Source organism: Diabrotica undecimpunctata, chromosome 3, assembly GCF_040954645.1.
Source record: "Diabrotica undecimpunctata isolate CICGRU chromosome 3, icDiaUnde3, whole genome shotgun sequence".
NCBI classification, from domain to species: Eukaryota; Metazoa; Arthropoda; class Insecta; order Coleoptera; family Chrysomelidae; genus Diabrotica; species Diabrotica undecimpunctata.
This window is the reverse complement of record NC_092805.1, coordinates 160,103,336-160,220,490: the sequence shown is the minus strand read 5'-3', so window position 1 is coordinate 160,220,490 and position 117,155 is coordinate 160,103,336. Positions and strand designations below refer to the sequence as shown.

Sequence of the window (117,155 nt, the reverse complement as noted above, 5' to 3'; positions counted from 1 at the left end):
ACACATTAATATTAAAGTTTTTTACAAATTTTTTTTATATACATGTATGATTATCACATGTTCTTTTGCTGTGCTAAGTTTGTTAATTTGTAAACTGTACCTAGTTTCAATTAATTGTTTATACAACTTGATCTCAAAATGTCCATTGTCTTAAGCTTTTTCACACATTTAATATCATTGACTGTTACATGTCTTTTTAAGATAACACACATGTAATAACTTTTCTATGGATGTTTGGTTTTTCATATTGTTTTTAGATGAACTGATGATGCTTTCTGATTAGAAAGCGAAACGTCTTCAATAAATAGATAAAGTAGCCACTATCTTTGTCTTTTATTTCTCCACTTAGACCGAAAAACCCACCACTCTTCGAGTGTTACTTAATTTACATATATATATATATATATATATATATATATATATATATATATATATATATATATATATATATATATATATATATATATATATATATTAGTAATGCATTTATTGCATAAATTTAGTGTCTGGGGGCTCGGGAGACTGAGACCTCGGAAGCCCTGAAGAATTCAGAGAGGATGTCGAAAGCTCGCCGCAGTGATAATACCGCTTTTATTTGTTTTATTATGTATAATATACTCGTGTGGATTCACATTTCAGCTCTGGATGTATTACGTACTTAAATTACTGTACGTGAATCCTCTCCTGCAGTTGGTTTTTTCATTTCTAGAAATTAAGTACTTTGTTCTAGAAATTAGTTACTGTAATAAATACCCATTTACTACTTAGGTTTCACCTTTGGATGCATTCTGACCGTCCCCAACTAACTTTACCCTTTCTCTTGAAGAAACTACATATAATTCTATCAAAACATAGAGATAAATACTGACAGGGTCGTCCAAATCCAAGAGACGAATTGTTTTTACTCACTTTTATAGCTTTATCCATATACAGGGTGAGTCATGAGGAACTTTACATACTTCTACCATATGTAGAGTCCCTCAGGGAGCATATCATGTGGCCACTAAAAAATCTCAACTCCTCTTGTTTATTAATTAACAGGGTGATTTGTGTAATTGACCATTTATTTCATTTTACTGTAGTGTTTATACGGCTCATTTGATTTTTTTAATTTTTGCATGATACAGTACACTACTATCAAGCATTCGACTGGTATTAGCTAAACTAAAAAATTCCAGGACTGGCTTTGGAAAAATTAATTTAGGTATTCGTATTAAATATTACACCCTGTATAAATTTTTTTTAAAATGCAATAAGTGATTTTCAAACTACATAAATAGCCAATGAAAACGACATATGCGACAATGTTGTCGCACTTTTATTAAATTTTTAGTTAACGATCAAATCTTACCAAAAATAGAACAACCATAATGAAGTATCAAATTATAAGGTATTAATTTAAACAAATGTTATAAATTTCAAACATTTTAATTAAAATGAGTTCCTACAACATAATCTAATACGTAGAAAATTAACATCTTTACTGTCACTTTGTATTATCTCTATGATAGAATCAATTGTTTTTCAATTTTAAATTTTTACTCATAGATCGTATTGGGGCATTATTTTCGATAAATAATAAATTAAATTGATTAAAAAGTCACACCTCTTGTATGTGTTAGTTTTTGTTGATTGTAAATGATTAAAATTTTATGTCAAATAATAATACATTGCATCAACTGTACTAAATAAAAATACATCTAAAAAAGTTTAAAATGAAGGTTGGCGTTGACCGTTTGACGTTTCTTGATATTTTATACCCATTGTCATTATTGTCATTATCAATTGTTATTTATGTGTACAAGAATACATATTTCTTCTGTCATATCTACGTTAAGTACATTGTGTTAGTTTTGGTAGAGCTTTTGTTACTTTCGTTCAAAATGCCACATCAGTTTTCGACCACAGAATATGCAGACATAATATTTGTTTATGGATTCTGTAATGGGAATGGTAGGGCTGCTAGTAGAGAATATCGCAGGAGATTTCATAATCGTCGAACTCCCAGTCATCCAACATTTGGGTCAGTTTTTAATTATTTGCGAGAAAATGCCAATTTTCCTAGTGGAACAACAGAGCGACATGTAGATGAAGCACAGGAAGATGACATTATGAACGCCGTTACTATGAACCCTACAATAAGCACTAGACAAGTAAGTCGAGAACTCAATGTTACTCAATCAAAAGTAAGTAGAGTCTTACAAAAAAATAATCTATACCCATATCACATTCAAATGGTTCAGCGACTACATGCTGGAGATGAGATCGATAGGTTGGAATTTTTTAGATGGATTAACAATAATCGACCAACGCTATACAGGACACTATTTACAGATGAAGCCCAATTTACCAGAGACGGGATAAATAATTCACGAAATTCACATGTGTGGGCAGAAGAAAATCCCCATGCTATTCGAGAACGTCGTTCTCAGTTAAGGTTTTCGGTTAACGTGTGGATTGGTGTCATAAATAACCAATTAGTAGGTCCTCACTTTTTTGATGGTCCTTTAACAGGGCAGGTCTATTTGAACTTTCTACAAAATATTTTGCCGAATTTGCTTGCCAACGCGAACGTTGCTATCCGAGGGATGTATTTTCAGCATGATGGGGCACCCCCACACTTTTTACTGGCAGTGAGACAACATCTCAATAATGTTTATGGCAACAGGTGGATAGGACGTGCAGATCCTATTTCGTGGCCTTCAAGATCCCCTGATTTAAATCCCGTTGATTACCATATTTGGGGACGATTGAAGCAACTAGTTTACGCAGTGAATATTAATAACCGACAACAATTAATTGATAGAATTATACATTGTTGTAATACTATTAGAAACGATCCCCAGAGTATCCGTCAATACGTCAATTAACAATTCGGCAACAAAAATGTGTACAGGCTGCAGGGTTCCATTTCGAAAATCTATTTTGAATTATTTTTATTTTGTTACCATTATTGTATCTTTTCCAGTTCTAATTTATGGGTTTATCATAACTATGTACATATTTTTAGTTTTTTTTTTTTAAATTGTTCTTCGTTATTGTTAGTAGTTACTGTTTTTTATTGTGCAGTGACTCAGTTTATCATTTCAATTAAAATGTTTGAAATTTATAACATTTGTTTAAATTAATTACCTTATAATTTGATACTTCATTATGGTTGTTCTATTTTTGGTAAGATTTGATCGTTCACTAAAAATTTAATAAAAGTGCGACAACATTGTCGCATATGTCGTTTTCATTGGCTATTTATGTAGTTTGAAAATCACTTATTGCATTTTAAAAAAAATATATACAGGGTGTAATATTTAATACGAATCCCTAAATTAATTTTTTCAAAGCCAGTCCTGGAATTTTTTAGTTTAGCAAATACCAGTCGAATGCTTGATAGTAGTGTACTGTATCATGCAAAAATTAAAAAAATCAAATGAGCCGTATAAACACTACAGTAAAATGAAATAAATGGTCAATTACACAAATCACCCTGTTAATTAATAAAGAAGAGGAGTTGACATTTTTTAGTGGCCACATGATATGCTCCCTGAGGGACTCTACATATGGTAGAAGTATGTAAAGTTCCTCATGACTCACCCTGTATATCGTTTTCAGTGCCTATAAAAAAAAACGGAATGTGGCACTCCGGGAGTGCCGATGAGGTTAAGCATAGCTTTCTTATCGTCTACGTAGGAAGCGACTCAAATAAATTCGATTTATTTTTATTTTGTTAAGAAAAACTGCGTTTACTACTCCGTGTAATGTATGGTCGCGCGATCGTTACATTTTATCATTTCAGTCGGTTTTATTTTTTCATACCTGTGCACAATACACCGCTCGGTATGTAGCGCGCGATAAGAAAGCTAAGCTTTCAAAACGTTAAAGCTCTACAATGTTGCTGCACAATAGTTTGAGTTAGTTTGTACTAAATAAACTGATTTCTCAAAATCCAACAGTTATATTAAAATAGTCTAAATTAATAAAAAAAAAACTTTAATTTCATTTTTTATTTGCATCCTGTTAAATTTCATTGTTTTAAATGTAGATGCGCTATAGTATCACGATGGTGTGTAGAAAAAGCCAAATTAAAGACTTCTTGAACATCTATATGGTATATTTTCAAATCTGAACGCCATTTTTCGTTGTCACAACTACTATAATGTCTTGTATGAATCAATGGTCGTATATTGCAAAAATAAAACAAATCTGCTTCGTTCAGTTGTGAAAATATGCAAAATGCAGACATATTTTACCTGTAATTCACTTAAATATTTAATTAAGAAGCCTTTCTGTCTACCACCGTTAGAAATGTCAGTCTTATATATAATCTTTCTAACCCGCCCTTTCTAAATAAAATAAAATTATGAGACTACCACATCAGATTAAATTTATAAAAAGTTTATTCTTAGTACGGATTTACAAGTACGTGTCTGATACATTCATACCTATCATAAAAAATAATAGAATTTTTTACTATATTTAATAATAATATATTTTTAAATAATCCAATAAATAACAAAGAAGTGTAGTTTACGAGTACTAAACAACAAGCACTCGAAAATTGAAGGTTTAATGCTAATAGTATAAAAAAAAATAACAATGATCCAGCACCGATAAGTTTCAGTTCAAAGTTAAATATTTTCCTGTGCCATCCAGTTAAAAAATATTCAAGATTTGTACAACGCAACAAACTTATCAAAGGCCTTGGAAAGTTTTTGAAATTTTGCGACAAAAAAGTACATAATTATCTACTATAGTTAATGGAAATGGACCTCAAATGTAATTGAAAATACGTTACATAAATTTTGTATTTTGATAACAATTTCTTCGTATTTACAATTAAAATTGTGACTCATTCCTATTAAATATAGTAGATAATATAGAAATGCCACAATAAAATAGTTTCTTTAACACATGATGAACTATGTGTGTGATTGGGGACTTACTTTTATGTGATTATTTTTGTAAGTATAAGTGTAATCGAAAAAAGTAACAAAGTAATTTTACTCTGGACATACTGCTATTGAAGGGAACAAAAAACGGACCAACTTGTCAGTGCATGGGACAAAAGAAACATTCATAGGCCCCGAATCTTTCGTTATAAGCATAGCCAAAAGAACGATATCAGACTGTGTAGAACTGATGAAACGTAACCTCTGATACGAACAAATAGGTCTTAAACATTCGAAGGCTTTTATACGTGAACATTTGAAGAAGATCTTTATAAAGCTTTAAATAGCTCCCCCCTCCTCAACGTATTCAGTTAAAGATTATAAAGTGTAGACACTTAGTAAAAATACATCACTTGAGAAAGGCACCCCGCAGAATCAGCTGTAGTGAAAATAATTTATAATAAATTTTGTGGAAGTTTTGGAAACAAAAGTTTTCAGTGTTTTATTTTAGATAAAATGAACTTCCATCAAGTAACGGTCGAATCCATCACTTATTTAAAGAAGAGATCCAAAGATCTACTCGATATGAATAGGAATGATTTGCGAATTATCGTAAGTCCTCAACAGTACATTTTCGTCTCAAGGAGGCAACGAAAGGAAATTAGAAAAACGACTAAAACAATGTAGCCCTTTAAAGAAAAAAATTCAAAATTTGTATGACGAAAAACAGAGTATCGTGGTAAAATGATTGTGAAAGTTGTAAGTATCTAGGATTGGTATGTATGAAATAGAAAATGTTAAGAAACAAATAATTACTGTAAAACATTTGTTGAAGTCAGTAATAGTTTCTCTGTCGATTTAAGGATCAATCAAATAACGAAACTGACAAAAAACTTTATTTGAAGATTGATATCCCCAAAGGCATGTAGTTGTAAAATGAAGATAATGACCACATAAAACAAAAGCAAGGATTGGTAGATAGAAAAAAAATGAGGTCAACAAGAATTATTGTGTTCATTATATGCTCAGTCAATGAAATATTGAGAAATATTCAATCTGTCAAATTATTGGCGCCTTTTAAGTGTAAACACAAAGTGACTCTTTGCTACCTATTTATCCAATGGATGAATCATGGAATTATCATTACATTCCCGAAACCAAACAAAAATGTTCTAAATTTTCAAAATAAAAAAGTCCTAGTACATTTTCCATTTTCTCAGATTTGACTCCCATCTATTCTCAAATTGAATAGATGGGCCTTGGTGGCCAGCGATTTCCATCCAACCAAGAAACCATTCAGGTTATAGATAAGTAATTTGCAGCACTTCAAGGCGAACACCATAGAAAAGGGATAATGAATGGCACTGGAACTTCGTTAGATCAAATGTATTGCAATTAGAAGAAACTATGTTAAAAAATAAAACTTCACTGAAAACATAAATAATTATGGTTTTCATTACCAGTTCAAAAAATTTTCAGACCAGCCCTTCGTATAGCGAGTAGAACTCACATGATAAAACTTGAGGATGAAAGAGATATTTTATTTGCACTGAAAAAACCACTGGTTTAACTAAGAAACATCCCGATATATTGATCTTATGAAAAAGACCATATTTTGAAGTTTCGGAAACCTACCATATCGAAAAAATTAAATAATTTTCGGAAAATACAAAAAAATAGATACTATTAAATCCATTGTTAAAGTGATAAATCTGGGTGAATGTCAAAATATAATATGATCGCGACCTTAAACAATATAATAATATTCAGATATTCAACAATATGGAGAACAATATTTTAAATATTGCATATTTTATTAATAAAATTTATTTTTGTTTAAAAAAATTATTATCCAAATGGATTAAAATTATCTTCAAAACGTTTTTTTTTTAGATATATTTTTTTTAAAGTATGGTACACAGTCAACCACTAGGATTTTCCCCTTTAATTCGAATTTTATTAATAATTTCAGATAAATGAACTAAGGAATCTTTGGTCAGAAATATAATAATGTAGCATACAATATAATTAAGGTATAAGATATTTTATTTTGTATGTATATGTTCTTTTAACACATTAGAATCAACGAATACGTTTATTTTTAAGCTTCTTCTTTTGAATTTTATATTTATATGGTTTTGGTGCGTGAGTTTATTGCAACCACAGCTTGATTGACTAAAAAATTATGGACAAGATCAATCAATGGCAGACAACGTGTTAATATATTTTTTATCTCGACGAGAAATTATCCATATTGTGAGCTACCTCATATATTAATCAATGACTTCCCAGGTTCATTTACATACTCCACACATTAATATACGACATTAATATGATATCATATTGAGTTTTTTCTAGGTAGTGATTAAGTATTGATCTAAAACATTCCAGATCAGCTATTAGTTTACTTATACTATCGATAGTAGTTAAGTAAGCGGATTATCACAACATTTGGTCACCTTGACATCGAGTTATGGATGTTGAAAATTTAATGCCAAAAAAGTAATTGACAATGACCAGAGAGAGGATGCCTTAGCAGTTCACAAAGATATCGATATAGACCAAAAAATTAGGAATCTTCAAAAAGTAAAATAAGTCATCGTCAATGACCAGAAAGTTCAGTCGTAACGCTCCGCAAGATCATCATTTATAACCTCATATTTTTATTTTTCGCAAAAATTTCACAGGGTGACACTACCCCACCTTCTGCTAATTGACGATCACTTTTTTTAATTCTTGAGTGACCTGTTGGTCATTGATGAGCACTTTTCGATCACCCCTGGTTATCAAATTTCTAAAATGTAAAAAAGAAAAAAATGAAGCAATAAACGATGATTGTCGACAAGTTCTTGGAGTTCTTAGAAACCCTCTGTTCATTGGTGATCACTTCTTGGAATTCTTAAACAAATCAAAGTCGCCGGTGCCACACACTGGCCGTCAATATAGTGAACACGATGGAATGGTTACAAATGTTGCACTACACCGCTTCTTTTACTGCTATCAATAATAAGAAGACAAAATGAAGCTTTAAAGATACCTCTCAAAAAGTTTCCAAATGACTATTACTTTGAAAACGTTGATTGATTCGATCGACGCTTCATGAAATTTTATCTCATAAATAAAACATCGAAAACTACTGCTTTAATCTTGGTGATATATTCCAACATGTGTATAGTTATTTATGGGTAGGTGGAGAAAGTTTTTATTAATTCACGAAATGGTGCTAAAGCTGTTTTTGTAGAAGGACGAAAATTATCATTGTCACAAGAATATTAAATGTCGGTCGTTCCACTGTATGGAAAAAAGAAGGGATTTAGGGAAATTGGCAGTAATGACGAAGGTCTGGGAATAAAGATTGCCTTAAAAAAATCGATACTTAACATAAGTTCAATCCAAAAATCAATTTCGCGAAGATTTTCACTGGTTAAAGAAAACTGGATTAAAGGCTCACAGATCAGCTAGTGACCCGAAGATACTTAGAAATCACCATCTAGATCACAATATTCTTGTTCATATTTGAATTGGAATGATGTCTTGAGCAAAACGTTATGTGTATCCTTCACATGCTAGGAAGCGCGTTTGAATGATGCCGAAAGATTCATGGAGTGTACTTTTAGCTCCCGTCTTAGTCAAGGCTAATGCGATGGCCCTTAATATCAATGGAAAATCTTACTGGGCTGGTTTTGGTCGAAGGCAAATATTTTATTGCCTTGTAATGATTGTGAGAATGGAAGTATGGTTCAAGCCACAGAGAGCAACACCAGATAATAAAAAATTGGTTTATTGTTTTCTTAATCAACCGTTTGCTCTTTATGTTATCGTCTGGCTGTTAGTTGTTCCAAAATAGTTGTTAATGGTTTAAAAAACAGTCCATATAGAATGAACCAACCTGGCATCCCATAAAGATCGTTTTAAGGGGCGTCCAAAAGCTGTAATTCACCATAGGTCATCTTAAGAGTATGTCAGAAACAAACTTTTATTTCACCTCGCATGATGAGTAATATTCTGGACTTATTCCTAGCTTCCTCAAGAATTTTTCTGCAGTAGTCTCTATCCATCGCCTTCCTCCGCCAAACACGTATTCCCATATTTCTCATGTCTTCATCGATGTTATCAAGGAACCTTGTTCTGGGTCTTCCTCTTCTTTTCTGACCAATGGGTGTATCAAGGAGCGTTTTTCTAGCTGGGTCATTTTGTTCCATCCGCATTACATTCACACTCCATTGCCATTCACTGCTCCATAGATTCGCCTTAGTACTTTTCTTTCGAAACATCCTAACATGTTTTCATTATTTTTTGTTAGAGTCCAGGTCTCTGAACCATATGTTAGGACTGGGCGTATTATTGTTTTGTAGAGTTTTATTTTTGTATTCCTCGATATAATTGTGGATTTAAGGGAATTGAGCCCAAAATAGCATCTGTTGGCCGTGCAAATTCTGCGGTTTATCTCTGCGGTAGCATTATTTTCAGTGCTAAGAACAATTTTCCTTCGATTTGTCAAAAAAATCAGAATCGGATCGGGCCGTAACTAAAAAAAAAGATTTAAGATCAAATAACATTTCAGCCCCAAGTAGAACAACTCATCATAAAGAAAACAAAAAACATTATAAAGAAAAATATCAAAAAACGACTATTTGAAAATTGTGATTTTTCCACAATTATAAAAGAGATGCCATAAGGAAATACGTTTAGAACAGCAGTTTTCAGCGTTTTTTATTATTTTGAATATCTCAATGAGTTATTGCAATAAAATGAAAAAATAAATATATAAAAAATTACAATGAACTGTTATTATAGGAATATCTGATTCTATTTTAACTGAGACGGCGCCGTGACATCACAAAATACGACGTTCTATATTATAGTCACACGCTCTTTTTATAAATGTCAGACGTGATAACCTTGTAGTATTACATAAAAACAATCCTACCTTATCTCTTTTTTTTTTCAATAGTAGACTAGTAGCGTTGTAGTAAGATGAATAAAATTACCCTTAAAATTATTTTATTACACAAATACCAATGTATGTAGTTTACAACGACCACTCGGAAAGTAGATACATATAAAATACTAAGGTTTTTTCTTTAGTATTAACAAATACTCCATCGAATTTTTTCCCTTCGATCTTTTATATCCAGTTTTAATATCAATAACAAGCAAACACACTAATAAGACACCTTTCCAAACATAAACTGTGATGAATAATGATTGATGTTCGGAGAGATGCTTTATAGCTAGACTTTGAATTAATTTGTGTTGCCCCTATCTATAAATAAATTTTAATAATTAAAAATAAATACAACATACATACATTTCTTATAATTTTCTAAATTTTGTACAAGTTTACAAAAAAGGTGTTTTAGGTTAAATAAAACTGGAAAAAGTAAAAGAAGCGAACTGATGGGGATTATGTACTATAATTTGGACTTTACTAAAAGAATAGTTATTTATGCCTCTTTTAACATACAATAAAATGGTTAACTTTTAATTTGCGAGCTACATCTGCGATTATATGCCAATTTTGACAAATATTCTTAAAAAATAATTGTGTAAAAAACTTTGTAATTATATTTATATATGAATAGCGATAGTGTTCATGAATATGTTTCTTATTCCATAATATCACAACCAACTAACTGGTCGCATCCCATCCTAAATGTTATAAAAATTACGCCTTCCTAGTTTCATATTTGGTGAATCGTAAAATCTTTATTTGTTAAATTGCGATAAAATCTAATACTGCCTATCTGCGATTGTGAAAAATATATGGCTGATAGATTGCAGTGTACATTATAAGATAAGGAATCAAGTACTACGGTATTCTGATAAATTTTCGGTCACACATGAATTTGCTCATCTTACATTACGCACCTACGTTAATAGACGCCATGTAAAATCGCAAGTCATTACAGGCAGCTGTTTGACACAATGAGGATGCGCGTGAAATATCACTTCGCACTCAAAATCACCAACAGCGGAAAAGTTCATGGCGACGGTGTTAAAAAAAAGCAATTTTGCTGATTGACTATCTTAAAAAATGTAAAACCATAATTGAAGAATCCTAATATGGTTTTGAAACTATTTTTTTGCGGAAATTGTTTCAAATACTCACTAGAAATGCTTCATTCTTTCTATTTTGTGTCAGCAAATAGAAGAAATGAAATAAACATTAACAAAGATCCTGAAACACAAAAAACGATTCCTAGAGAATCGTAATACCATAGAAAATAAATACTACAAGAATAAAATTAAAAACAACTAACACATTGAGATCTATTTTATCCAAAACCAAACTTAACAATGAACAAGAAAGATCAAAGAACTGTATTTATAAAATACAGGTCTTCAATTTGCAGCACGAGTTACTTTATATTAAAACAATTTTTGAAAACGGACTACAAGTCGAAATATCAAAAACAAAACACATGTAGCTAATTCTAATCACAATAACTGTAATTTATTTCCAAAAAAATATAAAATATTCAATGGAGAATGCTATTCCCAACTTCTAATGAAACTGGATGCAGACATTGTGAAAACAGGACGGAATTAAAGAAAAAATCATTTTCCATCACGAAAATGCATCTACAGAATGTTGGTGAAATGTCCAAAGTAACTGAAATTCTTGTCAATATGAAGATTGAGTGAACTGATCTAATCTGTGAAAAACTGGAAAATTTACCTTTTTACCATATTTGACTCACGTAGATATTCATCTATTCTCAAAAGTGAAGACCTTTCTAACTAGTTAGCACTTTTCATCAAATCAAGAAGCCACTGCAGCGTTACTTAAGTATTTTACAGTACTTTGAACAACACTACAGAGAGAGGAAAACGACATAGGAACACTGCGAGAGGTATTGATATTAGAGTGATTTTCACTTTCAGGTCAAGAACTTTTCCGACCCCCCCGTATAACAAACGAAGTGGTTTTAAATACACTTATAAGTCAAGATACAAATAAAAAGAAACAACTTAAACAACAAGAAATATGTAGATGAGTACAGATTTGAGTCTACGTTGAATTAATCTTTAATTATAAAAATATTTTTAATGATAATTAAAAATCAATTGAAAACACAATTTGTTGACAATGCAGAGATACGCTATCGTCATAATTTAGTACGATAATTTAAAATTGTTTACTTTTGGTTATCTTAAATCATTATGCGAATCTTATATTTAAAATAAAACATACATATTTATTGCATTACGCATTTGACAAATTAGGTGTATCGCATTAATATAACTAAATAATTTGTGTTGGTTAAAGTTAGGGAGTACAGAAATTTTTATTCGAAGAACCAAAAGTATTTATAGGCCATCGCATTACTATGCATTAACACCTGATCAACTTTAATCGTAAAGAACAGGCTCTGCATCTGAACAGAATGCCGATCTCATCGATACGAAATACAAAACCTCTCCCCCGACGCACCGAAAAGTACAATATCGATTCGATCCAACTGCCAGGAATAAATATTTTCAAACCACGATCTATAAACCCCAGAAACAGTGATTAAAATGGTTGCATTGTTTAAAATACATCAACATGTCAATAAATTGTTTTCTCCTATATTTAACGGGAATTAACCACAATTTTAATTAGAAATACATTAAATATAGTAAATGACAAAAATGCCACAAGAAAAAAGTTTCAGAACCATCTCAATAATCGATTAACTTCTTACAAGTGATAATTATCCCAAAAACGAATAAAACAGATTCATATTTTGTCAATAAATAAAATCTTCATTATTATCAATGTTTTAGTATGGGTATCGAATACGTCGGTCACATCATGAGGAACAACGAAATATATAGATTGATGCAACTAATTTTACAACGAAAAGTAGAAGGAAAACGAGGACCAGGAAGGCGCGAAGAATTTCCTGGCTGGGAAATCTACGTAAGTGATTCAACACAACCACAAATCTCTTCAGAGAAGCAGTTTGCAAAATACAGATTGTCATAATGGTCGCCAACATCCGAAACGGATAGGCACTTCAAGAAGAAGAAGAAGCATGGGTTTGTTTTCATCTTTCTGCTTCTTAACTGAGTTCTTTTAATGACAAGAAAGATAGCGCCCCCTTTATCTCTTTTCGTGTACTAATTATCATCCAATAATAACTTTTTTCTTCGAAGTCCTGTTTTCGGAAAAAGTACTTTGCTTTGACAAGGATATACTAGGAAAGGGTGCAGACATCTTCTAATGTAAGATGGTGTTTAACTTTAAAACAGAGTAATAAAGTACCTACAGTCTGATTATTTCTTGTGTACTGTCAAACACAGGTCTTCCACCCATATACACTAGTGTCAATCAATACATAGACATCAAATTCTGTTCTTTTTCACTATGATATATTTCAGCAGAAAAATCAATAGTCAGAAACCAGTACAAGAATGCAGACTAGTTTGAAAATTACAATCACGACGATCTTGTCCCCCCCACAGGATTCGAAATAGGACCTCTCAATTAACGTAACTCGCCTTTGAATATGGTTGAGCCGAAAAGTTGCTGTCCAATTAGTAAAAAAATTTTCAGTGTGAACAAATGAACATTTGCAAAAAAAAAGCTGTAAAAATATCCTTTTGGAAATATGTTTATGGAAAATGGCAAAACTCTTTAAGTTTTCTGAAAGTTTGTTGTGTAAAATTTGAAGATATATCTAATATAATCATGTAAAAAAAGGGATACGTGTTTTTTCTTTGTATATAATAATTTTGATATCTAGCTTCGTCTGAAAATTTTCAAAACTATGTGAAAAATTCCTTGTTATATAAATTGCTGACTTTTCTGAAAGAGCTGTATAAGTGGTATTTTTTTTTTCATTAAACTGAACAAATTTGAACATGTTTTAGCTAAAAAAGTTGTGAAAATTCAGAAAAAAATTTGAAACTAAAAGTAGATGTTCCTATTTTTTAAACTTCTTTAGGTTTAAGTTGTTATAGTCTTTAAATTTAAGTTGAAATGGAACATGTCGCTAGATAGACGTATTTCACCCTACACTGTGGCTACAAATATATAATTGCACGTTCTTGTAATTTGTAAAATAGTTCATTTATACGGAAATAATTTCGGAGTGGTCTTTGCACAAGCAATAAATTTGCACAATTTAAATAAAAAGATAAAAATAATAAAGTACACTTAACCTTATTTCACTTGAGTTTTTAAATGTTGCAAAAATTCGTGATAAGAAAGTGCATCTTCGACTCGGTCCTCTATTAATCTCTCGAAAAATACAATTCTATTCGTACTATTGTCTCTAATCACTTGTAACGTGGCCGGGTACGGCTTTTCCTCATTTAAATATGTAATAAATTGATGAAGTCTTTGATTTCTAAGATTATCTAACACGGGTATTTCATACATATCATCCGGAATGGCGCTATATTGGGAAACTCCGAGAGCTTCGGTTAAAAATTCTTGTGGCACGTTTGGACAAACTAGGATAATCATATGCTCGCCCGTATCCAGCAAAAACGCACCTTTATTCTCCAGACATCTGGCGGTGAGTTGTAACCTAGGTGGCATCGAAACTGGTTCCTCTTCAGAATTCATTATCACTTCTTGATGTTCAAGATTGTGAATAGGGAACAGATCGGGATATATATCCTGTATGAGCATGTACAACGGTTTCGTTTTCATCTCTATCATTTTCATAACTCTGTCATCTAACCTAGTAGAACTACCTGTTCTAAATGCTAAATGTTTAAGAAGAGCTGATATATACAAAGGCAATATTCGCATACAATTCGGCACTAAAAGACCCGTTACGGGACTACCCATGTTCAGGCTCATTTTAAAGCTCGATAGAATATCTATTGCTACGTTGATAAATGCCTCGCGGGCATCTGAAAGACTAGATTGCATCGATCTATCAACAGCCATTTTTGACAATAAGCCTATGATGCATTGCTGGTCGGCAGAGTGGATGACGTCTTGTAAAGTCGTTGCCACCGGCAAGCACATCGTATGAACTCTAATTCTTCTTTCGCCTTTGCTCGACGTGTATAATAATGCTGCCTGGAAACATACAGTTTGAACATCGGATAAACTCTCTTCGATAGCAACTTGCATTCCAAATCCTGCATCGGGATTAATGTTAGGCAAAGATAGTAAATCTGTCGATCTAACGAAGAAATTACCGTGAAAGGTATGAATAGAAAGTCCTCTTGTACATCTCAATCTCATCACGGCCTCAAAACCAATTTTCCTGGTAATATACCTCCTAAAAGATCTAGCAAAACGATCACAAACTACTGGCTTCGTAGGTTTGAGCAAAGGGAAGTGATGCATACAGCCCCCGCTGAATCTGCTAATTCCTGAAATAGTAGCTATATCTACATACTGAGAATTTACTACGAACAAATCGACGGCGATCTGCTGACCGCTGCACTCCAACGCCAGACGTTTATAGAAATCGTTAGCAGGATTTAGATGTGCAACTTCGGCTGACGCCCTATTAGATGGATCTTCTCTCGATATAAGCGCTCCAGGGCCGACGTTTGGCAGTGATGCTTGAAATACAGTAACTCTACCACCTGTTGGACCCATCATCTTGAATGCAACTTGCAACGCAGCACCAAGAGCAGAATTGGTGTCAAATGTGTTGGCAAATCTGTTAGGTAAGAGCCTCAAAAGGTCTGCTATTAAGTCCATTCTATCCTTTAAATTGACTAATAAATTATCAGGTGTAGGAAGGAATATATCGTCTATGTCGAGAATGGTCATCTCGTGAGGTTGGGTGATACCTAAAAACAAAATTTGATTCATTTTAAGAATAGCATGTATACTATTTTCAACAAGCATAAGTAAATATTTCAGTTGAGTAGTGGTTGTTATTTCTATTTTTTTTAAAACAATACAGAGATATTCCTTTTAAAATGTGGAGTCGTGGTTCGACAATATGCATAAAGCTGAAGAATCAATTGTATCTTTTAATCAACTAAGATTTACAAGGCAGTCATGTAAAATGTAAGCGACAGTACCTCTCTCAAGCTGCCAAATCCAGACTGAAAATGGTTATGATTTTATGAAGGGCTTTGTCCAAAAAAAGATGCGTCTTGCGATAACCATCAGAATATGCAAAGTACAATTTTTGATACATGGTACAAAATTGGCTAAAACTAATGTGATTGTCACAAATGGCTGGTCAGGAATGGATGCAAAAAACAACAAACAGAAATGAATGGACACACCTAAAGAAAGCTTACATCCGACGATGGATGTTGATGATGAATGTGATTGTTATGGACAAGGCTTTGTATCATTTTAGATTACTCAGAAAAAACTGCAATACTAAAATCATGTTAATGCGTGACATTTGTATCGTTATCCTCGTTAATATAAACATTGTTTATAAACAGATTGTATTAAATTCTTTATTAAACATTTGTAAACAATAGTTTGAGTTCATTAATTAGGTTTTTTTCCGTGTCTATACTTATAAAATAAATAGACAAAATAAAATGGATGAACAATTATGTTTTTGTAGATGTACATAGAGCTTATGTTTAATTATACAGGGTGATCCACTTTTGTGACAAAGTCCTGTTATATCCGTATATAATCAGATAAATTGGCAATATAAAGCTTTTTTTGTGTCAATCTTTGTCACCATGTTATTCCATATCAAAAAATATCCGACCAATCACCGAATTATCACCGGCAATTTAATATCAATCATATTCTTAGTTTTGGACATCCCAGGTCAGATACTTGCCAGAAATGTGACCGCCTGAACAACACAATTGCCAATGCAGAAAAGAGAGGCTACTTTTTATGTGTACGATGAGCTCACTGCCAAAAAAGGTTGTAAAGGACTGGTCAGTTAGTTATATAATTATTTAACAAAGTTTGTCACGGAAACTGTTACAACCCGCTGTTTATTTTCGGACAACTGTTTTGTCCAAAACAAAAATCACACCATAGTGCGGTTCTTTCATACAGTGACGAATGCTTTCAATGGTAATATTCAGCAAATTATACATCAGTTTCCAGAACTTGGTCACAGCTTTTTACCGTGTGACCGTCGCCGCTTTGGTCTGATTGAAAAAGAAATAGTATACTTACCTTCTGCATAAAGAAAATTAGTCAAGAAAACATCAAAACAGGCGTAATAGACGTTACCCAGGATATGATCATCGATTTTTCGGATTATTTTATACTTGTTTTTATAAAAGTCATAAGTAACCAACAAAAAGAAAGATTTACCATCTCCAAGTATCGTCTTTTCAAATATGAAAGAAAAACATAATGTAGTGTCATATTACAGCAGGTCTCAGCTATATTCATCATTTGTCATCAAAAAACTTACCGCAGTTTTCGTTTGGCCAGATTGGCCATGAAGATTTACCATCTCCAAGATCGTCTTTTCAAATATGAAAGAAAAACATAATATAGTGTCATGTTACAGCAGGTCTCAGCTATATTCATCATTTGTCATCAAAAAACTTAACGCAGTTTTCGTTTGGCCAGGCACTAAACTATACAACGCATTTCCACTTAAAATAAACTCCAAAAAATAGCAAATGTGATGTATTTGGCAGATAAATACGTACTACCATGGACGTACCAATATATAACTGGAATTGTTCTGAAGCTATTTTCTTGTGGCACCTTGAAGTAATGACTATTTTAATGGGAATTGAAGTTAAAAATAAGTTTATTGACGTTTAAATTTCCACTATATAACGATAACGATTTCCGAAGTGGAAATTGAAAAGTTAATAAACTTATTTTTAACTTCAATTGTGGCTTATTCCCGTTAGAATAGTAATTATATAACTGGTACTACAAGTAAATATGAGTCACAAATCACGATGAGCAACAATAACAACAAGAGCTGGACATAATACAATCGTCAGAGATTTGACATCTAAAAATCATAAGAACAAGCTGAATTTTGCTGAGAATGTCAATTTTGGGACCAGAAAAAATTGGCAAAAAAGTTTACCACTCCTACCCCACGGCTCCCACTAAAACTCCCTCGCAAAAGAGAAAAATCGATTTACCAAGAATCTGCACGCCGCGCCGTAGAAAAAAATGTTTCAAATAAAAAATGTAGCTTAGATAATTTTAAACTTTTTTTGTAGAATGATCCGTTCTCTGAGCAACAACGGTAGAAGTACCGGCGATGTTGGAAGTCAGTTACGCGCGCGAAATCAATTTTAAATACAATTTGTATTAACTCGACTGTAAAAATTCCATATCTTTTGATCAGAGTGTCGTATCGACACAAATCAAATTGCTTTTTAAAGGTAAAAAGTCCAGCTTTCAGATACAATTTCTGTATTTTGCCACAAATTAAGTCCGTTTTTTTAAAGGTGTTAAATAAATATATATAGCTACCTCCTATTTTTGTATCTCCTATAATAACGTGTGGTCCTAAAGTTTTGGGAAAAATTTCACCTGGTCTGATTGAGAAGCAAAATGCATTTAACAAAGAAGGCCATGGAATTGAAATGTCATCAGTTATTGACATTTAATAAACAAAGCAGAATATTTTGGTTTGTGCTCTGCAAAATGTCTTATAAAATTGATATTCGTCGAGGTGTTTATAATATGGTTGGGCGAATGTCGAATCGAGATCAAAACATAAGCAAATTGACAATTTATCGCACAATCAGAGAATGTGAAGAAGGGATACCATGTGTTAACTTGCGTAAAAGTGGCCGACCGCGGATTTTGAACCATATAAGAGAGGCAAGACTGATTGAAGCAGCTAAGAACAAAATTGGGGTCTCACAGCGAAAACTGGCCAGAAGATTTCATGTTGGAAAGACTACAGTATACAGGACCCTATCGAGTAACAATATTATCTACCGGAAAAGAAGGAAAGCTCCAAAATACACAGATAATCAATTAGAGAGAATTCCGAGATGTTGCCGCGCGTTAAGGTGAGTGCATTTCGTCACCAAGTTGATCGTGATGGACGATGAAAAATATTTTACTTTGTCCAACTCTGAGATGAAGGGTAACGATGGGTTTTACACTAACGATTACGAAAATGTACCTGATGAAATAAAATTCAAAAGTAAGAAAAAATTTGAGGACAAAATTTTGGTATGGTGTGCAATTTCTGAGGCTGGCTTTATCTCACAGCCCTACATTGGTGTTGTTAGAGGCGAAGCCTTAAACGCAAATATTTATATTCAAGGATGTCTCTCTAAATTGCTTCAGTTTGTGAACACACATCATGCAAATGATCAAATAGCCTTTTGGCCAGATCTTGCTTCATGTCATTACGCGAGGATCACAAGGAACTGGTACGAAACTAACAGCATTACCTTTGAACCGAAAGCAGACAATCCCCCCAACCTACCTCAGGCTCGTCCAGTTGAAGAGTTCTGGGCAATATTAAGTCAGAACGTCTATAATAACGGATGGGAAGCACAAAATCAGGAACAGTTAAGACGCCGCATATATATAAGATGCCGTCAGGGGAATTATTAGGCAAATCGAAAATAATGGTCCCTTGTCTGTCATTTGAATTTTGATTTATAATAAGGATATTTAAGTTAAATTGTTGAATAATTTAATAAAAATATAAGATTATTGTGGTCAGAGTTATATGCTTTTGAAATTTTTCCCAAAACTTTAGGACCATACGTTACCAGATATACCATACTTTGTCACAAAAGTTGATCAACCTGTATGTATTCTGAATGATTTCACGAATAAAAAATTTAAAGCAATATATCCAACATGTTACAAATTACAATGATAAAAGAAATTACATGACATTTAATAACTACAACAAAGATTACACCTTTGAGTAAAGAAAATTATGAAGATTAAAGCAAAGAAACAGGCCCTGAGCATGGGTTAAATGTAACAGTAATAATAAAAGGAACTTACCTTCTGGCAACGAATAAAAATGTAACGCAGAATTATAAGCAATAAATCCAATTTGCGTTCTTGCATCTCCAGGCAAATTCTTCAATTCTTCCAATAAAATACTACATACAATATTCAAATAACCACTTTCAATTGCCAATCGAGACACGTCCAGTAAATAAAGGTATACTGCGGGCTGGGGTGGCCTCAACATATATTCTGCAGGAGCAATGTATTCCAAAGTGCTGGATTTAATTTCCGGTCTTCTAGAAGGATCCCCGTACGTTTTCGTCATCGGATCGTACTGAAATTCTTCTGGTAACTCGTTAATTCTGTAGCACAAGTTGCATTTCCAGCGTTTATTATCAACAAAAAGGACAAATGGATTTATATAGGTGCGACACGCTCGACATCTAACTATTACGCTGCACTGAATTACAGGTAAATGAGAAAGATCCCTAAATGGATGAATTAACACCCCTAAAGGCAATCTCGACTTTTGTAAAAGAGAATTATTTTCTGGAATTTTCGTCATAGTGCAACGGAACACGTCTGGGCTGCAATTGGCTTGATCCAACAACTCTTGGCCCAAACAAATTGGAGGAGCTTCGACTTTCGATGGTTGTAATATATTTGGAGTTTGAAGAAGGTCAAACTGCTCCATACCCCATAATTTATTAAAGCCAGTATTTACTACCCCTTGGTAAGGGGATTGCTGATTATTTTGACTTACGTACGAATTCATTGGTTGCTGTACTTGTTTTTGCATAGGTTGTTGATACTGATACTGGCCAGGAGGTGGTTGCTGCTGATATTGAGATATGGCGGGTTGCTGGTAGCTGTTTGACTGCATTGTAGGATACCTGTTCGAATGAACATTTGTTTTCGGTGCCACATTTGGAGCTTGGGGTGGTGGTGCACTATTCATTTGTGGGTAGTTAACAGGTGCAGCTTGTGGAGGAAAATTTGCGTTACTATTTGGACCATTATTGATATTTTGGGTCGGAATAGCATTGTTAAATCTTTGGTTATTATTTTGTTGAATGGGGGATGCTTGGTATGTCCTTTGCTGGTTGGCTTGAAGTACACCAGTTTGAGGAGGTGGCCCAGGAATTTGATTAGGAGGAGCTCTGTATTGTGTTTGTAACGGTGGTCCCTGAACTAAACCTGTCCTGTTTGGACTAATTTGACTACCCATTGGATTCTGTAATCCAGGCGGTGGTACTGGACCAAAAGCTGATCTATTAGGACTAGGCTGAAAGTTTTGTTGAGGTGGAATCGGGCTTATCCTAGGCATATTTGAATTAGTTGGAACGCCCATATTATTTTGCACTGGTACTGGGTTAGGTTGAAGTCTGACATTAGGAGAGCCCTGATTAAATTGTATTGGAGTTTGTGGTAGTTGATTACTTACATTAGAAGTCGGCTGAGTATTATTGGTTTGTGCTGGTTTAACTGATTGAAATGGATCAGATTTCTGAAAACCACTTGGATGTTGAGCACTGAATGGTCCTTGTTGAAGAGGTGTAGACATTTGCGGCGAAGTCATTGTACTCGAAGTATCAGAAGTTGGAGGTAAGATAGCAGACGATTGACTATTTATACTTTCCTTACTAACTTGACTAAAGGGAGGAATTGTGTATGGGCTGGAACTAGCAGGTTGAGGTGCTGGAGCTCCGAATTGTGGACTATTTCTGGGAGCATTTTGGTTAAGATTTAACGCCCCGAATTGTTGAGTTACACTTCCTGTCGCAGATCGGGAAGGAGGAAGTTGAGATTGTGGTATAGGCCTACTCGGAGGCAGCTGAGAAGATGGTACATATCCGAGGCGAGTTCCAGGTGATGAACTCCTTGAAGATTGTGATGAATGGACCCCATTAAATTGTTGATGCAGTTTTTCTTCGTGTATAGCATTGTGTTTTAGGGTTTCAGGGTTCGGTGAAATTCCATTAACGTTTCTGTCGGCCATGATGACATTGAAATTATGCTAAAACAATAAAATTTTAAATTATCTAATGACGAGATTAAAACAATTCAAAATATAACATGTGAAGAGCAATGTATATTGAATACCATGTTCTGTTAGCTTTTATTTAAATATTATTTAAGTTATTGGACTTTATTACCAACATGACATGTTAGGATCAGGTTGTAATTAATATTTTTCAAATAAGAAATTCATAAATTGGTTTTACGTATCTTGGAAAATCTATGGAAAATCTTATTTTACATGTCGCAAACAATAGTTTTTAATAAAATACCTTACATGATCTATAAATTTATAATCAAATAAAAATAAATTTAAACATTTGTTCGAATAGACAGAAAATAGCAAATAATGATTTGGGGAGAAATAAAGATTTATATGGAGGTCAAAGTTTTCATTGAAATTGTTATTAAATGGACGACAGCTATGCCTAATTTCATACTCACGACCTTCCCAGAGAAAAATGTTTAAATATTGTATACCTACTTGACCAAAATTTAGCAATTTTTACATAAATTATTATAGAAATTAAATAACTAAACACTGCTACTTCGGTTGACTTCTTGTTAAGTTAGGTGAATTAATGTAGACTAATTGCTAAGAACTTTCGGCAAACGTTAAACAAACGATAATTGCAAGGAAATAATAGCCAGACAAAAGAAAACTTTTTTCTGACGAGGCAGCGATTATCTACCTATAGGTACTGTAAGTTTTCAAAATGTTCGATGGTAGAGCTATATTAACCTCAATTTCAATATACTCGTACAAACGTTAAATTAACAATTCAAGATAAATTTATGATGTAAAAAACATCCTAGCCCAGGCCATATTTTTGTCGACAAATTATGAATACAGGAAAATATAGTCAGTTCACTTGAGAATCTTTGGATAGAATCATTGTCGGACACCTTTTCTACTTCTCGTACCTCATCCATTGTGGAAGTTGGCCATTAACATTTCAATTTGCATCTTGTTGACAGCTTTTCTAAATAATTGGATAGATTTTAGGCAAAACCACTCGTATAGTTTTGCATCCAAGAGTTTCTTCTGCTACCCGGATCCCTTCTTTCAGCCAGAGATTGAAGTATTCTAGTTTTCTTTTTTCACCGTAAACGCAATTTCCTGTTGTTTACCCATTCTTTCCAGTACCTCCCTGTTCGTTATATTGTTTAAAATGTCCCTAAAGGTAAATATATTCTTCATCTTAATACAGCTGGATCTTGTTTTTCAATCCTGGACCTAATCTCCGTTGTCATGTTCCATTCAATGTTAGATTTTCCGTCGATGGATTATTTTTCCTTTTTTCTAATTACTATCCATTTTGTTTCTGAGTCGTGTAGTTTTAATCCATAGTTTTCAGATACTTCACTCACTGTAGATTCTGCAGGTCTCCAAAGATGCTGGCTATAATGGCAGTATCGTCTGCATATCTAATGTTATTTATCAGCTCCACATGCATCATAATAACTTCTGTGTGTAGGTAACATTACACATCCTTGACAAACTCCTTTTTTAAATTAGATAGGTTTTGACAAGTCTTTATTGATTCTTATTTTTGACGATTGGATTTCGTCTGTAATATCTTCTGTCATTTCGATAAAACTCCATAATAGTTCATAAGCACTAGGACAAGGTGCTAAAGGTTTTGTGAGACCAACAAACCCATTTTTCTTTTTATTGCTAGTTTAATTTTTCAATTCATAACACGGTCTATCTTTTGTGGCATGAAAACGCTCGCCAGTGTTATTTACGCCTCTTCAGTTCTTTATATTTCGTAACCACGACATTTTTTTGCGACCTACTACTCTCTTGCCCTCAATCTTTCCTTGGATAATTAGTTGAGCGATTGCGTATTTTTTTTTTTCCTCTCAGGATATGGCCCAGATGTTATCTTCTAATTTTATTTATACATTTTATTAAAGAGTTTAATCGATCCACGTTTGTCGAAGAAGATTTATATATACATACCAATGAGCAAGTGAAGCCACCTATATTCATAACCATATTAATACATACCTGTATACTTGGGAATTTAAAATATTTCGTAATTATGTTATGGTATTCTTTAATTGAATAGTTTCCATCGTTATAGATCAAGTCTTATTATTCCCATTCATGTATAATTTTGTCAAATTTACCATTGTTTTCGTAACAATAGTAACGTCAAAAGATCGATGATTACAGAAGCCCCTATTTGGCATATCTAAACGGAATATTTTGGTCTAGAATATTTATTTAAAATAATTTAAAGTGATAAAGTTAATTTATGGGTGAATATCTAACAACAGCAATATAAAAGCAAGGTGGGAGTTACAGCGGGTGTTTATTAAAAAATCATATTGATTTGATCGCACTGTATGTTATTAACGTTAAAAAATATATATTTTATATTGGACTTGTTGTCACAGAAATTAAAGACCCACAAGCACACGCACACACATTCTTAAAAAGCTCAAGAATAATAAAATGGTGGCGACGTCCTGATACAGACACTGCATAAACTTGTATTTTTTGCCTGGCAAAATGAGACCATGCACTGTGAATGGTCTGAAAACGTGATATGGCCGTTACATAAAAAAGGCAACAAGCTTCAGTGTGGTAGCTATAGAGGTATAACCGTGTTAACAACTGCTTTTAAAATACTAGTCAATACTTACGAAAGGCTATAAGTTTACAGTGGGCATAATTGAAAAATACCAGGTTGGATTCTCTCTAGAAAAATCAACAATTGACCAGATTCATTCAATAATACAGATCCTCGGGAAAACATTAGATTCAACATTGAAACATCACCTACTCGTCGACTTCAAGGCCACATATGACAGTGTCAAGAGAACAGTACTATAGCAATAAATGCGTGAGTTTGGTATACCAAAAAAACCTATCCGATCAATCAGAATGACAATGTTATATTTAAACCCAGTGTTAGGGTAGAGGGAGAGAATTCTAGAACTTTGGAGTTAAAATACCATTGGCTATTGGCTACAACTGTAGGAACAAGAAACAGACGCCGATTGCGAATTACGTAGTTTGATAGAATTAAGATTAATTTAGGGGTATTAAAAATCAGGAGACGGCAACAGATCACCAGAAACCGTAAAGAATGGCGACGAATCTAAAGCCCGCCACTCACGTTCCAACGGCGCAGTACGATTTTGTAGAATGCAATTGCAGTACAATAATGTTTAAAATCGGATGGGAACACACACGTACCGATTTTGCAGTATGAGTTTTACTTTCAAATCAGAAACATGTCGGATAACGATATACTTTTAGCCGCTCGTGCTGTTTGTATAAACGAAAAAAATACAAGAAACCTAGGTGGTGGTGCAAATTGGTTGCTGAAAAGGCATACATACTGTCACGTACAATTATTAGAAGAATTGCGATTATATCCAAATAATTTTAATTCCCTTTGGAACATGTTCGAAAATTATTAATTTTCTTTTTTACCAATTCTTCATTAGTATCTGCTTTCACTTCTTGAAATTTAACAATCAAAATATTCACAGCTTTTTTTTGTAGCGGTTTTATCAACATATGATGTCGATTTTATTTTCTCTTGTTCTTTATAAATGTCAAAGAAATCTCTTAAAAACTTCTAGCTATAAGCCATTTTCGAAATTTACCAGCAAATAATTTTTTTTAAGTCGTACGATTTTGTAGTCACAATATACACGATCAAATTTACGACCCAACCAACTCTGTCGTACTGCTACAGACTGACTTGTTTGTCTGCCGTCAAATCGCGCCGATTTGGTCGAATGGTGCAAATACACGATCAAATAACGTTCAATTTTGTAGCATTCGACAAAATCGTACTGCGGCGTTGGAACGTGGGTGGCGGGCTTTAGAGCAGGAAAGGATCTAAAAAGGATTATGGAGCCAAAGATGATGATGATGACATAAAATTAAAGTTGGGGATATATACATATATATAATAAAGTGTCCTATATTTAAAATCGACTGCTTACTCATATTTCAGTTCTAATCAAGTCTAAATGAACGTAAATAAACATAATTTCCTAAAATTGAATAGGTCAATCAAGGTCAAACTGTAAACAAATATAATTTTACAAATAAGAACAGCAAACACGAATATACAAAATAAAACAAGGGTTACTGAAAAATTTGTTGTACAAGGTCAACAAAACGTGTCTAAATTCGATTTAATGTAAATATTTTCGTAATTTGAAATTTATTTATATACCTCGTAAAAATTATTGGATTACCTGTCGTTTTTCAATATTATAAATTAGATAAATGGATTCTGTTATAGTCGTAATATATATATATATATATATATATATATATATATATATATATATATATATATATATATATATATATATATATATATGTGTGTATATTTCGACCAAGGAGTGGATAAACCATATGTCGAAACACTAGCAAATATATACAAAGAGGCCACAGCTAGAGTAAGCATATATAAAAATACCCCAGAATTTCCCACTCAGAAAGGAGTCCGACAAGGAGACACCATATCCCCTAAGCTCTTCACTGCAACCTTAGAAAATATCTTCCGGAAATTAGACTGGAACAACCAAGGTCTATGTATAGATGGAGAATACCTAAACCATCTTAGATTCGCTGATGACATCATTCTAATTGCTAGAAGTCCTGAAGAATTACAACTACAAATTAATGACCTTAATACAGCCAGCAATGAGCAAATAATGTGCAATGATCTGATCGCCAACGTGGAAATAAAAATTAATGAAACCTCGCTAGAAGTAGTAGACGAATACATATACCTGGGACAGCTCATACATAAATCGGGATCACTACTTCCGGAAATCAACAGACGAATAAAACAAGCGTGGTCAGCATTCGGACGAAATTCCATAGTCCAAGTCCAAAATGTCACTATACCTCAAGAAGAGAGTATTTGATCAATGCATATTACCCGTCTTGACATATGGATGTGAAACTTGGATATTAAAGAGAGAAATAACGTCGAAACTCCAAGTAACTCAAAGAGCAATGGAAAGATGTATGCTAGGGATAACACAGAGGGATCGTAAAATAATTGAATGGATACGGAGGCAAACCCAGGTGACTGATGTAATCCAAAGAATAAAATCCCTGAAATGGCAATGGGCACGACATATAGCAAGAAGAATAGACAACAGATGGACCACTAGAACAACTATGTGGTACCCCAGGAACGCTAAGAGACCAAAGAGGCGCCCGAATCTCAGATGGGATTATAATATAAGAAAATTAACAGGAACAACGTGGTCTCGAATAGCACAAGATAGAAAAATATGGGCGCAAATTATAAGAACAACGAATAACTAAGACATCGTCGAATAATAATAAGAACATAGAATAACATTGAAATAAGGGAGGCTGCACCGTAATTGGAAACGGTTGATAAAGCTGCACATGATAATATGTATATTTATACAGTTATAAATTGAAGTATATAAAAAAATAGGAAACCAAGTATCATAGATCTGACATATCTAAGCTATTTTATGATGATAAATTGCTAGTTTTTATCGTATTTGCATTATATTGTGTTTATTACAGAAGTATACATATCTTTTTAATGCCATTTTATTAGATTAAAAGAAGATATAATAGTTTTCACGGAACCAGTAATGACAGATCTGATTATTCAGATACAGAGTGTGACCCGTTTAGATTGAAAACACCTCTATACAATTTGAAGTTGTAAATGTCATGTAATAAAAGGTCTATTATTGAAAATGTTTATTCAAATTCCCAGGAAATGCCTACGCCACTGGATTTAGAGTCGCTTCAAATAGCTATGATAAAAATTTCATGAAATATATTAAATATTATCAATAACAAAATTATGACAACTTAAAATTTTAAAACTCATTAAGCTATGAGTCAAAAAAAAAAAAATAATCTGCCAACTACTTCGATACATTTGTCTAGCGCTTACAAATATTTCTAATTACATTTCCTAGTTGTTTACATAGGCGTAGCCACAGCGGGAACCGTGGAACCCACACTAACTTTCGAGGGCGCAAAAATTGGGATCGTTCACTTATAGAAACAACAACTAGACAAAGTTTCGTACTTGTTGGAATTTCCAAAGCTTTGATTGTTGAAAAAAAAAAAAAGTATATGGAGGGGGGATAGGGCGCAATTTTCAGCATTGGAACCCAGACTTACCCAAACTGCCTACGGTTGTTTGGGAGAAATTTCTGCATATGCCTCTCGAATCTGTAAATGATTTTCCGAACTCTTCTAGAGTATTGTAATTTATTTGTTAAGTCATTAATAAAAAAAAAAACAACAAGGGGGAACAGTGAGCCCCTGTGGAACACCAGAAGTAACCTCAATAGCATCACAGCAACAGTTTACAATTTTTAATTTTTTGAATATGTCCACACAAAACATCCCATGGTCCATTTGATCATTAAGGGTGAAAAACCTGAAGTATCTAGTTAATTTAATAATATAACGTAGTTCGCTGTATCAAATTCTTCTTCTTGCCTTATAGAAATCAGTACAGATGGCAATCTACCTGACATCAATCTTCAAAGGCCTCAACAATTTTGCTTTGATATACGACGGTGGATTGATATAAAACTAGCCTTTGATAGAAAAAACAAGTTTTTTGGAATTAAATCAATTTATTTCTCAACATAGTCCCCTTTTAGCTCGATACACTTAGTAAGACGATGTTCCAATTTTTTTATCCCATCCGAATAGTACTTTTGCTCGAGCTCTTCAAAATAGACCGAAGTTTCAGCGACGACTTCATCCTTTGTTGCGAAACGGCGTCCTCCGAGCCATTTTTTTAGGTTTGGAAACGGGAAAAAATCGCTGGCGGCAAGATCTGGAGAATACGGTGGGTGTTAAACCAACTCATAGCCCAATTCGTGTAATTTTGCCATGGCGACGGCCGATCGGTGAGCCGGTGCATTGTCTTGGTGAAAGAGCACTTTTTTGCGTTCCAAACAGGGGCGTTTTCGACGCAATTCGGTATCGAATCGATCCAATAATGCTGCGTAGTACTCACCATTGATTGTTCTTCCTTTTTCCAAGTAGTCGATGTGGATGATGCCCTTCACATCCCAGAAAACAGTCGCCATCACTTTGCCGGCCGAATGTGCACTCTTTGCCTTCTTTGGCTTCCCTTCGCCGCGTTTGCGCCACTGTTTCGACTGTTCTTTGGTTTCCGGTGTGTAATAATGCACCCAGGTTTCATTAACGGTGATAAATCGGCGAAAAAAATCCTTCGGATCGCGCCGTATCGTCGCCAAAAGCGTCTCCGAAGAGGTCATACGTTTTTGCATTTGATCGATTGTTGGCAAACGCGGCATCCATCGCGCGGATAGCTTTTTCATGTCCAAATGATGGTGAATGATGTTGTGTACGCGTTCGTAGGAAATGTTTAGGACCTCTATTAACTCGCGGAGCTTAATTCCACGATCTGCCATAATCATGTCATGGACTTTATTGATTATTTCCGGCGTGGTGACTTCATTTGGCCTCCCGGGACGCTCATCATCAAAAACACTCGTACGACCACGAACAAATTCAGCTTTCCAAAACTTTACTGTTGCTAACGAAGGTGCAACCTCACCATAAACTTCGTCCAGGTCGGCTTTTATTTGCACATTCGTTTTACCCTTTTTGTGGAGGAACTTAATCACCGAACGATACTCGACTTTTTCCATTTCTCCGAAAACACAAAATTTGCTTGCTTTTGACGGCTGTAAAAACCAAACTAATTGTTTTTAAAACTTAAAATTTTGACAGACGTCATGTCATGAATGGCAAATGTCAACACCGAAACCAATTCGGTATCAAGTAGCGCCATCTATCAAAGGCTAGTTTAATATCAATCTATCCTTGTATAAGTAGATTCATAACAGTCGACTTCCCTTGCTGGCACTAATGCTGCTCATTTACAATTATCTACCTAAATTGCCAAGTTAAATGAGAACTCACCAAACTATCAAAAACCTTAGCAATAGAAGATTGCAAATAAACCCCTCTGTAGTTCATTATATCCTTTCCCTCCCGACTTGAAAATAGGCATAATAAAACATATTTTTGACAACTTTTTTCCACATAGCAGGAAAGACACCTAGTGACAAAGGCATAATGGCATATTAAAGATCTCCAACAGAGGCTTTGATAATGAGTAAGCTGCTTGCGTCAATAAAATATTGGGTACATTATCAGGACCTAAAGTATATTTTACTGGAAGAGAGGAAAGTTTATCAAATACTTTGGATAAAGTTGATTATTAAATTACCATTTTTTGAGAATGTTGAAACTGGACTCACAATTTCAGTTGAATACACTGTTGAAAAAAATTTGCTAAACAGATTCTAGATTTCATTTTCATAATACATATTGTATTGAAAATTAACAGATGATCTTTTGCAGTTTATGTATTTCCAAAAGATTTTGGATTAGACTGAAAATCACTATTTACAGATGCAGCATATTGATTCTGACATTGGATAGTTAGTATCTTGCATCTAGATCTAAGTTCTGAAAATAGTTTGTATTGCTTAATGTCATTGGACTACAAATATCTTTTTTTTTTAACAACAAAATTTCTCAGTTCAGAGCTAAAAAAACGGAAGAAAACTGGAAATTAGAAGATTTATACTTCTTGTATGAAACAAACAGAATTATTCCTTCATACAATACCTTATATAATTATATAATTAGCAAACGAATACAATTAAATCATTAGTATGTATAGATAAAGGTATTTCAGTTAACTGAAGCAAAATAATAATTTACATTGCAAAAATCAGTTTATAATCATAATAATTCTTCCAAAATAAGACTATTACTCTTAACTGTCTTTAATTTTAATTTGAATTTTCGATTTTATTAAAATTTTTGTTATAGCTATTTGAAGCCTCTCTAAATCCAGTGGTATTTTTGGCTAACAAAAAGTATCATAGTATGCCCTGGAAATTTGAATAACAAACATTTTAAATTATGTCCCGAATTAGTACTACACATTTGAAAAAAATTGGTTAAAGTTATTTATTAACCTCTACTTTTATAAAGGCGTTTCCAAATGTAAATAGGTTGCACTATGTTGAGCTTAGATCCATACCATGAACAGTTGCATCTAAACTATGCTTAATCCCAAAGCATAATGGCAAACAAAAGTCCTTGCCTTGTTTAAACTTAACAAAGATTAAAGAATCTCATCAAACAGATATAAAAGACATTAAGTACCAGGGACAATATTTGTAGATCTTACTTGAGTCACTGTAAACCACAGGAAACTCTTTCAAAAACTATAGACTGACTGACATCACAAGAGAGATCAAACTCACTTGTCTGATCCGCATCTTCCTGTAAAACAGAATGTTTTTCGACTCTCAATGGAAAGTATAACAGATGGAGAACAAAGAAAAATGGTCTCGCTCAAGACAGTGAAATGTCACCATTGTACAACATCTACTCCGACATTGTATTTACTGCACTGTATAATACCAAGCGTTGAATAGATCTAACAGTACACCCATAGTTTCTTTATTTAAGTTTTTTAGTTTCTTCAAAGGAAGCCTTAACATAATTTTTAGGCACAATTGAAGAGCCAAAGATACAATTAAGAATGTATATATGAGGGGATGTCTTGGGGTGACACCAACTGATTCCAATATGAGAGTGCATATGTTAAGATGAAAATGCCATATATTACAATCCTTACTTTTGTACATCTGTAACATATGAGTATTAAAAAAGAAAGATATAACAAATATGCAAGATTTTGAAACGTCGATATATTGTAGAATGCTATTCATAAGCTGAACTGCAACTTATGAAAACAATACAAATAACAAAAACCTTATATTTGGGACATATAATGGTGCATGTGGAATATGATCAGATGCAATTGATACTGCAAGGGAAGATGGATGGGAGAAGCATAAAACTTTAAGAACTTAAGTAATGGACAAAAAGATGGAAATACTCCAATCCATTAAGCCTATGAGTAATGATTGTTTAATATTCAATAAATTACAATAGAATATGTTACTGTAAACGGGATAATATGTACTTGCCATGTGTACGAATTCTATACACTTTTGCTAATAAAAAAAAGCAGCAAAAAATAATATCCCAATATTGTCAAATGAAAAGTACTACACTTGATACTTCCGATTTTAAATTTAATTTAGAAACATCCTAGATTAGGAAGAAGTCAATTATTTAAACTTTAAGTATGACAGATAAAAAAATATTAAATAATCTTATCTATATGATGATAAAACAATATTTACATAGTTTTCAGATATTAAAAATATTCTTAGTGAAAATATTACAATAAAATGTGAGATTAGAAACAGCTGGAATTCATAAGTACAGGAATGAAGAGCACAGAAATAATATAAAATTTTAGTATCTGATATATTTGATAGTATGTTCTTATTATAAATTTTTATGATATGATAGTGGACTTTAAATCAACCCAATACATTTTGTCATCTAACTAATGTAAACAAAATATGGACTGTAGCATGCAAAATTGTCACTAAGATCTAAGATCCATTTATGCTAAGTAACAAAAGAAATTCCTATTCCCTACAAAAACTAATATACCCATACAACATAGAGATGTGAGTACAAACAGTAAAATGATTTCACTATAATATAACTGTTAACAAAAAACTGTAAATCAAAGTATGTAAATCACAAGGCCTTGATGGTGTGCAAGTTGAAAGGATCAGTATTGTGGCCAACTGCATGGAATTACAACACAGTGCTGGAAATAACCAACTTTATAAATGTAATCTCAGTTGCATTGACAGACTTCACAATGCTAGTAGGTGAGTTAAAAACTACAAAATTATAATGAGAGTAAATAAATGCTACATATAAGTTAATATATCAATACAATTCAGATTATACTGAAGTTGCATTTACCTTGTTTGTAAAGGCTTTAATATTTTAACTAACGTCCACATAGCACTCTTGATTATTCAACAAAAACTTCTCTAAGCAGGTAAAACTATTGGTTTTAAGATTTTCAAAACAGTCTTTAAAAAGATAATGACTGCTAAAGACTACAACAGAAAAAAAATTATATGCAATAGATAAGATATGTCATACCATTTGAATACCTATAAAATTTTGTAACAATAAAACTACATTTATATCTGTTGATAACATTTAATAGCAAACTGCAAACTATTCCACATCAGCAGTGACATGTAGATATTTACAGAGAATAACATTGTTGTAATAACAATAATAAAATGGTTTGAAGTCATTGGAGATAATATTGAAACTTACTTTAATGGATTACAATGTGAAGGAGTATAAATATGAAGAACTGAAAATAAGAATAGATGAACATAAGAAACTGTCCAACAAAATGTTGGGTTTCAATTGGGATTAATAATGCTCCGAAAGGATTTCAAAAGAAGTTATGAGTTAAAAGATCTAATCCAAATAAATCATGTCCAACTAAGATAATTTGTTGGGACAAAAGAACAGTGTAAGAACTGCCTTAAAACCTAGACATAGGCTAACTAATGCAAATTATAAAATTAGACAAGACCAAACAATTTATTACAGAGAAAGCAGTACAATAGAACATGTGATGAACTTGGACAAAAAGTGGAACAAGTGCAAGACAATTCATAGAAACCTGCGAACTAAACTGAGAGAGCTAAATAGTGTGATTGCTTTTAAGCATTGATTTCTTTGGCTCTGAGAAACATGATAACTAAATGATTTTAAATCAGCTGAAGATACCCACTGTAAAATCTCATGAACTGATGTATGATGTTTTGTTTTATATTCAAGTTGATTAATGTCTCAAGTAGCTGTCCTGAATTTCTATAGAATATTATTCTGTGTACCCCTTCTAGGCAACTTAAGAGGTATAATTACATTTTATACAAGTTTTCTTAATGCAAATTATGATAAAAATGAATCTATTAGCAGAATATTGAATTATCTCAACTGAAATTACTGTGTTGACATTTTTAATATATCTTTCAACAAATTTAGAGATAAGGTGTATTTGTCATCAGGAATTAATTAATTGGTTATTGATACTAAAGGTCTTATTATTGTTAAATTGTTATATATTGCTATATGAAAAGTAGCTAAATCAATATAGATTGCTATATGAAAAGAAATATTAAAAGAAGGATTTGGATACAAGCCTAAATTGGGAGCATTAAACCTGATCTAATTCAAGATATTGGGACAATCAAAAAATCACTTTATAACTTTAAGAATAAAAGTAACATCAGAAATATCACATTTAATACTAAGAGGGGGTAATGTTGTAGCTCAACATTAAAGTAATTATAGTTTTGAATATTATATGTTCAAAACGCACAATGACTTAAGAAATTTATGTTGAACGCCCTTCTAAAGTATTGTGATATTTATAGTAAAGAGATCACACAACAATATTATAAATGGATCTAACACAGCTATAATAAACTAATCTAATTGCCGGATTAGAAAAATCCTTTCAGTTTCTAGAAACTAACAATGCATTATGAACTATTTGCAAGAGTTTCATATAACAAACTATGTTTTAAATAGTTCTATATCCAGAATGTGTAGACTGGCAAACTCTGAATTCTTCATCTTAATATGCCTTATCAAGTTTCCTTGATGTTGGCAATTAACACAGCAAGGCTCTCTATCTTGAGCTTTCGGAATAGTTGTTTGACTCTCTATATCCCAGTCCATCCTGATATTCTTCAATTCTGAATGCCAATGAAAAATGTAGATATTGATTTCTTCAATACTAGCCTTCCTAAGTTACTGAGAGTTCTGACAAACCACTAATCTACGAAATGCCTTGTTGAGATTGGATGAAATTTATCATTTATGTTATTTATTTATCTTGATTGTTATTTATTGTGTTTTTTATACATTTGTTCATAATTTTCAAGATAGTGTTGGATAGGTAATTGGGTATATGGGTATATTTTATAAACTCACTTTTGTAAATGTTAAATGATAAGTATGTTAATAAAGAATCAATATTATTATTAAATGACAAATTTCCTACAGTTGTAAATACTATTCTTATTAATAATAACCTAACTTAATATATACTTCTTTCATCTTTCATCAAATTTTGCACATTGAACATATGGTATTAATCTGTTAATATTCCATGGAAATTAATAATTAATTAATAATAAATTTTATTAAATATTAATAAAAAATATTTAATACTTAGTGATCAAATTGAGACAAACAACCAGATCACTACCATTATATACATAGTAGTACATATTAATTTTACACAAGGTGAAATAATTCAATTATATACGTTTATATTATAATTAAATAAGTAAATAACTTTCTGCAAATTAAAAAACCTGATGAAAAAATTTACTGAAGTGGACCTTTCATTTCCTGTATCATTCACATGAAAAATTGAACTATTCACATGAATATATTAAACAATTTTTGCTTTGTGTAATCTACTTAATCTATAGGATATTTTCAGTGTCTTATTAATGTTTCTGTAACAAAAAGAATACAAAATATACATTGTCATTATCAATATATTAGGGAACCAATTTATTTCATTAATTATACAACAATGGAACTAGTTAGTACATTGTTATTTTTTCTCATACAATAACTGAGGCTATTCTTATTTAAACTAAGCTTTTATATATTTCAAAATATCTATATTGATTTATTATAAGATTTGTATAGAACAACTTCAGTTCAGAATGTGTTACTTTATTTTACTATGAATGTTGGGTTATTACTCATAGGAGGATATTGAATTAATAACGTGTGATTAAAAGGATTTAAATTATCAAAATGAACCCTAATCATGAATGTTTGTCAATTAATAATATACTGGAGGATCTAAAAAACATTTGTGAATTGTAATAAATTGATTACACTGGTCCCTTTATTGGTGAGTTGTAACTAGATAATTTTATGAGGGTGAAAGTACTGCTAAGCTACAAATACTTTCTTTCGTAAGCTGGTAATAGGTAAAATCAGAATCCTCTTTATTTTGACCTCGAATGTGATTATGACCTATTTATCAGTAAATATACACTGTATTTAACACTGAATTATTTCAAAAATTAAGTTCATTCAAACTGGTCTACTAATACGTCCTTTCTTACAAAGAAATCTTCGAATGAGTAATTATAACTACTTACTACTTGACTTTGAACCTGAATGAATTGCTTTTCTGTTAATAAAGTTTTTAATAACGCCTTTTCACCTCTTCACATGTTACACACAAAAAATCATCGATAATTAATTTAAATTATAGAAGCACTTACTATTAAATAAATAATTTCCTATTAAAAATATCAGTTAAAAATTAGTGCACTGTACATTTTTTCAGAATAATCTTTTTGGACAGAAATAATCATTTTCACAAACGTCATTGTCAATCTTACGTGGCTGACACAATGTTGCCAACTCTTTATAACATAACGGACCTCCATGGTACAATGAATACCATGACGGACCTCTGCTTTTATTATTATATAAAAATACTCTATGAAATACTTATATGTATTAGATATTTTACAATGAAATAAGTCTAACTGACTGAATCTATAATAATATCATGTTCGTACTGTCGTAGGGTGTACTTATATTATCATAGACCATTTATAATTTAGTATGTGGACATGACACATATAATATTAACGTTATAATCTACTATTCCAGCGTCTTATTTTAGAGCTTAGAAGAAAATGTATAAAAATGTACAACTTATTAGTTATTTTTTCATCATAAATCATTGTTAAATAAATATTCGTACTGTTGACAGATAAGTGACACGTGATCAAATTTTTTTGGCATTGAATGATCATAACCTAAAAATTATACCAAGTTTGGAAGTTTTTGGTCCTTGACATTTAGGTCACTTATTAAAAATTTATTAAATAATTGTAATAAATTCTAAAGATGCCCAAGAAGAAAACAGGTCAGAGAAAAAAAGCTGAAAAACAGAAGTTAAGACAAAAAGAAATAAGAACTGCCAAAGAAAAAATTCCTTTAGCTGACCATCCTTGCAATATTTCCATGGAATGTGAAAAGTGCCATCGGTAGGTTGAATAAATTGCATTTGGATCAAGCAAAAAATTATTATTTATTTATTTTAGAAAGCAGAAAAGTCGTGCATTTTGTTATTTTTGTCAAAATGTTCAGAGATTGCCAGTTTGTGCTCAGTGTGGCAAAATGAAATGTATGATAAAAACTGGGGATTGTGTAATTAAACATCCTGGAATATATACTACTGGAATGAATATGGTGGTAAGTAACCTAAAAAAATATATTTTGCTTCTATAATGTTCTATTGGGACCATAATTTTCTTTGCCATTTGGATTAGTGATGACTTCCCGTTTATATTTCCAGCCGATTTAAGTTTTCTCAATTCCACTCCTTTTACAAATATAATTCACATTTCTATCTTTTGGCCTTCCTTCTCTATCAAATCTGATTATTTAGCAACCTTTCAAATCAAATTATTTTTATCTTTATCATGTCTTAACCAATTTAGGTTGTAATTAACTGTATTTTGGTAATACTTTTTATCATAGTGTTTTCATTTGTAATATGCATTTGTATATTAACTTTATTTTACTATGGAATTGACCTTTCAAGGGTTTTTTCTTAGAACATTCTAATATATCTTTTACTTATTAAGGTATAAACATTTTTCCTCAAGAACATGTTTTCAATTATTTCAAAAAACTGCAATTCCTAGTAACAGCTCATTTAAAAAGATTATTTACAGGGTGCCATATGTGATTTCTGTGAAGCTTGGGTTTGCCATGGTAGAAAATGTCTTCAAACTCATGCTTGCACCTGTCCATTGCAGGAAGCAATTTGTATAGAGTGTGAGCGTGGAGTTTGGGATCATGGAGGAAGGATCTTTAAATGTTCATTTTGTACTAATTTTCTTTGTGAAGATGACCAATTTGAACACCAAGCCTCGTGTCAAGTTTTGGAGTCAGAAAATTACAAATGTAAGTATACATTTTTTTGTTCAGTCTTGTACATTTTGATAATAAGTGAAAATACAATTTTTGCATTGTAATAGGTGAAAATACTTCATTTACAATATACCTGTATGTAATGTAAATTTGATATCAATAATTTAGGAAAAAAGAGGTAAATAAACTGGGAGTCATTTTATTTTATTGGTAATTGTAATAATAATATAGCAGAGCAAGAGTAATAACTAGTAGCAAATATAATGTAAAAGAGCAAGAGTATAACAACTAGGTGCAGGTAAGAATGATGAATTTTGTAGTAAAAACCAATGTTCTTTTCTATGGTCTGAGTTTGACACAAAAGTAAAGTTGAATTATCATCATCATCATTGGTGCTACAGCCCTATAAAAGAGCCTCAACCTTCCCAAGTCTATTACGCCAGTCAGTTCTATCCATTGCCAACTGTTGCCAGTGTGCTGCACCTATTTTTCTACTATCCTCATCTACACCATCCCTCCATCTGAGTTTTGGCCTACCCCTACTACTACTTCCCACAGGTTGTGACATAAGGATTCTTCTAGGAGGGTTGTTCTGCTGTGATCTTGCCAGATGTCCTTCACATCTTAGTCTTCCTATTTTTATATGGGATACTACGTCTTTACCACCAAATATATGTTTATATCTGTGATATATCTCGTAGTTGTACCTCCTCCAAACACCATTTTCACAGATGCCACCGAATATTTTTCTCAGGATCCTTTGTTCAAATATAAGCAGGAGGTTTTCATCTGCCTTGGAAATGGTCCATGTCCATGTTTTTTGGCTTAAGTTTCTGCTTCTCATATGTCTACTCAGTCCAAAATAGCATTGGTTTGCTAGGATTATTCTTCGCTTGATTTCTTCCATCATAATGTTCTCCTTGGTGATCAGGGAGCCTAAGTATGTGAATTTGTCCACCACTTCAAAGGTAGAGTTATGAACCGTGAATTGGTGGCCGATGTTTTTGGCTCTATTGTTGGGTGTTGATGCCATTATCTTAGTTTTCTCCTCATTTACTTGCAGGCCCATATTTTTTGAGGCATTTGACAAGGTGGTATACATTTCTTCTAACTTGCATATTGTGCGGGAAACTAGGTCAACACCATCTGCATATGCCAAAATTTGGGGTGATTTATTAAAAATGTTGAATTATACCTGAAATTATTAATAATAATTATTTCTTTTGAGATCTGGAGATATGTTATTAAACTTAGTGATAATTATAGAAGTTTTGTAAAGGATAATGAAAGGAAGAGGAAGTTGAAATTATGTTAATACAAGACAACTGCAGTATCCAGACTATTTAAAGACTAGAAAGTGAAATAACATTTTAATATCTTTATTGTAAGGTGAAACAGTGAGCAAAAGAATAGTCTTGGATGTATCTCAATTTAGATATTCTGATTTGGAGTTTTAAAATCATGGTAGCCAAGATTTTTGCCAACAAAAGTTCCAGTTTTGTAATTAAATATTTGAAAATAAGTAGGAACAGTATTCTTATAGAAAGAGATTATTTTGTGGCAGAGACATTATCTGAAAAAAATCCAAGATTATCATCGTGAAGGAAGAAAAATCTACTATTTAGACAAAACATTTTAAAGTTACAAACTGCTGACAAGCCTTTATTAAAGGGTTATCGTTAGGTCTTAAAATACCAGTAGGTAAAGGACGGAGACTCATTTTAACACACATAGGCAGTGATTTGGGTTTTTTGGATAGCCAATGACTATCATGAAGAAATGGATGCCTAAAATTGTGAAGGTTGCTTTTCGAAGGTTTTATTAAACCTTGAATCAAATTCTTTTGTTGTTATGGGCCACAGTTAACAATTGGTTAACCAATTACTGCCTGACAGGAAAGTTACATCATGAACTGACTCTCTCAAAAAAATATATTATTTGATGACAATATAGACCACAAAGGTCTGCTAGCTATTGCTATAGAAAACATCACACTAGACTCATGGAAAAATTGCATTACACATACTAGAAAAGAAGAAAGTAGATCTAGACACTAAAGTGGATGTTTCTGTTGAACCTTTAATTATCAATTTAACTAATATAGTGATTGCAATAGTTCTTCATAATCCAACAAGTTTTCTTCAGACTATAGTTAATATTTTGACATTTTGTGAATGTCAAGCTACTTGTCTATAAGGATTCATATAGTTATATGTAAATTATTTTTATTTACATACATGTCAAATTAAAATACTTATGTCTTCTATAACTCCTACATGAGGAGGTAAAATACAAACAAGCTTAAGTCATAAATAAGTAAAATTTCAGGGAGGGCGAAAAACTTGTAACTTTCCTCTGAAAAAGGATAAGAGATTAAAACACTTATTTCAGTTAGGGTAGCTAAAAAATAGTTTAAAAAATTGATTTTGTTTTAGCAATAAGACCTTTTGCATGAACTCAGTGGAAATAAGTCATTTTGCATGTAAAATGTTGTGGACATAAGATGATTTGCATATAAATAAAGTAAAAAAGCAATAAAGTAAAGGAACAAGGTTTTCTGAATGAAGTTCTATTTTTGTAAAATAATAATATAGGCCTTACATAAGTGAGAAACATTGCCATAATAGGTAGTTAATGCAACAAACAGTTTTTTAAATATGGAAGTCACAGCGCTCATTGTCGATACAGTCACTCATTACTTCCTGCTAATCACCAGCAACTGCTGTAGTGAGTTCATAAAAATCAAACTCTTATACCAACCAAGGCGTAGCCCAGAAAACATGTTTTTAAAACTTTGTAAACATCTTTGTCTTTTCTTTTTTGGTAACACATGAGAAAGGGGGAGTTCTTCCAGTCTCACTTGTCTAAGATTATTTTCCTTTTCTTTCTCAAAGATATAAAAGACTCTTTTCCTTCATACTTGTAGTTTTTCAAGTCTCTTACCAACACAATATTTTTGTAAGACTTTCCTTTTCCTTTTTTTCGAAGGTGTTCAATTTCTTTTTGTGTCTGGTAGCATATTGCAAATATCTTCAGTTCACTAATCGATTGAATGTCCTTATCGTATTCACTTAGCTTCTTAGTATCAAGAGGTGGTCAATCTTCTTAAATTAAAATTATGGGTTTTTTCGCAGCTGTGCTCTTCCAAAAACATGGTTGGCGGGTAAAAAACTATGTCTGCATACGACAAAATATAATAAAATCCTTTGGATTGATGTTGTATGTGTTTTTCAGGACAATATTATTTTTATTTTGAGAAACACAACCATCTCTAAACAACCTTAGTACAGAACAGCCCTAAAAATCAGCTTCTTTCAAATAGTTAAAGAGAGCCAATGATATTTCCACACTGCTTTTTCCTGCCTGCTTCTCTGTCCAAGTGCAGAACATGTGGTTTTGAGTTTTTAGATCAGTAATACAAAAGTTGGTTTTAATAACCAGTCCTTGGTTATAACCAAATTTGTCTCGTGCAATAACCTTGAAATGGACTTTTTGATTGTTACTGAATTTGTTGAAGATCAAAGCGAAGGCTAACAGAATGGAAAACATTCATTTCCATGTACTCATAAAACACCTTTGCTCTTCTTGAATGAATCCGTTTTTTACCCACTAGCTGCGCCTTTTCAGCAGACTGTGCTGGTGCACTTTTAATTTACTAATAACAGTGCGAAAAATCTTTAAATATACAGAAGATATACCAGAAACAGTTGGAAAAAAGTATTGTATTGAGTACTTTCACTTAGGTCCAGGTTTTCCCTTTTTGGTTTTGTTGTATGAATCAGACTGGCAATTATATTGTCTTGTCTTTTCATGTCTGGAACTTTATAAAACTCTTCTTTGTAAGCGTTAATGTAAATTGGCCCTATTTTTAGGCATGTGAAACGTTTATTGTTGTGCTTAAACGGTACAAAAACTAGGGCTTTTTAGGAGCTACATATGTAGTAATTTGTTCACTTGTCCTTTTTCTCCTGTAACTCTTCTCTTTCTAGTCCCTTTATTTCTTTCACCAACACTTCCATCTATTCCATCTATTATCCTGTAAATAATAAAATAATTACTAATTGTTTTTAAATACTTTGACAATAAACCCTCACATAACCTCAAATTTGTAAGACTCACTGGGTCAGCTGAGTGGCAGATGCAGAACTCCTATTGGTTGGTTGAAAATAATCTGGTTAGCATGGACCAGTATAGTGGAAATAAGTTATTTTGCATGAATCAGATAAAATAAACCACTTTGGCTACAACAGAACAATGCATTGGCCCATCTAACTGAACTTTCATTTTTGTGTGACTTAAGGCTGTTTGCATGATACCTCCTCACATATGTTACTAATTTTTAAAAGCTAAATAAGCTTCACATACTTATGTTTCAAATACATACAAAAACATAAATTTGGTACAAATACTTTTGGTACATTTAAATTTTTAAAATTCACGTAACAATGTAAACAATAGACTACCGTGTGTGCAATGAACATTAGGACCGCGTGATATATATCTCTCTAACTTGAGGCTTCAATTATCTACAGGTCATCATTGTCATGTTTTATGAGAAACTTTAAAAGGAGCCCGTTATTCTATGACTTTTTGATTGTATGTGAATTATTAAGATAGGAGTTGACACATTATTTATAATCACAACCTGGCAGTGTTGTTGTTACAACTCAATTATCATTTCTTAGAATTTAGGAAAAGGAGGTTGATGATAAGATAGTCATTGACCAAAATTTCTACTTTTACATATTCCGATTTTTGTTGTTCATGTATTAATTTTATAATTTTTCTTGTTTCAGGCCAATCTTGCAACAAACTGGGACAATATTCTTGTCTTAGATGTAAAACTTGTTATTGCGAAGATCATGTTCGTAGGAAAGGATTTAAATATGAGAAGAATAAAGCAATACCATGTCCCAAATGTGGCTTTGAGACATCTCAAACTAAGGATCTTAGTATGTCCAGTAAGTTTCTCTTTTACTATTATCTAATGATCAATTCATATGAAGGCATCAGTAATTGCTTTTATATTTTAAACCCCTTTTATAGTCTGGCTCTCATTAGCACATCAATATAAAATATAGATCTATATATATATATATATATATATATATATATATATATATCTAGTACATGATTTACATATTATAGCAAATCATGTGCTCCTCAAGGTATACAGAACATCAAGAATGAATCCATAGAAATATCTTTTCTGCAATTTAATAAAATCTTTGTATATCTCTGTATTGATTGAAAGTTTCTGGGTTGTGGCCAACATTCTTTGCTGTGAAGTTCCTTTAACCCTTGAGAATCCAGAGAAATCCCTTGAAATGCTACATATGGCCCATCCTGGTGTACCGAAGTGGGACCTTGTCACTTAAAGTGAGATCTATCGGAATCGTGTGGAGGCTTTCTAAATGTGGTCTCTCAAAAGGATGGGTGGACCATATAACAAATGATGAGTTCCTAAGGAGATCTTATATAAAAAGTGAATTGTTAAATCTCGTTAAGCAGCAAAAGGTTGGACCATATTCTATGAAATAGCAAATATAATGTCATCTTGATGGGTAAAGTTGAAGGTCGAAAAGGTCCTGGACAAAAGCAAAATTCATGGTTCAGAGACATAAGAAACTGGTGCGGCATACCTGAGGTCAAAATGATACTAAACAAAGGGGGAAAAGGGTCTCTGTATGTTCGACAATTAGTTTGAATGCCTACACACTGCATAGCATACAATATCCAAAGAAGAACGCCAACATTCGAAACAAGAAGTACATTCCCTTTTATTTATGTATTCTAGATAAATTTCAATCCAAATGTTTTCCCTTATCACAAGATGGTGAAATGACAGAAAAAATTTTTGTCTTCAAGTCTAAAAGATTATTAGATGTTCAGTTACTTCAGAAGTGAAGAAAAATAAGATTTTTTATGTTATTTTGACTTTTTATACTTTTATTTTTCTTCTGATTTAGATTTCATTTTTTATTATTGTTTGATGTTTGTAATTCCTTTATACATATCAGCACATAAGATGTGCTTATTTATAAATCATGATTTTCTTGGTTTATATTTTTCCTTTTTATTTACTTACAAAATATTAGTTTTTGATGCCTTCACTTTCATTATTCCAAACGGAAATTATTATGGTATTAAAAATCTATATTTTCAGCACGTAGTCACAAATTTGGAAGGCAAGGTCAATCTTCTGCTTACGATGATTATGATGATGAAGCTGGAGCAGGTGATTACGATGATCAGGATTATAATGATTACGATTATGATGACGACGACGACGATGATGATGATGACGATGATGAAAGCACTGAGGAGTCTTCCGAAGAAGACAGTGATGATAACAATGTTAGTAAAGATGACAAATAACTTTGATAATAATATATTTGTATATTGTACTTACTTGCATAATCAATAAATATATAAAATATTTTTTGTATTTATTCAAGTTTATTTATTATTGTAGCTTGTTAATATGGATCACTCAATATTTATTTTATTTGGTACATTTTCTTGTACAAATTTATTAGTTATCCAAAATTTTCACGTCACATGTCACAGTGTTGTTTTTTATATTAGTAAAATACCCCTCAAGGGGTGTCTTTAACATTGAAAAATATGATCCGAAAGATCAATGACCAGTTCTGTTATATCCTAAATTAATACTTAAAGCTATATTCATGTTTCTACAGGATCTTTCTTACTTACAGTAATTATTTATACAAGCGCTCGTGTACACTAAGCCGCACTATACTGTGATTTTGAACTATTCACTATACTAACTTGAAGGACTTCACCCCCTTCGATCTTCTTACTAACTATGTGTTATCCAGGAGTTAAGAGAGCCTCGATATTCACATATTGATGCAATATTTGCTCATGATTGTTGATACATTTACTTATTATTTCTTTAACAGTCTCCATCTTCAAGTCTCAGTGAATGCAACTGTTTTTAATTGATGGGGCATCAACGCTTCTCCTTAATAATTTGTTCTGAAAGTGTTGTATTTTTATAATATTGTTCTTGCTGGCACATGACCACAGCTGAGCAGCGTATGACCATACCGGTCTGAATATTTGTCTCATTCAATTTTATCTTCCATTTTTTTTTTCGTCTAATCATCTATCTTGTTCACTGAAGATTGTAGATTTCTTACAGCTTCTTCGTGATTACTTGTCGCATTGCCAGAATAGCTTTGTCGTCCGCAAAAGTTGTGATTGCTCCATTTTTGAGTTCACACATATCGATTTTGACATGAGTAGAGAACTGGGCCTAGCACACTACCCTGCGGTACTCCTGCCTTGATTTCCTTCAACATTAAGTACAAATCCTGCTGTTTTATTCTAGTATGACTCTAATAATTGTGAATACTCCTCGGTATTGTTTTATTCAATTTATGGATAAGGTTTTCATGCCATACTTTATTGAAAGCTTAGCTCATATTCAAGAAGATCGCTGAATAGACTTATTTTTCCTCTACTGCTCTTTCAGTATATAATTCTATATACTTGGTCTATCATTGAATGGCTCTAAAACCAAACTGAAGTGTTGGAATTAATCCCTTTTCTTTGATAATGACCTTCAGTCTTTTCATATAATTTTGAAAGTACGGGCAATAATGAAATAGGCCTGTAGGATAAGACCTCATTCGGCAGCTTTCTGGTTTATCAATCATTATGACTGGTAAGATTTTCCACATTTTGGGAACATACTAAGTCTAAATAATGCATTAAATAAGTATGTAAGCTTAGTGATGCCTTTCTTTGGTAATTGTTTTAATATTTCCCCTGTTAAAATCTTACCCTGGAGCTTTTTTGGGATCGATATTTCCTTTTATTTCATTGGCAATTTCTTTAGTATTAGTAGGTTTTATTTACAAGAACTGTGGTTCAAATCTATTCACATTGACCAAGTCATTTCCATTGTTTGGTTGAAAGATGTTTTCGAGATGCTGTGCAAATCGACTGGCTTTTTGAGCACTGATTTGGGCCCAGCTTCCATCATTGTTTCTGACTTTATGGGTCATGTAATGTTTTTGTTATGGATGTCTCCTCAGCATAACACGATAACCAAACTTCTAAGAGGTTGATTATGAAGACTCTGATTAATAAATCTTCGTCAAAGCCGATACCAATTCGATGTTAACGTAATCGCAGATTGTGGGTTTGAAAAACTTTATTTGAGCACAGTTACAAACACTTTTATTTTACAATTTGTGTTTAACAAAATACCAAGTTTAAAAACCTGTCCCCTTTGCTATGTCTAATGATAATGCGTGGTGAAAGCGAAATCATTTTACGAAGCGCGTGATGATCGTCGTGGGACGTATTTTCAGACTTCTGACTGAAATTGTGAACTAATTGCATATAATGTAAGTGGGGAGTGAACTGGGGAATAGCGAGTAAGTTTAACCATCCAACTTAGAATGTGAGAATGCTCAGAAGCAGCAATTTATAGGGAATTGTAGTAACGGTCTGTAATGAATCTTTTTAACGGTCCTAACCAGTATTTTTAATGGGCCTTTTAGTTTGTACATTCAAACTATAAAACGTTTTTATGATCGACTTTTAAGAAACCTTTTAGAGCGATAAAAAATACCGGTAAGTAATTTATAGCTTACCATTAGGTATTATTTATAAAGAAATATATTAGGACCATATTAAGAAAGAAATATGTTTTGGCGATATGTTACAAGGCTGCAACAGTATTTGCTACTTTTTTTCAGCCTAGTTAACTTCCTAAGGTAATTTCCTTCTCTCAAAAGTATATACTGTGATTTCTATAACGATATTTTTTTCTTCTGTCCTAATAGGGATGATGAATACTGTTCCATGCTGTTTTGGTGAACAATTCAACTTATGCATCTAACTGATATTTAGTTTTCAACAGAACCGAAAGATTAACTGAGTCTTCAAGTTCTTTTCTGAAATTATGTGAATCTGTTCTTGCATTGACCAGTCTAGGGGTCTCTTTCCTATTATTTTGCCACTGAGTATGATGCAAATGGGGGAATAATATAAGTTCAAATCCCAGGCCTCCTCAATGTGATATAATTAAAATTTGTACAATGTAAATAGTTAAACAAATTATAAAAGTGTAAAAGATATAATCTTTTAGCGAAAGCCGCTATCGCTTTATTAAATTAAATGGCCAAATATATGGCCTAGGAGGACAAATTCGTTAAACTTCCCGTGCTCGAATCGGTATCAATAAAGTGTTATGATCATTTCGGCCTAGCCCAGCCTCATCAGACACTTTGGGCTGATACAAATTCAAACTCGGAAAGTCCAACGAATGTCTCCCAAAACTTCACTACAACAGTAGTTAGCTACAAAGGCGCCACCTGCTTTGGCGGCCGTGAACGAAAACGATATGATAATATCGTTTTTTGTATCCTCTGAGCTATGCGAAATGTGTAAAAGATATAATCTTTTAGCGAAAGCCGCTATCGCTTTATTAAATTAAATGGCCAAATATATGGCCTAGGAGGACAAATTATCGGGGACAAAATATCGGGAAGTTTAACGAATTTGTCCTCCTAGGCCATATATTTGGCCATTTAATTTAATAAAGCGATAGCGGCTTTCGCTAAAAGATTATATCTTTTACACATTTCGCACGGGAAGTTTAACGAATTTGTCCTCCTAGGCCATATATTTGGCCATTTAATTTAATAAAGCGATAGCGGCTTTCGCTAAAAGATTATATCTTTTACACATTTCGCATAGCTCAGAGGATACAGAAAACGGTATTATCATATCGTTTTCGTTCACGGCCGCCAAAGCAGGTGGCGCCTTTGTAGCTAACTACTGTTGTAGTGAAGTTTTGGGAGACATTCGTTGGACTTTCCGAGTTTGAATTTGTATCAGCCCAAAGTGTCTGATGAGGCTGGGCTAGGCCGAAATGATCATAACACTTTATTGATACCGATTCGAGCACGGGAAGTTTAACGAATTTGTCCTCCTAGGCCATATATTTGGCCATTTAATTTAAATTATAAAAGTTTTATATACACATGTTCATGTGGGCTGTACTTTACAATACTTGCAGATCCGACCCTGTGGCGGAATTAAGTATGAAATTAAAAGTCAATGGTTTCAGGATTTATTTTTTTGGGCATGCGTATTTCCAAGGTTCATGAGGTTTTACACCGACTTTAATAGTTACACCTACGGCATGACCACTTCTCAATTATGTATTACTTTCATTATCAAATATATCTAGATTGAGTTTTATATTATCGTTATGGCCGATTTTCTTAATTTTATGGATATTCTGACAATAACTGGGTTTTGGTTAAATCCAGTGTCAGCTCCGGGGTAAATGTATGACAATTACACAAATAAATAGACACATCGTACTATTAAGTTTATTTTTATTAAAACTAGTGAATATTTAAACGGACGATTTTTAAATATAATAAAAAAGTACTTATTCTTATCTAAAAATAAGATTACAGGCACTCAGTATAAATAAAAGCTGGATAAAGATAGGTATGTGTATCACTATTAGGTCGACCTCAGAATTATTCAATATTACATCAGGTTAATAGTGTCAACAACATATCTTTTGCCAAGAATTAACGTTCGAGAAGTCTTAAAAACAGATATAATTAAAGTCAAATTAAAACGATATATGAACGACTAAAATGTTATGTCTATCACAAAGTTAGAGAAAAATAAATATGCTACACATGAGTCATGGTATAAGAGTTGAATTACATCAATTTCTGTTATATATCTGTTCTACATATTAATGGGAAATTTTTGCATGTATCTAATGTAACAGGACGTTATACTGCTAATACACAATTTATTCTGGGAGTTCTATATTTTTTCCTACGTTTACGTGATCGAAGAGCTGGTTCCACATATTCAGCCTTTCTTTCCAATAGTCCGGACCCTTGGTTGGGTCCGTATGAGAAATTGCTAACTCTGTTTTTTCTTGGATGTGCTCATTAACTTTTTCTGAAAAAAAAACATATAATTTACTTTAATATGCGTTATGATTTTAAACAGTAAAAGACTAGATTATGATATAATATGCAGGAAACTTTAAAACTATTGCAAAAACAAGTTAAACCTACTATAATGGATAAAGTTGATCTTTATAGAATAAGTGTACAAACAATTTTACATAACCAAGTGTGAAAAACACAACAGAAATATAAAAGAGAATTGCAAATTCAGTTAGAAAACAAATAAGTTACTGTCCTCTGTACCTAAACATTTTTTTTTTATAACAATAATTGCTTTCGTATCAATTTAAATTTTTAATAATTAAAAAATTGTAAATTTTAGAGGACTTTAGCTGTCAATTTATTTTTCTTCAGTTTTTAAAATTTAATGTTAACATATGACAGCTAGCTTTATTATTTTTGATATTCATTTGTTTTGTTTTTAAAAAAGGTTAACCTTCATTGCAGTAACAATTTCTTTGTAAGTTTTTGTAAACGTCTAGGACACATGTAAGTTTTTTTTTGTTATTCTTGTACTCTGTAACTATTAATCTATATAGTAATTTGTGCCATTTATTCTTGTAACTGTTTGTGGTGAGACACAATAAATGTTTAATTTTTTTCTAACCTTTTTTGTTTTTTGCCCTCTCTAACCCCTTTTTTGAGTTTCATTTGAAAGGATATATTTTTTATGTTTAATAATTATTTCAATAGTTACAACCAGCTGTTGTAATGGTTATAATTTGGCACCTCGAAGCGGCGTCCTTTTTAAATTACTAGAGGTATTTCCTGTTTCCTTTTGTTTTGTTTGTCCCAAGAGATTCACGTTAGTACCCCTTTGTTTCATTTTTTTGTAGTTGTCCTAATCCGACCCCTTGCCATTTACCTATCCCCGACCCCAGCCCTCCAAACAAACCCAGGGTGCCGTTCGCACAAGTATAGATTATTTTGCTTGCCCTATCTCCGCCCCAACAATTTCTGTCCCAAATTTTCTACCCCTTATAAGAATACCCCATGTGGTAGGCAAAATAATTTCGTTACAATATACATAGAAAAGTGGAATAAACATTTTAGTTTCTCTCTTCACATTGTTCGGAACTGTTTTCAATCTGAATGGGCCATAATATATAACGATTATCTCTCTTACTACTGTTGAACTAGCAGAAAGAAAAACCAAAATTCAAAAATTCCCCATGCCCATTTGTTAGAGAAGTAATATTTCAATCTCGACTTACCACTAATAGCAGTTTTACTACTTTTCCTAGAATCTTCTATCTCTTTAAGGCCATTTCTAATATAATCTTGGAAAAATTTGCTCGAGTTCGATAAGAACGGCTCGATATCTGCTTCGGGATGATGTTGCATAAAATCATATAGCAAATTCAATCCTTCTTTAGTTTCATCCTTGCTACCGATTTTCTGGAAAATATCTGTTAGCATTTTGTGATTTGCTCTAGAAAGCGATCTTCTTTGAGCGTCTTGCTTCGCTGGTAGATGCTGAACTTCGGATATTTTTAAACTCTAAAAATAAAATAAAACAAAATTATTACAGATAGTTACAGAAAACCAAACCACACCAACAGATATTTAAATTATCACTCAAACCACAACATAAATATCAAAAAGAGAATTATTAAATCATTATATATTGATAGAATCCAAAACGCCTGCTCCAACGAAAATGAATTTCATCTGCTAAAAAAGGTTTTAACAAACAATGATTACTCACTGTAATTCATAAACAAGGAATTTCACAAAATTGAATAAACGAAACAACATAACTCCAAAAGCAATCCAGAAATGCTCACAAGAAAGTAGGTTCTGCTATAATTATCAAAATCAATATAAAACATTAACAATTACATCTTATATACTAAAACGCTAAGCCCTTTTATTGTCCACCATTTTACTCAAAAACCATATTAGATAATTAAAATATTTTTTCGGAATATTATTAGTATTACGTATGAGATTGTCAAGATATACTTTTGGTACAAAAATTCACTTCCGGTTTTGAGATGACCGGAAGTTAAAATTTACTTTAAGTTTTAGACCCCACAATGTATATATGGATCGAAAGGTCTCGTCGAGACGAATCTAAATATGTACTTCCGGTTGCGATCCGACACCGGAAGTGACCCGAAACGCGCATAAAACGTCAAGATAGAGCAAATCTGACATCGGATTCGTGATCAGCATGCAAAATTAACTGCTAAATGATATCCATGTCGACATTTTATGAACTAAAAATTGCATTCCGGTTTTGAGGTCGACTTCCATAATCACTTTTTTTTTACTTGCATTATAATTGATGAATGTTATGTATATTCTTGCTTATATTGATCTCTTAATTTTTCTCGCAAAATAAAAATTTCATTTAAAAAACTCGATGTCGAGTTGGTCCGCTAGTAGGTAACTAAAGTACCACACCTGCAGGCTACAAACATAGTAATTGAAGACTGGAGTGGACCAATCACTATATCATTTTTCTGAATTTTTTCATTAATCACTTGGATCAAGGTTCCTAGTGGCGGTGATTACAATGCGAAACATCCTTTTTATGGCTCGAAGTAGCAGCAATTAATATTAATAACGTCAAAAGGCGCTCTACAGGTGAATCTACATATTGGCCGATAAATAGAAGACAGATTCCAGACCTCCTTGATATCTGTATAACCAAAGGTATAGCAGATAATCACCTAACAAATAAATCATGCTTCGACTAAAGGTCAAATCATTAGAAAGTATTTCTCACTCTGTCTTTTGAAATAATTTATTTATCTAGACTTGCTACGCTTTCTTCATCAAAAACAAATTGGAATTTATTTAAAGAAACTATTACGAATAACTTAAACATAAACTTACGTTTACAAACAAAAAATGATTACATGTATACAGAAAGCATGCTGGGAATATATCACTAGATCCAACAATAAACTTAACAAGGAGTTCTATCCTGAGACCATTAAACAAAATATTGGAGAAAAGAGAAAAATGATTTTCCTATCTGATCAGTATGTGTATTTTTTACATCGAAAGTGAGTACTTTTAATGATCATTTTCTTGCAAAATCCATTCGGAAAGCTGGTTTATAACATGAAACACATACAATACATTCAGCTTTAAAACGTCGTTTAACGCTGAAATAACAATTAACAATTAAAAATCTTACCTTGAGTATTCTTAATATATACGATTCAACCTCTGATTCACTAGTGTTCGGTATCTTCCCCAAGTGTAACATTATTGTACCTCCCTTAATCTTTGCACTAGAATGTAGAATGGTTTTAACAGTTCTGAGTGGTGTATCGACTTCCTTATTCTTCCACCACGATGAGGGGAACTTCTTTAAGAAATTATGTACTTCTAATAATACAGAATCATAGTCTATAGTATCGCCCCATTGCGGCATCAACTTTATCACTCTCCAAAGACATTTCATTACGAGGTCCACGTGTCTTGCGGAACTTTCATTACTAATGCACTCGTTTATGAGTTTTACCAAAGCACTAAAAAAAGTAATTATACATTATAATTCAATGTAAAAATGAAATACGAGATAAAATCAGCAATAGCTTAAAAATACAATAATATTCCACATAACTTTCATTCCGCATTCCGAAGATTATACAAGTCACACATTTCGACGTACTGTATAGTGACCATCGAGTTAGAATCTATGGAGAAGCTATGAGCATATTAACGTGTGTATTAAAAACGGCGTAGGTAGGCGTGGCTAACGATGATACCAATATGGCGGTGGGATCATGGTCGGACTCAATAATATTAAAACTACTATAAAAATATGACTAGTTATTCAGAAGATTTAATCATAATCTAAAAAAGTGCAATACATTTTTAATAAACTATGATTTATTTATCCCGCGGTAAACACGATATATTATACATAAAGATAAATTAATACAGTCAAATACTATTAATTTATTCTCTGAAGTACGGGCCATTACTTTGTTTACATATTTGTATACTAACCTGTAGAACGTTATTCCTGAAGATTTTTTATTAACATTGCTTCTGCTACTGCAACTACGTTTAGAACAAGAAACCATTATTATGCACTATCACAATATATTAATACAGTTTCTATAAAAGTATTATAAAACTAAAAATATTCGAAAAACAACAAACATATACGATCTGTCAAAAGTGTCAAAACAATCTTAACAATATGGCCGAAGTGAGGTCGTTTTTAGTCACGTGATGCCCTCTCCATAGATTCTAACTCGATGATAGTGACATAAAGCCAACTTTACACTATCGAACGATGACATAAGAACAACAAATTACTGGTTATACACAAATTTAACATTATATTTTTTTATTATAAAAACCGTATCCTAAAAACTCACCATATCGTATTTGTGTGGTCAGATCTCTCAATCACTTTGACGCAATGCAGATTAATTACTCTTACGTACGCTTCTCCATTGAGTACTTTATTTAACCGTTCTTCAACTAGTAAAGTAATCATTTGATGCATAAGCTCTTTAATAACGGGAATTGAAACTCGGCTTCCTAGTGCCTTATTTATATAGAACTGCAAAAGAATAAGAATTTAGGTAACATATCCCAACATAAAACTTTGAATTTGTAGTTAGTAGATTAGTAGTTAGTTGATACGGCATACCGAAGACAAACAAAGTTACACGTTCGTACGACCAGTACTTACAGGAAAACCTGGTGACTTAGGATATGGATGGGACTGGTACATATACCATTGATCCAAACATATTGGAATAATAAAAGAATATATAAAAATGAAATGTGTTCCTTTTTGACTAGAAATTCTCTATCACTATCACTACTCTATCATATAATCTATCAAAATCACTACTCTATTTGATACAACAAAAATTTCAACAAACCAAAACATAAGTTTTGGACTTTAAAACACTTTTTGCAATATATGCTCAGATAAAACATTTTTATGTTTCCGAGTATTTCGAAAATGTTCAAAATCCAAATAAATAAATAATATGTTTCAATCGGCTATATTTTTGTCCACCCACTCGGGTGGACATTTAATTTTGTATTTTACTGAAAAACTGTGATGTCCACCACCCACTTGGAAGGTCAAGTATCAATATGCTAATATCTTGGTGTTCCCACGCGAAACCAATGGTATTTGTAAAATTGCTCTATGATAATAAATAAAGAAATATAGCTCTGGCACTCCTGAGATAAAGAAAAAGCATTTTTCTGACCCTGCATCCTATAGATAATTACCAGTATTTAAAGGAAATACTGGTAATTATCTGGACATACAATTTTTTTGGAAAAATGAAAAAAGACCGTGAGAATAATGTCTATGAAAAAATACCAGGCAAGATAACACCACTAATGTAAAATGTAAAAATTTTGAACTACAACACACTCAAAACTATCAAAAATGAACATAACACCTTTACCATCTCATATCTTCAATTGACATCTCAAAATGACAAATTAATTTCTGGATCACATCAATTCATCCTATCTTTCCCAAGTATTTTTTACATATAGATCGTCTAAGTAATATTCAATTTATATCCAAGCCAAAAATTATTTACCAAAAAAATCATATCAATTAATTTTGCATCATCAGTCTTAACAGTTTTAAAAATATATTAACAAAACGTGTAGAAAGTCTATATTTAAAACAATCTATTGGATTTACTTACAGCGTCTATGGTAGTGAGTAAATTTCTATACATCTTTATTGCGAAGGAATCTGGAGTAAGTGGTAGACCTTGCAATTGTTTAAACTGGGAAATTATTGTATTCATGAAGTCATCCTCGTAGTCAATCATCGTATTGCCCCTCATTTGAGTGAGTATTTCATGCAGTTGGGTCATTCCCTAAAAGATGGAAAGATATTAAATACAACTATATTTTGAAACTTTTTTAGAAGTATATCAAGATTAATGAAAAAGTTTACATACCGCTAACGCAGCAGTATGGTTTGTAGAACCCATCTGTTTAATCAGTCTCTCGATCACTGGGTCTTGTTTTTTGGGACTAGGAGAATTACCGAGGTTAACTCTTGAAACTGCCTCCCCAAAAACTACGGGCTGAGTTCCAGCTCCAGCCTGCACCCTAAAAAATTAATAAATAAATAAAATGTTAATCTTTATTTTCAAATGAATGCTAGTTAGTAGTTTAATACGTTAGGCAGGCATTTAGATAACTATCTTCACTATAGTCGACACTATATTTTTAGTCAGCATATTTACGAAGCTCATGAAACATTTTGGCCCTAGAACTAAAGTGACTGCTGAACTTATTTAATAACTGCGCTACGTCTAATAAACTCCCAAAACTATGGCTAAAAGCAAAAGTAGTAGCTCTACTTAAACTAGGAAAAGATCCTGAAATGCCAAAAAACTACCGACCAATCTTCGTGATGTTTACACCATCACTTGTTTACATTGTACAAAAAGGATGATCTTACACCATGTACAGAAGGTACATCTACATGTAGATGTGTTTTTGTAGTAAGTTTTGTACACATTGTAACAACCCAGAGTTTTAGCCCATATATTGTGACAATTAACTCATAAAACATAAAAGACAAATCAGACTAAACAGAGATTTGAGACTTCTCTGGGGCGGATTAGGAATGCAAAATTCTCTGGAATTAGCGCCATGCAAAAATATGTGAAAGTTATAAATAAATCAATACGACTTTAAAACAAAAACATTTATTATTAACGCAATAAGGAACTAGATGTTCTAGGGGGTTTTCACCCATCGAGCAAAAAGACAGAAGAGCGAATGTAAAGGTAGTGGGGGCAAAAATATTGTTAGACGGGAAGTGCCATTTTGAGAGGCCACATTAAACAAGGAAAGAGAGTCTCTTTCCTTGTTGAAGAAATCAAATTTAGTTGGGTTATGTTATTGTTTGTCCCAACTGTCATATGAAAGTTTATTTATATTGAAGTTTTTTAACAATTGTGAAGAGAACTAAGACACACTCTGAAAAGTATTTTATAGCTACTTCTCATGACCTTATAAAAAAACATGAAATATTTTCCTAATTAAAACCATCATTACATTAAAATTTTCAAACTTTGTACTAATTCCATTAGATAAATTAGAACTCCTACACCACTGTATGATTATTGTGAAGTGTCGTAAAATTTAAATTTGGCGCCTTTGCATTTCCGGATATGTCCGCCATATTATAAGAGGCCACTTTTATGAAGTTTGGTGTCCTTTTCATAACGATTAAATTTTCTCTTTTGTCTTTTTGCTCGATGTTTTCACCTCTTCTTCTTCTTTCAGTGCCTATTCGTTCCGAATATTGGCAATCATTCTGGCTATAATTATTTTATTGACTGATGCTTTAAATAGATTCGTTGTTGTTGTGGAGAACCATTTCCTCAGGTTCTTCAACCATGATATTCTCCTTCTCCCAATTCCTCGCTTTCCGAATACTTTACCCTGTAGGATTACCTTCAGTAATCTGTATTTAGTGCTGTTTCTCATTATATGTCCGAGATATTCCAACTTTCTCCTTTTAATGGTATACATCACCTCTCTTTCTTTGCCCACTCTTCGTAATACGGTCTCGTTGGTTATCTTGTCTATCCATGATATCCTTAGAATTCGCCTGTATAGCCACATCTCGAATGCTTCAAGTTTTTTCTCCATTGCTTCAGTTAGTGTCCAGGATTCAACTCCGTAATACAATATTGAGAAGATATAACATCGTAGGAGCCTTACTTTTATCTCCAGATTAAGATTGTGGCTTTTAAAGAGTTTGGCCATGTTATTGAATGCACTCCTAGCCTTCTCTATTCTACATTTTATTTCCTGTGAGTGATCCCATTGTTCATTTACTGTTGTTCCAAGATAGTTATACTGTTTTACTCGGTCCACTGGTGTATTATTGATAAGTAGTTGAGCGTCTCTAACTTTATTTTTGCTGATGATCATAAATTTAGTTTTTGTTATATTTACTTGAAGTCCAAATCTTTCACTTACTTCATTTACTTTGTTTATCAGTTGCTGTAAACTGTTTAAACTGTCTGCAAAAATAACGGTGTCGTCTGCATAACGGATGTTGTTTAGGCGTTCTCCATTTAGAAGTATTCCATGTTCGCATTTTTCCAAGGCTTCACTAAATATTTCCTCTGAATATAGATTAAATAATATAGGTGAAAGTATACAACCTTGTCTAACGCCTCGTAGAATCTGGATCATTTCCGTTGGTTCACCTCCAAAATTCGTTCTTATTGTGGCTGATTGGTTCCAGTATAAATTTTGTATTATACGCCGATCTTTATCATCCATTTGGGCTTTTGTTAGAATATCCATCATTTTTTGGTGTTGAACTGTATCAAATGCTTTTTGGTAGTCCACAAAGCAGGTGTAAATATCGCAAGTCATATCTCTGCATCTTTGAAATAATACTTGTAGACTAAACAGTGCATCTCTTGTATCTACGCCCTTCATGAATCCAAACTGTGTGTCTTGTATTCTCTCTTCGCATAGCTTGTATATTCTACGATGTATAATTTTAAGAAAAAGTTTTAATGTATAGCTCATTAGACTTATTAGCCTATATTCTCCGCACTTTTTTGCTCCCTGTTTCTTTGGTAAGGTAATAAATTCTGAAAGTAGCCAATCTTTTGGGATATTGCCTGTGTCATAGATATTATTGAAGATTTTACATAGTACTCTTAAAGATTCATCATCAAGAAGTTTAAGAAATTCAGATTGTACTCCGTCTGGTCCTGGAGCTCTACCTTCTTTTAGTGATATTATGGCTGCTCTTATTTCTGCCACTAGTATAGGTGGTCCTGTTTCCGTAGGTATTGGGGGCTGGTTCTCTCTCTCATCAAAAAATAAATTTCTTATGTAATTTTTCCAGGTATCATTGATACTCTCTTTGTCCACGATTAGTTTTCACCTCACAAAGGAAAATCAATGTGTTACGAGATATGTAAGAGTTCATGCGTACGAGTGAGAACGATATAAGTTGAAGTCACAAGCCCCGCCCGAATGCCGTCCACATTTCAAATGCTTCCAATTTATTGAGACATTGTTTATTTAAAGTCCATGTCTCTACACCATACAACATAAACAACATACAACAAACATACAACAGAAAATACATAACACTTTAGTACTCGTTTTCTAAGATTTAGGCTGAGGTCTCTACAACATAATATTTGTTTCATATTATTGAATGCACTTCAAGCCTTTTCTATTCTAAGTCTAATTTCTTTGGTATAATCGTTTGCTTCATTAATGTTTGCCCCTAAATAGTTATAATTCTGAACTCGTTCTATCGTCTTATTATTTACGTGTAGATTGATGTATCTAATATGATTCTTTGATATAACCATGAATTTTTCGTTTCTTTATGTTTAGTGGCAGACTAAATTCTTCACACGCTGCAACAATCTTATCTAAAATTCTTTGTAGATCTGTAATATTTTCTGCTATTAGTATTGTATCATCAGCATATCTAATTTCACGTATGGGTAGGCCATTTATTTTTATGACTGCTACTTCATCTTCTAATGCTTTTTTGAATATTTCCTCTGAGTATGCATTAAACAGTGATGGCGACAAGACACATCCATGTCTAACACCTATTTTGATTTTTATTTTATCAGTTTTTAAATTATTTATTCTTATGACAGCTTCTTGTTCATAATACAGATTATTTATTATTCTTATATACCGTGTGTCGATGTTCTTTGTTCTCAGTAGTTTTAATAACGGATTATGTTTCACTGTATCGAATGCCTTGTTATAATCTAGGAAGCAGACATAGATGTCCTGGTTTACATCTAAACATCTCTGTATTAGCACATTTACTGCATATAATGCTTCTCTGGTTCCTTGAGCATTTCTAAATCCGAACTGAGTTTGTCCAATGTCTTCTAACTTTTTATATATTCTACGATGAATAATCTTTAGTAATACTTTTAGTATGTGGCACATTAGACTAATGGTACGGTGATCGCAACATTGTTTTTCTTTTTCGGTATAGTCACGAATGTTGATAGAAGCCATTCTTTAGGTAATATACCTGTTCTGTATATGATTATCGACTGTCATAATTCAACTTTTATCCGCTAGTTGACTCTAGTTTTAAATCCACATTAATTTACAAATTATTTAGCTGTCAAATCTTCCTCTTTTCCATACAGCAAATTTTCTTTTTATAGTGACGAGTAGCGGATAAAACTTGAACTATGACAGTCGGTAATGTAGATTCCTTCGAGTAATGGTGGTGATCATTATGTATAATGGAAAAGCAATGTATATGGTACAAAATAAATGATGATGTAATTATTATTATAAATGAAATACGAAAATCAATATGGTACAAAATAAGTACAATATTGTAATTATCGCTAAAGGTAATCTATACAAAAAAAAACAATATAAAAATAACCTTGAAGAGGTTTAAATTAGATCCTTAAGAGCTCTTTACAATAGCTTAAAAAACTGCGAAACAAGAGTTTATATGAATTAGAAACAAAACTAAATAGTAACTATCTTATGAGAACAGAAAAGTATGAAAGTTAGTTAAATTGTCTCACAGAAGACAAAAAAAAAAACAGAAAAAAAGCAATTTTGAGTTTATTACACCTAAAACTCCTTTACTCTGTCAATATAAAATGCCAACACTAACCTGAGGACCCACGTAACTAATTTTTAAAATAAAAACTCACGGTTATACATCGAAATTCTTACAAACAAAAGAATTAACTGTAGTTAAAGGCCTCACCACTGTGTACTGCAATATTATAACAGGCCTAATGGGTATGCAACTCATTATACATTGATGTATAGACCTTGTAACGTAACATCATCCATTGACCGCTTCGATCCACTCACGAATTTTGGATTTTATACTGATACAAGAATTGGCAAGAGAGGGAATAGCTCTTATCACATACATACCACCTATATATTTAATGCTATGTTAAATCAATATTACTGTATTAATATTTTTGTTACGCTGTGACGAAAATAACTACATCGGTTGATGTGCCTTTAACACAAATAAATGATGTCTTACTTGGCTTTCGCTTCTTCGATGGTCGGGATTCTAATTTCTTCATTTAAGAAGTCAAGGTCGTATGACTTCAAGGAAGGCTTCACTGGCTTTGGAGGTTTAACTCTTTCCAGTTCTTTCATGAACTCTGGGTCTAATTTGAACGGTCCCTGAATTTCCTTAGGCGGTTCCGGTACAATCATTTGTGGCAAACTGAAATATCAATAACAGCAAATAAAATAACAACATATAAGTGAATCATTGTTCGGTTACGTCTCAAGTAAACATTGTTTTAATAACCGATAAAATATCAATATAAAAATGCATTTACTGTACGATTACTTCTCAAGTAGCAATGTTTTCGTGAAATTATGTTTCCAAAGGAGCAGTATTTGGAACTGACTGTATTATTACCTGTATTATTAAAGTTTGACACTTTATGAGCATTTTGCTCACACGTTTATGAAGACAATCATGAAATCACAACGCTATCTAGCTTAATTTCTATCTCGCTTCAGCTGAATTTTTTAATCTGCTTAGCCAGACCTGTGTGTTGAAATTCTTATTCTAGTCAAAATCCTTAAAAACGTTAATCTCATAGTGATGTTTGTTGTGTGGGCGTTTTTCTCATTAAACAACAAACAATATTTTGCTTAAATTGAAATACATACCTTGAAAAGTTTTAAACAGACTAGACGTAGTAATAATAGTAGAATAAACGAGTACAGTCAACAGTACGGACTAAACATTAATACCCACAAAACCAAACAAATGATTGTCAGCAAGGAGAATATAAATGGGGCTCATCTATACATTAATGGGACGCAGATAGAGCGAGTAAAACAGTATTGCTACCTGGGAACTATTATAAACGAACAGTGGAGCAATGTACAGGAAATAAAGTGCCGCATAGGAAAGGCAAGAACGGTCTTTAACAAAATGAGCGCCATCTTCAAAAGTCACAACATATCCCTGGATACAAAAATGAGACATTTGAGATGCTATGTTTTCTCTGTGTTGTTGTACGGGGCGGAGGCATGGACGCTTACAGACACCACTATTAAAAAACTTGAAGCATTTGAGATGTGGCTTTATAAAAGAATGCTGAGAATATCATGGACAGCAAGGATCACGAACAAGGAAGTTCTAGAAAAAATGAAGAAGGAACCAGAGATTGTGTTTACGATCAAACGCATAAAATTGCGATATCTGGGACACGTTATGAGAGATCAGCACCGTTACTCCCTGCTGCAGTCTATATTGCAAGGTAAAGTCAAAGGTAAGCGAGGACCCGGTAGAAGGAGAATATCATGGCTGCGGAATTTAAGAACATGGTTTAAGAAAACCTCAACGGAGCTGTTTCGAGCCGCAGCGAGCAAGGTCATGATTGCCAATATGATTTCCAACATCCGAAACGGATAGGAACCAGAAGAAGAAGAAGACGTAGTAAAAATAATTTATTGGTTTGTAACCTTTATTCTTAGTAGTAACTTTGTAGCCTTCATTCAAGATGAAACTGAAGAATAAACTACCAAAAATTACAGTTAGCAAAACCGGTATGTGTTCCTAATATCCGGATCTAGTTGTATTCAAACTTCAAAAAATGAAGATTTTCTTTCTGTCATTGTTATATTTATAACGTTTTTCATACAATCCTTTAGTAGTCTTCCAATATGAAAAAAATATTTCCGTACTTAACGCTTTTATTTTATAAAACCAGATAATTTATATTGTGAGCAGAATGCTCAGGCACGACAAATGACATTAATATTGTTCTGAAGCTATTTTGTTGTGGCATGTTAAAGTAATTACTATTTAAATGGGAATAAGCCACAATGAAAGGTTCAAGAACGTTTATTGACGTTTCAATTTCCACTTCGAAAATCGTTCTGATAATAACGAAATAAATAAAATGAATAATAAGAAAAGTGAGAACGATTTCCGAAGTGGAAATTGAAACGTCAATAAACGTACTTTAACCTTTCATTGTGGCTTATTCCCAATTAATAGTAATTAAATGACATTACTTCTTAAATATTGACAAATGATTTTACTTCTTAAATATCGACAAATGCTGTATAAAAATATATTACAAAACCTTGATACAATATTTCAATATTCAATGACCGTTTTTGTCCATTAGAATTAATAATTGGCTTTTTACTTACTTCACTTGTGGCAACATCTCTTCCTCTATATCCTCATCTTGATCACTCTCATTATTTATATCGTTTACTACATGCGTAGCGTCTAAAGAATTTCTATTAGGTGGAGTGTTTTCCTTCTGAGGAGATATTAAAGTTGTTACAACTGTGGAATTATGTTCAGCTTTAGGTAAAGCCATAGTCTTCCTACTAGACCGTTTTATTCTTTCCTCTAGCAACGACATATCCTTATCAGATATCTATAAATATATTTAAAGTATGTAAGGATTTAATATTTCATGAGTGAAAAGAATAAGTAAAGTAAACGATCAGATTTCTCTCACTCGAGTACGAAAGAAAAAAATTGCAGAAAATCAATAAATGCCAGTTCTGTTTGTCGATCTCAGGAAAGTATATGACAGTGTACTCCTGGTAAAAGTTTGGCAGGTTCTAGGAAATACAAATATCGATAGTACTAATTAAATCAGATAAGAATATGTACACCAGCAAACAATGATCAAAATTAGTAACCACTAACACCAAAAATAGAAATAAAGAAAGTGTTAAAGCAGGGATGCTATCTCGCAGGTGCAGAAGGGATATTCCAGAGAGTAGTAAACAGAAAACAAATTCCGAAAGAATGGACACAATCATATGATCAATATACAAAAAAGACAGAAAACTGGTTACACACTGGAACAACTAATAAAGAAAGGCTAAAGAAGGCTTACGATTCAGTTCCGAGGTTCGAACTGTGGGAAGCAATGCACAAATATGTAGAAAGAAAACGGACGGACGTCCACTAAAATCAGGATGAGGATCATAGTAAATCTCAATAAAAATAAAGAGTCTCTTACAGGGAAGAAAATGGAAACAAGAAATGGGAATACCAATGGGAAACTAATACTTGCCCCCATTAATCTACACAGACGATCACGTAGTGATTGCACAAGACCCCGAAGATATGAGTTACATAATGAGGAAGTTTCAAGAAAAATGTATTAAGAGGAATATACTAAAGAAAAATACAACGTTAATAGCCCTTTTAAAAATTCCCCAGGCTCTTCTAATTAAGCAACTTTAGGTTTCCGAAATGGATTTAAAAGTTTGTTTGCTATTCTATACGCAAAATATCAAATGGAATCTGCCCTTCACGCCTTGAATTCTTTTCCCATTTCTATCCTTTCCAGGATAACAGCATGTTATCCTTTTTTGTTTTTTTAGTACCAGTTCCCTGATTTTCATAGAGATTAAAATTATCACTTCCACTAATTTCTTCATCTAAGCAGTGTATTACTCGTTATTTTTTTTTTAATTTTTGTCATTAGGGGTGGATCTATACAGCCAAAAACATTGTTACTAATTGTAATCTATTGATTAGGCTGAATAGTACTGCTAGATATTTGTAGTGTTTGGTTAGCAAATAAACAATGTTCGACACAATTGTCAACTCAGGATTAATGTTACCTGTATTAATTAATTTGTTTGATTGAATGATTCAGTCAGGATAGACAGGCAAATACAATGTATTATAGATTCAGCATATGTTTTTTGGACTGTTATCTTTTTATTTTTTTATTTTCTTTAATTTTTTATTAAATATTTATTACCTGTTATTAAATACCTGTATATCACGGCTAACATAGAATATGTAGCGGGACACAACATTTTATGGAAACCACGCAGAGCTAGAGGAAGACTACAACTTAGATGATGAGATGGCATAAAACAATGTTGGAACGTTAAGGATGTAAAAAGCTCTGAATAAAAACAATGAAGAAAAAGGAGGAAGGCATATTTCCAAAGATAAATGTTCTTGTCTCTTTAGATACATAAAATGACAGACAATATACTTGGAAGTATGAGAAGATAAAAGGCTGCAAGCTATATTGTAGCTACGTGAGCTTCATTTTGCATTAATCAAAATTAATTAAGAACAAATTATTAACTTTAAATATATGCAAAAAAGCTTATCAAAATACACTGATATAAAATTTATTGTATATATTTTTAAGAGGTTCTGTACAAATTTGTTAAAATACACACAAGATTTTATAGAAAAGAGAACTTAATCAAGTTTGGTTATTGCTTCGTCTACACAATAAGAAATCTGTAAACAAAAAAAGAAAAATAATAAAAAAATACTTACGTTTCCAACTAATTTATAAACTTTTTCACCAACAATATTATAGGCCTGCAGAACACAGTTAAGAGCGGCATTTCTTACGGAGTTGTCCCTATCAGAAATTTGTTTAGCCACTTCTTTAAGACAAGCCATAGGCGTTGGCATACACACAGTAATGCCTAAAAATTAAATAAACCAGCGTGAAATCAATGCTGTATGCTATTTACGACAAATTTCGGTGTGAAGTCACTAACGAAATTTTCTACTAATGTGAGCAAATTGCATTACACGCTCGATACATACATAGTTTTTTTTTATTCACGGAATGTCCAAACGTTTACAAAAAATTAAGAAAAATAGAATATCCTAACCATAACAAAAATACTAAAAAATAAATATGAAATATTGTTAAACAAATGATTAAATTAAAATAATTTAAATTTTTCTGAAAATCTTATTAAAATGAATTGAATATACCAAGTTAAACTTGGGCTTTCGTACTGCACTAACTTACTAATTGTGTTATACTAAGGTTTACAATAAGATAAGGGAAAGAGTACTTACCGAAATCTTCAATGATACCACCCATAACTTCCAAACATTCTGCCCTTTGTCTTGCGTTTTTGGATTTAACTCCTTCCATCACATACGTCGATAATTTATTAACAGGAAACAGTCTATTTAGTTGATTTAATAAAGCTTTCACGCCATTCCTAACCGAGTCTTTGGGATCCCCTATCTAAAAAAGGATTTAATATTTTTATTTCTAAAGTAAATTGAGAGAAAGTAATAATTTTGTTAATCACCCAAAAGAAAAACCATGGAAATAGTATAGATGTTTAAAATAATAAGATGGGAGAAGTTAAAAAGTAGAAAACGATGCATATGGATATGAAAAAAAAAAAAAGAGAAATTAGATTGGACAGATTCTATGAAAAATACAAATATCGCATTATTGGATACATATTACAAAATCTTTGTTTGAAAATAATGAACCATGGATCCGCTAGACCATTCACAGTGACCGACTTCTAACAGTTAACATCCTTATCAAAAAGATGACAAAATACAACCTACAAAGAAGTAAGAAGAAGAATTATTATTAAATTTAATAATAATACAAAAACCTGATGAGCGGAAAGACATCATTCGAAATATAAAGGCCCAAAGACTAAAATGGTTTGGGTATGTGCAAAAAAGAGGCGAAGAAGAATTAATAAAGAAAATGTTAGACCAAGACCGGAGTGCAGATGGAAGTATCAAGTCAGGGATGGCATTAAAAAGATAAATATACATAACTGGAAAGAAAAAATTAAGGGGAGAAAGAATTTGAAAGGAGTTCAATTATAAACAAACCAAAACACACACCAACTTGTGCTGGAGAATAATTGCAAACAGCGAAAATACAGAATGATACAGAAGAACTCTTGAACTTCGCAATAACAAAAAAGGGACTAATTTTCAATATTAAAGTAGTCTAGTTTAATGTTAGTAAGTCTAGTAATAAAAAATATATTGTTCTGAAGCTATTTTCTTGTGGCATCTTAATGCAATTGCAAAATTGAGAACAGAATTGGGAAGAGAACACTTTGACCTTTGGAGACCGCCGACTGGTTCGATCCGACCCCTCCATTGTGAAGTTAGCTGATTTGTCGCTAAACGTGACATTTTAAGTAGCTTTCGATGTGAAACGTACAATTTGACCAGACGTAAAATAACTTATAACGTCAAATGTAAGTTTTATGTCAACATAAAATGTCGTTTCAAGTCGAAAATCACGTTCCACGCATAGACGTATATATTAACATAGACCGAGCAGTCTGTAGAGCGTAATGACGACACCATCTTTGTCTTCGTTGTTAGTTGTGTCTCTGTCTTACATCAAGTAAGTAAAGCAGCATCTCTTTTTAGTCGGGAGAGATCGAATGAGGAGTTTCAATGCGATAGATAGAGACAGATCTAATAAAAGCAAAAGATGTTGTCGTCGCTGCTCGTTGTTGGTATGCTCAGTGTATGTTAATATATACGTTTTGGTTCCACGGCGTGTCATCAACAGTTCAGCGTCAAGTCAGCTACGTGTCAACGTAAAGGGAACCAACTTCATACTGACACGGTCGACAGAGACGAATGATCAAAGTGTTATGTTCCCAAGTAAGTAGGGGACTTTGAAACACGGAGCACCTTGAGACATTGTTCGTATTTCAAATTCTGGAGGGTAAATTAGAACCTGTTACTGTCAGTGGCACTTCGGTCGACACCAGAACTATTCATCTTTGTTTCGTTATAACCTCAGCTGTAGTTTGGACGCGGCTGAGGAAATTGTGTTTCTGTGTGACAAAACTAAATTGTTACGTTAAAACACATTTCAAACTGATATACCTACATGCAAAAACAGGACAAATAAAAAACAAATTTGTGTTTCATTGTGTCCCGTGCTCCCCTACTTGCTACTGAAAGATGTGCAACTTACCTTATTTATGAGGTACGGAATAAACGCAGACGCTTCATTTTCCAGCATTCGGTATTTTGTATCTATGAGCATATTAAAAACGAATTGTAAATACTCAAGGCCCTTCAGGAGAACTGAAGGATTGGTATCGAAAAACCGCAATGTTAACCACTTTAGTATAAGATCCAAATTTGACATAAGTGCTTGACTGTTGCCGGCTAAATCATCGGTTAGCGACTCCAGAGCTTTGATGTGGTATCTACAATTAAAAACAAAGATATGCTGAAATCATTATCAGAACGTAGTACCAGTACTATAATTTATATTAGCAACAAATAAAAATGTAAAATTCTGGCTTTAAAAACGATTGAACAACTATAATATTTTGAAAATTCGGTACAACGACATTTGTTCTACATAAATAGGAAGAAATAAAGAAAAAATTATTGTTTTTACTCAGACAAATATACCTGAAATCCGAATGGAACATGTTAGACATAAGTGTTTTATTAACATTTGCTGCCGCCATCTGATCCTTTAGCAAATCAACGAATTCTTCTCTCGGCTGTGTGAAATTCCACTTTAAAACCTTTAACTTCTGTTCGTCGATGGTTCTTTGGTGTTTCAAATTATTAACAACCAACAATGGTGAAGTATCAATATCGTCTTCTTTCTTGCGGCTAGTTGCTGCTGGCGCAGCCTTTGCTGTAGTCGCAGACTAAAAACAAGAATGAATAAATATATAAATACAAATAAAAAATTGATTTATAATAAAAGTTTTTAATAATGAAATTCAGTGTTACGGTTCTTCTCAGAGTCTTTTTTTAGTTGTGATCTATTGTTTTAGATATATAGGATTTATTGCATGTAATTTGATATCCATTTGAAAGGATTGTATTGCATTTTGAATTAAAAAACAAAACTTGTATTTGTAAGTACTTACAAAATTATTGTACATTGTTTTAGTTGAAAATAAATCCACTACGCCAAAAAGGAGTATTGGTCAAAGTCTTGATTAGAATGGACACATCTATAAATTCCCTGCATTAACTTTCTATTTCATATTTTTATCATGTTCTACATACCACATACAAGTGGTTCTTCCACTTGTATGTGGTATAATGTCACCAATACATTGTTCTTCTTCGTCGTCCGATACTTCTTCTGCCGAGTGGTGACTTATCTCTTGCTATTTTGACGACACGGGTCTCCTCCATTCGGCTTGTGGTTATGCCATTCTTTTTTTCTATTTTGTGTCCATTCATTTATACACTGTACGTTACATTTCCTTCTAATGTCTTCACTTCTCTTTCGATCTCTCAGCGTATTTCCTGCAATTCTTTTCAGTACTCTCATCTCTGCAGTTTCCAGTAGCATTTGCGTTGTGGCTGTGTCGGGTCTTGTTTCTGAGGCATTCCCAGGTATTTTATTTCCATTACTTGTTCAATACTGATGCCATCCATTTCTATTTTACATCTGGTTGGCTCTTTGCTGACTACTATTGTTTTAGTTTTCTGATATGATATTGTCATATTAAATTCTTTTGCTCTTATCTTAAATCTGTGGACCAGTCTTTGCAGACTATCTTCATCTTGGGCTATCAATATTGCGTCGTCTGCATAACAGAGTATTTTTATTTCTTTGTTTCCCATTCTGTATCCTCTTCCTTTGTTAACGCTTTTGATGATTTCATATTATCGTCTTATTCCGCTGCCTATTTCTAGGTTCTGTAAGTTGTCCATCTATTCTGACTTTCATTTTGTTATTTTGGTAGAAGTTTTCGATAGTTTTTATAATATTTAGGGGAACTTCTCTATTATACAGAAAATGGATTACATCTTTTGAGTCTTACTTTGTCAAACGCTTTCTTTACGTCAATCAGACACAGAAATGCTGGTCTATTATACTCTAGTGATTTCTCAGTCATTTGCTTTATAACAAATATTGCATTTGTACACGATCTTCCACTACGAAAACCCTGTTGTTCATCTGCTAAAGTTATCCTCTGATTTATTAGCACATGTAAAATTTTAGTTGTAAATTTTAGCGTAGTATTTAACAAGTTTATACCTCTGTAGTTTTTTGGCTGTTTTTTTATTTCCTTTTTTGAATAGTAGAATTAGTTCGCTCGTTCTCCATTCTTCCGGTATTTTATTGTGTTTTATAATTGTATTAATTAATACAGAAGAACAAGACAAAAGAATAAAAAAAAAACAATAAACACGCAGGATAAGGAGAAATATTGTAAGAAAGAGAATTGAAATATTGTAAGAAAGTAAGATTGAGAAGATTTATAAAAATATAGAAAACTTCAACAGAGAGAAAGAATTCAGAGCATTCAATAAAAAAGTTAACATCAACAGAAAAGGCAACTACAAACCAATGCAGAAGTCGGAATGGTGACCCTATTAACAACAAGGAAAGATGTGTTGAATAGATGGGTGGAATACTTTTATCAGGCACTTAATATAGAGAAAGAAGAAGAAAATCTGGAAGACGAAAGAGATGAGGTGAGAGGAACAGGCGAGAGAGAAGAGGAACCACCAACGTATCTGAAATTCAAAACCGCCGGTCGCTTCATTGTTTCAAAATTATCTGTTACATTTTTTATTTGAAACATTTTTTTCTACGGTGTACAGATTCTTGGTAAATCGATATTTTCCGCTCCCCCGCCCCTACGAGGAGGGGTTTTAGGGGAAAGCCCAGAGATAGGAGTAGTAAACTTTTTTACATATTTTTGGGGTCCCAAAATTGACATTCTCAGCAAAAGTCAGCTTGTTCGTATAATTTTTAGAGGTTCAGTGCAGTGGCATTTTCGTCTCTGACGACTGGAGTAATGCTTTTTGAATATTATGAACATATTTGATGATGTAATATGTTGATTTTCTTTAAGCAATAATCATTGACATACAATTTTTTTGAGAAGAACTATGACACTATAACTCGGATAAAATAATTTGTCAGTTTCTTTTCCAATATTAAATAAATTATGCACACAGACAATATTATACATACACACATGTCCAAAAGTTTGGAATACGTACAAATAATATATCTACGCCTATGGTGGTTTTAAAACTGTTGTTGATATTCATTGTAGAGGGTTTTTTAAATGAAAATGATAAAAAATTTAAATCGTTTTTGTATGATTTTGATCACATTCAACTGATTAGCGTATTTACACATTATTTCAGTCTTTGTTTAAATTTGAATTGAGCCGTTTAAAAATGCCTAAAAACGTGATATCTCATTTTGACAGATCCAGAGTAATTGCTTTGTTACAACAGGACTTTAGTCAAAGTTATATCGCGAATATTGCTGATGTTACTTAGAGTGCTGTATCGAAAATTGAAAAAAATTCCAAGATACAAATGACGTCAAGAATCGTCCCAGAAGTGGTAGAAATCGATGTACAACAGCAGCACAAGACCGGCAAATAACATTTATAGCTCGTAGAAATCGTCTGGAATCTACAAAAGTGGTATATCCAGAGAAGTTTCTAGGCTTCAAGGACTGAATATTTCACGGCAAACAATAGCACGCAGACTAAATGCGGTAAATTTGTATCGTAGAAGACCGCTACGTGTTCCTCAACTAACCTACCAACACAAAATAGTAAGGTTGCAATGGGCTAGAGAAATGGTGCATCATGATCCTAACTGGAATATCGTGATGTTCTATGATGAGTCAAAAATTGACTTGGTATCTGATTCGCGAAGAACACTGGTTTGGAGGGCCCAGGACGACAAGCCCCACTAGAAACAGCTAAACCGCGTGTCCCATTTGAAGGTGGCAGTATTATGGTTTGGGGTGGTATTATGAGTGGTACACGGACGTCACTGCTGGTTCTGAAGAGAAGAGTCACTGGTGCTGTATACATCAAGGAAGTTTTAAATCCTGTCGTACGTCTATTCCGAGGGGCAGTAGGTGATGAATTTGTGTTTATGCATGACAACACACCTCCTCATCGAACATCAGCAGTACAGAATTTTCTTGAAGAAGAAGGAATATCTACATTACAGTGGCCCTCGAATTCCCCCGACATGAACATTATTGAATATGCTTGGGACATTCTCAAAACACGCATCAAGAAGCGAAACAATCACCCTATTACACTTCGAGAACTTAAAGATGCTGCTCGTGAAGAATGGGATAGAATTCCGCAAGCCCAGCTCGACCAGTTAATCGGCAGTATGCCAAATCGCCTACAGGCTTGCATACAGGCCAATGGAGGAAATACCTATTATTAGTTTTATTAAAAATTATTTTTTCTATACCAATTTATTTTTAAATGTAAGTTTTACACTCCAAGAAAATAAATATATTTTTCGCATATCGTTTATCTGGTTTTGAGATTTATTTAGTATTGTTGAGAATTGAAACAAAATGATGTTTAACTATTCAGAAGATTTTATATATAAAAATCAATAAAAAGATGAAATATTCCAATATTCCAAACTTTTGGACATATGTGTATATTATACAATACATATTTACCTTAGATTTGACGGCATTTTTAGCATTAGCAACAGGTTTTGTTCCTCTCACTACCTTATCCTCTTTTTCTGGAGCCTGCTTTTTTGTAGGTAATGGTTTGACTGGTAAGTTGGGTCTCACTTTTTCTAATGCCGCCACAATGACAGTTTTGGAACCAGGTTTCAATTTTTCGGTTTGTTTAACCATGTTTTCATACCCTAAATGTATCATAATACCTAAAATTGCTTCCTGTGCATTTTTTCGAACGTCGGCGTTTCTATCCTCCAAATTGCTGTAAAGGTGAGGTATACACACGACTAACTCTTCCTTTGGTATCTGTTTAGGGGGAACTGGAAAAAATGAAATAATATGTTTAGGCAATTTCTTTGGGTTTCTATGTTGTGAAGTAAAAAAAAGGTTATAGCGCGGTTACCAATCTGCTTACGAAAAAAAAGTAAAAATAGATTACAAATCGTTAAACGTGGAGATTTAAGGCTCCACGTCGCTAATTAGAATTAACGATTGGTGTAAGAGCATTAGGCTCATTCCTCTAATTAGGTAACAGCGAGCATTAGTTGTATTGTAGCGTTTCATTTTTCTGTCCCTCAAAATTTTTTTAGTGCTGTACCAAGATGTGACGACACCAAGTGTTAAGTTCCCATATAGGGAAGTACCTAATAAAAATATCTTACCTTAAATTAGACTGGATAAACGTATAAATAAGACCAGACGCTATGATTTGGTCAGAGTAGTTTTGGTGTCCAATGTAGACCCTTGTTGATTAACCTTTAAAGTTGTTTTAAGTATAGTTTCAGTAGTGAAAAACCCACGATTGTAGTAAATTTAATTATTTTTTTAGCCCCATTTGTTGAAACAAACTATAGAAGTATTTTTCTTATTTCCTAGGGTTTTTTCAATACACGTTTCAATGCATGGCCGATTACTGAGCCTGCCCTTATTATCTCATCAAATTCTATATTCCTTTTTTTTCTGTCAACGAGAAGAGGGTAAAGTACCCTTGCTTTCTACACTTTTGAACGCCCACCGACTTCTGGCGTTAGCATAAGGGCCGATGAGGTAAATGCCTCCTTTCAATTCACCGCTGGCCGATCCTAATAAGTGTAAATATATTAAATAAACGATTCTTGTTTTTTACGGTGAATTAGGGACACATTGTATAACTAATGTTATTATTGAATTCGTACTTCTTTTAATTATTAATAAGTTACGCCTTTTTGAGAATTTTATTTATTTGAATTATACGTGTATGTTCAGTGAATAGACTATAGCTGTACAAGTGAATTAAACAAAATATTTTATGTATTGATCTTCGATATAAACATTAATTTATCAACTTACTTTTTGGAACATTTTCGGCCAGCCAATTCCAAAGTTCAATTCTTAGTGCGGGAGAACCAGACTTCAACGCATCTGCGATCATTTCACCGTCGAAAAATTCCTTGTAACCACATTGCTCGGTAAAAGTATTTATAGTCTCCAGTGCCGCAGCCCTCAAAGCAGCCTTGCTATCTCCCAAACCTTAATAACAAACAAATAAAATATATATATATATATATATATATATATATATATATATATATATATGTATATATATATATGTATATATATATATATATATACATTTTGTTGAAATGGCTTACCCTGTAACACTCCTGGAAAGAATGCCCTGACATACTGTTTAAACGGTGGTCCCATGGCCTTGGCAATGGCTTCACAAAGCGCTAACGCCGACATAGCAATTTTGACGTTGCTATCTGTTAACCTAACACCTAAAGCTTGGGGCAAATCACCTAAATTTGATTTTATGAATTTAGTATCGCTAATTATAGTTGCCACTTTGGCCACGGCCTCATTTCGCACTTTCCAGTTCTTATCGCTTAGTTCTGTTAGAATAGTATCAGTTATTTGACTGCTGATGTCCACTCTGGGAATGAGATCTTGGATATTTACTTGTTCTGGCTCGTCGTCTTCTACCACATCTAGACTGTCTGTGCTTGCTGACTTCACCACACCTAAAAAGGAATTCGGGGTTTTAAAATTTTTGGTACACCACAAACAAATTACCGAATTTAATTTCAATTATTTAGATATACCTGCAAGTAGACAATGATATTATATTTAGATTAAATGAATTTCAAATAAGTTTGCCGCTCGTAATATATAGAAACGTATGTATGTTATAGAAACACCTTCTCTTGGGTTAGCAACTCCTGTGAGTCTTGCGTTGCCATGATGTAAATATGTTTAAAACTACAATATCATTTAAATTGATCAACAAAGTTAACATCATTTAAAGGGTTTTTACAAACATATTTAGTTGCTTCACTCATGTACACCTGGTAACAGCACTGATGATGGACTTATTAGTCCGAAAAATACTGTAATGTAACCCGAAAGGGCATTTTTAGAATATATATACCTTTTATAAAGGATTTTTTAAATACTATTTCTTTAAAACCTCTACAATTTTCACTATTGGCCAACTGATCTGAAAATGCCCATATCGACACAAAAGGAAATGTATAAATATGAGATATTTTTAAGTCACAGGTTAGTCTTGATTCGGCTCCCATACAGGGTCTTCTGTACCCTGGGAGCCCTTTGCCGGGGCTCTGCTCCTGTTTTACGAACCTAGACTCTTGGCTGGACTCTTTTCACCTTTAAAAATTATTTCATTAGCGATGTAAGAATTAATGATAATCCGTCAAAGATGGAATCTACGCAGAGAGCACTTCGAATTGGTTAATCGAAGTCCCTCTGTAAGGCATCGTGGGAATGGATAAGTGGCCGTAGTGTTCTAGGCCCTTCCTTCCCTCTTGGTAATAGTATGAAGATGACAATATGTACTCTTGTTGTACTTCTAGTGGTATTTATATCGCTCAGGTATCTTTTCTTTTCAGTTAGAATTTTCTTAGACCTAATTTTTGCATTATCTTTCAGTTATATTATAAAGAAAAGAATGGTTATCATTTGTTTATAATAAATTACTGTCTTCAATTTCTGATATTCAGGATTTCACACGATACGAATAAATGATTTCAGTAAATAGCTTATTAATAATATAGATCGAAGTTTATGATCAAAAATAATATCAGCTCCAGTGTCTTGTGTTTTAAATGAGTGTTAAGAGTTGATCAAATTAGCCTATTCAGTTTATTATACAGTGCTAGTCAAAAGTCCGTTCCTCTCCCGTATCTTTTGAATGGTTATACTTATATACTTATAATAATGAAATTTGGAGGGTTAATAAACAGACGAGGGCTTCTTAACTAGTCATAACAAGTGACGTAATAATGACAGATGACGTTACAGTGCCACTGTGACAGCTAATTTTAAATAGGACTTTATGGCAAGTGATACCTCGTTTGAAAGACGTTTAAATTTTTACAAAGGCAGAATGGTACGTACTGTAGCCGACAAAGTAGCAGCTGTGTTAATAATTGGTGAACGTGAAAATAATTTCCATCAGCAGAACGTCTTTTTAATGAAAGGTACCTCGATCGCCCTACATCAAGAGCTTATTTGAGGAAGCTTCTTCGGAACTTTAAACAAAGAGGTAGTGTTCAAGATGTCAAACGATCTGGTCGACCAACAATTAGTGATGACAAAAAAATTGACATAATTTAAGAAATGGTAGTGAACCCTTCCGCTTCTACAGCCCAAGTTGCATTTATCTATGGAATCAGTCAAAAGACAGTACACCGAGTGTTGGCTGAAAACAAATTTCATCCATACAAATTAAAAATTGTACCACCAACTTTCAGCTGATGATCCCGACCGAACACTAGAATTCTGTGAAAATATGTCCAATAAAATTAACCAACAGCCCGATTACATAAAAACAATTTGTTTTAGTGACGAAAGTACTTTTTTCTCTCAATGGAAATGTTAACACACACAATGTGAGGTATTGGAGTGACACGAATCCTCACGTCTTTCGTGAAACACATACTCAATTTCCAAAAAAAAAATAAATGTTTGGCTATTTTGGGAAACCACATAGTTGGACCTGTTTTTCTCAATACTAACTTAACCGGTGAAGTGTATTTGTAGATGTTACAAAATGCAATTGAACCGTTAATACTTGAAATTCTGGAGGATAATCCAGATAAATTCGGCAACTTGGAAATAACGTTTCAACAAGATGGTGCTCCTGCACACCATTATGGTGCAGTAAGACGTTATCTAGATGAGGAATATCGTGGTAGATTGATTGGACGACGAGGTACGATAGAATGACCAGCTCGTCCACCGGACCTCACACCATTAGATTTTTTTCTGTGGGGATACTTGAAATCTAAAGTTTACGCTACAGCACCCGACAATGTTGACATTTTGAAATAACGAATTGGTGAAGAATGTAGGGCAATTTCCCCCGACACATTTGAACGAGTACGGCAAGAGTTTAGAAATAGGATACAATAACTGTTCAAAAGATACGAGGGGGGAACGGACTTTTGACTAGCACTATAATTTTGTCTTTAGTTTGTTGGATGATGCCTGGATATATATATATATATATATATATATATATATATATATATATATATATATATATATATATATATATATATATATATATATATATATATATATATATATATATATATATATATATATATATATATATATATATATATATATATACAGTTTAAATAACGCATTTATTATTATTAGCTTCCTATTCTCACAAAACTGCATTAATGCTTACAAAATTGAAAACCTTAACATCAAAATATGACTTTTAAAAGGAAACGTAACAAGATAGAAGACTAATCGATTCTAAAATTTCAAAATCTTCTTTAAAATCTGTCACTTAAAAAATTTATTCGTTCAGATCACATTCTGAAAAAAAAAATTGTAATAGTAAATACAAAGTATAGCTCTGTTATATCGAACACGTTCACTTTTATAGAATATACATTATCTACAGTTAGCTGTGACTTAAACAAAAAGAAAAAAACAAAGCATGTCTATGTCCAGCAGTGCACTCAAGTCGTTTAGTCATGAGCGTATACACATTTATACACATTGCTGGTCGAAGCATAATTACATAATTTTGTGCCTATATACAGCTTACCTCTTGTTGGGGGAGGAGGCTTCTCGCCTTCATACTTATCACATTCAGCGTTGATTTGATCTCGTAGTGCCGGCTTTTCGTTTTCGAAAAATACGTTTAGAGTCGCACCCATGTATAGGTACATAATTCCTAACAACGAGACGGCCGTTTGCCTTACTGCTGGATTCGTGGAGCTCAAAGCTTTCTTGCAGTTGTCGATTAGAAATTTGACGTTCAAATTGCTGCAAATAAAAAATAGTTATAATTTGTGCTCCATTATTTTGTAAACAACAATAAATTCCGAAAGATATAAAACATTGCGCTACCATTATATCGTCGTTAGGTATGAAATACCTCCAATGTGTAAAGGCTATAGCGGGACAAGATGGTCAAAAGTGCCCCCGCACCGATCAGCACCGCGACTTGTGCTTTCAATAAAGCATATAAAAACATGACTTCATACAAATTTTTAGCTGCCCAGAGGCCATAGAACCTCTTAAATCTAAAAAAAAAGCTTTTTCGACTTTATTTTTTTTTTGGACGCAATTTTGCTTTAAAAAATCTGAAGAAATTCATGAAGATGTATCTTTCGAATACAAAATAGCCTGATTTTTTTTCAAATTTTTATATTGAAAATTAGGCCTAGGAAAAATCATTAACATTTTCAATAATTTCTTAGGTTATGCTAATAATTTTTGGCTGAGTTTTAAATACTAATTTTTTATGTATGTTTTTTCGTTCTTTTGAATGGCCAAGACAGAATTCTTCAACTCATTATCCAGGGTAAAGTATTTGGCAGGAGGAGACCGGGACGCCGTCGTATCACGTGGTTGAAAAACCTCCGACAATGGTTTGGAATGACCTCCGCGGAGCTGTTTAGCAAAGCAGTCAACAAAATCATGATAGCCTTGATCATCGCCAACATCCGGACCGGATAAGGCACTGAAGAAGAAGAACGTTACATTCTCTTCTGTCTTCACTTCTCTTTCGATCTCCCAGCGTATTTCCTGTAATTCTTCTCAGTATTCTCATTTCCGCCGTTTCCTGTGTCATTATTGGTCTTACACTGGCTTTATACATTCTTGACTTCATCTCAGTGTTAATGTGTCTGTTTCGCCATATAGTGTTATTAAGGCATTGTGCCAGTCTATTTGCTTTTTGTACTTGATCTCTCACTTCTTTGTCCAGGTCTCCATAGCTAGACAGTGTAATTCCCAGATATTTTATTTCCATTACTTGTTCAATACTGATGCCATCAATTTCTATTTGACATCTGGTTGGTTCTTTGCTGACTACTATTGTATTAGTTTTCTGAGATGAAATTGTCATTTTAAATTCTTTTGCTCTTATGTTAAATCTGTGGTCCAGTTTTTGCAGACAATCTTCATCTTGGGCTATCAATATTGCAGTTTTGTTGGGTGGATCGAGTAGCTCGACAGAACTGTTGCCGGTCCCAAGCCCGGATAAAGGAGGAGGGGGTCTCAAGCCAGGTTAGCACCCTACTGATAGACTTTAAAACCATACAGCTCATAGAAACAGGATCATGCCTCGGAACAAGTATAAATCCAAACGTCAAAATAAACATATTTTAAAGTAACATTGTTGCTTATTCCCAGCAAAAATAAAAATAGTAAATTTTAATGTAATATTGGCACCCAACGTGGGGCCTTATGTCGCCTCATCTTATAACACAGTGAATATGTTATATACTAGTGTATTTGTAAATTTAATAGGATAGAGGAAGAGATGAGGAATATGATACAAATCTGTGTATCAACGCCGACTTATCTACTACTGCGTTTTGTGTACAAATCATTATACTTACGAAAATCCAAATTCCTTTATAGCCCCTGACAACCAAGTTAAAGCCTCCTGTTGAACTTTCGGACTTTTTTGTCCGAAGGCAAAATCTAGAACCATATCGGATACTTGTCCAAAGCTAGTGGCCTCCGCTATGGCGCTTAACGTCTCAGCGACGGCGGCACCGTTCTTGGCATCCGAAAACTTTTCTGACAGGTCTGGCACGCAACAACTAGCTGTCGTTATTGTGAATTTCGTATTTTCGGCTAAGTATTTGATGACTTCTATTTTAGCTTTAAGTACTTGGACGTTGGTATCCTTAAGACCGGGCTTCTTAGCGAGGAATTTTACGATCGCTTGAGTTGGTACCGAGGGAGAGTTTAAGCCTTTTATTTCTGTTAAAAGTTGTTCTGCAGCTGCTAATCTAAAATATAAATGTTTGTTACATAAGCGACAATTAAAGAGAAGAGTAGAGGGCCATCGAAAAAAATCGTGTAGAATTTACATTTAAATAACGCTAGTTGACAATCCAGCATTTTACACATCATAAATGGAAAAACATGTGAAAGCGTAAAATAATACAGGAAATTTTTATACACAGCTCAATTCCTCCAATTACGATTTTTTACAATGACTTACTCTATGAAAACGTTTGACAGTTTTTTTTTAAATTTCTGATTAAGCTTTGGAGTTGTAAAAAATAAATAAACATTGTACATTAAAAAAATACAATTAAAAAAAATTCTGACATTTTGGATATAAATTACAGTTAATTTGTTAAAATGATTATAGCGATACACAAAAACTGTTAATAAATGTATTGATTTAAGGGCACTATTGGGAATACTGAAAACCAGTATTTATTCTTGAATAACGTTTTGTATATTATGTTAAACAGTAAATAGTTTTATTTTTCGATTCAGTGTTATAGTTAAACAGTATATTATAAAAAAAAAAGATAATACTAACCTTGCTTTCCAGTTGGTGCTGCCAATGTCCGAAACAACATTAGCAGATATGACATCGCTAACAATTCCCTCAGCTTCTTCATCGCCTAGTTCTCTTTCAACATTTTGTGAGGCAGATTTCGATAAACCTTTAGGCCCTTTCGATCTAACCACTGTGGCTGTACCTGAAGATATTTCTGGTTTCTTCTTTGCTGTTACTAATTGTGCAAAAAATAAAAAGTGCTACTGAAAATCTACATTAAAGCAAACCAAAAAAAAAGTAAATACGTACATCTGTTATGTGCATAGAACGCTTTTTTTTAGGATTAAATTAAATTTCTTTAGTACGGTAGATATAAACTAGACTGGAATATTTTTTATTTTAATATAAACTTAGCGACACTTATGCATACATGATGAGTTTTAAATAATACGCTAAATTGTAACTGTATGTTCAAAAGCAAAAAACAAATATTGACTCAACAATAATGGGTGTAAAAATTTAATTAGAATTATTTATGACTCACCCTGTTTAATATCATGTAATCTGTTGACTTAAATATGAAGTTTTTATGTTTAATGTGACATAAATAAATGTTTTAAAATAATTCTATGCACATAATTTTAAAAAGCAAGTAAAAAATTAAAACAACATAAACTGCTTTATACTACATATTTACAGAATCTTATTACGATAGTTTTGTAATAGCTTCTACACGAGATAAGAAATGTGAATATCTTAAAATGGTTAAACGTTAAAAACTGTGTTCAGACTTTATTAACAGGCAACGAATAAAGCTAACACTTAAATATCCAGCCTTAACTTTTTTATTTTTATTTTATTATAACCTTTATTTCAAAGGGTCAAAATATGCTAGATAATTTCTTGACAATCTACAGTGTTGTTGCCAAAGAAGCAGTTGCCTTGTTAGTATATAGAAAATTTAACTACTAAAAGTGGCGTAGATAAAAGAACACCCAGTAATGCAGAATTCATTACACTCTTTTGTATACATGTCAAAATTCAACCAGGTGAACATGTGTATAAAATAATAATATGTTAGACCTCCAGATTAAAATGAAGATGAGCGAAAGACGTAACTAGAATGAATAGGCGATGGGAAAGAGATTATTGGAATGGAGACTAAGGTAAGACAAGAGAAGTGTCCGTCGTTCTATCTACATTGTGTACTGACGATTTAAGAAAGCTAAATAAAAACTGGATGAGAGTTGCACAAGATAGATAGGGTGGGGAATACGAAGAAGAGGTATAAGTTAAGTAATGGATCTTCAAGTCTGGATGATGGGACATCCACGATCTTCACGATGTCGTCTGTACTCAGAAATATGTCTGGGCATACTCCCAATGAGATAATCTTTTTTGTCTTAAGGTATAGTATTCAGGCTGCTTATACCTCGTGCCGCTAGAGTCTGTGAAGGATAAAGTAAACGGCGTAATCTTCTTCCCATAACGTCCCAGACGTGTTCAATGGGTGAAAGATAGGAAGATCTACGGTGCCAAAGCAACAATTGGTCGCGCATTATCTTGTTAGAAAATAATGGTTACATCTCTTGGATGTAACTCACGCCGATAATGTTACCTTTGATGAACACCAGTGACTTGCTTCCATAAGCAATATCCCCCATATCATATTTCCAACAGTGTGATACACGTGCCTTTCCGTAGAAAATTGAGGATCTTGTCGTGTGAAGTAAATCCAAAACTTCTGATCCGCCGATAAACAGTTCGTATTGTAATAGTCCTTCCATTATCTCCAAACCATTGGTCTGCAATTGCCTTGTGGACATTAAGCGGTCCCGTAGAGACAAAAACCTAAGGGGGCTTGGATATAAAAAATATTGAAAGCATCTACCAAAACAACAAGATGGAAGTCACAATAAATGGACCATTTCCGGAAATTAAAGACACAGGCACCGAAATGCGACAGGGGGGCATTAAGGTCTATTTTTTTCCATTTAATCATGGATGAAGTCATCAAAAGCTCAAAAAAAGAGCATACAGAATGGGGAACAAAAAAGAAAAAATACACACTTATGCACACGATTAGCAATAGCGTCAGTATTGATCAAGGAAATAAAATATCTTGGATTACACTATCCAGTTATGGAGATCTGGGGAGAAGTAAAAGGTCGAGTATAAAAATATACTAAACAATAAGATGAAATAAAGGATTTATAAAGCCCGTATACGACCAATAGTGACATATGCCTGTCATTATTAGTCTTCAAGCAAGACCTGATATAGCCACAATATAAAGGCTACTGGAAACAGAGAAGATTCTGTTTAGTACAGGGTACTAAACAGAAAAAAGAATGGAATAATCACATAAGTAGATCGGAGGAGACCAGGCTGAGTGGAATAGCAAGAAATACAATCAAAAAATGGCGGAAAAAGTATCGTCAACCGCGCCGACCGCGCCAATTATGGATTGACAATCTTTCATCAAAATTACGTTTATTGTACGGTGTCGAAACATAGACTCTAGGAGTATACAGAACGAGTCGAATGGAAGCTTTCGAAATGTGGATATTACAGAGACTTCTGAAGATTTCATGGATATAAGGCAAGACGAATAAAAGTGTTGTAAATAATGATAAGAAAACTTTTATAAACCGTTCTGTCTGATCTGACCATTCAGAATTGAGCTTTCTGAACATGTAGAAATGAAATGATTAGAAATGAGTTGTTGATTCAATACTTTATAATCATTTTAAATTTGAAATTAACATTTGCGCTACTAAACGATCCCTATATCTCTATGATAGCATGGCAAACGTTTACCAAATGTATTATTTCAAATATCTTAATTATCTGAAAAAGAGTAGGCTCCCTTCTGTGGTAGGAGTAATTACAAGTTTGTGCAATTATTACAAAGGAATCAGAATAGAGTGATTTCAAACGGTTTAAGTAGCTAAAAGAGCTTTCTTAGTTACTTGCACCATCAATTCTAATTGTCTTATAGGCCGATTTTAAATAATAGATTAAATAATTACGAATCTTAAAAAGGAATAATTCTACAATCTACAAAAGTCAACTTACCAGCAGGTTTTTTGGCCTCTGGTTTGGCCGTTTTGGCAGGAGCCGGTTTAGCAGCAGCTGCGGCCGGTCGTTCCTTCTTTGCTCCAGGAGCCTTAACAACAATGACCGCATTATCACAGAACTCTTTGATCTTCGCCATTTTTAGATTGTCTTTTTCTAATTCAACCAAAAATGGACCGATCGTTTTTTCTCCTACCAGCTTCATTAGTGTTCCCAAGGCTTCTGCAGATGCTTCTCTGACAGCTGGATCTATGAAAAAATTATAATAATTAGATAGATAATGAATAAGAAACATTGGACACCAAACATACTTCATTGGACTAAGAAATACGAAAGAAAAAATATATGAAAAATAATGGTCAATTGAGATACAAAGGAAAAAAGGATATATCAAAATAATGATGTGAGTTTTCAGCACTTACCTGATTCGTTTATCGTTTTGGTTAATACACCTGTTAGCGCTTTCAGTAATTTTTTATTAACGGTGGTGGAAACCGTTTTTGTAAATGCTCTTGCCAAGAACAGTGATGTTTCCATTTTAACTGAGGGGTTTTTATTGTTAAGGGCTTCCACAACATCTTCTAATATCGCTTCAAGATTTGTCTGTAATATATATAAAAACTTGTAAATTATTAAAAAAAAAGTCTTGGGAGTTGACAAAAGTGACAAAAAGTTGACATAAGAAGACATGTTTCTTTCAGAATCAAAATAAAGTAAAAAGTATTAACAGTGATAAGTATTTACAAACTTTGCGGACGATGTAGTGTTAATGGTAAGAACTGAAGTGAAACTGCTGAGGATTTTCTAACTCTGAAGCAAAGGCTAAACAGGATGGACTGATTATTAATTAGCAAAAAATAAAATATATGGAAATTGGGCAGACCACATATGAAGACACATAACTGAAGACTACCACAAACAACGAGAGTAAAGATTATTGCTTCAAAAAGGTAACGAAGTTTGAGTATCTAGGAGCAACCCTAAAAAGTAAAGGGGAGAATAAAGTCAAGAAATTGAGAAGCGGATTTCTAGAGGAAGAAAGACGGTCTGGAGCTCTAAACAAACTACGAAGCAAAAAACATCTCCAGAGAGTCAAAATTGAGATTATATCGAATAGTGATCCAACCCACAGTCCTGTACGGAAGCGAAACAATGCAGAGATAGGAGAGCTGTACGGGAAACCAAAAATTAGCCAGATAGTCAGGTCAAAGATACTTAGATGGTTAGGCCATCTTGCGAGAATGGCTGATGGAAGGTGGGCATAAGCCCCTCGCTGTTGAGAGGGGAGGAAAGAAAGAGGAGAAGAGGACGACCAAGAAAAAAGTGGTTAGAAGCTTGTAAGACCTACAAACAATTGGAATAACAAATTGGAGAACTGCGGCCATGAACAGAAGAAAATGAAGGAAAACAGTGGAAAAATTCCAAGCCATTGGTCTGTAGGGCCTGTTGAGCTATGTATATAAGTATTCACAAAGGCACTATGAAAAAGAAAAGAATTAATTTAGTCTGTAAATCGTTTATACTACACTCAGGTGCAAAAAAATCGATCCATGGGTATTATTTGCTGAAAAAAGAAAACGTTTGAAGGTATTAGTTTTAAATCAGGTATATATGTAAAAGTATATGTTAGATTAAAATATTTTTTACAGATTATCCAAAAAAATCATTTATTTATAGAGACATACGCCAAAACTCAAAAATACAAGAATATTCAAAACTTTCTGAAATTAAGAAAAACATTGATAATAAATCAATATCTAGTGTTTCCCCCTCGGGCCCTTATAACAGCCTGTACACATCTAGGCATTGAAGTAATTAACCTCTGGATATCAAATTGATCCAATTGGTCCGATATTTCTTGAAGAGCCGCTGTAAGTTCAGCCAAGTTGTTTGGACGGGGTACTCGTGCTCGAAGACGTCTTCCCATCATATGCCATAGATGTTCTATGGGATTGAAAGCGGGACTGCAAACTGGCCAGTTCATACGGACAATTCCCACCTCCTCTATATATTGGTTGACGATTCTAACATGGTGAGGACGCGCGTTGTCGTCCATATAAATAAAATTAGGTCCAATGAAAGGAGCAAAAGGTACCACATGCTGATCTAAAATACTTGTTATGTATCTTGCAGCAGTCATAGAACCTCTATCTACAATAACTAAATCAGTATGGGCTTCTGAACTGATACCAGCCCAAACCATAACGGAGCTCCCCCGATAACTTATTCTTTCCGCAATATTACATTGAAAATATCGCTCTCCATGTCTTCTCCAAACCCTTTCTCGGCCGTGTGGTGACCTTAGACAAAATCTGGACTCATCTGAGAACAATACATTGCTCCAATCTGCATCACTCCAGTTTTCATGTTCTCTTGCCAAAGCAAGGCGAGCTCTGCGATGTTCTATGGATAGTATTGGAGATTGGGCTGGCCTTCTGGATAATAAATTACCTTCTACAAGTCGTCGACGAACTGTCCATCTGCTTACATCCACATTTCTCACTTCGCTCAGACGATTTGCCAGTTCAACTGAAGTTAGATGCCGATTTCTCAAACATGATGAGACCAGAAATCGATCATCTCTTTAGCATGTTACCCTTCTACGATCTGATCCTGGTCTTCTTGTGAAGTTACCGGTGTCGCTAAAATGCCGAACTGGTCTTTGAACCGAAGATCGACTAACACCCAACATTTCAGCTGCATAATATTGGCTACGACCATCTTGAACTAAAGTCACCGCCCCTGCAGCATCTGTCGGAATTAGAGACATTTAGGAAGGATAATTAAATAAAAATATAACACGTTTTGAAAATAAAATCACTACACTAGTATGGTTGTTGAATTAAAAACAACATTCAATAAATATCTACTTGCTTCAGACCCTTTTTGCCAAAAACCTGAAATACCAATTTGTTTTAAGAAATATAAAAAGCAATATTAAAAATATTATTTTATTTCTCGTATACGAGGGTACACCTAAATTTACATACGTAATTTAATGTCTCTAAAATTATACAACTTCAAATAAATAAGAAATAAAGAATGGATCGATTTTTTTGCACCTGAGTGTACTTTTAAGATATTTTTGAATGCGATAATTGAAGGTTTAGAAACATTATATGTCCTCTTGAGATTAATTGGGTACGTCTCTGATCGAAAGAATTCCATATAGTCACGGATTCGTTACAATGCCATCTACCACGTTATAACGATAAAAAGTAAAATTCGCTTTGATTCCGAATGACTTTAAAAATAGCTTACCGTTAAATACACAGCGTCGATGGCGTCCCTCAATGCCGTAAGGACGTTTTGTTTTTTCTCTTTGAATTTTTCCAAGATCGCTGGAATGCAGAATCCGGCGTACGTCTGGAATTTCTTTTTTAAGCCGCTGGCAAGCCCTGCGATACATCGACCGGCTATGGCCACGCATACTACGTTACTGTCCTTTTGTACTACCTGAAAAAAATGCATTTTTTAATAAATAATTATGAATGCCATTCACTGAATGCATAAAAATACTTTATTATTCAAAGTACCATTACAAAATGTAATTTAATGTACTTCAAAAATAAAAGCTTACTGGAACATGAATACAATATCATCACATGAGTAAACTTTCATTATTTCGAAGGTTATTAGAGTTAACCAATGATAAAAAAAACTTGAGTTCTGACTTAATTTACCGATACAAAATAGCAAATTGATTTGTGTCTGAAAATGCTCAAATTAGAAAAAGGAAACAGTAAATAAATTTAATGAAGAAAAGTCGCGTTCAAATTATCGTAACTAAAGTAATCTAAGTTTACCAAAATAGGGATACATAACACTGAAAAATATGATCATGAACTGAAGTGGCGTAGCATCCTAAATTTCCTTAAAGGAAGATAATAAAATTATGAGCTATTATAATCACTGAGTATTAATAGTGAATATGACAAGAACAGGGAAATAAACCCCACAAATCGTGGTTTTACTTTTCACTTATAAGCAAATATTCGACAGTCAAGTATGATCGTAAGTGATTAGTATTCGTTTCAAAAAACTACAAAAAAATTAACCAAATCATTTATATTGTAAAGTTACAAATTAGTAATTGTATTGCTCTTTTTACGTTGTGTATCTATCCTTTGTCAAAGAGAAATCATATATTTCTAACCAATCAGGCATTATAACAATATATCGCTTTTTAAAATCCAAATGAAATTGTTATATACGGGAAAACATTTTGTTGTTCCTTGAATATTTTTGCTTTTAAATTATTTATAAATCGATACAAAAACAAATACCATATTCGAAAATGTCAAATTGATACTTGAATAAAATTATATTCATTCAAAAAGGATAAGATATAATTTTATTTTAGATGACAACATCGACTAGTTTAAGTCAATGACCAAATTAATTATTAACATCATTATTAATAGAATAGCTATTTTTATTTTGGGTTTTTATAGATAATAAAGTGCAAATTAAATAAATATAATCGTGACATATTATAATAGTTAATATTTATTTAATAACTATATTAAAAATGAAAATATTTGGAAACATACTTAATATTATTAAAAATAAATATGTGAAATAGTTAAAATTTAATAAACCAATTGTCGGATACTCTTGTATAAGTTGAGTTGACTATAAAATTAAGAGTTGTATTAAGGCCGTTTAACTCTTATGTTACCGACCGGATACCCGGATACTAGAGATGCCATGGCGGCACCACACTTCGCTATGTGTTATTTGCTATGTGTTATTCGTTATGCGTTATTCGTTATAAAAACAGCTGAAACACTCAAAGAAATGGGAGAATTAGGGACGGAAGAAATGCTTAGAATTTGCAATGAGATCTTCAATACCGGAAAGTGGCCAAATGACTGGGGTAAACTCACGTTTATTCCCATATATAAAAAAGATTCACCGACAGATTGCAGTAATTACCTACCGTACAGTAGCATTGATATCACACGCGAGCAAAGTACTTCTAACCATCATCAATAAAAAACTAAAATCAATTCTCTTACCACAAATTCCCCAAGAACAATGCGGATTCGTCCCAGGTAGAGGAACAAGAGAACCTATTCTTAATATTCGTCAAATTATCGAAAAATCTCGAGAGTTTAACATAGTAACATATTTATGCTTTGTTGACTATTCCAAGGCCTTCGATACCGTAAAATGGGATAAAATGTGGCATATACTTAGAGAAATGGGAACGCCAGAACATCTAATCTATTTATTACAAAAACTATATGTAAATAATATTGCTAATGAGTTAATAAGGTGGTTTCGAAAAACTTCAAAAATTAAAATCTGGAGTTCGACAGAGATGCATAATATCCCCTATTCTATTCAATATATAGTGTGAACATATTATGCGTCAAGTTTTTGAGGAATGGCAAGGTGGAGCAACGATAGGAGAAAGAAAGTACACGGTGAGTACGGAATAGGGTTTGAAAATAAATATGCAGAAAACCAAAGTGATGATAGTCGATAGAACCAGAAACAACCAAGCAGAGATGACACATGGCAGGTTACGAAGTGGTCACGCAATTTAATCACTTAGGCTCCGTTATTACTAACAGTGGAGGATGCGAAGACGAGATCCGTCGACGCATCACAATGACCAGATCGGCAAAAGCCAAACTCACAAAAATTTGGAAGAACACTGACATCACAAACACACAAAATTACGCCTTGTTCGAGCATTGATATTTCCTATCGCCACCTTTGCTTCAGAAACTTGGGACAATAAAAAAAGCCGATTCAAAGCGTATTACGGCATTTGAAATGTGGGTCTACCGTAGAATGTTGCGCATACCATGGACCGCCCATCGCACAAATTCTAGCAGAACTTAACATAAAAACTAGACTCATCACAACTATCAACCAAAATATACTGAGATATTTAGGACATATAACTAGAAGAAGAGAAGGCATGGAGCGATTGATAGTTGAAGGTAACATAGCGGGTAAAAGATCCAGAGGAAGATCTCCACAATTTTTCACATGCGAAAAACAATGTTTTATTTTTCCAATACTGAGTAATAAGTCCTACATAATTTTAACCTCACCCCTTTAGACATACAAACAGTTCTGGATTAGCAAACAAAAATCACGCCCCCTTGCCTAGTTGTGTCCGTCGAGGACGGACGTTTTCACACCTCTCTCTGATTTTTGTTCCGCTAACAACTAGACGTAAACCTCTCTCCCTCCCTCGCTCTCTCTCTCTCTCTCTACTGTTAACTGCGTGGAGAACAGACGCTATGTCGTTCTCTCTAAGTTTGCTTCTCACAGACTTTTATGCCTTCTTTGTTCTCTCTAAGTTTGCTTCTCACAGACTTTTATGCCTTCTTTGTTTTCTCTAAGTTTGCTTCTCACAGACTTTTATGCCTTCTTTATTCTCTCTAAGTTTGCTTCTTACAGACTTTTATGCCTTATTTGTTCTCTCTTAGCTATTTCTGTTCATATACAACGGACGTGATATAGAGAAAAGACGGTTTGTTTTTCTATCTTAGTGATAACCACTAGTTACCACGCGATAAAATACCGCGAATCTATTAGTAAAGTAAATAGTAAATATAAATTATTCTGTAACAATAAAACACTGAAAACTTTGTTTTCAAAACTTCCACAAAATTTATTATAAAATCTGATCACTACAGCTGCTTCGGCTGAATGCCTTTCTCAAGTGAGAAATTTTATAATAAATTTTGTGGAAGTTTTGAAAAAAGTTTTTAGTGTTTTATTGTTACATAAAATGAATTTCAATCAAGTAACGGTCGAATCCATCAATTATATAAATTATTCTCTTTAAATTAATTGTATTCCTTTTTGATATATTTATGTTGGTTGCTTTGCGAAAAAGAAGTGTTTTTAACAAAGAATAATTTTTAATGACGCCAGATCGAATAGCGCAAACTGTTGCTCTTCATAATGATGGGCGCTCCATTCGATGTATCGAAGATATGTTTGGCGTTCCGCGAGGCACAATATCCGATGATTTACATAGATTTCAAGAAACTGGTTCTTACTCAAGAAGACCTGTACAGGGAAGACCAAAGTCAATAAACGCCATGGAAGATCGGTTTCTTAAACTGCAAGTGCTTCGAGAGCAGACAGTTATTGCTACAACTTTGACTAGGAGACTGGTAGATGTTCTTGGTAACATAGTTTCACCTGACACCGTACGTGGAAGATCGTTATCTGTTTGGGTTAGATAAATCGTATATGATCCTATTTTTTTGCTTTAATCGCTTCGAAATATTATTCAGAAATGACTTCAAAAGGTGGACTAAATTTTTAATCAAACAATTTTGTGAAAAGAACTGGAAAAATTTAATTTTTTTCTCCTTTTCGTTACTATATCTCGACAGCTATGCATTTTAGGAAAAATTTGTAACGAAAGAAAAGTTTTGCAATTAAATTGCCTACAAGACAAATTTTATTGCTGAAAAAATAATTATTATTATTGCAAAATTTGCAAAAACCATTAAAAAAGAGTCAAAAATCAATGTTTTTTCAATAATTTTTTCAAGTATTTAAAAGCCGCATAGAACCTCCAAAATTTACCCAGAAAATCTTTTGAATAAAAAAAAACTACACAAAATTTCAGCACAATCGATTAAGTAATTTTCGCAAAATATTTTTTTTCACAAAATATTTAAATAAATCTTTAAAAAAGTTATTAATTTTCAAGATTATGCAGAGCCAATAAAAGTTTTAAAATTCTTGAAATTTTTTTACATATAAAAGGGCATTCAAGCTTTCAAATAAAATTCGAATCAATGAAATCCATTGAATAGGAGAGTCTAGGGAATTTTTTTAACAGCTCTACAATTTTTGAGCTAATAAACAAATGGAAAATGCTATTATTGCCAACAACGTTGATATTGAAATAGATTTTAGCTGATGAAGAATTGGAAGATGATAATGAAGAAGATGAATCGCATGAAGAAATACAACATATTAATAAGGAGCTTAGATTAGAGTATATTTTACAGTTATGTTTTATAAAATTATTTAATTTCTTATTTTTTATATATTTTTGACGTGACAACGTCTTAAATTAGGTTGTGGCTCGGAGTCATTCATGAAAAAGTGTAACGCCCGCTCACGTCTGTTACGATGAGTCACCGAACGAGAGAGAGGCCCGTCGGACCGGCGAATGCCTTGCGTCTCTCTCCCACTCAAACATGATCGGTCCGCTGGTGCGATGCTATTTCTCCTATCATCGTCCTATCCTCAACAAAATCACTCAAATAGAAATTAGTTAAGTTTAAGTTTACATGTACAATGTTTTAGTAAACAAAATATATTTCTATAGTTAAAATTTGTGCAATTCTTATTTTCATTCAATTCCTTGTTCCTATTGTGCAATTTAATAATATTCATATCAATAAATATTCTACCGAGAAAAGGACGTTGTCACGTAAAATCTTCGCCCGTAAAACCGACTTTACAGGCAACCGATTTTTATATATTTTGGTATTTAACCCTCCGTTCATCGGATGACCATTCTGAAACACTTTCGGTCAAGTGTAGTCTGTGAGGACCAAAATGAAATACCGCCTCCCGAGCGACAGCATACATTTTATTGCTAATTCCGCATCAACGTGTTTTAAACAAATCATTTACTATATAATGTTTATTACAGAAACAATTCCAAAAATTTTTTAAGTTGTATTAGGTAAATTTTAAAAATGTTTACAATTTCAAAGCATATTTTTCAAATTTGTGAACAGCGACTAAATAATGAAAAAAACATTTAAAACTTTAATTAGAAACAAAGTACTACAAAAACATATATAAACTAAAAAATTAAATTGTAGATACAAACTACAGTGGTCAAACTTTGGTGGTCAAATTTTCTAAGCAATCTTTGCAACATGCCATTATGTGGTCCATACATAGCCAGGATTTGCAAATTTTGTAAAAAAGCGAGTTTTGCGTCTTTTGCAATATTTACAATTTCCTCTCTTACCTGGCTGGGACTCTGGTACAACGTCGACCTCAATGCCTGAGAGTCTCAAGGCCGAAGCACGCACAGCTTTTGTCAAATGCGTGTCAACTGCTCTCCGTCGTATACTCTCCTGTACCAATTCCATACCTAGGTTTTTTTGGAATAATCTTCGCGTTTTGGAAAATTCTCCATCTGGGTTGTTGCCTTTGTAAATTACAAATGCATTAATTGCTAATACGAGATTAAGGAGATTTTAAACTACTACCATTGGCCAACGTTTCGTATTTCTGGAAACATTATATGATGTGATCATTCTGTCTACAACATCTACTCCACTCTTTGTGGAATTATAAACAGTAATTATTTATGGTTTTTTCTAATCACCAGTATCTTCATCAATCCGATCATCTCTGTGCACAGTGGAAACGGCAATCACATTTTTTCCTTTCTTCGGTATATATGATACGGCAGTCATATCGTTGCTAAATGCAAAAACTGAAGAATATACCTGCCTATTTTTAATTTGCGTTATTTCTGGCCAAGTCAAACAAGATTGCAAGAAAAATACAACTAAGAAGCTGTGCAAATATTGTTACACATTTGATCGGGTGGGGTCTGTCAGGACAAACGATCATGCAGCAGCTATTTAGATATTTAACAAACAGTTTTGTATAAAAAAAAACGAATGTAGACTCACAGTTCACACCCGATGAACGGAGGGTTAACGTAAGTAAAATTATATGAATATTTTTTTTGCATTTAAACAGTTTAAAAAATGACTTAATAAGTGATCCGGGATTTATTAAACTAATTTTTTATTGAATGATTGTGCATTTTTAGAAAAGTTATTTCACAAAAAAAATCGATTTTTTTAGCTATTTTTGCAATAATTAAACAACAAATTAAAAAAAAAATTTTTACAAACTCTCATTTTAAAGGATTTTCTATGTATTTTTCGGTAGAATTGTCCCTCCTTTCCGTATAATTTACCGGTCTACACCCTTAGTATTTAAAATCCAATAGCGATCTTACATTGCTTATATATTGTTCATAAATCGTTGTCTCTGATTTTTGTGATTAACTAGTGATATATTGTGATCGCATATTTTAATTCAGTTATTAATTACGTCTGGTTTTTTGATCGACACACAATAGTAACGGTATTAATTTTCGGCAAGATATATATTGTGCATTATTATTTGGTTCAATAGGTCGATTGATTTTCTACGACCTTCATTAAGTATTCTTTAACTTATTTATATGTGTACATAAAACAAGTTATGAGTCTTATAAACCACCCAACCGAATAATGATCCCTAATTTTAGTATTATTTGTTTACTATTCAGTGCACGTGGTCAAGTCCAAACCTAATATGAGGTAATATATAACATTGACACAACAGGAATGTTTGAAGGTTCTTGAAATATTTTTTATACCTTAATACTTAAAGGGAGAAGTTAACCGTTAATATATCTGCTTTTACATTTACTTCTTCTTCTTTCTTCTCGAATCTAGGCTTTAAAGCCTGTTTCTTCTTCAATATTGGCCTCCTAAATTGTTTAAATCATCGCACCATCTTTTTCTTTGTCTGCCAATACTTTTTCGTCCATTTGGTGACTTACATATGGTTACTTATGGTAATGTGTTCGTTCCACTCCTGTTTCCGTTTTGTCACCCATCCATTTATGTCTTCTATATTGCATATTATTCTTATGTTTTTGCTTCTCTTCCTTTCCAACAGACTTTTCCCTTATATTCGTCGGAGTATTTTCATCTCTGTTGTTTCTAGTAATTGTCTTGTTTTAGATTTGTCAGGTCTTGTTTCCGCCGTGTATGTTAATATAGGTCTAATTGCTGCTTTATAGATTGTTGTTTTTGTGTCTTGTATTAGGTGTTTGTTCTTCCAGATTGTGTCATTAAGAGATCCCGCCGCTTTACTTGCTTTTAAGCTTTTTTTACTACATTAGCTATAGAGCGTTCCAAGTTAAGAAAATAACATTGCGGAGATAGGGCCATGTATTTCTTATGGACGATAGAAGCGCAGCGATGCCACGCTGAACACAAGCACGATTCAGGGTTGTATAATTATTTGTATTTTCGTTTTCACAGACATGAATTAAATTAATGTTTTTTAACGTAATTGACCAAAAGTGCCCATTCGAAACAAGAGATGAAAAGTAGGGAAAATGATTTTAATTAAATAAATAGTATTTACAAAAGATAATTTTATTTTATCTTATCTTATTTTAATTATACTAACGACAGTTTATTTGTTTTTCGGTAAGAATATCATATACCATGAATCATTGAAATCAGTAGAAAATATTGCTTAGATAAATCATACACTTTGCCGGCTATTAAAGAATTAAAAGCAAATAAACGGACCTCTTGGAATGCATATATCTAATTACTAATTGCAACTTAAAATAATACGGTGTACGTATGTCAGCGCTTTTATGTCGTTCTCTGAGAGTACATAATGATAATAAGGCTTTGTGGTTCTTCAGTTGTTATTCTGACTTTACAGTTAAATGTTAATTGAAAATGGAAATTCGAAAAATATATCGACAATCTAGTAAACCGCATGCCTGAGAGTTTTGGCAACACTGATCTCCATAAGCCTAATGTTATTTTCTTAACGTGGAACGCTGTATAGCTAGCTACATTTCCGTAACTAGTTATATCTATTCCCAGATATCTAAACTTTGTATCCTGCTTTATTTTCGATTTTACATCGTAGTGGGTATTTAGATATTGTATTTCTTGATTGTTGTATTGAAGATCTGTGTTCATCTTTGGAGCTCGTCTTCTGTCTAGGCGATGAATGCAGCGTCGTCTCTATAACATAATATTTCCCCATTCTGTAACCACGACCTTTATCTTTTTACCTATTGCCTATTTACATTTACAATAGTTCAAAAAGTTAATTCAATTTGTTTGGATGATTGTACTATATTTGTGTTCCTTTAGTCGTTTGTCAAATTCAGGAGAAACTTTCAGGAGAAAGGATAAAATTACTTTTAGATCAGCTGCCTGGGAAAACATTCAAATCATGATTTATAATCATGTTCTCTTAGTGAAATCATTGACACGATCCGTTTCCGTGCTCAAGAAAAATCCATAACAAGTTCCCTCCCTAGATGGTTTACCAGTTGGTAAATTTAGTTAATCCTATTATAAAAAGTTATCGACAGACTTTGATTTGTAACGTTTTATTTTATAAATCTAATTGATTTTTATTAATTTTCACTTTAACCACAACAATAAATAGATTAAATTAAAAAAAACTAAAGGAAAACATTCAGTAGGCAGATCTCATTTGCACATACAATTATATTTATGGTTAAACACCTTCGGTTAGCTTATTTTATAATACTTTCTAATAAATAATACAACTAATTTGAATTTAAACATTGTTCGCACGTAACCCACTTTCAGCGAACCCGACAGTCTATTTTTAATAGGAATTTCTAGTTACATACTTATTTTAATAAGCGATTTACACTCCTAGACAAAAATGCATCAAGACAACTTTATAACCGTAACTTTCATTTTTGAGAAGTTTATGTCTACAAAATACGTTGCTGGATAAAAGGAACAGACGCTGCAACAAGATTTCAATGAATCCGATCTTTTAACGAACTTCCCAGAGTTTTCATTAGATTATATAATTCATTAAACTTTTTCCACAACCGTTCTTGTCTATCTGATAATGTTAGATTAAATTTGGACTTAAAGGTTCTTGAACTTCGAAGCGGAAGCTTAGAGCTGCGGCGAAAATGTACCTTCGAGTCCTATGTTGCGCTAAGGCCTTCACCTCGTTCCAAGACTTTCCTTAAGCTCCCATTTCGTCCATAATTGATCTCCAAGCTTGTGCTAGACTTTATTTAGTTCTCTTCCCCTTCTGTTCGGTCAGGTGTAGCAGGTCTTCGTTTCTGATGGCGATAGACCAAAAAATATGAACAATTATTCGAAGACATTTGTTAACAAATATCTGCAGTTTATCTATAAGGATTTTGTCGATTTCCAGGTACTTCACATCTGTTGAGTTTAACAGATTTGACATTCGACCGAAATATTCAGATCTTTGTCTTTGTGGTATACTAGCTAGATCTCCAAACGGAGCTGAGAATGTTGAATTCTTGCTGAGGTTTTCGTATTCTCTCCGTTTACAAAGTGTGTAAAATTGTCTATATTTTCAATCGGCGAGTTGTTAATAGTAAATATTAAGTTATTTCTTGCATTGATTCTTATGGAATTGATTTTCAATCCTATTTTATTTTCTTTAGTGTAAAATGTTGGCAGTTGGTCAGCCACATCTCGAAACCTTTGCCCTAAGAGGTAAAGGTTTCAAGTATCATCATGAGATGTATCGCTCATCTCCTGGGCGGGCCAGAGTGGGGGGGAGGGGGGGCGCGAAGGTTTATTACAAATACCAACTATTGTTGTTATTCTAATAAAATCTATTAATACTGAGTCTTATGATACTGTACGTAATATTTTAACAACGAAGTATAGAATGAGATTAACATTTTCAAAACCAGAGGGCACAAGAAGCAGAGGACGACCACGAATGAGATGGATTGATGATGTGGAAGAAGACCTACAGATTCTAGGGGTTAGAAGATGGAGGGAAGTTGCCAGGAATCGACAGGAGTGGCGACTTCTTTGTGAGCAGGCCAAGATCCACAACGGATTGTCGAGCCACTTATGATGATGATGAAGTATAGAATAGTGCTAGATGAGCTCTCCAGTGTCGTATAGTCAATAATATCAACGTTGAACAAGTGGTTTTACCCGAATACAACCATATAAATGCGGACTGCACTGATTGTTGAGTTTTTCCAAAGAATTTTATTTTATTTAGTTTATTGTGTCTCAACTACAAGGTTATTAACACTGGGTCAATTTTGTTACTATATATTTTACATTACATTAGGTATAATTTACAATAAAGAGAACATGTGAAAGAGAAAAGAGAAAGTAATAAAAAAGAATACACTAAATTTTGTAATACAAGTTCGTTTCTCGAAGGAAATCTAGCACATTCTGAACAAGATCTAATTGGTTTAGGATAACATTTGTACGACCTTCTATAGAGTATTTTTTTTTTGTTCTTGTTCGTATTTGACACAATGTGTAAGAATATGTTAAACGGTTAATGATTCACTACACTTTTCACAAACAGGTGATTTCTCCTAAGGCATCAGTTCTATCCATTGCCAACTGTTGCCAGTTTGCTGCGCCTATTTTCTACCATCCTCATCTACACCATCCCTCCATCTGAGTTTCGGCTTTTGGGAATGAGAGATCTGTGTACCTTAATTAGGATATCTTCATCAGCTCCCCAGTAATAGTTTGCTAGAGATTTTAATAGATTTAATCTATTTAAGTAATTAGCTTTGACGTTTGTAATCTGTGGTTTCCATGTTAGTCGACTATCAAAAATTAAACCTAGTATCTTGTGTTCATTAGCTACTGTGAGCGGAGTACCATTTAATGTAATTTGAAGTAATAATATGCTACGTGTTCTTCGACTGAATTTGAGTACTTTTGATTTTTCAGCAGAGAAATTAATACCAAAACTTATAGACCAACAAGATACGTTCGATAAAAGATAATGTATTTCCCGTAATATTGTATTCTTCTAATTTGGTCAATACAGTAGAACGTAATAGAGTGCCAAAGGCCCTCTCGATGTCAAATGAAAAATTAAATGCATATGAAAAACAAGAAAGTAGTTGCAGTAGTGAGAAAGTTTTATTCCTACCAGAAAAATCGTTATTGCTTCATATAGATTAAAAGACCTTATTTTGCCCGCATTCCATTCTAGAATGGAGACCAAGGACGACAACAAGAAGTATGGGAAGACCTCAAAAAATATGGGTAGATGACATAAGAACAGTGGCAGGCAAACAGTGGATTAGATTGGCGCAAGATAGAGAAAGATGGAAGCAATTGGGAGAGAAGGAGTGGATGGAAAATGGCTGATAAAGAAGAAGAGATTTTGCCGGCTGCTATAGATATTGTAGAAACAACGTTTAGAGTAAGGGAACGTAAATTCGCAATAAAAGTTAACGAGGCGACGGATGTTTGTCCTAGAAAGATTCCCATTTAATTACCTATATTCGATTCGCTGATGATGAAAATAATGAGAAGAAGTTCTGCTATTTTGTAAACTCATTCAAAATATTTCTTAAACTTCAAAATTATTAATGATTTTCCCAAACAAAACAAGTTGATTTGGGAAAAATTTATATTATTTATTGCACTAATAAAACGAGATCAATGTCAGGGAATAAAAAAGGTTTAAAAGAATTAGTACAAAAATATTCTAGAAATTTAATTTGGGACACAATGTATACTTCATAGACAAGCTCTAGCATCGAAAAATGTAAGTGCTGAATTGTAAAATATTTTTGAAATACTTAAAAATATCAATTTTACTAAAAACAGTTCTTTGAGAACAAAGTAACCACAGCTTTAACAATATATTCAATGACTTGTATAAAATGTTTAATGATTTAAAGGTGCAAAAAATAAATAATGAAAAATTTTTGTGGGTGCCTTAACTGGGACCAAATGTATTTTGTTTGAGAAATTAATTGCGTTTAAAATGTTTAGGCGAGTTATTTTAAGTTCACGTTAATGATCTCAAAATTGCGCAATTGGAAATAGGAAATATATAGAAAATAGGAATTGTATAAAAATTAATAAGTGGTTATTGCTTGTTCTATTTTAACAAACATGAATCAAAGTGTAGATGTTTATATTTTACATTTAATTAAAATTTTCATAATAGGTTAAAAAGGTATATACGAGGTGTGTTCAAAAAATATCCGGAATTTTTAAATTTCGCGGGTTTGGAGAGTATAATCGTCAAAATTTTTTTTTATTATGTTGGTATAGATGCTAATAAAGTATAAACAAAATTGCAGCTATACTAATTGTTTACATTGTCTGTGGCAGCCGCTAAGGTTCGAGGGTTTTTATGAACTCGGCGATTTTCATTTATTTAAAAAAATAGAAGAATTTGTATTAAATTTTGCGTAAAAATGAAATAAAGTATAACAATGTGTGTGAAATGTTAACAAAGGCCTATGGTAAAGAGGCTATGAAAAAAAAAACAAGTGTTTACGAGTGATATAAGCGTTTCCAAGATGATTGTGAATATGTTATAGATGATGAACGCCACAGCACATTAAGAACCGCTGAAAACGTAAAAAAAAAGTGACAGAAATGGTTATGAACGACCGCCGAATCACAATCAGAGAGTAGCTGATGAAGTTGGCATATCAATTGGCTCATACCATGACATTTTTGAAGCTAAGCTTCTATACTGGCGTTGTATTACTTTTTTTTCTCTACAGTAAAATGCTGAAGCTGACTATTAAACTTTATTTACGAATGTATAATAATAGATAGATAATAATAAACCTTAACACTTTAGAACAAAGAGAAGTAATTACTAATGTCTTCTTTAATTTTAATCTAATCAATGGTATCATTAACTTAAGCAAGAGTGCTTAAAACATAATGATTCGTTTTACATCCTTTTTTGCCCAACAAATTATGGCTTGCACTTTCTAAATACATACTGTAATATCGATTATAGAGTTACCTTGTATTTTTGGCACCAATATAGATTTTGTATATGTTTATTGTACAATTCGAATGTAATTATAATTTCGAATTGTTTCTAATGCCTTGTATCTGATTCTTCTCGATAGATAAGATATTTTGTACTATACAGTTTTATTAATAGCTACTGAATTATCACACTATAGTTGTTGAGGTAAAAATTTATAATATATTGCATCCCAAACTAGTCCCGAAGCTATATTTAGAATCTCACTAAAATGCTACGATTCATCAAATAAGGGTCTTGCCGTCTGCATAGCACAAAAACCTTTGACTTTTGAAAGCTGGCAAATATAATTTGAACGGAGGAAATGATTGCAATAATTTCCTCGATACCTATTAGGCGATCTATAGTTTGCAGGAAGTTGAACAAACTGTAATTAAGCTACTAATCGATATGTTTCACAATTATACACAGTGAAACTATAAAAATTTAGGAATTTAAGATCAATGTGAACTTACAAGTTAATGCACTAATTTGTAATTGAACATTTATAAGAGTCTTTGCATAAATGTTTTGCTTTTAAAACTTAAGAAAACACAATATCAATATTTTCTTTTATAAATATTTAAAAATTTACAGGTTTATGTTTATGATATATTATTATAATATAATAACATTCTTTAATATTATAATATTATAATAATCTTTAATATGATGTAGTTAATGTAATAACTTTATTTAATATTCGATATTGAAATTTTAAAATGATATTTCTTGTCAATTTCGTAGAATAAAAATAAAATATTTTTTTATAGATGATATTATTGATCAACAATTGCAAAAAACGTTTGTGAATCATTTCGTTAAAGTGTTTTAACGAAAGTCAACGACAAAAACAAACTGAAGGTTAGAGAGAGGCATAAGTAATGAATTACTAAATTCTGACTTTACAAAAATCGTAATATTTATCAAATTTTCCAAACAAATTCATAATACGAATTAAAAAAATCATTGTCTTCCTTTTTATTATTAAGTTTCTTGAATATGAATGTTAACACATTAATATCAACAAAAGTAATTTAATAAAAAGTGACTTTTAATAAAAAATGTTCACTTACCTTTTTAAGAGCTCGAACTAGATCACCATAATCTCCATTTTCCAACTTAGGAGTTTTAACCAAATTCTCAACTATTTCTAGAGCTTCTTTTCTCTCCTGCCATTTTTTAGCTTCCATTTTTTCATAAAAATCTTTGGGTAGTTTAGACAAGATTTCCACAGGTGTGGCCAATTCATAAGGGTCGATATCCTGGACTACATCTTCCTCCTCTTCCTCTTCTTCACCTGAAAAGGGGATTTTTAAGTGATAGGTGATTCAAACACTGTTCAGATGAATTGATTGTAAATATTTAAAAATATATAGAAGCTACAAGCAGATAAAATGAACTACAACAGTTAAAATATTAATTAAAAGGAATGTGGGCAGTTCAAGCACTTTCAGTCCTAAGTAAGATACATATATGTACTTAGCTGATGTTGGAAAAACATCTACTACAGCCATTTGGGTTTCAAAACTATAATAAAGAAAATGTTAGTACTTCCTTCATTGAATTATCTATCTACATATTACAAACATGAGATAAACTTGAAAGAATATTTTTGTGATATCATTCAACACTTTTACTTTTCTTTCTTACAGATAGATAGGATTATATAACTTTATACTATCTTAATCTCTTTTAAGAGATTAAGATGGGATAAAAGAAAAGTAGACAGACAACAAGCACCAGGAAGGTGAAGGATTTCCTGGTTGAAAAATCTATGTATGTGGTTGACACAACAACCACAAATCTTTTCAGAGCAGCAGTGAACAAAATACAGATTGACATGATGGTCGCCATCAACTAAACGGATAGGCACTACAAGAAGAAGAATCTCTTTTAATCTTTTTTTATACCATCTCACTTTATAACTTTTTATATAAGACAATACCTTTACTATATTTCATACTAGAATACCTTCAGTAGTATTTCTTCTATATTTTTTTTTGTTCTAAAATCTTAAGACTATCTTTCTTTAAGAAAATCTTAAAGTATCTGTTTTATCTATATCAGTATTTAGTTTATTTATTAATCATTAAATAATCATTTATTATATAATTATAATATATAATACTTGGGGCACATTGTGAGAGGTGAAAAGTACGAACTTTTAAGAAATATCATGCAGGGCAAAATTAAGGGCAAAAGAAGTGTGGGAAGAAGAAAAATATCGTGGCTTCGTAATCTACGTGAATGGTTCGGGTGTAGTTCGATTGAACTTTTTAGGCGCGCTGCTAACAAAGTCGCAGTGGCCATGATGATTTCCAATCTCCGCTAGGAGTGGCACGAGAAGAAGAGAATATAATTATTTAAGTATTGTTTTTAACATAGCTTCTAACTTTATCTTCTGCTTTCCTTTATTTTCTCCCACACTCCTTTTGTAGTTAGACTTGATCTTGGTTGATATGTGCAGTTATCATTTGCTTGCCTTACTAGTATATTAAGATGACAGTTGAATCAAATGAAAAGAAAAAATATAAATAATAATAGCTAATATAAAATATGTGTGTAAGAAACTGGTTGATGTTTGATTTGTCGTTAATAAATATTTTAAGTAAAACTTACCAGCTGCCTCAGCGATTTGTTCTGCTAATTTAGCCTGTTTAGCTTGTTGGGACCTGATATATCTGGTTGGCACAGCTTTCTGACCTTCAATTTTTGAAAATTCTGTTTCTAATTCTGTAATCTGCACAGGCTGTAAACTAGCAGCTTGTAATTGAGGCCTAAAACACATAAACAATTAGTAACTTCTTTTTTATAAATATATAATTACATACCTAAGTGCTCCACCAATCCATCTATACATTTCTACAATCATCATCTTTGTTTCATCTCTAACAGCCTTATCTCTATCAGCTAGAAGCACACTGATCTTCTTTAAGAGTGGTTTTACATTGATAATTTTGGACCCAAATTCTCTGAGAGCAAGAGTCACAGCATTTACACATGCTGTTACAATTTTTGGATTTTTCAACTCCATACCCTTAATAAGTTCTTCCTCCACAGCTTCATGTTTTTCAATCTCAACATACATTAATGTTAATTGGAGAGCAAGCTCTCTTGTTTTTGTTTTGGGTGCTGCCATACATTTTGTAACCACCCCTGACATCACTTCTGAGACTGTTTTACCAGCATGTGCATAATTTTCCACATAGGCTGTAAACAAATGAGAAATTTAGCAGAAATAACTATCCCAGGAAAGAATGTAAATAATACTTCACTATACACACAACACACTAATTTTGTTTTAAAATGTGTTTATATGTTTTGGTACCTTGAAATGGGTATGTCAGGTTAAAAAAATAAGAAATATTTAAGATGATAATATTGACAAACACAAATATTGAATATAATTAAATATTTGTTTGTTGAACTTTTTAGCCATGATATTCTTCTTCTGCTAGGTACTCTTTCACCTTTAATTTTTCCTTAAATGATTAGTTGGCAATATTATAATTAATTTAGTTTTCCTGATAGCCATTCTTAATCCAGTGCACTGCATATTTTCCAGGAAATGTTAGACCAGATAGGTTCCTTATCAAAAGGCCCTATTTCCACACAAATCTGCATAATAGTATCATCTCATTACCATACTTGGCATCTCTTCAGCTAAGGATTTAGTGAAAAATTTCTCAAATAAATATTATAAAAAAATGTTATTCTCCTTGTTTTAATTTTTACAAATTTATCAATAAAAATATTAATATCTAATTTATTATATATTGTATTGAAATTAATGCTAAACTGTCAAGTCTTGTCTGTATTATAGTTTTTCTCAAATATGTTTTAATTAACTTGAATTTTGAAAATGAGTGTTTGCCACTAGCTATTCTTAATGGAGCCATTAATAAAATTCCTAACGCTGTTGCAAAATTTGGAAGAGGTAAATGATTTAAGATTTTTTAGCCTTTATATAGGTATGCCAAAATTTCATCCAAAAATAATTTTTCTTAAATCTTTATTTATCTCAAAAAGATTGTATAAAATATGAGAGTATATGAGAGTATAAAAGATGATTTTTAACAAGTCAAAACATTAGTTTAATGAGCATAAAGCAGTATCTCTTAAGGAAAAACATTCACTTTAAATATATTTTTGGGCATTTTTGGCTGTTCATCTGGTTATGTCATAAATAATCAAATTGATGTTTCTTTTTTCGTTGTTGAACTTCTAATTAAAATTTGAATTTCATTTCTCCATTCATATAGATTATCGGCGACTAATGAAATACGTATATTTTTCTCTTGAATAGCTTTACTAACTGGATAATTATATTGAGTACCAAATTATTAAACTTGTCAAACATACCTAAATTTAATATAAATGGCAATAAAATATGCCAACATTTTGAGGATGATGAAAAAAGATATATTTCTTGATCTATTGCAAAAAAACTTATATCGGAATATACTTTTACAGTGTCATTTATTGTTAAATTTAATGTGCATGCAGCGCATATTAAACAACAAAACAGAATATACAAATACCATAAAAATACTAAGAAGCACAAAGATAAAGATGCATCCAAATGTATCAAACTCTCTGGTTCTGACAAAATTTTTAGAGATTTTTAATCTGAAAATAATGTATACATTGGAAAACCTCAATAATTACTTTATCAAAAACATTCTGCACTAACATTTTCTCATACCTACTTATTTTAAATGAAATTGTAGTAAACACATTTTTCAAAAAAAAACCTAGGTTTTCCAGATTGGCTTAATATTATTTTACATGTAATGTGTTCACTGGTATTATACAACAATATATTTAAAAATGATTTATATTCTTTTCTTTGGAAATAAACTGTTAGGGATATAATAGCTTAATAATAGCTACTATGATAAATGAAAAAATTGTTAATAATGCTCTTAAAACATTTATAGGGCATATAAATCTAATATTTAGAAATACAAGATAGGGTTAGTAATCTCTAGCAGTACCTATTCATACAAATGGCCTATTTCTATATAACAAAATAAAGAAGCCAATACTCACCTAAAGTAGCTTCCAGACCTTTCTCCTGGCCCATAGCATTACTATCAACAACAAATTTCTTGACTAAACCTAAGTATTTGCTAAATTCTGGAGATTTCTCATCATCAATCTGTCTAAATAACTTGGTAACTTCTTCATATCCATTAACTCTGGCTTTCCACAGCTTGTGTACACATTTCTCGTCAACGGGCAATTTCTTATATTCTTCGTCTTCCATGGTTGTTTAGGCTTGATCAAATTTAAAAATAAAATAAACCAGTATTTATCTGACAGTGATCTAGATTTAATTTATGATTCATTCATTGTTTATACCTAAAAAGGTATAGCTTTAGGCCACTGACACACTTAAAACGTAATGTCAAGGAAATGTTTGGTTCGATGCAGTTCGAACGAGAAAAAATTAATGAAGTGAAAAAATAAAGTAAGAAACCTACCTCTCCAAAATGTTGGAATAAAAACAGATTGGCCCAACCAAAATGTCTGATTTGAATAAGTTCCCCCACCCCCACCAAACTTCAATCAACGGCAATTTTAATTTTTCTATTTTTATTTGAGCCCAATTTTTATGTCGTCTTATATAAACAGTAACTGTATTAATTAATATTTAGATCCAATAAATTTAAAAAAATTATATAAAAACGCAGTAAAGACCAAAATGCCAATATAACGTCTAACCTCTTTTAATTGATTTTTAAAAGCACCGGTTCCATTGGCCAGTTTTGACGTTTAAATTGTCAAATTCCTCTCTTTATTCTTGTCTATTTATTTATGCTGGTGACCCTGAACTAGGCATTTTTTAACACAAACTTTAAATATCATTGTCAAAGTTAAAATTATTTCTGTTCTTGACTCACATAATATGTCTATTATAGCCTATTTTATAAGCTATTGAAACTAATATTTCAGTTTAAATTAATTTAATGATAATTTATCTTTTTAAGACAAATCATTTATTTTTAGTTTTTGTTCTTGGACTGTATTGAGTATTTTCTGTAATTATCAATATATTACCACAGAATAATAAACAATCAGAATGCCCACTCTGCTTGTCAAAATAAGAACGCGCATCTAATTCGCGCAGACGGAATCAGCCATGTTTTAAACGGAACCAGTGCTGTTCAGTGAAATATTATTTATTGTGCATAGAAAAATTAACCCGGTTTAATTTATTTACGGCAACCATAGACATAATATGCACCATTTTATTCGTACTTTTAGTTGAAGAATAGATTAAATTATTTTAAATTTACTAAATTATTATTCTCTAAAAATTTAAATGCACTGTTCCGTCGTAGCTTGTCACAAATTTCTCAATTCGAGTCTATGTTTCCGTTTAAAATATGACGATCGCGTGCTGACAAACTTCAAAGGCGGCATCTGAGAGTGGGTATTCTGATTGTTATTTATTCTGTGATATTACCCACCTACATAATTTGTATTTTTCTTCATTCTTTCTGGTTTCATGTAGCAATTTGCAGTTGTCGTTCGAGCTTAACTTCGTATTCATATTGAATGCCCATTATTATTATATTTATCCCATTTATTTGTTATTCCTGCATCTATTTTATGATCTTATGTCGGCATGTTTCCCGGAAATTTCTACTTGCTTACTGCCTTTTCATATCTGGAAAATATTGTTCTATATATTATCTGTTCAGAGCTCTAATAATTACATTTTTTTACTACTCGGCAATAATATAATAGCGTCCATATAATTTGCAAAGTATTGGTCATATTTCTATATCTAATGAACACGTATTCTGTTTAATGTTTTCTTTTGCTTTTAGTTTTTGGAAGCATAACTTTCTCATCGCGGGCTACTGACGGAATGGAATGCATTTACGACAGATCGCGCGACCACATGCTACGTGGAGAAGCAAATGCGGTCCCATGTTTGTTAATAAAATAAAAATAATCTAATTGAATTTAAACTTATAAAACCATCTCTTCGTGCGTAGCCGATAAGAAAGCTGTGCTTCCCCTCCTCGGTCGTTTCCGGAGAGCCCCATCCCGTTTTTTATAATGGCAAAGAATATTGACGATCCTTATTTAATTCTTAAAGCAGGTTTACACGTATCCAGTAACTGGTACCAGTCGCACTGGCATCATGTAAACTCTTTTTTGGGCCAGTCCAGTGCTGTATCGAATAGAGAGCTGGCATGGACGAATGTATTGTTTATACGTCCATGGTCCATAAGAGCTGGTCTATTTTTCACGCCAGTGGCCCTCGTCCGCGTCTTCTCTAACTCGGGCCAGTGGCTGTAGACAGGTGTAAACATATCGTTCCAGTCGCTATTGTATCTGTGAAGAGTACGACCATTGATTATAAACCACTCACGGGTGGTTTATAATCAATGGAACGACAAACGACTGACCTCACCAAGTAGCAACCGGCGTGTTAGTGAGACTGACGCCAGTTACTGGATACATGTACACGTGCTGTAATTCGTATATTATCTAATTCTCGGGTTTTATTTCTTTTAATTCATTATCTTGAGTAGCAATTGGAGCTTATATTTGACTACATTGTTCATTTATGTAAAATAAAACACAGATTTAGTTGTTTTTGTATTTATTACACAATTTGATGTACACCAAACTGTTTGAAATGATGAAGTTCAATTAACAAAATATATAAATATATTGAAATATGCTATTTACGTATAAGGATAGGGTATATGTCGGTATGTGCGGTTAGTATAGAGTTGAATTCAAATATTTGTATAAAACTCTACACTTACTTATAGCGGATATTTACACTTATTATGGTAAGCTTATCATAGCATATTTTTTCAGTTTCTGTTAAAACATTTGTTTCCATTGGATTTGTGTTACAACCAATACACAGGGTGCGTACACCATACTGACAAAATTTGAAATCTAACACAGTTTTAATGATAAACATGTTACTGTTTTGAAGCTTTTTGTGGCAACTTGTCTTTCAATAGCTCTACGTAAATTATTGGGAATAAAATTCTTGTAAATTTACAATTTAAAATTTGGAAGTACTTTTTGGCGACTCCACGTTTAAAGCCCGAACATAACTTTCGATCTGGAGGATATCTGCACATATTTTTGATAATTAAATCATAGTATAATTTAATCAATACGAGAGTTTTCTTTTAATATAGTAAACTACTGCTTTCATAATTACTTTTCTCTTACACAAGCTAGTAGATGCCATTTAAAATTTTAAGTTATTCCGGGCTGTCTTTTGAAGTAGAAAGTGGGTGTTGTGTTAAACATGGGAAAAAGCAAGTATCGTGCAGTGATAAGGTTTTTAAAAATGGTTTAATATCGATAAAAATTTATGTACGCCTTTAAATGTGTGTAATGCCATGTGAATTTCCACCGCGAAGAAATGAACGGCTGAGTTTAAATATGAATGTGAAAGTGTTCCAAGATTATTCACGTGAAGGACGTCCAAGAAGTGCAGCCACGCCGGAAATAATGGATACAGTGCATGATATGGTTTGAAAAATCGGGTTACATTTGACCATATCTTGTGCTCAATCCGGATCAGAAACGCATTCGCATGAGAAGAAAGGCAAAAGTATCTGCATCGATACGTTACAATACATGAAACGTGGATTCGCTCCTAGACACCCGAAAACAAAGACAAGTCAATGCAATGGACAAAAGGCGGTACAGCTCCAAAGAAGGCAAAGACCACGCTATCGGTACGAAATGTCGAAACGTCGTTACTTTGCGATGCGAAAAAAAAAAAAAATTAAAAAAGATAAAACCATAATTGAAGAACGCTACACTCAAATTCTCATTAAACTAGTGGCAAGCAATAGAAAAACAAAGTCGGCTTAAAGAAAAAAAATATTTTTCATCAGGACAATGAACTTGGCCGCAAAGGTTGTAGAGATAAATAAAAGCCCGAGTGGTTTCGTGGTGTTTTATTGCTGCATTGCGGCTTTCACTTCATTTTAATCAAGTTCTAAAACTTCTAGCAGAAAATATGAGCCATTAAAATCTGATATTCTCCCATAAAATGTGGTCCTTCGAGCCGGATATGAATTAATAATAAACTATAAAATAAGGAAAGTAAATTCTTGCACGTTATCTAATATCGTATGTGTATAATATTAATTTCTTATGATACAACATTAGCCACTCACTCTTTCCCCATATTGTAATATTCTGACATTTATAATTATTATATTGTGGTCGTTATTACTTTTTGAACGTTCCTATAGTTTTAAGTGTACGGGTTTTCTAGTATTAGTCTAATTAAATCTTCTTATAAAGTTAGTTACAGGAAAACTAAATCCTTCCAGACCGTTATAATACATACCTAGTTCAAAATAGATTTATATTAAATACACATTCTACATATTTTAAAATAGATCTCAAATTTTGTCAGATTTGGGGATCCTCTGTTGAAGACACATTTAATAGTTCTACATAAGGCGCTAAGATATTTTAGTGGAAAAATACTGAATGTTTAGTACTCTGTAATAGCTTTTAATGAAAATACATGTATTCTCACATTTACATATACTACTTTTGTTTTGATATCAAAGAATCAACGATCATGTGCTTAAACATCACAAAATCAATTTTTGTACAATTATTCAAAATGATTAAATGCGAATAATAACTTTTAATCTGAACATAACTTTAAAAAGCTTTAGAACCATTAAATTGTTTCGAAAATGTTAATATCACTGTGCATGTTATTGAACAAAGAACAAATTATATAAAAAATTTCTCATTTATTTTGGGTGAATATTAATTTTTAATTAATTTTCTACCAATGTTTCTTACAATCAGTTCTGAATTTTTTTCCCAAAATAACATTTTTTTTGTAGGTCTCATCGAATCGGTATTTTTATTTTTGATGGTAAAATGTAAGACTTATATGCCGTGACAGCAAATAGCATGCTATATCTTATGCCCGAACTTCCTTTCTAATAGCATTATTAAAAAAAAACATTGCTACGTTTCATATCTACCGAGTTTTCCGTGATGATCAAAATATTCATTTTTTTTCTAAATAAACCCAAATTTAAAATACCGCCCAATTATATAACTTATTGGTCCTTAACTACAAAAACTTTTTAGTGCTAGTGTTACCAAACTGTATCTTAAATTAGTTCATAGAATTACACACCATTATGTTGTCACAATTTAAAGTAAATTGTCAATCAAATTTTATATCTCTTCATTACTATCAATCGTTACTGTTAACTTGTACAATAATTCCAAAATCAATTTCAATTAAAAATAATTATAATGATCGTTTGCTTTAATTTTATTCCTTATTCAAGTTCCTGTTTTGTTTTAATCTTGATTATAATTTTATCATTTCTAAGATATTTGTTGTTTTAATTGAATGTTTGCAGTTACATTTAATTCTTACTTTAGACATTATGATAACTTGCTTTATTTGAGAAATTAAGTAGTTATAATCGATTTTTTGTTTCGCCTGTAATTAATTACACATATTTAAATTTAACATGAACAATTACAGAAAGATGATGACACTTATAACTATGACACCTTGTGTTACACCCCGGTAATTGCATCGACCTGCAGGCTAAACTAAATTTGGTAGCGGCGCGCGGCTGTTGACTGCACAAAAAAGACCACAGGTAAGAGTTATGAAACATTTTTGGTCATAGATCAGGCAGAAAAGGGACATAATGGAACGTACATAAAGGTGATTGCACATGAAAAAAAAAACAAAAAAGAATTAAATTGTGACATGGAATATGACAACTTTTTATGAGTCTGAAAAATTCAAAAACCTTTTCTGCAAGCCACGTGGCTTGAACGTTATTGGACCATACGGTTTGGGTGAACGAATTGACAATTATGAAACCCAGCGTAAGCTTCCAAAACGTCGTCATATTCATGAAAATCACCACAATATACTAAATACATGAACACAATTGTACAGAACCAAATAGAGTTCATCGTGATAAAGAGGATAAATTCATAACCTATTCTGCTCGAATTTAAAGGTTAAATGAAAGAAGTTGGCAAAAATCCCAAAGCTAAAAATAGTATGCAAATAACAATAAAATCACTCTGAATAAATCAGAAGCAGTACTACCTAAAACAAAAAGACAATAGTGGATAACTTAAGAAATACTGCATTTACTACCGAAAAAACTTCAAGTATAACGATTCAGCTAAGTAACATAAAAAGGGTCAATTAATTCGGAGAAAAATCAAATAGACTAAAGAATCATCATCTTATAAGGAAATCGAGAAGTCAAAAGAGAGCTTGAGAGAAAAAGAAATATAAGAAGACCACACAACTACAGAACATGATAAAATCCATACTAAAATGAGGGAAAACTCAAAAAACAGAGTAAGAGAGGAGAAGGAAATACAGAAATAAGCCCGTGAATAAACGAGAAGATATGTTGACTTAGCCTAGAAACCCAAAATCACCCTATACTCCAGAAGGATGGCTGCTACTAATGATATATGTGTATATTATCTGCAGGTAATCATGTAGTATCTGCGAATTACCATTAGCCACTAGGAAATCTACTATTTTTTATAATTCGTTTATTATATAATTAAAAAGTTCCTTGCTGTAACAATAGTTTCTCCAAAACTCTGATAATTTTTGGGAAGTAATTTTTCGTATACATCATGATTTTTATTAATACAATTAACATATATTCTACTCAATTCTTTAAATACCTTTACAGTCCATTGAAATGTTACAGACCAAAACAAACTTAATAGACCTTCTCAAAACTGCTCTATCAAAAGTGGGATTTAGTGATGACCAGACCTGATGCAGATACAGTCATAATCCGTTTTGCGCTTGCTGCATTCCAAGACATTGACATTCCTGTCTTGCTCACAACATTAGGAAAGGATCACTCAAATGCTGGGTGTCCAAAATGTCCAATTTTTTTAAACCTTCAAAAAGTCTCATCAATTATACTGTCCTACAAGTTATATATTTTATGACGATATATCACTGCAGAGAATTTGCTGTTTCTCCATGCTTTTTTACGATTCGACACAACATTAGTAGCTTACTTAAACTTGAATTTAAATTCATCAAAATTTTACAGAAACATCCTAGGTTAGCTAGCACAACAACATTATTTCTCAGTGAGAAAGCCGAAACATCGTTGCTCACTGTCATTTTCGAACGTTTTTTCGTCTGTATATGGTGGAAATAAAGATGATTCTCTAACATGAGATACAAACGACTCGCCAAGACTGTTACATTTACATTTAACTGATCATTGCTTCCACCAACACAGGATGCAGCTCGTTTCCACAGTGTTAAGAGTTTATCGCCAGGAAACACTGCGATCCTGAATATTGGGGCTGGAAAAAGCATGAAGAAACTTTAATTTTCTGCAGGTGCAAGGCAAACTGTGAAAATGTGTGGATGCCGATAAGTAGGACTCAAATGCTCTGCAATGTGCCTCAATTGTTCTGGTGAAACCTGCAGTGATATCATGAAAATATCAAAATTAATCGAAAAATTCGATGCGATGAACAATGACGCCAATTCTAACTTCCGTTCTTTCGCAAACATTCACCTTCGATAATGAATTAGATCTTGAATCGCAGCCTGGACCACCAAAGAAAATAAAAAAACACTAGCTGGAAAACAACTTTTTAAATAGGTATAAAATTATGGTCAATTTTATCTCCCCTGGAAATTGTCAGAGAAGTAGGCCTAATGGGGATACCACTTAAAAAACGTGCCTCCAGATTCTACCTCATAGGTGGTCGGGAAAAAGTCGATGATAAACTAATGATACCATAGGAATGTTAACAAAATAATAAAATATATGAATAAAAAATATTTATATAATAAAAAACTAAGCATAATGGTTCGTTTTTATGGTATTCTTCAGTATTCAAGAGCACGGTCAAGAACAGAACGGTCAGAAAAATTAATGAAATTAACACATTCGTAATGAAACTTATTTGTTGAAAACTCTCTATAATATTGCTATTCTAATTTACAGCGCGAAAACCTTTTGCCCCCCTTTTCCAAGATGGCGGCCAAGGGATAAAGATGGTGACCCCACAAACTTGAACTTATACGACTTATACTAACCAACTCCACACATTAAAAAATTGCGTCCTCTCATAAATGTCTCTCATCTCATGTCATCTCAATGTAACTTTTCAATGGACTATTATAGAAAAGTTTTGTGACGTCATTATATAAAATATACCATATAGAATAAATTAATGTGAAGAACAAGACAACATCCTAAACTGAATCGTCTTCTGAAATAATTTCTTCAATAAAATTTCAATCAATATTTAGCTGAAATAAATCTAAAATATCTAAATCCTAATCAAAATATTTTCTAAACTTAAGCTATTCATTTGTAACATCTGTATTGTTCAAATCATTTTATTTTTTCTTTTAAATTTATATGCCGCATTTACTTCTCAAACTCTTTACGTTGTAATTATTATGTCCATATTCTCTTTTCTCCGAGGTCTAGTATCATAATAAAGCTCAATTAATTTGGTTCTGAAACAATTTTTTGTGGTATTTTTATATTAACTAGTATATACCCCATACGTTTCGATTTTCAGTTCGGAAATCATTCCGTAAAAATTCAACAAATTATTTTGGTTTATTGTATATCAATTTATTTATATGTTAAATCTTGAGTATGTTGTCTGTGTGAGTCAATTTCAAATAGGTAAAAAGAAATAAAAATAAGACTTACTCACAATCAATTTATTCTACCACCAACGACCGGTTTCGCATACTATAATTTGCTAGGCATCTTCAGGTCCTAAGTTACATGGTAAACTAAATGCTGAAAATATAATAACCCGTATTAGGGTACTGTCTGGTACAAAATATATAGCAAGTATGCCACTATTATATGTTTGTGATATATTAAATATGAATTTAAAATAAATTAAATAAAATTTTTTCACTTAACTTTAGGTTAAGTTTTTCCTGGTTTTTCCTCATAATTTACAAAGGGATTATTCTTAAGGGAATTTTATTGTCATGTTGAACGTGAATATCTTTTTAAAAACCAATCACGCTCTATCATTATTTTTTTGATATGTATTCTTAAGTTGAAGTTGATATAATATAATCAAATGAACTATTCTTCAGTAACTTCGTCCCAAGAATGCAACTAAAAATATTTCTAATGCCATTTTAAAATCCTTTACATCAAAATCTGTAATACATGTCTGAATTGTCAAAATGTGTGAGATAAATAAAATTAAACTAATAGAAGAATTTTTCTATTTTCAAGTAGCACAATACAATGATTTGTTTAATTTTTATTGCGAGAATGATTTCCAATTTAATCGAAACGTCAAATATACCATTAATTTAATTAAAATTGTGGTTTATTTCTATTAAATATAGTAATAATTAGCTTACATTTCTATCCACCCTGTGAAGTTACTAAAATAATGAAAATTTTGGCACGCACAGTGTCTAAAAAAACAGAAACACGCATCCTACAATCTCTTAAAATATATACACTACCATAGATTTGAATATACGATTACATCTATTAAAATATAGCGTACTTTCAGGAACATTTTCGTGACACTTAACGTAATATTTTTTCAGAATATTGTACCCTAAATTTCATATTAATTTTGGAAGTACATACAGAACTATCCTACTTACTAAAAAATAAATAACAGAAAACACTGCCCAAATCAGTCACACCTAAATATAAATATATTTATGCAACTATTTTTTGCAGGTAAAACAATTAAAAATCACAGGTTAATAATCTGTCTTTATACTGAGATCAGTAAATGTCCTATTGTTGTCAATATTCTATTTCATGTGTTTTAAATGCTGTATATATATCTTTAAAAACACTCTTAATATTGTTTTGAAGCTATTTTCGTGTGGCATTTTAAAGTAATTACTATTTAAATGGGGATAAGCCACAATTAAAGGTTAAAGTAAGTTTATTGACGTTTCAATTTCCACTTCGGAAATCGTTCTAAAAATACAAACATTAGTCTAGGTTGCAATTTCATAGATCTAATTTAATTTTTGTTATAGTATATGAAAATAAATATTTTACATATAGTATATGAAAATTCATATAAGAAACAAAGAAATATACATTTAAATAAATTTAAAATTCATTTAGAACAAAACAGTATACACACTTTAGATAACCTCAATAGAAATAATGACATATTAGCACTGTTTGTATTTTGATAACAATTTCCGAAGTGGAAATTGAAACGCCAATAAACTTACTTTAAGCTTTAATTGTCGCTTATTCCCATTTAAATAGTAATTACTTTAAAACACTCTTAAATAACAAAACTTTGATAATTATGCATTGTTTTCTATACGCGTATTAATGATGCCGTCACGTCACTATGTTTTGTTTGGATCTTCATTTTGTACAAAACAAATTAAGTGTGCTATTTCAATGGAAGTAATATAATCCAAATATCTTCATAAATCTGTTTACCATTCCTACCAGTTCCGGATATATCGTAAGTTGACTATAACTTTTTTTATTTTATATATAACGCCCAGTATATTATTACGGATTTCGATAGGCAATAAGAGTAAAGGTCGTGGCATATTATCATGCACGTTACGTTTCCAGCCCGTAGCGTTTAGTTACCGAAAAATATATTTTAATTGGTTTTAAATATGAACAATTCACACTGTCAGGAACGTATCGTATCAGATTCACGGAACGTATAAGGTCACGCTACGGAACGAGTCGAAACATGTTGGTGCGGATAATGTGAATTAGGAGTCCGTCGTTTTCCCCTCGATGGATTTAGGTATTTGTTTGATTTTGGTGGTTGTCTTGTGTGATGGTGTTTTGCATCTGTCTGTTGCACTAGTTTTTTGTTTTCAAATCCCTCTTGTATTCAATCAAATGAGCATTTACACTGTGTTTTCTTGTTTCAATTACACTGAACTAGAACTACAGGTAATGTGGTAATTTTTTGGATTGGACAACGGTTTTCCTCCATTTTGGGTTACTTTCTTCAGTCAGTCGTGTGTTGGGACTGAAAGCTACTGTTTACTACGGATAGTAATGCAAGCAATCATTGAAGGAGATCAGTCTTTTTTACCAAAAAATATCTCTTCTTATGTTTACAAAGAACGGTTCAAAATGGACAGAAACTATGTATAAATAAGATAAGTTCATAATATAATAATAAGAAAATAACATAAGTTCATTTATGTACAGTTTCATTGTAGTATCTTTTCAAGTACTGTTTTGGCCATTCCCTAAATGTCTTTAATGTTATAACTGTAAGAAACATGTCGATCGTGACGGCATTATATTAACAGTTTATAATTGATGTTCAATATCTAGTAGAAAAAACAACATTTTTGTTGTACATTAATGTTCTTGTATTGAGACAATAGAAAGGTAAAACATTTTACAAAATCAGTTGCATAAACGTATTAAAATGTCTACCATATAACTTAAAATATGTATGTAGCTACAAAATTATATTCTTTTACTCTGTAATAGCAGATCTATTTACATTACAAAATATAGTCTAATATTAATAATAGTTTACTGGAAAAGTAAGTTTCTCCAATCTCTATTACTTAAACCATTCATGTCTTTCCTCTAAAATGGACCCGGTCGTGTTCCAACCATTGGTTGTAAACCATCTAGTTTATTTTTACAGTGATAAATCTCCAGTTATATATATATATATATATATATATATATATATATATATATATATATATATACGTCGGAAGTCCAAGAAGTAAACAACGTATAGTAACCCACATTAATTCCTTAAATAGGCAACAAGCAGTTAGTAGATGCATGAACATTTGGAATAAATCATCTTTAGCAATCTCTAAACAAAAATCTAAAATTCGACTGAAAGGTACATACAGCTTTATTAGTAACACCATCTGGGAGATACTCTTGTCATTTTAGTGGGACTTAAAATCTGCCAAGTGATCGAGAACGTTTGATCCCAAGCCAATATCACCGAATAACTGTTGTCTACTGAGTTGTGACTTACGATGGTTGCCGCAAGATCTCGTGACTTACAGTAACTGTAGAAAAAAAAATTAGATAATTTGAACTTAAAAAAGAAATTAAATGTGAAAACATAAAACAAAAACATTTCGTTAGAAAGAAAATTTAATAGTTGATAAAGCCCCACTATCCCTCTATAAGTCTTGGATTTTGTCTGCGACATTGCTAAACAAAATTCCTCCCAATAATATAGCTCTCGGCCTATATATTAAAATGTGGTAGCTAGTCGTATTGAATATTTACTGCGGTGTATTGTAAGATGTGTGCTGTTTGTTCATTTCTTGGAGTTCCGACCCTGTATAGCATGTAGTATACAAGCACAGATACTTGGTTTCATCCAAAGCGACTATTTATTTAAGTCGCGAATAATTGCTGTTTTTTTTTTGGTATATACCTAATTCATCAATTAAATCATTGCATTTAAACATCTTTCACAATATCCAGTTGATTCTCGTTCACGCTGTTGGTTAATATATTTATTCGGCATTTATTGCAAACTAAAGTCTGCATTCTAAAATTTGGATTTAATTTCTGAAAGATAACTGGCATATGTATGTTGTTCTCAATGCAATATAATTCACATTATTTGCTATTTCATTGACGATCTTACCATTATATACGTGTTACATAGTCCAACTAGAACCTTAAAGTAATATTGTTCTAAACAATATTACTCTTACCATTACTTTTGAAGCGAAACTTTTAAGGTTAGCTAGCGGTGAGGAAGAACATGAAAAAAAAACGAACGTAAAGATTCCATTCGTCCGACACTTACTGTATAATTGGGGCAGCTAGTTAAACAAAATGTTATATAAATAAATAAATATAATAAATTTCAAATATTTATTTAAATCTTTATAAATATTTTCCTTTTTTATTTTAATGTTAACTATTGATGACTTTAAAATTTTTTTATGACTTTATCAGAACTTCATCAACATTTTTTTAACATATATCTACAATATTTCTTCCCAGTCACTCCTCTTCGGTAAAGATAATAATAAAAGTTTCGCTTTTGTCAGCAATTCTACGAGTTTCACACGCCTTTTTTACGAAAACTAAAATGACTTGTTTCCAAATGCGACAAGTGATTATGTTTTACAATTTTTTATGAAAAGAATTCTACTGATGGATGCACATTGATGCCAATACAAATTTTTGATTGTACGGAGGTCTTGGTCATCGATTCCCACTTGTGGCAAGACACCCATCTTTTGTCGTGATTGATCTGGTTGTTCTATATCCCTATCCCTTTGAACCATAACTTTGCAAACTGAATAATGCGTCTCTAGTTCCAGGGTTCTTTTTGAAACCAAACTGTTGTCGAGTGTAGTATTTTTGCTATAATTTTCAATACGTGGCTCCTTAGAGCGATGGTTTGATGATCGCTGCATTGTATACCGCTGATTTGACTAATATCAATAATATTTTTTATCTTCATTTTCTCAATAATAAAATGTGAAAATAAAGTTAAATAAAAATTTGATCAAAAATGCACAAATTTAAGAGCATTTAATTAACCACGTATTAGATTAAAAACAGGCCACTTTAAGATCTAAATCGAGCTATTTGCTGTGAGTTTTACATGATCCGACCTCTGGTGGACAAAAAATGTCTAAACTGTGATCACTTTTACCTTAGACAAGGAAGGAGGACAGGTAATCGTAATCGTATAGAATTAACTGAAGCCTAAACCGGCACCAGAAATGTTGCCAGGTCATATTTTATATCAATAAATAGATTTATTCAAAATTTATAATTGAACACTGACATAATGAT

The 117,155-nt window shown here is 32.5% G+C and overlaps 3 protein-coding genes across 5 annotated transcripts; 1 reads left to right on the top strand and 2 right to left on the bottom strand.

The window, feature by feature from the left end:
* Positions 1-10,602: 10,602 nt before the first annotated feature.
* On the bottom strand, positions 10,603-36,151 carry Sec24AB (Protein transport protein Sec24AB). 2 transcript variants are annotated; one of them, XM_072527344.1, is made up of 3 exons: positions 35,995-36,151; positions 19,747-21,712; positions 10,603-15,638 (listed from the first exon to the last, which is right to left on the bottom strand). In XM_072527344.1, the coding sequence occupies exons 2-3, from the start codon at positions 21,692-21,694 to the stop codon at positions 14,038-14,040; spliced, it is 3,549 nt and encodes a 1,182-aa protein (XP_072383445.1). In that variant the 5' UTR covers positions 21,695-21,712; positions 35,995-36,151; the 3' UTR covers positions 10,603-14,037. The 2 variants fall into 2 exon arrangements, with proteins under 2 accessions (XP_072383445.1, XP_072383446.1); XM_072527345.1 differs by having other exon boundaries at positions 35,869-35,999.
* Positions 36,152-36,516: 365 nt separating this feature from the next.
* Positions 36,517-44,104, top strand: Noa36 (zinc finger protein 330 homolog Noa36). The gene is made up of 5 exons (XM_072527343.1): positions 36,517-36,771; positions 36,829-36,979; positions 37,465-37,696; positions 42,460-42,624; positions 43,830-44,104. The coding sequence occupies exons 1-5, from the start codon at positions 36,632-36,634 to the stop codon at positions 44,039-44,041; spliced, it is 900 nt and encodes a 299-aa protein (XP_072383444.1). The 5' UTR covers positions 36,517-36,631; the 3' UTR covers positions 44,042-44,104.
* Positions 44,105-48,031: 3,927 nt separating this feature from the next.
* msps (msps cytoskeleton-associated protein 5) lies at positions 48,032-104,096 on the bottom strand. Of its 2 annotated transcripts, none has more exons than XM_072527341.1 (26): positions 103,809-104,096; positions 103,375-103,686; positions 101,154-101,532; positions 100,942-101,099; positions 99,396-99,619; positions 84,994-85,188; positions 82,155-82,335; positions 81,733-81,981; positions 78,694-78,889; positions 77,750-78,148; positions 75,946-76,166; positions 72,506-72,877; positions 72,204-72,383; positions 70,866-71,194; positions 66,839-67,086; positions 66,390-66,627; positions 64,484-64,658; positions 63,944-64,098; positions 61,819-62,054; positions 59,675-59,863; positions 54,573-54,726; positions 54,312-54,488; positions 53,001-53,188; positions 51,803-52,139; positions 49,866-50,151; positions 48,032-48,640 (listed from the first exon to the last, which is right to left on the bottom strand). In XM_072527341.1, the coding sequence occupies exons 2-26, from the start codon at positions 103,589-103,591 to the stop codon at positions 48,486-48,488; spliced, it is 5,838 nt and encodes a 1,945-aa protein (XP_072383442.1). In that variant the 5' UTR covers positions 103,592-103,686; positions 103,809-104,096; the 3' UTR covers positions 48,032-48,485. The 2 variants fall into 2 exon arrangements, with proteins under 2 accessions (XP_072383442.1, XP_072383443.1); XM_072527342.1 differs by having other exon boundaries at positions 103,375-103,602.
* Between the last annotated feature and the right edge of the window lie 13,059 nt (positions 104,097-117,155).

Bases quoted from the DNA above. Each gene is read 5' to 3' on its own strand.
- Sec24AB (XM_072527344.1), bottom strand. From the start codon at position 21,694: ATGGCCGACAGAAACGTTAATGGAATTTCACCGAACCCTGAAACCCTA. The intron at 15,639-19,746 runs GTAAGTTCCTTT...TTTTGTTTTTAG, and splicing joins TTTTTATTCGTTGCCAGAAG to GTATCACCCAACCTCACGAG.
- Noa36 (XM_072527343.1), top strand. From the start codon at position 36,632: ATGCCCAAGAAGAAAACAGGTCAGAGAAAAAAAGCTGAAAAACAGAAG. The intron at 36,772-36,828 runs GTAGGTTGAATA...TATTTATTTTAG, and splicing joins GAATGTGAAAAGTGCCATCG to AAAGCAGAAAAGTCGTGCAT. The intron at 42,625-43,829 runs GTAAGTTTCTCT...CTATATTTTCAG, and splicing joins TAAGGATCTTAGTATGTCCA to CACGTAGTCACAAATTTGGA.
- msps (XM_072527341.1), bottom strand. From the start codon at position 103,591: ATGGAAGACGAAGAATATAAGAAATTGCCCGTTGACGAGAAATGTGTA. The intron at 78,890-81,732 runs GTAAGTTGACTT...TTGCACAATTAG, and splicing joins AGAGGCCAAAAAACCTGCTG to TAACAGCAAAGAAGAAACCA. The intron at 62,055-63,943 runs GTAAGTATTTTT...ATATATTTATAG, and splicing joins TTTATAAATTAGTTGGAAAC to ATATCTGATAAGGATATGTC.